Raw genomic sequence first — 127,417 nt, 5'->3', positions numbered from 1 at the left:
GGCTAGGCGGCCGACGCATATTAGATGATCCTGCGCACTAAACGCATTTGTGATAAGAGAGGCGGTACAACGAATTGGGCGAGTACTCTTGGCTGCTACAGGTGCAAAACCGTGACATGAAATCAACACCGCATATTTCTTCGAATGATAAGACTGCAATTTCAGGTATAAGATACTGATATTCCATGCTAACCTTTAGTTAAGATGAAGACAAAGGCGTTGACAAGCATTTGGGGCATTGACAAGCATTTCAGGTATTCAACAATTTTGTGAAAATAAACCCAGGAAAATGTCATTTGCTTCGTGAAATGGATCCTAAACACATTTGCTCAGTATATTGTGTCGATTCAATTCGTTGGGTTTAAACCTGTTCCCAAATCGAGTGTACTTTAACAATTCATGCGTGAAACGCACAGGGAAAATGAACTTCTCGATATTTATCAGACAACCTGTCTCCCTCTTGTTTCAAGTGGATCGTTCTGTGGGACGTTCCTTAGTATGCAAATTGGGGTCATTTGTCAGGTCGTGGATCATCTTATATGTGTTTACCAGTAGGTGCCTAACTCTGAGGGTGCGGGTTCGAATCCAGAATGGGACTCAACCGAAAAAAAAATACTAGAATTTGTACTTTACTAAGAAAGTGAAATCCCAAATGTGACATATGTTGCCTGAACCACATTATTTTGACTACTGCCAAGCCTTCTCTGCAGTGCTAAAGCCTTGAATGCAGTAAGTCTAGATTTCCTCAGGTTCAGGAATCTCTGGTCTCTCTGGGACTTCATTTCAATTACCTGTAAAATAGGCTTACTATCAAAATTATTTGTTTTCCAAGACTAAGCCTAAGTCTAATTACCCATCGAATGGTCGTTTTTTCAGCCAGGTTTGACTGACGTGTATATAATGATCGAGACAGCAATTCTGACGCTATTCCTTTGACAGGCCGATATCGATTACCTTTACGGCATATATTCTAGAAAGACAACAAACAAGACTAGAGACATTGGAATGCATCATAGAATGATCTTATTCAGTTACCCTGAAACACTACCTGATCCAGGAATTGGCCTCGGGAAACCATGTGTTTGTCGTGAGAGGAGAGTGACGAGTCATCTGGTCGTCAGGCTTGCTGAGTGCGGCGTTACAACACATTCGCACGCACGCACGCACGCACGCACGCACACACACAAGCACCCATGCACACATACATACACTAAACATGTGGTTACATGTGGTCAAGAATTGAAAGGTGAGCAAACGCTCATCTGACGTTAACTGAGAACAAAATATAAAAAGTGATGGACTTTCAGAAAAAAAACTTGTGTGTGAAAGTTAAGGATAGGACATTTGAACAAGACATGGTCATTATCTTCTTACTGATCAGTGTGTAAAGTACACAAATCGGAATCTCGGTTTGAACTGCCACAGTCAGAAGTTCAGAATAAGATGCTGCGAGTGACCCATGACCGCCATTCGATCAGTTTTTCATTGGATAATTTCAACCAATCCCAATGGGTTTTTTCTTCACATCCGTCATGTGTTTTATTGCCCCAGGGTAGAGGGTAATGCTTCATTTCTTTCTCTCGATCCATGAAGATCCGGATTTAGAATTGGTATTAAGCAACCCTTGCATGTCATAAGTGGAGGGTAACGGGATCGCACACTTGCGGTTGCCAAATGTCATTGTATACCTATTGCGTAGATCGATGCTCATGCTGTTGATCACTGGATTGTCTGGTGATTGATTATGTCGTTCCAAGCCATTAATGAACTAGTCTACTCATATTCTAATAGGCCTTCAGCAACACATGCTTGCCATAAAAGGCGGCTTAGCTTGTCGTAAGATTCGACTGACGGGATCGGGTGGTCAGGCTCGCTGACATGGTTGACATGTCATTGATTCCCATTTGCGCAGATCGATCCTCATATTGCTGATCACTGGATTGTCCGGTCCAGACTCGATTATTTACAGACCGCCGCCATGTAGCTGGAATATTGCTGAGTGCGGCGTAAAACTAAACTCCCTTTTTTCATGACGTGTTCCATTACCAACTGTTGGAGTTTCTTATATGCTAGATTTGTAGCAAATTTATGTGAGCAGAAAGGTTGCTTGAGAAGCGACAAGGATAAAGAGTATTCGTAACTGGATTTACAACACCTGAGCCACATTACCTTCCTCTGCATAGCCTTCCCTGCATTGCTGAAGCACTAAATGAAGATAGTCAACAGGTTCTGAATTTCCCAGTTGAAATGGGATGACTTGTTACTATCAAAATCATATACTCAGAGGCTAATCACTGACTTCAGCATTGGGTTCCAATGAACCTAAATTATTTCGACACACTGACATGGAGCATCTTCATTTTCGTGATAATCATATGGGATGGCGTTGATACATTCGAACTGTTTTACTTCACAGTTTACAATTTAATGTTGGTGGGATGAGTTGCAGGGCCGATAAGACAGTGTATGAAGATTGCTGTTACCGAATTAACCAATATTTGTGTGACTTCCATTCGTATCTGTGGGTATTTTATTACGTTTTGGGTACTTCTATATATTTATCAGTATGACTTAATAAACATGATGGGTTGATAATCAAAATGGCCATGCGAAAAAAATGACCACACCCAAGTCAAAATAGCCACACAAAAATGATACTGCATTAACAAAAATCTGAAAAGTGGCCAAAGTGTCATGTTGACCTTAAAAATAAGGTCAAGGTCACCCAAACTGACTGGTGTCTGCATAATCCCCCCATGTAGGCTGTCACCAGATTTGAAGATATTGGGTACAATAGTTCATGAGAATCCAGACGTACAGATGGGCGTTCACACCCCTGAACGCATTGCAGCGGAGGACAAATATACATGCAAGAACTCCTTCTACCTCTTTCAGAGAACCTCTGAATGGCTTGTGTTGTCAAGTTTAATCAATTAGATAAACTAAAATGCAAAAGTGAGTGATTAGTTTGCTCAACTTCCCAGTGTAGACACCTGATTGGATAAAGAGCCAGCCAAGTGATCTAACACATTTATGGGGCGGAGTCGTAGATGCATCCAGGGTATAGTGGAGATTCATCGATATATATAACCTACAGATATGTAGGATGCACTCATCACTGCCTGAGTATCTGTGTGTTCAGGTCTGGAAACACACCAAAGAAACACTTCCTTGAGTTACATTTCTATTTATTCTCGTTCAATTAGCCACATTTGATCTTGAAGATGACAAGGTATGTACAATGAAGTGATGTGGGATGACACCTTAGTATGTACAATACAGAGAAGTCAACTAAGATCAGTTAAAGTCTTTTACATTACAATAAAAAATAGCGTACATATCGAGAACCTAAAACCATGAAACAAAGCATATGAAAATATACCCATGGAAACGAATAGGGGAACACATTAAAGTACAAGTGTTCCCCTATTTATTTACAGAATTTCACCATAGTGCAATACAAAACTTGTGAAGAAACCTGAAAAAATGAAGGAAAACTTGTACTTTCATGTGTTCCCTTATCTGTTTCCATGAATATACATGCACTGTACACATTCAAACGTAATTTCCATGTATTCTTCTTGTCCAGTCAAACAGTCATATGAAGAAGATGAAATGTATCCCGGACAGTGAGTTCGTGACACTCTTCCCATGGTTCTGTAGTGACTCATAGTTGACTTCTCTGTTGATTAATGAGGATCAACTGAACAGCATCAGTTCATGAGCACTTCGATCTGTACAAGTCTTGAGTTGGTATCACCCGGCAACCGGTATGGCAGCATCCCAGCAAACATGATCAGCGCTCTTGCTTGACTCCTCAAATAGTTCAAATACTGAAAACAGAGAGAACAGATTCTCATTTATGCCTCACTGATGTACAGTAAAAGTAACAGTCAAGGTTTGGAAACACCTCATTTCTTCTGAAAGCACATTTTCTGGTTATGTCATACTAACAGACTTTAAAATGTGGTACTGTTGGTCCTGCCTGTCTCTCAGCATTAATGAGTACAACATGGACTAGTCAGCTTGGAGTCTGAATGGGGTATTCATGCTTAACTGTGACATGGTGTCTCAGTGAGCTAGTACTATAAAACCAGTTTAAGTCTGATATAGTACAAGCAGCCATACATACACACATATACACATAGTCATATGAGCGAAATTTTCTTAGGTACAACATTAAACCCAATTTCACCTCACCTTGCCTCACCTCTGAAAGCATCAGTCTCATATGTACAGTTGAACAATTAAGGGATGAAAATCTTACCCTACAATATGATATCCCGCATTCACATACACTTATGATAAGGGTGCCTTTGTCAATACAGAAGCAATACAGACTGTCTCAGTCCTAAAGCTAATTTTATCTCTTTTATCACAGGATTGTCTGGTCCAGATTTAATTATTTACAGATTGCTACAAGGCTAAAATGTGGCTGGGTGTGGCATCAAACTAAATCAGTCAAACTAAACTCATCCACTTTTGTTCTACAGATAACTTCACATATACTTTACATTGCTGAAAGCAACACACATAATCTAGAATCCCCATTCCACCCCAAAGGTTTCTTTCTAGTACATTCTTAGTATGACATACAAGAATGAAGATATACAATTTCTCAGAAAGTAAACAAATTTTTAATACAACTTATTTTGTCTTTCACATACCTCAAACTTTATATCATCAAAATATGCATTCAAGATAATCTCTTGTACTAAAGCTTAACTACTGAAATTGGGTTTGTTCTGTGAAATTTATTTTGAAAATGAAACTATCAACCATAAAAGCTGGTGAGTGAGTGGGTTTACTTTAATATCGCTCTCAGAAATATTCCAGCAATATAGTGACTGGACCAGACAATCCAGTGATCAATGGCATGAGCACTGACCTATACAACTGGGCTACAATGACGTGTCAACAAAGTCAATGATCCTGACCACCTGATATGACTAGCCGCCTCTTACAAGCATGGTAACTGAACTAATTCTAACCCGAATATTTTACTGACCGTATCTTTTCCTCCATCATCCACTCGTCCTTTCTGTCCTGGTGTTGGACTTTGGATGCCAGCATTCCTGAAATAGATGAAAAATTACCTTCATGATTTGACACAGCAATAATCCTGGTTTGTCGTTAATGAGCGAGTGAGTGTGAGTGTAGTTTTACGTTATACTCAGAATATTCCAGCTATTTGGCAGCAGTCTGAAAGTAATCGAGTCTGGACCAGACAATCCAGTGACCAACAACATGAGCATCGATCTGCGCAATTGGGAACCGATGACCTGTGTCAACCAAGTCAGCGAGCCTGACCACCCAATCCCGTTAGTCGCCTCTTACGACAAGCATAGTTGCCTTTTAAGGCAAACATGGGTTGCTGAACGGCTGTTCTACCCCGGGACCTTCACAGGTCGTTTGATGATAATGAATACGATCAGTCAATCAATCATGCACCCGCCCATAAAGAATAACTAATCACATTCCAGCAGAGTAAGAAAGTACCATCTTTTGTCAAATCTGTTCTTGCTTTTTGACAAACTGCTCATGTAATTTGCTGCACATTTCAGGCTTAGACTTCTTCTAATGAGCTGACTATTGATCCAACTGTGCGCCTTGTTTGAAGCAAGTGATGCAAGTTGGAATCTGATACTGATCAACAGATGGAGTTACCAAAGACAAACAAACATGTAACAGTTCTTAGTGCTGGAGCCACAAAATTCTGGATAAGACAGTTGTAGATATATGCTTCTAACATTTATATTTCTATCATTTACTGAGTTTAGCTTTAAACTGCTTGTATGTTCCAGCAATATCATGGCGAGGTACACCACAAATGGGCTTCATACACTGTACACATGCGGGCAATTGAATCCAGGGCTTCACCATGATGAGGAGATGCTGTAGCCACTACACTACCCTACCCCCTCTAAGATGACACGCGACTTGAGGACTGGTACTACTCTACATGTTGTAATATGGTTGAAATGCTCTTGAGATAAGCAGGCTTAGGAGGGAGGGAGTATAGCTTTAGCAATATTCCATTGATATCACAGTGGGGGACAACCTGTGTATTCAGCTTGACAAGCTAATGATTACACTGCTCCAATGCTACTTAGTTGATGAGCAAACTGAGGACCCCAAGTGTGATGCTACCCTATATATCACAATATGGCTGCAAACCATATCCTGAGATAAACTGTTTAAGCAGTGATTCAGTGTGTCACTTCCAGTGTTATTCCAACAATAACACATCAGAAATGGGCTTCACACACTTAACTTCACCCATGCAGGAAATCAAACCCTGGGCTATGGTGTGACAGGCAAACGTTTTCCCACAAGGCTACTCCACCCCATCCCCAGCAGGTTGAGGACATTTTGGTGGTAGTTCAGCTTACCTGAGGTTCTTGTACTTGTTGTGAAGGATGTTCATCACAGCCAGGAGGATGTCAGGCAGGCACCGTCGCACCTACAGCATGAGTGAGAGAGTGAGCAAGTCAATATGGCTTTACGCTTTTAGCAATATTCCAACAAATAGTGGGGTACGCCACAGTGGGGTACGCCAGAAATGGGCCTCGCACATTGTTCCAATGTGGGAAATCAAACCTGGGTCTAAAGCAACATGCAGGCCTTAGATGTTTGGCTTTGCTGATTATTGTGCTGGAAAATCTAGCAAGGCACCAGGGCAAATATGCTTTCTAAAAAATGGGTAACAGGGTGGTATGTCAATGGTATGTCCTGGCACTGCTATGAGCTTTGGTATCATGTGTGTAAGCCAATAATCCCTTGGTGAGTGCCGAGTGTAAAATGACGTACCTTTAGCAAGGGACAAGTGTGAACTGATGTACGCCAGTTGATCTACCCTGTTTGCATATAAACCATCATGCCCACCAATGAAATTAGACAACAAATATTGCTATGATTTGAAGCATCCAGAAACATCCTTACTTCATCTGTGAAGTGTCGGAAAGAGTTGACTCTGTGTTCTACTTCCTCCGCAGTCAGTGGAAGCAACTTGAGCTGTTTTACAACCTGTAACAACATACAAATTCTTTGGTAATCTTGGCAGCTTAATTGACTCCTGAGAGTTTCTGGGACTTCAGTTCTGGCCCACAATGAAGCACACCTCACACATGTCGTCTCACCTTAGGTAAATGAGTTTGTTCATAAATCACCTCTGGTCACCCAGCAGTGAATGGGTACCCAGTGGGAAAAATCAAGTGATTGCTAACCTTCTTGGCAGCTTGGGTTATATGGGTAATTATAATAAGACTGTGCTTTTTTCAGAGTTTTGAGCACGCACAAGAGCATGGATACAGGCGTTTAGCAAATAGTCATTACTATTTATTATAATCTCTCAAAATCCCCAGCAAATATTGACAACAGCTTCATCAGTAGGTAATTTGGATGACAACATTTTACTCTGATGATGACACACGAACCCATTTTTCTATTTTCCTGCATAAATGAACAAAGGCATGCGCAAGTGCAGGAAAGGGATAAAACTGACCATTCTCTTTTGTCTAGGGCAACTGCAATCATTCTCACCTCTCCATACTACCAACACTGAATGCAAGGCAATGACTTTAACCATGGACTTGCACTTTGTTTATCACCCCTAAAACCTTAGTCAAAACTGGCAACATTGGACGTAAGTCAGTCAATTTTATTTGGTCCTTCACAGAGATTCCCACCTACAAACCATGGTCTACACTACCGACTCTGAATACAAGTCAATCAATTTCACCAAGGTCCTTCACAGTGATTCTCACCTCCAAACCTTGGTCCATACTACCGACATGGTACAGGTCAAAGAAGGTGATCAAGTCAAGCAGAAGGTAGAAGGTGTTGGATGTGGCCTGTGTGCCCTCATAACCAAGTGTGCGATACCTGCAATAATGGGGTCATGACAATATTTATAACTAACTTCATAAAATAAACATAAACATTCTGGAATAGAAGTGACAAATGTAGAAACATAATCAGAGCAAATCTAAAAAAGATCATGTCTATCATGTGAATTAAACTCAACAAAAATAAAAACTTTACACTCGTTTCAAAGTCAATAATTTGAACATTTTGGAAAATGGGTTTCAAATAAGTAAACTTATCCTCAGTACTTTTCGTTACACTCCACCACTGAGTCTAACAAAACCTTATGGGAGGTCGCGTCAGATAACCTTTGATATTGACCAATCAGAATACAGCTTACCAAATCGCGAAAGTGCACATTCGCACATCCCTTATGAACTTTTTATCTCAAAAAGGTTCGTACCCGAACAATTCCGAATGCTCTTTAGCGTATGATCGCCTCCGGGTGAATCACACGGCGTATGTACTGCCATGACAACGGTGAGTAAACAGTCATTGAAAATAGTGTTTTGACAATATTCAAGGCTGTTATCTTGCGGAAATATTAGCAAATGGTAACCATGTCAACAGAAACCCCATATATACTGCAGGTCAAATAACTGTGTTATATGCCGATTTTTGTTTGTGGAGAGATCTGTGTCAGTGACCTGAATATTTTAAAAGTCCCTCCGATCCCTAAATAGTAGCCATTGTCTGATTGGTTAAATCTATTTAACCGTCTCGCATTTGATTGGACCACCATTGGTAGCTCAAAGGTTACCTGACGTGACCTTCTACTAGGTTTTGTTAGACTCAGTGGTGGAGTGTAACGAAATACACTGAGACAAAGTTTACTTAGACTGAATTAACGATTGAAGACGTTGGCGTCAATGGAAACGGGTTAGAATGGCTCCACAATATGGCCACCGTGCATGAAGATGAACAGAGCGCAAGCGATTTCAGAAGGTTTGGGCAGTCACTCTACCTCCAAACAATACATTCCCAGTGGATGTGGCAGTGACAAACCAAATACGCAAATGATGTAAGACAGTCTGTTGGTCTTCTGCGTGTGACGTCACACATGGTCGACCAGGACGGGGGCGGTCAGCTGTGGTGCCAGTTTGATGGACACATGTCTGGAAATTATGGATGGTCTGTTGACTGCACCCTATAACCTCGCAACAACAGTGACGGACGTTCCCATATTCAGCATGCCAATGACACGTTCACGCTGAATGTTTGACAGTCATGGCATTGCAAATTCACGAATAATTAACCATGGAACCGTGTTTTTCTGAGATCACACTCTACTCTGCTACCATGAGATCAACTGCAAGTGTATCAATAGGTCACGTGACTTGTGGAAACGTGATTTTAACGTGGAGTGCTCTCCCCCTTGCTACGTAGGCCCGACCAGTAGAATGAATGTGTGACGTAATGCCCTTGACAATGCATTTAACTATAATCACAAGAACTCTTTCAAGAAAAGTTTCAAAACACTATTTGAAAAATAATGAGTGTCAAGTTTTCATTTCTGCTGAGTTTACTTTGCGTTGTTTAACACCTCAATATTCCAGCTATATATATAGGTATTCTATAAATAATCGAATCTGGAAAAGACAGTCCAGAGATCAATATCATGATGACTGAACTATGAAAGTTGGTGACAAGTGTCACTAATGTCAGTGAGTCTGACTAACTGATTTTCTTGCATGTAAAAAACTGAAGAAAATAGTCTTACCAAGTACCTTTCTACTCATTATAAAGTGCCAGAGAAAATACTAAAAAGAATTATGCAGCTTTACAGCGGCAAAAAGAATGACCTCTTGGTCGTTGATGACTACAGCACAAACTAACCTCTGAGCAATCCCAAGGGCCATGTTCTTCAGCCTGTCTCTATTGGACTGGGGTGCCCCTGGCTGGGAGATCACCTGACTCAGCAGTTTGTTTAGTAAGGTCAGCGTTTTTTCATGGTTCTGGAAGAGAGATGGGAATTTGTTCGGTATTTACAGAATACAGAACTATTCCAGTGTTTTAGCTTTTGCTTATAAATCATTAAGACTGAGCAAGCAAAATCATAACAAGAACAAGATATAACAAGAACAATCCACACTGTCAATGTACAATAACATGCCCTCAGCCAAGTCACTGAAACGAAAGATGTCATAATAATAATAATAATAAGAGTACTTATATGGCGCTTAATCCACATCACTAAGGGACATGCTCTAAGCGCATACACTGAACATTGTTACTATTACCTTCAATTCACCTAGCAACACAAGGATAGGCCACTAGGGACCTCTGACTGTGGAGTAGTCTTGTGGTTAAGGCGTTCACTCATACCCAGGATTGACTCATCACATAGGATTCATGTGTGAATCCCATTTATGGTGCATTCACATACACAAGCACCCACACAAACACAAAACACTGTCGCAAATATTGCTAAAAATGGCACGAAATCACACTCATTCACTTAATTGTAAACACTCACTCACATATTCAACACAAACAAACAACCTTTTTCAATACAGAATCCTCATTTACATCATAACTGGTCCTTAAGCAGCCTTCACACAGCAAACTAAAGTTTGACAACACATGTTGCTGAAATGTTAAAAGTTGTCAAACATGCACTTTCACCCATCAAACACGACCAACTTTCAAGTCATTTCAACGTCATGTCTCTATAAATGCGTTCACATGGCAATTTCACTGACTGAGATAATCGGCATCAAACTCAAGTTTGATGACACCAAAAGTTTAATGGAAAAGCTGGTGAGAACTGAGACCGATCCTCTTTCTTGACATTAGTTTGACGACTCTGAAAATAGTGTTGGTTTTAGGTTGTTGGACTGTTCACATTGTCAAACTTGAGTTTGACAACATGTGATGTGTAACTTTAGTTTCCTGTGTGAAGGCCACTTTACACTGCACAGAAAACCTTTCACGGATAATCATATGCTTCATGAGAAGAAACTATACCTGGGACTTACTCAACAATCCAACAAGGCTGTTTCGGTTTAGATAGTAAATCCTCAACATTAACCGCCATATCTGCAATGAACTGTGAAACAAAACATGCTGAAGGAAACATACCTTTGCTAAATCAAACAACATCACAGCATCTTCAAAGAGTCCTTTAGATTCTGTATCCTTGGCAACCAGTTCTATTATCTTCTGTGTGTCTCTGTTGAACTTGTCAATAGCACCAGGCTGAAATTCAGTAATTGACAGGTTCATGTTAGCATAGTGTTTAGAAAATCATACATCATGGCCTCAATGACATATAATCTGCCTTATGAGAGACAAAACATTAACCATCCCGTATATAATTGCTTTAAAGATTAAGGGAGACAACTCTCACAGACTTGTCAGCAGATGTTATTTGCATTAAAAGATATAGCAAAGCACCTGTCATGGAAGTTTCTTGCATTGAAATCAAGGTGAGTGAGAGAATCGAGTCATCGGCACTGAATATAGTTGAACTATTTTCAACTGATGAAATCAACACTTACTTTCCTAGTGCCATCTCTTTCTAGTTTGCCCAGGAGCATTTCAAACTGGAAACAGAAAATTTATTGGTTTGTTATATGAACTTTGACACTTTGCATAACAATGCAGTAACTACAATTTGAATTCAATAAAACTTGGTGTGTAAGCTGTCTGTATTCAGAACATTACATCTTTCTCTGGTATGAATGATTAAAATTACGGTAAAATTTCAAGATTTACTTTGGAATTGTGATGATAGTGTCAAGACAAAAGCTACCACAAACACCAATGTGACAAAAATGAGAAAATTGAAGGCACAGTCCTGAAACTTTTCCTACTGCACAGATTGTTCATAAGACAGCGCCTGAGAAACCACTGCTCTCAGGTACCACATTACCTCTCTTGTTTCGAGAACCAGCTCACTGACACAAGACATGAACAAGTTGTCATCACTGCTGGTACGTAAATCCCTGCAACATAAAACAGTGTTACTTAAAGTAGGTCTCATCATGCAAAAATATATTTTCATAAGATATAATACTGTAACTGATGATATTACCATGGAAACATGTTATATAAATTACACAGTGGAGTAACACAGGGATACTAACTTGTTAAATAACACTGAGTTTGGTTATGCCACTTTTAGCAATATTCCAGCAATATCACAGCAGGGAACACCAGAAATGGGCTGCACACACTAACCATGTAGGAAATCAAACCTGAGTGTGTGGTGTGACGAGCAAATGCTTTAACCACTACCCGACCACCCCTTTTAAATAACTGATATGGAAAATTTTACCTAAGGAAGTAGAAGTACTGCAAGGCTTCCCGTGCATCGGTAGCTTCGAACTTGCGTGTGTACATCATGATGAGTCGAGCCAGATTCAGCCTCATCATCGGGGACGTGTCACTGGAGTGACTGGATACTGGAAACACAGGCCACAAAACTGAATCTCACCCACTTCCTCACTTCTCACTTCCTCAGTTTCATATGATACTAGTACAAATTTTGCCATTGTTGAATTACCACCTCATCAAAATCCAACTTTTCACGCAGTCTCATCCTCATGCAGAGGTGAATAAATACATACTGAACAATAAAAGTAATGCAGCTGTTTTTTAGGTTTTTTTCTAACGTTTTTAAACAGAGAATATGAACATGAATGCTCACTTTCATGAGATTTCTTTTTTTCGAAACTTGCATTTCTTTTACTGTTCAGGATATTTACTTCCACCAAACAAGTAGACAAAATCCTCATTCTTGTAGTTCAAAAACATCATTTGAAAAGCATTAAAATAAAATTTTAACATCACATTAAAAAGGTTTTGCAAAAGTCTGCAAAAGCAACATCAGCAATACACCCTGACCTGTAAGCATCTTATATCTCCAGTTCACCAGCAGTGCAAGGATCTTCACCTACACACAAGTTAAGCTTGAACACTTAGAACTGAAAATCCCTACTCACACAGCTGTGCCTGACAGTTGACTGGCAGAGCAAGGAGCTTCAGCTCATATAGGACAAGCGCCACATGCACCGCATGACATCGCAGCCTCTCAATCCGGGACAGGAACTCAATAGCAGCTTCAAACTGTGCTGTCAAACACAGCACTTGGAAGTACAGAAATGGTTGACTGTAGCCATTAAAGTGACTCTCACCTGACAAACAGAGGGAACAAGAGGGTTAAGATTGCATAGCAATCACTCCTCTGTTAAAAACAGCTTACGACTGATTGGTCTTGTGCAAAATACTAATTGGAGCACTTCACCAGCGCAGCACACAACCCACTGTAGACAAAGACATACCTGATGATCTTAAAGACAGATTTGATACAATCACTGGTGCAGTCATTCAACGCACATGTATAAGGAAAGACTTCTGCCCGTATGCCCCTTAAATTTCATTCTAGTCAAATCATATCACCTGAATATATATATATATATCTATATTCCTCATCTGATATGAGTGAGTATTAACATGTTTCTTAATTGTATCTGAACATACTGAAAGATGTATGAAACTCCTGAGAATGTCAAAGGAATTTTTCCCCATCATTCAAACATACGGGAATACATGAGAAGTGGTAACTATACATAGTCAAAGTAGATTATACCAACAATGCTTGATCGTATAAGACAAATGTACCAGTTAATTACTATATACCACTTCATCCATTAGAATAAATGTGCGCATATATGTGAATATAAATACGAACTTTGATTGTGATGTAGCCCTACATATGCATGTGTGTGTATTTATTGTTATGTACATGTTCAAAGGAGTTTGTTCTCAAAGTGTGTCATTCCTAAACATCCCAGTAATATCGATCCAAACATTTCAACATCAAAATCATTGGCTGGTCACTTGAATAACATGTGACTTGTATATAATGTCAGATTCAGTTCATAATATCACTCAAAGGAAATAATCATCAATAGAGGCATGTTTACCATAATCTTTATACAATAGTGTCTGCAACTTCTGCAAAGTAAACTGCTCCTGCCCAGTCTCATCTGGTTCAAACTGGATCTGACACAACTTGAGCCACAGGTAGTCATCTATCTTGTCTGAGATCTCTGCATGGTCTTCACTGAAGTCACACTGTCCTACCACACAGTACACTGCCCTGAAAACCAACCAGATGACATAAAGTACATTCATGTAGTTGAGGATTTTGTTCTCCTGAAAATGAGGTCAATGAACTTAGTTTTACCCCACACTCAGCAATAGTCCAGCCATATCTCTGTAAATAATCAAGTCGGGACCATACAATCCACTGATCAACACTGCTGGACTACTTCCGCTTGACCACCAACATGGCGGATGTAAACATCACAGACGCGCTTGATGTCGGTATATTTTCAGTTGGCAGTTGTGCAGACTTATATGGCCCAGACCTTGACGAATTCGATGATGATGATGAGTTTGACTCAATCCTGGCAAACCTAACCATTTCAGGTGAATTGACCCCCGAAACCTTATTACACGTTCAGTTCCAAATGAAATTTAGAGACCATCAATTCTGCATAACATTCATCTAATTTCCCAACACAGTACGTTTATCTCCTAATTAAAATGTCCATTTTAAAATGCCTATGACAGTTGTAACAATATTTGAATAAATATTTTACAAAATAAAAAACTTGTTTTTGTCTTGTGAGACCACCCCTACAGGGCCCCTTCCTGGGCCCCCAACAGCCAAGAGCAGGTAACTCTCGCCATCTACCTCATACCTCACTTTTCATACTGTCGTCGAGTACAGCAGTCCATTCACAGCTCTCTTCACGAAGCTTACGATTTGAAGTTAGAGAATGAGTGAGAAAGCATCCAAATCTGTATGTATGGTTCCTTTTTAACACACGGGCCCTATCAGGAATTTATAAGTCACTCCTTTTCATTCATAAAATGTTGTAACTTTGTGAGGTGTCTGCTGCTTCCAGCCATGTGGCTGGTAAGATGACAGTCGGCAAGGTCCTTGTGGTTATTTTTTCCAGCCTTGTCAAAGACAATAGGCGTGGATAAACAATACTATGGGATTATATTTCAATATTGGTACATGCTTACTTTTCATCACATAATTTTATATTTCTATTTCATTCTTTGACATTGCCAGAGAGCAACCTATGACAAGCACAAACACCATGGGTTTTGACAAAGAGGGAAACATTTAACACTTGCACCACTTCAGGCTTACCTCAAATAGCAAGCATGACAGAACTAAAATGCTCAACTCAACTGCCTAAAGATAATACAACCATCCTTGCCAACATAGACAGCACAAACTTGACATGGACACTGTCCACCCAGCACCCACCTGCTGGCATGTTCTCACCTTTTGTATGAATCTGTGCTGTTCTTTACAATACGTCGATACTGCAACTTGATTTTCGTGTCACTGCCAGGACTGAGTCTGTGAAAGTAAGAGCAGATAACCTCCATTTTTGTCCTGACATTTGAAATTACCCATCAAATACTAAAAAGAAACAGGTACAAGCAAGAGAGCTAAGCTTCAACACTGAAAGGATGGGAACGTGCCAAACTAATTATTGTACAAAAAAATAATATCCAACAACAAAATATATTGACCAATCTCATTTGAATAGTATCTAATAAACTGATGTTTGCAAGGACCATCGTGAATAGGCATATAACATCACCACTAACCCAGCAGATCTTTGATAGCAAAATGGATATGCAATCAACCTTTTATATGTAGACACTCGATAACAGAGAAAAAGAACCCACCTGTGGTCGGAACTGTTGACATATTCCCTGAAGAATCCTGGGAAGTCATCAAGCTGATGTCTGCAACACATCCAAATATAACAACACATTCAAAGTTATTACACATACATATACATATTTTCTAGTGGTCTCAATATTATCAACTACTGAATCCCCCTCTTAAAGTTACCATTGTACAGTATGAACGGAGAGGCCCCAGGTTTAGTAGTATTGCTACACTTGTCATCGTCAGTTTGTATAATATTTGACAGGATTACATTTTAACTATATGCAGGTGGTTTCGTTTACTGGTGCCACTGAAGAGGTGCCCTCAATTTTGACTTTCTTTGTATAATGTTACAAATTATAGTTTGATAGCTTCCTAAGTACGAATGTAGATCACATGCACAGACAATCTCTGTGTTAAGAAAGGAACATGATGAGTAGATAGTATCTTCACAATATGTCTCAGGTAGACTGACTCTTATTGGTTAAAAAGGCAAATACTGAAACATGCTGAGTGGCAACTGTGTTTCATCAACCCAATAAGGGAGATGACTCATTTCCATACATCAAAACTATAGGCTGGCATTCAAGCCATTAGGATTTCCATATAAATCACGTGATTGTCTAGGACTCAACGGCCATCATCTACTATTACAGACTCTGAGTCTGTGAACTTTAATGTAAATTTATGTCACAATGTGCCAAGTGTGACCTGCTCTGCTTGTTACTTCAGAGCCGGTCACAACTTGTTTCTACTTGCAAGAATTCTGAATTCTTAGCTAAGTACCAGTATGACTTACGCAGCTTTTTCCACAACTTGCTGAGCAGCCTTGAGATCTCCACAGCGAAGACAGTAGTAGATTAGTGCCCATACAGGCAGACCATCCATCAAACCCTCCTGTGTACAGAGCATTGCAGACTGAATAGATGCATAGATTTAGGTACACACTATATTGCCACAAAACCGTACAATCTCAGTGCCTCATAAAGGTTGGTTTATAAGATAGCATAACTAGAACAATAAAATCATACATGTAACACATCAAGGAATAACATCCATGTTACATTAATTGTTGTGCTTCATGAAACAAAATGTCAAGGTCAGTAATTGTATTACATCCCCAATGTATTATTTTCAACACATGAAAATGTAAGTGCTCACCTCTGACCCCCGCACTGTGACAGGGGGCCTGACTTTCAGGTAGCTTTTCACCAGGTTGAGTGTGCCAGGGACTCCTCCCAGCTGAGCTTGTTGCAGGTTCACATAGATCATTGTATTGATGTACTTCACATACCTGAAACAGTGAGGGTTTCAAAAGGTTTGAAAAAAATGATAACAAATATGAAACATTGGTCTTGCATGTATTCCACGGGAAATATGGCTGCCAATTATAACTGATGGGGAATAATGCACATACTTTCTTCACAACAATTGTGTCACATAAAGAACCATTCTAGATACAGAAAAAACTTTCAAAACTCAGCCAAACACTCAACTGACAGGATCATTCCAGTCTCAGTGCACTTGCACTTTATAAACCAGGTCACTGAACCCGACCACATAATCCATTTATTTCCATAACCCCTTAACCCAGTATTGCCCCATGCAAGACACTTACGTCTGTTCCAGGTACTGCCGTGCCTTGTTAATAAAGGCCATCTGCATACGCTTGTCCTGCCTCATGGCCGCCGGACTGGTCCCTACTGGGAGGGTGAGAGGAACCTCCACCATACACTGCACCATGTCCCACAGGTCACACACACTCTACAACAAACATCAACAGGATCCTGATCCATAAAGCGTAACACCCACACCACAACACAGACTCATGACAGTCGTGGCGCTATGATCACATTGAGGCACAGGGCCATGGACATTTCCATAACACATCTAGTTCTACTATGTATGACAGCAGTAGTAACTCTACACCAGTATGAGGCAGAGCTGTTTTCAAAGTCTTCATAGCACTACGACTACCCTTCTACCATCCTATTACAGGGCTACAAGGGCTTGGTTCATTCAGCTAAAAATATAGGCTTGTAAAACTGAACGCAGCAAAGTGTAGGGTGTATTTTCTGGTGATGATGCTGTTTGAGCACCTACAGACATTCATCATGAACTCATGAGAATATTAACAAAACAATGTTGATACTTTTAGCAAGGGTTTGTGTTTGTCAAATCAAAGTCTAGGTTCAACTCCCCACAGCATTACTATGGAAGCCTTACTGGAAAATGGCCCACGGCAGTGTCAAACCACACTGCCTGAATTAAACGCTATTAAGGATGCTTTGACTTACCTTGTCATCAATTTTCTTGGCTACTTCTACAAACATGTCCACTAAACTCGGGCGTATACTACCCTCAATGACTTGCTCATTGTACATGAACACCTGCAAGCAGAAAGAGACTCAGTGTCAAGATGGCAAACAAAATGAGGTGTACATGACACCCAAGTCATCAGTTTAATGTAGCAATGGCCAGTACTGCAGTTACTTATGCAATAAATTTGGTTATGGCACTCTCTGAAGGAGAAAAGATCATGCTTTTTCAGATTCATGGGTAACAAGAAGTATGTACACACAGGTTAATAAATACTAAAGAATTTTGTGATGCAATCTGAATTAACTAGAACTTGAAGAAGCAAATAGTATATTTAAATAATCCAAAATGCTCCATGTTTCAAAACTGGAGCGTCTGAAACAAATCAAGTTTCTGAGGGTCAATTTCTTCAAGTATACAGTCAAAGACTGACAGCAAAAGAAATGGTACATGATGTGTTTAGTGTACAACAGAGTTACAGCCCTTGAACTGACAGGAGGAAGCCAAAACATGCAAGACGATAAAAATGGTGTAAACAGATGAGCTCCACACACCTGTCTGGCATAGGCCATCTCTACATGATCCAAGCTGCTTCTCCCTTGAGTGTATATCGTGTCGCCGATGAATGACTGAAACGACAACACTGTCATGTCACTGCAAGCAACAATATAGAGTCAGTGAGTTCAGTTTTGTGCCACTTTTAGCAATATTGCAGCAATATCACGGAAGAGGACATAAAAAATAAGCCACATATTCTACCCATGTGAGGAATCAAACCAAGGTCTTTGGTATGGTGAGCAAACTCTTTAACCATTAGGTTACCCCTATAATCAATAAAGTGTCCACCTCTTAAACAATTGTTGATAGTATGATGAACGTTACACATCAGGGATCAATGGCATATATGTACCTTGTCACAAGAGCCTGACTACATTTGATATTACTGACTCTTATGACAAGCTTGTTTGCTTCTTCTTTCAAAATTGACGCAATTCCTTCAATTACTTAGGGGGGCCTGAATCCTGAGATCAAAACAATGAGCATTGATCTAATCATCTATGCATTTGGGATACAATTACACATCAACCAAGTCAGCAAGCCTAACCAATCGATCCTCATAATGGCCTCTTAAGACAAGCATGGTTTCCTGAAGACTAAAACCAGATCTTTACAGGTCCCCTATTTTAGCTTCCTCTCAAGGTACGTAGGTACTATTCTGACCAAGATTGTTGGAATAACAGAGTTCAGTTTTTTTCACAACAGATGTAGTTTACGTCAAACATGTCCTCAAACCTCTGTCTCCTGCTGCAGCTCCAAACCATCTTGACTCGAACTGAGCAGCGTGTTGAGAATTTTCTGTTTTTCTCGTTCCCACTCATTTTCCATACATTCCCACTGGCGCCTCTCTGCTTCTTCAAATGTCTGGACAGGAAATTAGACAATGAGTTCATGGTTGTGGAAGACAAACTTAGCATTATTTTAACTACAGTACAGAGTAGCAGTGATATCATTCATCTCTTTATTTTCATCTCTTTAAACGACTATTTTTCACTCAAATGATTAAGAGATGCATTTACACATCCACAATGGCAAGCGCCAGTGGGCGGCACTCATACAAGCTGATAGGGGTCAATTGTCAGGCTGTTGCTCAACTTATCTTTGCCAGTAATTTAACTGTCATTCAGATTAAAATGATTTCAAGAATTCACTGAAGTGTAAAATAGCTCTCAAAAACAAACAAAATACTGTCTCATTTTTTCTGTGTCCTTCAAGTAAACTGTCATAAGTTATGAATAAATCTTCCTTAAGGAATACATGTTATCATTTATCACTTAAAAGTCATTCACAGATTACTGATTGTAGAACAATGGAATTTTGTCTCACATTTTCTAACTATTTTAACGAACTTCAAATGCCATAAATCCATCACAATGATTTCAGACAACTGCTGTGTGATCAGAATGTCTGTAAACACTTACATGTTTTCTTGTTTGTTCAATTACAGCTAAGAAGGCATTTTCCCTCTCATTCCTGAGGAATCCCTACAGAAAACGAAGTAAATAAACAGTGAGGTACACATAACAACAAACAACAATATCAGAGTGTGCGGTACATAGGGCACTTGAACGCATGATTGACAAAAGCTCTTTATTCATTGGGCTAGCCCACCACTACTTGACATGAGAAGAAACCAACTGACACAAGTAAAAACATCTGGGTTAAAGCAACACATACTAAAGGATGTCATGTATTATGTCTACTTTCACTGTGTCCTGCAACCAAACAAGACCCAGTTCCACAAATGATCAACAGAACTATCAACTATTTCTCCAATTAGTCATTCATGTCAAAGGTAAACAAAACACGGACATTTTCAACTTAACGTAGGATACTTCAGATTTACTACTGTCTACTCAAATTCAGTTTTAGAACTTGTCTAGTGGGCCAATGGGGTGAACATTATCCTGCACTCGTAGCCTCTCGAGCGATCTCATTGGTCCGCTGAACGTAAGTAATTTTTCCAGAACAAGTTCACTACATTCGCGCAAAATTTAAAATCGTTTTTTTTGCTGAAGCCTGATCAGGCGTCAAATTCATAGTTCATCCAAGACTTTTCGCTCTCAAACCATGCCGTCTTGTTTACTGATACTATAAATACTTCGGTTCAGCAACCAAGCGAGAGGCTACGAATGCGGGATAACGTTCACCCCAGAGGTGTTTTGGTTTGATTTTTGAGTTTGAGGACATATTAAAGTTAATAAAATGGGTGTTATGTCGTGGAAATCAGGCAGGATCTGTGTGGAAATGTATAATTGAGAGATACATGTGCACAGTTTTGAATGTCACCGAATTCTTAGCATACATTTCAGCCTGAAATCGGAACAAGTTGATGTCGGCACGACAATCCAATATGGCAGCTGCTGCTCCTTTACTCTATTAATATATATGACGTGTGTGTAGATCTATGGTCTATGTTTAACCTACAGTGCGATATCGGGTTCCTGTGGGCCAATATAATTGTCAACCCTCAAATTCTCCACATTCTAATGCTACCTGAATATCTGTGTCAGCCACAGGCTCCAGCGGCTCAAATGTTGTGGTGGCCTTGAGACCCTCAAGTCTCTCTGCAATCTTAGGTACAGCATAGCCCTTTGACCCCAGTAGAATTGACCTACCAATGTCAAAAAATATACTTCAGCACTGACAGAAGAAGAAATCATCAGGACAGAAAATTGGGCATGAAAGGCCCCTTATCATTGCCCTCATGTTGTCAATTGATTATTTTGTGGTACCTTGATTTAAACAATATTGCAGTAAACCTCAATTAACCTCAACCTTAATCACAAACACTTTACACCGAAACAAACATGTTATATACATACTGATATCATTACACTATCAACATGGGTTTTTTCAAAGGGTTTGTGTTAATTTCAATACTATCCTCTAAAATGCTAGAATCAAAATGACTTCAACCTGGCATATTTCTAACAGAAACAGTATAAAAATTTACTGCATTTGGATGCACTTTAAAGATCATAACAAATATTTTTATTTTCTTAATGTTTCAAATTTGCATTGCTATATTAAGTATGTCCAAATTCCATTCATTATTTTTTACTTACTTTCTTTGATCTTTATAGATAGAAATAGCATTCCTTATTTTCTCATGTTAAAAATGACATTTGTTTAAGAACAATGTACCAGTTTATAGTGAATTATCATTAAAATGAATTATCATTACAGACAGTAACAATCACAATACTGACAATCTTGTGAAACGTCAGTCTATAATTATTAAATGTTTCAGCAATAACATTCTCAAGGCCTCAGTCTCTACAAATGTAAGGTCTATCATTTTATGTAATCTATTGAAAATGAAAACCGAAGGGAAGTTTTGTTCAGTTAGTTTGACACAGACACATAGTTTGACACAGACACATTATTTCTGCTTGAAACATGTCCAAAGGGACAAGTCATGACATCACAATGAAATACAAGACTGACTTGAAACCTCTTTGAGTTTCTAGGGTTCCTGCCCTACACTGAACCATGTTACATGCAATGTCTGTGTCTTTGTTGTTGTTAATTACCACACTTCGCAATATTCCAGTTTTATAGACCTGTGAAGATCCATGTTAGAAATGATCTTCAGCAATCCATGCTTGTCACAAAAAGTAGCTATGCTTGTCGTAAAAGGCGACTAACGGGATGTGGTTGACTCGTCATCTATTCTCAATTGCGCAGGTCGATGCTCATGGTGTTGATCACTAGATTGTCTGGTCCAGTCTTGATTGTTTACAGACTGCCACCATATAGCTGGAATATTGCTGAGTGCGGCAAAAAACTACACACACTCACTCCCTTGAGTTATATAATGGAATAACTCATGTTATTTGTGGAATACACTTTCTCAGTCAAGTAGAGAATCTACTCAATCAGGGACTCAAACCCACACCCACACACAGAGTAAAGGACCTAATCACCAGCACTCAAAGTCAGCCATCTAGCCCACTCAGTCACCAAAAGCAGCAGAATCTGTACTTTACCAAGAAAGTGAAATCCAAAATGCAACATGTGTTACATTTCCACTTTCTAAATGGCACTGTGTATTTAGAGCTTTTGGCCAAGGAAGCCATGCCAACTTACACTTATCAGCACGGTACACAAAGTCCAGACGACCCACTGTTTGTGTGAATTGGCTGAATGGGTTAGACGGTTGGCTTCATGTGCTGGAGATTAGGTGCCTGACTGAGGGTAGGGGTGTAAGTCCTAAATGTGACTCAATCCAACAAAAGTTCCAGAATCTGAATTTACTTAAAAATTGTAATCACAGACATGTTATGGGCAGAACATGTATTACATCGGAACACTTTCTAAATAGCATTATATATTCATATATGATACTCCAAAGGCAGTCATAAAAGAATAAAGTGCCATGCTTTTTCATGTTAATTGCTGAAAGAAGTATTTGAAAAGGGGTTGTTATAATAAAGCAATTATCATTTCTTGTACTCACGCCTTAACATCAGATGCGTCCTGACTGACAGGGGCTGTCTTTGTGAGCAGTCTCTGTCCTGCCTCTAGAATCTGATGTAGGTTCCGCTCAACGTGAGGGAGGTCAGTCCCACTGTCCATGTCAGCGGTGAGCTGTTCTGCCTGCTGAAGCAGGTCGCCAAACCCCTCCACCTCCATTGTGGGTCAGGGTGGTGCTACTAATGATACTTGCTGCTAAACTGCTGTTGACACAAACATACCAAGTCTTTAATGAGCATTCTCATATTGACAATTATAATTAGCAACGTATGTGTGCAAAGATACAGTAGGTTTTCCTGACCAAAACACGACTAATATTAAACAAACACCGGAAGAGCCCATATCCTCCTTTTTTCACACAGTCGGTGTAAAATTCCAGCACTGAACTAAGTTCACTGATTGTTTCTTATATCCCAGTGTTAGGGGTTTATCATGTGTTTCCTATAAAAATAGCGTTGATGACATTGTTATTGTATAGGCGAACTGTAGCCACTTGCCACATCCGGTCTTTCGTGCGTGTTTTTGACGATGAGCCATATTTTTCCCTCCTCACTGTGAGAGAGTGTTTACATCATGTGGCTTCCTGTCTTATACATAACCTGTCACTAGCAGATGACTGATCTTGCTGAATTTCACTCACTAGTTTTTTTTATACAGGCAGTTGACTTTGAATCTGAAATGGTTTTAACAATCTCGGGTAAATAATATTGATGTTTATTTGCTCTTTACACAACTTAACTTCCAGATTTCAACTGTCAATTAAACATCTCATGACAGGAACTCGACATCCACCATACCGATGAAACTGTTTGTGAATGATTGTGCATGTACTTCCCTAATATAGCGCTAGCAAAACAATCATCGAAATCACCAGATTATCAAATTCAGCTCACTCTGGGACACTGTTCTACTTAACTGAATGTACATATAGAGTGAGGTATGCATGACAGTTTGTAATTTGGGGTTTTTTTCATTGGAGGTAGGAGAGTATGCAGATGAGCCGGCTGAAGCTGAGAGTGAAACAGTGCGGTTGTAAGCACCACTTCGCTGACTGTATTGCTTCCATCGCCTATCTGTGTACTGAACCTCATCTGTATATACAGTACAAACGACACATTTACCTCAATCACAGATAGGAAAGTCTGAAAACGCAATGTATTGCCTTTGAACAGATAAACGAAAGTGGTTGATAAACAGTTTCCTGTGACAATCAAAGCTAAAGCAAAACATCTCTCACTAATTTCTTCAAAACTGAGATAGGATAATCAAATGGATGCCAAGTTAAGTATAGAATGTTTGTCAGTAACCTGGATAAATGCAGATACACGATGATGTTGAAATCTAAACGCAAGTTTGAAGCGCTTCGCGGGGAAGGGGGCTTCCGTTTCCTGAATTGTGGTTTATACAAATGTTAAGTCAAGAAACGAAACATTTAAATATCTCAATAGTGAGGTAAATAGGAACAGATAACACAATATACATTTTAAACTCATCTTACAATATAAACAATTAAAGCTTATATTTTATAATTTGTTTCTCGTTTTTAATGGAAACAAATGTGGCTTTAGAATTGGAGGTCATTCCGTTAATCAATCCAAGTAGCGTTTTGCAATATTCTGCCTTTTACCCATAATGCCGTGTCAATCAAAATGGCCGCCCCCATGATGAAAACATGGCCCTACTGAAATGTAAGGATACGTTTTGATTGCATTATGACTACTTGTGATAGATTGATGAAATAATTTGACACTTTGAAATATTTTAAATATACAGATTGACGCTTACATGATTACATGTGAACACGACCATGATAAAAAGAATAGGGCTGCGCTGATCATAACATGCGACTTTTCACTTGAAATGGTGTTATTGCGAAAATGACGTGGCTTTATCGTGTTTATTTAACGGGTGTTATACTAGTTAAAGTGAAGTGACTTGATATTTAGCGCTAACTGGCTCCAGCTAGAGGCTTCTATCACTTCACTCAGTTGTGTGATCCCTGTCGAGTTGAAATGGGAGACGATGTTTTCCATCGGCGCTCGACACTGGTGCATATTTGGAAGCATGACTTAAAATTTAAATATACAAGATATAGAAAGGTGTGACACTAACAATGGCGGCCCGGCTTGCCTCGTTTTCGGTCTGTCAAACGCTTCTGTAGCTTTGATCGTTGAAAAAACTGCACAATTTATACTCCGTTGACCTCTGTAAAGTACCTTGCATATCACTTACCTGCTGATTTTATTTCCATTTAAAGGGGCACTGATGCGGAGCAATTTCCGTGGACTGGTGTAAACTTTTGTTATTGTTTTTCTCCCGTGAGTACCCGGATGATATCCCAGAATTCGTGACTGGTTCGTGACCTCTGCTGCGCAGTCCGTAAGCACAATTGATAGTTTAATTATAGACAGATCAACTGAGGTGACGTCATTTTTACTTCATTCCAAATGTATTATGAAAACAAATGAAACACTTTGAAGGTTAATCATCTGCCAGTGCTAGAAATGGTAAAAAACTATTAGGACGGAAAACGTCTCTATATTTTGTCTCATAACCCTAGCTAGTTTATTGTCATACTAGTATGATTCTGAAAATTAATAAAAGAACACACGATCTGCCTATACTCATAGTAAATTTCTAACATAACAGCAACATTTATACATTGTATAGAATGCCAATGTGGATCCTATTTCACACACATACGCGATCTAGTGTGTTTTTTCTGTCATACAGATTCTGCTGAATGCTACAACAAATAAATTAAAACAAAATGCAAAAAACTGAATGTAAAACAGACTAATTTTATAGCAACGATGTCAGGCTACTACCTTGTTCAGGAATGTATCCATCAATATCCACGTAAAAGAAATCGTATTCCATTCATCTGCAGCTGGTAAGTAATCCTGCTCTGTGTCGCGTGTCTTACAACTGTCTCATTTGCGAAAAAGTAACACATCGTTTCACGTCTTTCGTTGGTGAAAACCAGATAAACCTCTGATTGGTCTCCCAAGATAGCACACCTGGCAACTAATGGTATGATGTCCACTATTCTAAGTAATTTAGTTAACCAATAATGAGCAGTCAATCAATCAACGTAAGGGCGGTTAATTCTTTGAAGGGAGGATGTTGTTTTTGCACTTACACTTTACGACAGGGTGTAGTCATTTACACACACTGCCTTTTGACAAATCCGCTAGAAGATAAAAGTAATTAATCAATCAGTGAGTTATCGGTTAATCCTTTGATCGATGTTTGTTTTTGTAACTTAGTTGATAAACCCTCTTGCATCACTTACATGCACATATTACATAACATACAATACATTTGCCATTACAGACCTTAATTTATAATGTTGAGTATTTACTCCAGACAGGAGAAATGCCAAATGGGAACCTTTGTTGAGTAACCGAAGTGGTGTTACTACTAATTATACCTGTTATAAATTCATGAATTGACCATCAAGAGAATGATGACAAATAACACGTGTAGGTTTACACCATCAAACGCGAGTTACAGCAAGGAAGATGTAATCTCTGTGTCGCATGCAGCCTGAAAACACTTATGGGCCGAAACTGTTTTGAGGATACCAACGGAATTTCGTTACATAAGGAATACACACGGGCATTTGCTGTGTACTTGGGTAAATAGTTGAAATAAGGGTTTTTTACGTAAGAAAATTTTCAGATTTCTCTACCAAAGGCAAAGTCATTGTTTTTTGTTTACGAATTCAAATAAATCAACTGTGTGTTTTTATTATCATAAATAATAAACCATTGTAGCTACCATAGCTACCAAAATTTTCGTAAGATATTTGCTATCACAGCTGAACCAACACTCAGAATTACCTAAATATAAAGCCTTGCAATCTTCCGTACTGAAACAAATGGCTACGTGCCTGTAGACATCATATTTTCATGTAACATGATTAAATATCAGGTTAAAAACACTGAAATAGGATCAAATTGGATCAGTAACTATACCATCCAAGCATCCGAAAAGAACTACACTGCTGGGATATTTGTTTACGATCAGACAAGGAATACCATGGATATTTTTAAAGAAATGGCATATGATGGGCATCCGGCCTCCCGACTGTTTAGGTGAAGAAATTCTGCTAATATGGACAGGAGCCCAGTTCCTTTGTCCGTCACGGTCGAAGGAGCGGGCGCTGACCAATTTGCGGTTAGATTTCGTAATTAGACCGTTGGCGAGAAACATTATTCGCTCCGCATCAGTGCCCCTTTAAAGCTTTCAAAAATTTTACTGTCCATTCTCGGACGAAGTAACGAACATGAGCCAAGGTGAGCCGGGCCGCCATTGTTAGTGTCACACCATTCTGTATCTTGTATATTTAAGTCATGCTTCCAAATATGTACCAGTGTTGAGCACCTATGGTGTTTTCATAGTCTGAACCAGTTCGTAGATTCAGTGGATTCGCAGCCAAGACAAGATTGGTTTGTTTTACGGTGGTTTCGTAGACGTGTAAAAACTAGTCTGTTCAACAAAAACAGGTTGAACTGAGTTGTTGTGAATGTTATTTAGTATGGGGTGATTTGTTTCGAATGTGAGGTACTGTTTGAAAATTGTTTTCAAAAAGTTTTTTGTTAATTGCTTTGTCGGGGCCCTACCCGTGAAGATTCAGGGTAGAAAAAGGTAGGTCTTCAGCAACCCATGCTTGTCATAAGAGAGACTAATGGGATCGGGTGGTCAGACTAGCTGACTTGGTTGACACATCACTGGTTCCCAGTTGCGCAGATCGATGCTCATGCTGATGATCACTGGATTGTCTGGTCCAGACTCGATTATTTACAGACTGCCCCCATTTAGCGGGAATATTGCTGAGTGCAGCTTAAAACTATACTCACTCACTTGTTGATGACACATTTATCACATACCTGTCCAAAACAAGAAATCAATGTTTGGTCTCTCTTTATTTTTGATGTCATTTATCAGTTTTCATCATCAATGATTTTGAAGTTTCCCCATTTTACCAACGTCTATAAATCCATGGGATTTCCACATCAACAAACCAGTGTGGTCTACAACTTCGACTACAACCATTGAAATTCACTGAAATTGATATTACGATGTTCCAACACCATTCCATGTAAAGAAAGAGTTCAAAATAGCATTTCTGAAAATGTCAGTGATATGTTTGATTATAATTATTTGAAAAAAATAATGGTTTTTTTTGTGTGTGTGCTTTTCCGTTTTTCATGGATATTTGAAGTCTGTTAGCACCATAAAATGGTGTACGTCACAAGCGTAAGTCATATCCAGTTGACTGGAATTGCAATTTTCTCAAAGTTATTCATGTCTTTTTCCAGGTCTGTGTATGGCAACGTCTAGCCCTGATCCGATCAACAATGCCTGTAGACTACAGACAGAAAGTTATCCTGGCCCCTATGGTGAGGGTGTGCACCATCCCGATGAGACTGCTTGCCCTGGAGTATGGAGCCGACCTTGTATACTGTGAGGTATACAGGACACTTTTGACTGGACTATGATTCGTAAAATATCTTTAGATTACTGTATACAGGAACAAATTTAATTTGCTGAATATTAACAAAAATACCATGCCAAAAGAGGCATACCTGAGTCTATTGACTTTGAAGAGTTGATTGTTTGGTTACAAGGTTTGAAAGTTGTAATTGTCAGTATTTTAAGAACTCATTTAAAAGAGCAAAATGAGTGATGTAACTGGGTCAAATGTATGGAGTACATTAAGTTTTGTGAAGCACATCAAGAAGAAAAAATGTTTGAACAATAAGAGTGTGTTTGTTGTTTATTTAGTGATATGTAGGAGTCATCTATATATGAATTCCTGGGGATAGATTTTCGAAGCTCTCTTAGTACCAAGAAAGTCGTAAGTTAATGATAATGTATGATACTTACGACTATCTTAACGCTAAGAGAACTTTGAAAATCTAGTCCGTATTACTTGGGCACTCACTATTCTTTCAATTTTTGGCATAAACATATGAAATAAATCTTAATCCATTTGATTAATGTGAATTCATGTGTCAAGAATGGATTCAGGGTACCCATTTACTCAATGTCCCAAATTTTGTTTAAATACACCAAAAAAACCAAAAATGTTGTGGGTAAATTAAGATATTTTCGGCAAGAACGGCAGCCTGCAGGTTTCCTGTATTACATGTACAAAATCAATCCAGACTGGGATCCAGAATTTGGACACTTTATATGCCTCAAAAATATTTATGTTTTGCCCTGTTTTCAAATGGAAAAGTGATCTGAAATCAGTAGAATGCCAGCTATCAGACAATGTTGTTTATTATCAGTTATCCATAATATGGAAAAAAAATCATATAAAAGTCAAGGAACACAGAACTTCACAAATATATATTATATGCAAATGTAGTTGCCACTTCAATCAATGACAGCCTGACTATGCCGACCCAGATCTGATTCTGTACAATTGTCAAGGGATGTTATTCCATTGTTGTCAGTCTCATTAAGGTAGGATCTAAAATTGTTTTCACAATCATGAAAAATCTGAGAATATCCACATGAAAGCAATGATTATAAAGTAAGCAAGTGTGGTTAACTTCTTTGGGTGGCATGTTTAGAAGTAGGTGAATCAGGTAAGGACAAGCTTTATGGATGAACAACTTCTTGATTCAGGTGAAACAATGTTTCAATACAGATTCTTTTATTGTTGTCAGGCAAGAGTGTGGTTGAATTGTCCTCGGTTGTCATTGATAATGTGAACATGGTTATAATATGACAACTCTTTATTGCTTTCAGGAAATAATAGACTTCAAGATTTTGTCAGCCAAACGGAAAGTAAATGGTGAGTGCATTATCTCTCTACTGCTAGAGATGTGTTTAAGAGTTAGACAAATATTTGTGATTTTCTGTCTGTGTAGATGAATAATTATTGTTCAAATTTTGAGACGTCCTATAACCTGTTTATTGATATCCTGTTATGTGTTTGTCAATTTGTGGTAAATGTTAATGAGTTGAACGTGAGAAGCCCATTTTGTGTTTCCCCTTGATGTGATATTGCTGGAATAAACCAAAGTCAGCCAGTGTTAAATGGTCCATTTAACCATCCACAGTTAATAAGAAATTAAATCTAAAAGAACTGATTGTTGTATCTTAATGAAGCTGCTGATAAATAGCTGCAGCCCATTGACTCATATTTATTCAAATATGGATTTCTGGTAAATATAGCACACTTACCCAACTTTAAAAGAAAGACTGTTATTGTTGTTACCCTTGGAAATAATGTATTGAAAGGAACTTCAGGGAGACAAGATTCTGATATGCTTAACAGCAAAAGTAATGCTATGTTTTGGGGTTTTTTGTTGAATTTTGGAATTGAAGACATAAACATGAACACTTTTATGAGATTTAAATTATTTTTCCTTGTCCTGACTCATGCTAATTGCTTATCTCTTCATCCCTGGCGAAGGTAGTGAAACACCTGAAAATCCCTTGAAGTTCCCTTCTAAAAGAAGCGAATGTAAAATACACTCTCCCATGTGTAGCCTCCCCTTTCCTGTGCTCCCGGCCACGTGACCGGCCATGCTTGTTACTCTGTCCTTGTATATCGCCCGACACGCGAATATTGGAATTCAGCATGCCTGTGTGGGGCGGCTCGGAGGGCTTTTGTCATGAGCCAGGATAAGTATAAAATATCAATTTTATTCAGAAAATTACATTTTCAAAACAGGCATTTCTTTTACTGTTCAGTATATTTGTATTTTAGCATCTATTTTGCCTGTCAATCATGTCAGAATCTGTGATTGACACTATGAACCCACCAATTTGTTTAAATCAAGGTATGGAATTATGAAGCCCACTTCTGGTGTTCCCCGCCATGACAGCTGGAATATTGCTTAGAGCAACGTAAAACCATAGTAGTCACGATGGCTACACTTTTTCATTTTAATTAAGTTGTCATATTTTGCTCAGTAGTGATCTGATCTTTTCCTGTCAAAGGAGCTGGCAGATCTTCCGTATTAGGGACTATTCATAATTTGTTGGTGGGTGGATGATGGGGGAGATGGTGTTTGTTGATGATAATTTTTATGGAGAATTATGTACAATGTGAGTACTTCCCCTGTTTTATGTAGAAAGTAAGTGACTCCTCAATATGGCAAAAACAGTACTCAGGCTATGCTGACAGACAAACAGTTTGTTCGAAGATGCAGAAATTTGTTTCTGTTACAGATGTTCTGGCTTCAGTTGATTATGTCCTGCATGATGGCACTATTGTGTTCAGGACATGTCCCCAGGAGAAACAGAAGCTCGTTTTTCAGTTGGTAAGTTTCATGGAATATTTTTCGTTGTGTCAATAAATTGTACATAGTGAAGAGTTGTGCCAAGGGAGTCTGTACTCCCAGTAGAAACAAAAAATATCCATGTGTGACTATTGATAATTAAGCAGTTGACTTCTGTTGATAAATGCTGAGCACAAGAAAACAGGATGTACAAGGGTCGTTCATTTTGATTTAGAGTTATCTGCCTATGCAGACTTGCAGCTTCATGTTTTAACTCTCTACTTGATCCTGGTTTGAAGTTTCTTGTCGATTATTTAGCTGTAGTTATTGAATGTACATCAGGTTGTTTTTGTTTCATATGAACTATACATTCACAAAGGAAGTGAACCATTCGAAGAGACAAATACTATTTCAGTGGTATTGCAATAGTTGGTCACAATAACATGTTTCAGTAGACTACCGCTATCACAATAGTCGTTTCTCCGCAATAATCACCCCTACTAAGCCGGAAAGAAATCACTTATATATTTTCCTTTGATTCAGGGAACATCTGATGCAAAGAGGGCCCTGATGGCAGCCAAGAAAGTGTGAGTTACCATTGTTGCATGAAGCAATCAGCTGCATCTGTCACACAACAGTCTGGACAAATATATATGGCACAACCATCTACCAGGCCCTGATTTCTCAAAACAAACTTAAGTATTTACTCAAATTTCAAACTGAGTTTGACAGTTTGAAACTGCTTTATTTTTAGCTCAGATGCATTTTTTAAAATAGACAATGCCCAAACACCTTAAGCAATATATTCACAAAACTCAAACTGTCTACTATTTTTGAGTTTAATATCAATTTCAGTATATTCTGGGAAGTGTATTTTCTCAAATTTGAGTAAAAACTCAAACTTAAGTCGAAACTCAGACTGAAGTTTGTTTTGAGAAATTGGGTCCAGAAGCCACATTATGACCAGACCAATGTTAGACAGGTTATTCTGTCATCTTAAATATGCTAAGTGGAATGATGATTTATGTTGAAATTAAGATCTGCAACCCAAGAGACTATTAGCAGGATCAGGTGGCTTGACTTGTCATTGTGTGCCATATGTGTAGATCATTGCCCATAATGTCAATCACTAGATTGTCTGGTCAACACTGTGTTATTTACAGATTGTGGCCATTATGTGCAGCCAAAGCAATGAACTGTCCACAAAAGTATACAGGGAAGATTCATAACTCTGAAAACTACCACCGACAGAACATGCAGACTGAGAGATTCTGTTGTTTTCAGGGAGAATGACGTGTCTGCTCTTGATATCAACATGGGCTGCCCCAAGGAGTTTTCTATCAAGGTACGCAGCTTATGTGTCAGCAAGTTCCACTCAGTCTGGACAGAACTTAATACTTGACAGGGGCAGTGGGGTATCCTGGTGGTTAAAGTGTTCGCTTGTCACACCAAAGACCCGAGTCTGATTTCTGACATGGGTACAATGTGTGAAACCTATTTCTTGCGTACCCTGCCTTCATATTGATGCATTATTGCTAAAAATGGTACAAAACTAAACTTACTTTCTCACTCATTAATACTTGGCTGCATTATGAACCTTGGGTGTTGTTCCTCACTGATGCACTCTATAGTAATATGACTTCAGTTGCCCTTCTATTTTGTCTTTGTGAGGATATGTTCTGTGTGATATCTGTTAATGTGTGTTCTGTGTGATATCTGGTAATGCATGTTCTGTGTGATATCTGTTATGTGTCTTCTGTGTGATATCTGGTAATGTATGTTCTGTGTGATATCTGGTAATGTATGTTCTGTGTGATATCTGTTATGTGTCTTCTGTGTGATATCTGGTAATGTATGTTCTGTGTGATATCTGGTATGTGTGTTTTTTGTGACATCTAGTATGTGTGTTGTATGTGATATCTAGTATGTGTGAGCTGTGTGATATCTGGTATGTGTGTTGTGTGTGATATCTGGTATGTGTGTTGTGTGTGATATCTGGTATGTATTTGTTGTGATATCTGATAATGTGTGTTGTATGATATCTGGTATGTATGTGATATCTGGTATGTATGTATTGTGTGATGTCAGTATGTATGTATTGTGTGATATCTGGCATGTGTGATATCTGGCATGTATGATGTGTGGTTCTGTGTTGCAGGGAGGAATGGGGGCTGCACTTCTGTCAAATCCAGAGAAGATCAAAGAGGTAAAATTTTACCAGTATTTCATCCACTGCTTTGTTCTGGTGTGGGTTGTTCTGTCAATGGTGTGAGAGGAAGGGGTGTCCTACTATCTAACAACAAGTAGATCGATTCTTGCTACTGCTGAACAGAACTCTGAGGACATCCCAACTAAAGGTCATGTTAGGTGTACTTTAAATATCAGCAAGTGAGAGTTGAAATAGTGAAACCCTGAGAAAAAGCACTGATTAGCTAATGTAGCAGTATTGACAACTGACATCCAATTCTAATGTTATTGGGACGTTCCAATAAAGATGTTGAAATGAGCAATAGTGTTGTTCTACCTATAATATTGTTTTCAGGAGAAACGTTCTTTGGTCATCAACATATGAGTATGATAATGTCTGCATTTACTTAGATGTGAGGGAGTGTCCTCCATCCATGTCCCTAATGTCTTCCTGCTTTTCCTACTTACTTCAGATACTGACCACCCTTGTCTCTGGCCTGTCCATACCTGTCACCTGCAAGATCAGAGTTCTCCCCAAGGTTCGTACAATTGACAATTGGTTCTCTTCCCTCCTGGACACACATAAAGTAGCATTTTTGGTCTTTGTCTGCTAAGTCTTTTTAAGCTTTTATTGGGCATCTATGCAGTCTATGAATTAGGTCCCATTTTTGGCAAATGATCTTGACAAGCAACGTTACAGTGAAAGTCATTTGTCACTCTCGTACTACCCCTGTCCATGTTTGTGCATTCGCTTCAGTATTCTGTGTAGCGCCATGTTGCTGTGTAACAATCATCTCTGTGCAGCTAGAGGACACACTGAAGTTGGTGAAGGTCATTGAGAGTACAGGAGTGGCAGCCATTGCTGTCCATGGACGCACAAAATATGAGAGGTCACGTCACCAGAACCGCAATGATGTCATCAGAGCCATAGCAGGGCATGTGTCTATACCTGTAATTGCAAAGTGAGTGAAACATATCACAGAATGTATGTCTCAATTCAGAATGTTGGTCACTTCTAGATCACAGTGACACAAAAAGTATTTGCAGTTGCCAGTAAATATGGACATAGGTGGATCAAGGAATTTTCAAAAGGAGGTGCAGAGCATTAACTTTACTGTGGTCTTTTCAAGGGTTTGGTGGGGAGAATCATGCATGCATGCACACACTCATGCACACACGCTCGCACGCATTCACACACTTGGATCCACCAGTGATTGATATGAAAATTCAACAAGACAATTTTGTTTTGTCACTTGAGATAGCATGTCTGCCAGTTTAGATTCACCCCATATTCATCTATGTTCCATTTACAGACTGATGAGCAAATAGTATGAATTTCTTTGGTGAACTTACTCAAATCAGAATGTTGGGCAGTTCTAGATCACGGTGTTGCAGAAAGTGTTTTGCAGTTGCCAGTAAACATGGGCATAGGCAGATCCAGGAGTTTTCAAAAGTGGTAGCAGAGCATTAACTTTACCGTGGTAAAATTTCGAGGGCGGGGTGGGGGTAGGGTAACCTAATGGTTAAGGTCCCATGAAGCTTCATGTTAGAATTTCTCTTTATTAACCCATGCTTGTCGTAAGTGGTTAAAGGATCAGGTGGTCAGTCGCTATCTTGGTTGACACGTCATCGTATCCCAGTTCATGCTGTTGATCACTAAATTGTTGGGTGAAGACTTGATTATTTACAGACCACCACCATATAGCTGAAACTAAACTCACACACTAATGGTTAAGGTGTTCACTTGTCACACTTAAGATATGTGAACAATGTTTCAAATAAGCACCAACCCAGAGACCCAGCGCCAATTGCTTTGTATGTGCCAGCAGTTTCAAATATGTGCAGGACCTTATGGCCTTCAGTAAATTATCTGGAATGATTCCCCCTTTTTTCTTTATCAACGTTCGGGAATCTTCCCAAATCATGTTGCAATAACAAACAGTTTCACTTGTTGGTATTTCAGTGCTTTGGCGTAGAAATGTCAACACTAGTCTAACAAAATAAAAACTCCTCTGTGAGTTATAGACTTTGTGTAATTTTGTAGAAACTGTGCAATGTAGCGCACATTCCTGGTGTCTCTGTCATGATATTGGTAGAATATTGCTAAGAGCAACTTAAAATCATATTCACTCAAAGACCGTACTGTCAGATTTTTTTATCATGAATTTGGGGGCATGGGGAACTGTCTTCTTCTGATGACTCACCTTGGTGCTGTTGTGGCAGTGCCAACAGACCATTTATTAGTATGTCAAAATGACAATTACGAAAATACTTTTATCCAAAAGTTGATAACTTTTACTGACATGTGCTGCAGCCTCTTTGCAGAATACACAGTTAAGTTACTTTTGGTTCCTATTTGAAAACAGTGGTGGTTCTCGAGATATAAAGACTCTTGAAGAAATCAAGGAATTCTGGAAAGAAGCTGGCACCTCCTCTGTGATGATAGCACGAGCGGCTGAATGGAACGTGTCTGTGTTTAGACCAGACGGCCCACTCCCACTGCATGAGGTCATCAAGAAGTACCTCAGATTTGTAAGTATATTTAGACACCATATGAATGATGATAATATATATACAATTTCTTACTTTCTTGAAATGCTTTCTTAATTCAGTATTTCATTTAGTGAGTGAGTGAGTGAGTGAGTGTGGTTTTATGCTGTATCAGGAACCAAATGTGCTTGTGGTGGTTCAAAAGCCTGTTCACTGTCATTCCATGCTTTTACTTGTGGACGATGAAGGGGGTAGCCTAGTGGTAAAGGTGTTCACTCATCACGCTGAGGACCTGGGTTCGATTCTCCCCATGGGTACAATGTTTGAAGCCTGTTTCTGGTGTCCCCCTCTGTGATATTGCTAGACTGTTGCTAAAGTGGCAAAAAACTCACTCACTTTTACTCATTGATTTCCTCCAAAGTGAAAATTGCCTTCCTTGTGCATGATTTCTTGATTTAACTATGAAACCAGGTGTTGATGTGTCCGGGTCGTAGCCTCTGTTTTACATTTTATGTGGACTGATATTTTTTTTACACCCCCATGATTGTTGGTTATTTTTTGTAAAGTTAGTCATCCTGCTTACAATGTTTTGATACCGATTTCCTCAGATCAAGCTGTTATTTTATGTTCTGGCACAGTTCAGCATAGATATATATTTGCTCTCCAGGCTGCAGAGTATGACAACAATGTCATCAACACAAAGTACTGTGTTCTACAGATGATGCATGAGACAATGAAGGAGCCAGAGGGACAGGCCATGCTGGGCATCACCACCATGGAGGAAATATAGTGAGATACTGCAGGGGGAGATACAGTAGGGTACTGCAGAGGGAGATGTGTTGAGATACTGCTGGGGGATATAGTGGGATACTGCATAGGGGATGTAGTGGGATACTGCATGGTGAGATGTCTTTAGACACTTCAGAGGGAAATATAAGGAGATGCTGCAGGGCAGGATATATTGCGATAATGCTGGGGGATGTAGTGAGATACTGCATACTGAGATGTCTTGAGATATTTCAGAGGGAGATATAAGGAGATGCTGCAGGGTGTGATATAATGCGATAATGCTGGGGGTTGTAGTGAGATACTGCAGAGGTGGATGTCTTGAGATACTTCAGAGGGAGATATAATGAGATGCTGCAGGGTGTGATATAATGCGATAAAGCTGGGGGTTGTAGTGAGATACTGCAGAGGTGGATGTCTTGAGATACTTCAGAGGGAGATATAGTAAGATGCTGCAGGGTGTGATATAATGCCATAATGCTGGGGGATGTAGTGAGATACTGCAGAGGGGGTTGTCTTGAGATATTTTAGAGGGAGATATAGTGAGATGCTGCAGGGGGAGATATAATGAGGTACTGCATCGGAGATAAAGTGAGATACTGCATAGTGAGATATGTTGAGATACTGCAGAGGGGGATGTATTGAGACTCTTCAAAGGGAGATATAGTGAGATGCTGCAGGGGGAGATATGGTGAGATACTGCTGGGGCATATAGTGAGATGCTGCAACAGGAGATATAGTGAGATGCTGCATAGGGGATGCAGTGAGATACTTCAGAGGGAGATATAGTGAGATGCTGCAAGGGGAGATATAGTGAGATGCTGCTGGGGGAGATATGTTGAGATAATACAGGGTGAGATATAGTAAGATACTGCTGTTGCATATAGTGAGATGCTGTAAGGGGAGATATATTGGGATATTGCTGGGGGGAAAACATAGTGAGATACTGCTGAGAAGATAGAACTATTGTATGGCAAGATACTGAAGGGACAATGTTTAATGATGTACTGCAGGGGGAACCAGTGAAATGTTGATCTGACTATTTTGAGTGCAATCAGATCCCAAGAATTGACATTGATGCTTTCATTCACAGCTTTATCTAATCTGTACTTTATTGTGCATGCTGCCATAGCCTGTATTGAATCTTACTGATCATTTCAGTGACATCTGGGGCATGAAGGAGTTTTATTCTGATGTTCTGAAGGAGAGGAAAGCACGAGAGGAAAAGCTAAAAAGAGATAGAGGAGAAAATGACCATTGTATAAAGCGCAGAAAGACAGATGATGGCAGCGCTTTGTACGAATTCCCAGTCCGATTTATTAAGTAAGTATGAAATAAACATGAATACCCAGCTACATTCTGTCTCTCATTACAGTACGGGGCATTGGATTCAATAATTTTGGTGGATGACCAGCCCTGTGACCAGTGAAAGTGTGTCGACATAACCTGTCCTTTGGGGGGTGTTGTTCATTATATCGACCATTGGTTTGATTGACCTGGATTCAGTGATATAGCTGCAATATAGCTGACTGCAGAAATAAACAACATTAAGAGGGTGTGGTTTGGTAGCCTAGTGGTTAAAGCATTCACTCGTCACGTCAAAAACACAACTTTGATTACCCACAGGGGTACATCATGTGAAGCCATTTCTGATGTTCCCCATCCTGATATTGCTGGAATATTGCCAAAAGTGGCATAAAACCAAACTCACAAACTCACTAAGCTATGTAAACAATTTTAGTGTCCTTACTATATGTGCGTTGTTTGTTTTCTCCCTTTTAATCCTAACTTGATTTGTCCATTGATATGTCCGCCACAGAAAGGACTATCCAGTTGCGGTCACCCCTAAACAACGCCTGTATGAATGGTGTAAGAGGAATAAGGTGGATCTACCCAAGTACAATACTGTAAGTCACCCATGTACAAAACTGTATGTCACTCCTGTACAACATGGCACAATGCTGTATGACAATTGCAACACTGTATGCCACCCCTGTACAACACTGTATGATGCTTAAGTATAATGTTGATTTTTCCTTACCCTGACTCATGCTTAATTGCTCATCTCCTCTTCCTGGCGAGGGTAGTGGAACACCTGAAATCCCTTGAAGTTCCCTTCCAAAAGAAACGGATGTAAAATTCAGACTCACCCATGTATTACCTCCCTTCCCAGCACATGGTCAGCTGATCGGCCATGATACTTCACTCTCTCCCTATCGCCTGACAAGGGCGGCTAGAGGCACCCGTGGTCCTGTTTATGGCAATAAGTCTTTCAATCTTTTGGTTTTTCAAACTAGATTTGTGTTGTATGTGATATTTGGCTTGTATATATATATTATTGGTATACGAAATTGTGATCATTGTGTCTTTTTCTAACATATATTTCATCAACTGAGACTTTGTCTCAGTCGATGAAATCATGTTTGCAGTGCAGATTACGGCTGTCAGTGGTTGACCATTCCAGTGAGTTGCCAGTCATATCTCCAAGGTTGTGTCCAGGGTCAGGCGAGTCACCTCCCAAGACTCAGAAGAGACCGTCTGTAGAGACAGGACCGTCTCAGGCCAAGAAATCTAACTCGTCAAAGTTGAAGTCCTTGTCATTGAAAAATCATTCGGCGAAGAGATCGTCCCATTAGAAGAACGAACTTCCTTTTATGATACAGAGTGAAGATGTCAATCAACGTAATCAACGGACGTTGGCAACTCAATGCCTCAGAACCCTTTTCATCTACAGCAGACATCACAGATGTCAACTGCAACCTTGGGTATAATAGACAACTCTTCGACACAGTCGTCACTGCATGCATCGTCACTGCATGCATGTGCAACAATTCACAGCGCAGATGAATGATGAGCAATGGTTGGAAGAAGAAGGACAACTGCACTCGTCAACGAGGTCGACTGCAAATCAGCGAGGGCATTCATCTAGACCTGCACTCATGTCTGAAGATGAAGAAGAGGTGCATGCACGCACGCACTCCAGAAGATCCAGGTCCTGGTCATCCGGTCGCAGTACACAGAAGGACACACCCATGCCGAGTGAGTGCACTCGCACGAGTAATTATACTCGGGTATGTAACGTCACACGCTCGTGTTAGTGCACTCATGGATTGACTCGTCAACGGAGAAGGTCTCCTTCAGTCTCCCCTTTTCATAGAAGGCGGAAATGAAAGTGGTCATTCATGCCATCCACCACTGGTCGACAGTATTGAGAGACAAGTTATTAATGATCCACACGGACAACTCAACAGTAGCGTTTTCCATAAACAAACAACAATCAACTAGATCACTATCACTACTACACCTGACGTTTCAACTGTTCAAATTAGTCAATAGTCTAAATCTTCAAGTAAAAGCATGTCAAATACCAGGAGCCTGGAACATCATGGCAGATGCCCTATCTCATCCTCTTCGTCCATCTCCAACAGAATGGATGCTGCATCGGGAAGAATTTCAACTAATCAGTCAAGCCTTTGGATTTGCTACAGGGTTCAACAAACAGACAACAACTTTTGTATCACCAGTACCAGATGCCTGGGCAACTTGTAACGCGTATGCGTTTCCCCCTCCAGTACTGTTACTGAAAGTCATCAAGAAAATGAGACAAACGAAGAGATAACAACTGGCCAACGAGAGATTGGTTTCCAACACGTACAGAAGAGCTAGGACAACCAACACTACAATTACCAAAGTGGAAGAATCTTCCCATCCATACCCACACAAAGCAAATGCATGCCCAACCATCGGTATTTTGTCTTTACGTATGGACCGTATTAAGACTTGTTTGAAACACAGAGGATATTCGGCAAAAGCAGTCACCTTAGCTTTACAGAAATCTATGCGCACACTTTATGACAAGTGGAAACGCTTTGAGGCATACGCCAGGAAAAAGGGATTTTATTTAAATAAGGCGATTCATCCTCAAATAGCAGATTATTTATGCTATTTACGTCGTTCCAAGGGTCTGAAAGGGTCTACATTATCTACATACTCAGCAGCTCTCAGGTCAGTCATCACCATGGTAACAAGGACCTAGCTGACTAAAGTACCAGAGCTTCTTGCCACACTACATGCGCTCCAGCATGGGACCTAAATGTTGTCCTCCAACACATTACAAGTGATGCGTATGAACCACTTGATCAGGCTTTTATAACTTACCTTGGCTACAGCTCCAAGAATGTCAGATATTCATGTTCTAGACTTTAATCGAACGAAGTTTAATAAAAGTCACCAAGAAACAGGTCATTTGGGTCTAACATGGGATTTCATAGCAAAGAATCAACTACCAGGTCAACTGGATAGACAGTTCAGTATACCAGCTGTGTTTTCAATCTTGGGATCTCATGATACACACGATTTACCATTATGTCCAGTCAGAGCATTGAAGGTACACATTGCAACTACCAAGTCTAGAAGACAATGGTTCAAGTGCCTATTTATCCCTATATCTACTGAGACAGCTACGGAAGTATCCCACAACACTATCTCAGTGTGGATCAGAGCTGTTAACCTCACAGCATATAAAGCAGCAGGATTTGACCCTCCGTGAGCCTCTAACCCACATGAAGTCAGGGCCCTAGCTTCTACACTAGCATTACATGGAAATTGCTCACTATCTACTATTATGGAAGGCTGTTTTTGGAAGTCAAACACAGTGTTTGCCAATCTTTACCTGCGAGACATAGCCATGGAGGACGTCACTGGCATTTACCAGTTTGAGCCACTTGTCGTTACTCAGCAACTAACAGTTCCCCGAAGGCGCTGATTTAACTCACCCGATCTATCACATGACATGTGGAAGCCAGACGCTCTGCGGAGTATATTGGTGGAAAGTCCATTTGCACGTTTTGCACAGACTAGCATATGTGAATAGGACCTTGTATTCATTATGAAGATATTTATACATGACGAAACTATGCAACTAGTCCAATTGTTATATCTTGACATTTAGTTGCATCAGAAAGTAGTAGGAAGCTAGTTACCTTTGATGTCATCACTTGTGAGTCAACGAAGTCTTCTATGAAAACAAGTTTGACTGGATGTGATTCCCTCCAAAATCTACGATGAATATGAGAAGATTAGGACTGAATTATCTCTGTTACAAGTTCCCGGTAATTATAGGATGTAATTTGGAATAGTGCATCATGGTCTGACACACCGCCATTTCCATTGCATTCTGTAAGCAATAAGCATGAGTCAGGATAAGGAAAAATATGTAATTTTCTGAATAAAACTGATATTTTATACTTATCCTGACTCATGACGGAAACCCTCCCAGCCACCCCTCAAAGACACGCTGAATTCTCGTATTCTCATGTCAGGCGATTATAGCAGAGAGTATCATTGCCAATCAGTTGAGGTAGGGAGGTAATACATGGGTGAGTGTGAATTTTACATCTGTACAGTGTTCGTTGAGCCCAAAGGAGAACATAAACAAACACAGTGACCACTGAACAACTTATAATATCACATCACTACAACACTAGATGACAGGGGTAGCCCAGTGATGTAAGGCACAGCAAGTTGTTATGCAGATTAGATGTCCTGTGACTGTTTACTTTTCCTGTTATAAAAATGGTAGAGACCTGGATCAGTGGGGGGAGTATCAGACACTTTTTCCAACTGACATTGTCCCTCTCCTTCATGAAAGTCATTTTGACCAGATGTTTCGTGTTCAGGTGGACCGAGTGGAAGACCGATGTTTCAACAGTATCGTGACTGTTCAGGGAGTCAAGTACACAACGCCTTTCTGGTAAGTTGACTCACACTTTCATATGATACCTGCAGGTTTTATTATGTTTGGCACTCTTTGCAATGCTCATAACACAGTTTCAGTGAACACACTATACTATGACCTTGACCTTTGGTAATCCTGAAGATGATGTCAAGTTTAGGAGTGGTGTATTTATAAGTTGTAGTTTAGGGCCCTATTTCACTGACCAGTCTCTGCTAAGATTCCCAATACTATAACTTTGACATCCTACAGTGCACTTTATGGGCACTGTGCAAACTGGCAGTAAAACCTTCTCTGACTCGCTCATATGTATTCAAGTAATTACTGGATGTGTGTACATTAAATTGCTGACATGCCCCGAAAGAACTGCAGTGGCGTTAAGAACCAAAAGTCACTGTGTTCTGTAATCTGATTGGTTGAAAACATGATCAAATGGTATTTGATTCCCGGAAACTGCAAGACTATGCTCTGCATATTGACACATTGAAACATCGCAAACAATTGTTTGCACAGGAATATTTCGTCGGTTCCAAATGTGTTCCTGTGCTTCAAATACTCAATAACACCCAGAAATTGGCCAACACATTATGTTGATCTCCTAATGGTTAAAACAAATAACCTTACTTACTCATTCCTTCCTGCTCAAGGATGGCTGTGCCAAAGAAACGTCTAATGGAAGGATGATTTACTCTGATAAATGTTTTCCTAGGGAAAAGTCCAAGCCACTAGCTGAACAAGGAGCTGCCATTGCATGCATGATAACCTTGGGTGAAGATGATGGTCGCCTTGAGGAAGCGAAGCATGAAAAGGAGACCATGCATAGGAAATGGGCACAGTTCAACAGTCAAACTAACAATGACGACTCTGTTTAAAGAAAGGCCAACACTGATCATACTTCTGAAGAAACAGGTTCAGGAACAGTTGGACAGGGAGACTTTGAGAAATCAGATTCACCTGAAATAGACTCAACAAAGACACCAGAAGAGAGATAGCATGTGTTTTGTTTTGCATATTCATGCCATTCAGACGTAATAGTATTCTTTTGTCATTCTGTCAGCTGAAAGGCAAACCTTCAGAATGTGTATCCAGATGTAACATGTGGCAAAGTCCCTCTCCTTTCAGTCCCGTATCAGCTATCAGAGTTAACTCTCCTTGAAGTGGGACTGTGTGCGTGCCATGAAAACAACTTATTGCTTCAGAGATAGGACACCCTCAACATCTGTTTTAGTGCCTTTGAGGTCTTCTCAGCAGTCAAAGCAACAAATTGAATATTGTCATCCAGTATTTGACATCTCAGTATGAGTTACCTTCTCTTTTCACTGATAGTGTTGTCCGCTAATGTGCTCAGTCACTTGTTTGTGGAAGTTTAGGATAACAGAGAACTGTTCAAGGGGAAGTTACTCTCATCTCTCTGCATAGCCGGCCCTGGCAGAGAGGCACATTGTAAGTTTAGTATAATGACACAGATGAGAGGATTGCAACATGCTGTATTAGGATAGGTTTGTGCATAATGTAAATAAACTCATGTATATTTATTGAAACACCAAATTGTAGCATGATAATTGAGTTGTGGGTTTATAGTCATTTCAATTTTATACACTGGGCACCACCATCCATTACATGTATATTATATTTTATTCACAAATATGAAGTTATGTTTTATGCTCAAACCCTGTATGGTTTGGACTTTTATATGTGTTTTATAACATGTCTTATGTATGTGTCCATTGTTGTAGGTGTTATAGGGTAGATGTTTAATCCATGAATGTGCAAGTGATCATTGCCCTAAGATATGATGGTATGTGATTCGAATGCATGTGTTTCTTTCATGATCTCATGATCTTCCTTAATGCAGTGTGTGAGTGCTGTTGTGCGTGCGTCTCTCTCTCTCTCTCTCTCTCTCTCTCTCTCCAAAACACTGCTTAGTGAACAGGGAGAGAATGCATTGAGTGGACATGTGGATCTTTCATGTGAGCAATCAGAACCCAGATCTTTTACACCAATATGTTGCGCCTTGTGGTAAGGGAGATAACTGACTTTGAAAGTCAAGTTCACACCTCTGGAATCTGATTTGTTAATATTACGGTTATGAAAGGGTCACAACTCATTATCGTCAGAGGTGATGATGCAATAAGCCACAAACTTCTAACCGGGTTCAGTCAGAAAATTATGTATGAAAAGCTCAACTATTCATCCTGATTTCATATGATTCAGACCTGTGAAGGTCTAGGGTAGACCAGGCCTTCAGCAACTATTGCTTGCCATTAAAGGCGACTATGCTTGTCATAAGAGGCAATTAACAGGATCCGGTGGTCAGATTTGCTGACTTGGTTGACACACAGCATCAGTTCTGAATTGCGCAGTTCGATGTTCATGCTGTTGCTCACGGGATTGTCTGGTCCAGACTCAATTCCTCCAAAATCATGTACCATGGCAGGTATATTTAGTAGGGATGGGTATTGCAGAGAGTTTTCATATTGCAATAAATTGTGATGTGAAAGCATATATTGCAATATGTCTTGCAAAAATTGCAAGAAGTGTTGTTTAAACAATAAATACTCAAAACCGAATTAATGCTTTATCAATAAAGTAAAAATCTCAACAAAATCATAATGCTTGAGTAAACTTTAATCTAAAAATCTTTTAATCATGACAAGATAAAAAAAAACATGGACTTTTTCAACTCTGTCATTCTGAAGCCTTTGCGATAGTATTGATGGACACCACATTAAATTGGTTGTTGTTGAGGTTGCCATTTGACAACAAATACATAACGTCCAGTGTAAAAAATATTTAAAATTTTCCGAGAGTTTTAAAAATACCAGTTTTCAATCAGCATAATGCAATATTATCATTTTCATGTCTGAACCAGTAAATTCCAGTTAAATTGCACAGCCCCAATATTTAGTGCTTTGGTGGTCTTCATTTGCTAAGAACAAAATTTCCTAAATTGGGAAGGAGAAAAATGAATCCTACTTGTTTCAGAAAGCAGAAACGTGACTGGCTTAAGAATCCAAACACCCAATATTATGATTAGTCAGTTGAATTTTGCACAGGTTTCACCCAATGTGACCTTCTGTGGATTGTTTTCAGATATTCATACCAAGAAGAGTGTAACATCTGTTTTCAAGGGGATTGATCTCTACCTGGACCAAGATGCTATTTAATGTGGTACACTGCTGATATTAATGACCTATTTTTCCAGGTTGTCTTTCTATGTATTTCGTACTCGTGTATATTCTGTTATCAGTGTTAGCATCTGCTCGGATGGGAATGAGCATCATATGTACGGATTCTGAATGTAACGAATCAGACATAGTTGATGACCATGTACAAAGGTTCGATCTGATACTAGTGAAGTGCTGGCAAGAAGGAACAAAATGTACAGTGAAAGAGTTAGTGAGTTTCACACAGCTTTGAATATTATTCCAGCTATATCACAGCAGGGATTCACACATTGTACCCATGTGGAGAACTGAACCCAAGTCTTCGACCAGACGAGCGAACACTTAAACCACCTGGCTACCCCATAATGTACATAGAAACCATGTATGGGGAAATATCTGTAAAATCTAAGATGCCCCTGACACAAAACGAAAACGACAAGGTACAGGAACAATGTTTGTTTTTCCCGAATATGTACATAGGGTTATTATTCATGTCTGTAATGGGTTTTTAATGTGTATCATCATGGGAAATGTATTTTAGTATCCTTCTTCAAAGGCAAATAAAATTTCATGCTAACAGAACAAAGCTTTGGAATATTTTTTCAGGGATGGCAGTTTTCCACTGATCCACAGATTTTTTTTCAAATTGATCATTCTGAACTCATTCAGTGACATCTGACAATAGATTTTCCTCTTGCCATCTCTTATAGTGAGTGTGTTCAGCTTTACCCCAAACTCAGATACCTTGTAATGAGTTAGTTTAGTTTTTTGCCACACTCAGATACCTTGTAGTGAGTTAGTTTAGTTTTTTGCCACACTCAGATACCTTGTAGTGAGTTTAGTTTTATGCCGCACTCAGCAATATTGCAGCTTTATGGCAGCTGTCTCTAAATAACAGAGTCTGGGCCAGACAGTCAAGTGATCAACATCACAAACACTGAGCTACACAACAGGGAGATGATGACGTGTCAACCAAGTCAGCAAGCCTGACACCCCCTATCCTGTTAGTCTTCTCTTACAACGAGCATTTACTAACCCATTTCTGATACTTGTAACCTACTTGGCAGGACAGTGAAAATATAATATCAGACAACAGTATTCACCAAGCCAACTATATGGTAAACATCTAACAGTTAATCCTGTCCAAGTCTCATCTTTTATTGTTAACTTTCCATAAGTTTCATCTCCCAGGGTGAACACCTTCTCAAGTCTCATCTCCCAGGTGAATACCTGCTCAAGTCTCATCTCCCAGGGTGAACACCTTCTCAAGTCTCATCTCCCAGGTGAATACCTGCTCAAGTCTCATCTCCCAGGGTGAACATCTTCTCAAGTCTCATCGCCCAGGTGAATACCTGCTTAAGTCTCATCTCCAAAGGTGAATACCCACCCAAGTCTCATCTCCCAGGGTGAATACGTTCTCAAGTCTCATCTCCCTTGATGAATACCTTCTCAATTCTCATCTACCAGGGTGAATACTTTCTCCAGGGTCAGTACTTTCCCTAAATTTTATCTCAGAGACCCATGAAGGTCTGGAGTAGAATAGGCCTTCAGTAACCCATGCTTGCCATATAAGGCGACAATGCTTGTAGTAAGAAGCAACTAATGGGATCGGGTGGTCAGGCTCGCCGACTTGACACGTCATCGGTTCCCAATTGCGCAGAGATGCTCATACTGTTAATCCCTGGATTGTCTGGTTCAGACTTGTAAAAACTCAACTCGCTCACCTCAGAGGGTTAAAACATTCCTTAGGTTTCATCCCCCAGGAAGCCACTGACCGAAGTATGACTGCACACATGAATACTATGGAGTCACCCATTCTGTGTTATGGCAGGAAAATTGCTAAAACCAGAATGTCTCATCTCCCAAGGGTAGATATACTCTTAACCTCATCACCTGCCGCAAATACACTCTAGCTCTAGTTCCAAGGGCAAACACTCCCTCATATAATACTCTCGTATTCACATCTGCTGGGTGAAATAATCTCTCGTGCTTTCATCTCCTGTTGTAAACTAGGTCCACTCACGGATATAATCACCAAACCAAAGGCAGTTCATTCAACACTTTTTGCTTGCCACAACATCTAGCTTGATTTTAGGTTCATGACACAAGTCATAGCAATCTAATGACTTCTATGTCCATTACTTTCATTATTGAAAGTTCCAAATAAAAACAAAAAATATCCACGTTAATTCAAAGAACTCCAACTTGACCTCAGTCTTGGTCTCTGTAGTCTGTCACAAATCACCATAATGACAAGCACAAGATATTTTCTGAACTGGATCATTGTAACAGCCATAGCAATACACACTACAGTCCTCAACAGTGGAAAATGGGATTATAAAAGTTTGCATGCAGACATAAGAGACAAAAAAATAAATTAATAGACAAAAATCTTTCATTTGAAATATCTACAAATTTATTCCACCATAAAAGCACACAGAATTCCTGTACATACAATTGGACTCCTCCAAACAAGCAGACTACAGTTGGCCATGAGACGTGCATTCTACAGGTCAAGGACAACAAGAACGGACCAGTCCAGCTGCAACTGGTTATGAACAGAAACATACAGTACATGCAGTCTCAAAAAAAATATATATATATCACATCTTACACACTAAAACAAAATGCGTACAGTTTTATAGAGTTATAATTCTGGTTGGATTGATATGCAAGTTCCACATGCTGATCACATCTTGTCACAAACAATTACAGTGTTCCTGAACTTTACTTTCTTCCTTCCTCATCATCTAGACATGTTTATCCTGAACAAATAAGTAAAAACAGACATTTTCAAACCTCAGCTTGTATTTCAAGCTATCTGTGAAATCAAGTTATTTTCAAGAATAAAATCAAAAGCATTCTCAAGACACGTTCCTGAACAGATTATAAAATACTGAAATATTACATCTACATTTGGTCATAAATTCAACTTTGGTTGTAGACCATTTTTGTCACATGTACCTTGATCCTTCACATGCTACGGTCATAAAAAAAACAAATAAAACTGGTCTGTCACTGAGGTAACACAATAGAAGAGTTCTCATCCAGCGTCCTGAGTTCAAACGGGAAAATAAGTTCAAAGTATCTACACATACATAATGTATTAACAGTGTTCTCTTTGGCAAGATCCTGGAGATAACGTAAAAGGTTTGATAATCTGGCATGTGTGACCCTCATAATCACTGCATCAATCTTTGTATCCATTCATTCTAACTTCCCAGTCGTTTCCATGATTTATGAATACCACTGTCACAGTCTGTTCAAAGTCCTCCTGTGTCATAACATCACCAATATTTCATGCTTGGGCACACTGTTCCTCCATCTTACACAAACAGATGTGACAACGTTGCCTTTGAAATCAATATTTTTTAACTGAAAAAATCAAGCCATGGTCTTAAGTCCCTTAAATTACAATCCTCTATTCCATGACTTGACTTGACAAAACGTATGTGCACGTGAAAGCACATATGACACACACACCTGATAAAGGAACTTGTGAATAACAAACCCATGAAGTATTGGTGGTAAAAATTAGTTTTCTTACTTTAAAATCTCCACTACCATCAACAGTTCATCTCCCACTTTCCCCATTTAAATTTTTCAGGATATCATAACTAAACCATGTAACTACCTACCATCTATCTGACAAGAAACAAAAACAGATTAAACTTGAATCTAATATCAAATATACCAATGTAACTTGCATCCCCCTTCTCACAAAGAAAGCAACAACAAAGCAGACAACAGTGAAACCTTGTTAACCTCTAACACCAGAAAGTTTAAATTCCAATGAATGATTTGGAAGAGTGAGTATTATATGTGCCACTTTTGGCAATATAACAGCAATATCATGGCAGACGAAATCAGAAATGGGTTTCATACATTGTACCCATGTACAAAATTGAACCTGGGTTTCTGACATGATGAGCCAACACTTTCAAAAGTGTTCATTCAAGACTGGTTTAAAAACATTACTTTTAAAACAAGCTTTCCCTTAATGTGTACTTTTCCATCCAATTTTTGCGAGACAAAACCGCAGACAGTCCTTTTTGGAGATTAGCATTGTATAAATGCTATCCATTATTATTATTTATTATTTATGACTGTATCTAAAATGGAGTCTGGCACAGCAGTGTGATGAGCAACATTCATAACATCTGCATGCAGTGACAAAGGAACAGTTTGGAGAGTCTCACCACTCTATGCATATTCAGAAAGCACTGGGAACTGGTACATGTCCAACAAATGTAAAAATCCAATTGCCTCTGTGAATACATCTGTAAGGGTATCGTATTATTCAGAGATCAAGGCAAGTCCATTAAGTGGGTTAACTGGTGGTTACCAAAACCATCTGCAGTTTAAATAATAAATATTTTCTATGAACCTGCATACAGGGGCCTAGATTTTCAAAGTTCTGTTAGTGCTGAGATAGTTTTAAGCTAATGTTATTGCATGGCACTTACGACTATCTTAGCACTCAGCTTCAAAAATCTAGGCCAAGTACTTTATACAAGGCCTAAAATTATGATGACAACTGAATCAGTTGAAACATGTTTCCCAATATGTAGAATCAATGTCAGATCACTGAACTGTATCGTTTAGACTTGATTATTTAGAGACAGTCTCCATATAAGTGGAACACTGCTGAATGCAGTGTTGACCAACCAACAAAACAAAAATTTGATCTCACACCTAGGAACTAACAAGGTACCACTGTCAACACAGGAAGATGCAAAAATTATGACATCGAAGCAGACACCTTGACAACTACCAGATGTTAATGAGGACTGTTGAAGGAAAAAATCAAAGAACACTGTTAGATAGTTTAACAATTATATACACCATTACTCGCAATCGCAAACTCCAACATGCTGTGCTCCTCAAACATAACAAAGACAACCAATAAATAAATGGTCAAGCTAACACTTATGCATAGCCTGACCACCTGAGCAAAGACATACTGTAAATAATGCTGTACAGACCACCCTTGACAAGAGTAAGGCAAAGAGTAATGCTACCTACCTTAAAGAATGGACGAAATGTAAAAGACAAAAATTATCAGCATCCTGAACCAGTATGATTTTCTCAAGACTGTACGCATCAAAGGTATCTCCAGGGTATCCATGCATCTGCTTCTGTGCCCAATAAATGTATTACCTCCCTTGGCTGGCTTTTCATCCAACCAGGTATCTACAGTGGGAATTTACAACTCACTTATACTTTTTAAATTTTCTTACCAATAAAACTTGTCAACACAAATCATGCAGAGGAACTGTGAAAGAGGTCGGAAGAATTCTTGCATATATTTTTTTCAAAGTTTCGGACTTATCAGTATGATTTCCCCCAAATCTGAGTCACACTCGAACAAACCTTCACAACTGCCAGCAGTGTCTTTGTTGACAGCAACAAGCTTGGTTGGATTGGCACCTTAGCTGATTGGCTACTGTGAGAATGCAGAGCCAACAAAGGGAGGTAATAAATTATTGGGCTAGGCCACAGATACATCTAGGGTAGAGTTGACATTTATCAGAGCGTATACCCTGGTGATATCGAGGATTGACTGTCACTTTTGAAACTAACCAATACTTAACAAAAGCTTTAAAAATCTGCTCTAACATCATGCTGTGACATCAGTCACCGCCACAGAAATAATACAAATATCAAACATGAAAAAGCTATTTAGCTCCAGCGAGTGACGCATCAGTCAGCACACTGTTCATTACAACTGATCTGATATTTATTTTCTTCTTCTTTAATTAACTAGCATGAAAACAAATGACAGAATGTTCCCACTACATGTTCTTTTGTAAGTATTTCACTCAATGATCACACTGACAGTCTGTTCCAAACACTTTGAACATATATATGTACTATCCCATCTATCTGCAACACTTTACTTAGTTTTCAGTGTGAATATACAGAGCATAATGTTCAAAGCTTATCAGACAAAGGAACCTTGCCACAGGCTTTGGACTAGTTGCTAAAGACATAGAATACCGCTGTTGGTTCGTAAATAACCAACTCTCTATGTTTACATTATCTGCAGAACTTGCAAAAGTGGAGAGTGACAAACTGTGCAAGAACAAGCCCGAGTTCAGCAGCTTTCCTCAACTGTTCAATCAACATATACACAGATGCGACTGAGCATAAAAGACGAGAGACAAGTGTTGTATGATTTTTAATAAACAACTAAAATCATGTCTACACTGCCAGTACCCAGGACAACATATGTACAAACCTGACATTAATATACAGACTACTCACATGACAGTGTGGAAGCCAGTATCTCCACGCAAGGGATAGAGTTCACAGAGGCAGATAATTTAAAATTGGATCTTGTACACATACAAAGTCATAACTCTCAGGACATCATGAAAATATAACTACCCCAGGTAATAGTTGGGGCATCATTCATTCAGTAGAGCCATAACACTTTTCACCTGGAAACCAACACATATGGACACTACACATACAGTACAATTAATGGTTTGGCCATGATAAAAAACAGCACACTTATTTGGCATATAATTAGCACAGATGTTGAGGATCCACTAGACAAGAGTGTACACAAAATGTGTCAATGTATCATACAGTTCATACAAGTGCAAATATTTCATGTGTTGACATAATTCCCCTTGTACAATAAGCACTTCGTGTAACTTCAACAGGGGATGCTTGAATTCAGGCATTTTGATTTCCATAGTATTACTGCTTGCATGAATGGCATGAAGGCAGGCAGACAGGTAATTCTGGCAGCACATAGCATCAACTCGGAGCCTTACAACATTAATCAGACATATGGCAACAGTATCGACTACACAAAGTCGTAACAGCATCACAAGGTATGAATGAAGAAATTTCAGACGCTATCAAAATTCATACATACAGTCTTCAACTGAAACGATGTGTATATGACAACTGGAAACAATATTTAGTATAACAAACATCAAGCAAATCACAATATTTGTAACCGTTTCAACTGAATGCAGTGCTAACGGAAAATAAGTCAGACACATTATTCCTCTCATCTGGACAGACAAGTGTTGACACTTTCGCTGTGATTTACAGTATAAGTTACCGGTATGTATCTATAGAAGACAATATTAACTGCAGAAAGAAAAGAAGTCCATCTATCACAATGGAAACGAGAAAGCAACAGAAAAAAATGGTATGTATTTCATGGCTACATATTTCAGAGATATTTTCAGAAAAGTCATTTAGCTTATGTGTATGTGTACACAGGATGTACTGGGGTCCTTTGGGTGGGCATTGGGATAGTATTTGAATCATTGGCAACTGCAAAACTTTACCTTCAAACTTTAGTGTTATCACAAGGACTCCTTGACTTTAATTTCAAACAGAGTATGTGCATAAATGGCATCTGAGACAAAGACCAATATCCACACAAGTGCATGTCACTCTTATATGTTACTGCCATTTAAGAGCATCAGCCATGAATGGCATCCCATAGAAGATGTTAACATAACGGGAATTGTCGAAATGAAAGTGAAGAAAGAGTACAGAACATAATGACAGGTCTTTCTTAAGTGACCACAGTTACAAGACAGTGAACCACAATAAATATTTCTAGTCTTTTTCTTTAGACTCCAACAAGTTACACATTAACATACTGTTAACTATTTACCTTCATTATATATATATTTATATACAAGTATACAGATTCTACATTACCTTTGAGTAAATATGTAAGTATTTCACACTAGTATCAATATCAAATCTACAATCACTTGGCATGTAAATACATGTTTAAAATGTATGTATAATCGAAATGAGTTTAAACTTTAAAACCTAAATATTAAGCCAAACTCAAAAACTAAATTAAGAAGATTTTGACAATACCAAAGAAATCCCTGACATACAATAAGATAACAATTGATCACAATTTGCTCTGCCTTCAACTCACACACAGTTTAACCCTTAACATGCAAGATTTATCTCACACGAACCTGATGTCATTCAAGTTCATACATCAGCACATACAAAGGGTTAACTATGTTCAAGGCTCAATCAGAATCCAGCACGTCAAGCTGGGACCATACAATTTACATCACAATTTAGGAGGGAGGCAACTGCCATGTACAATGTAGGACACCCATATCTTAAGTTTGAAAACATTGGTCTGTTAACAACTGGTAATACCAATATTTATCAGCACAACAAACTATTGCTTGTGTACTCTTTCACTAAGATTTAGAAGCAACACAGCTTCTGAGTTCCATAAATCTGAATATCTGTCTATCATTTACTTGTAATCACATATAAGATTATGTTTACAATACTAGCAAACTTGATGCGAAATGAACATTACATGAGCTCTTTTATTCCTCCCATTTCAGAAGATAATAGACATGAGTTTCTACTAACTGGGTGTGGGAAAGAAAATGTTATCTTTTGAAGTGGATAATGTTAATATCATGCACATACTAAGCTTGTCATTCTTCACATTAAAATGAAGATGAAGCAGTAATATAATGGCTGAATTAGCATGGATCATCAATTTGAACATCTCCTTCAGACTTCAAATTTAAATGTTTCACTGGGAAACATCATAAGCTTAGCACTGTTCATCATGCTTTGAGCTGCAAGGAATAATCATGTGCAATTTTCTCCCCAAATCAGGATTGATGATAGACGAGTTACTTGAAATTTTTACTCATTTACACAAGCTTAGTTGTGACAATTCAGGATTTGGGTTTACATATCATGACATAGGGATTTGTTTATTTTGCTTCACAACATATGGACACGTTTTTTGCATGAAGGTTCTGAAAGGCTCAGCTTAAAACTTTTTGACACTTGTCAAGTCCACAGATTAAATCTATGTCTGTCAACTATAACTGGGCTGTTACACTATGAAAATTCTGATTTTCTTTTGACTATTCTCATCAATTACATATTCATAAATCCAGAAGGTGTCTTTAGGAGGCCTGATAAAATGATAAATTCCCAGAATAAATATACTTAAAACAGTACAGAAGCAGAATGACTAAATTATCAAGAGCTTCTGGTCTCAAATTGCTGGATTGTAATGTCAGTCCACAGAAACAGAAAGTCTACTTCACTACACACTGTAGGAATCTTCTTTCACTTTGCATTCTGGTCACATTTCGATAAAGGACTCCACTTTACCATACATGTTCATAGAGTTGGGACCCTCATGCATTTCTGGGGAAGAAGGTAGCTTGTAACCAAACAATGCTTACAAGAAGCGAAATCTGTTTGTCGTACATTTGGTCATGTACTGAGTTCTCACAAATGAGGATGTATCTATGGACGTTCTCTTTGTTGACCAGCAGCTGTAGTGGTATGCTGGGCAACTTGAGCTGCTTTCTGCTTTAGCATTGTCCAGTCAAATGTGTAATCATACTGATAGTTGAGGGTGCGGAACAAGATGCGGAAAAGCTGTCGCAGATACATATAATCAGGTGCTTCTTCAAATCTCAGACCCCTGCAGTAATTTAAATACATTGCAAACTCTGCGGGGAAGCCTTTACACAGCACTTCAACAGGAGTTGACATCTTCTTTTCGCTGATTTTCTCATATTTCTGTTTCTTTGTATTGGCCTTTAATCCTTGCCAAGGGAGGCATCCACGATTGAAATACATCAACACGTAACCAAGGGACTCCATGTCATCTCGTCTGCTCTGTTCAATACCCAGATGAGCATTGATGCTGGCATATCGAGCTGTGCCAGTAAGATTTTTGTCTTCTCTATATGGTATGTGTTGTTTGGTTCTTGAGTCTCGGAATTTCTTTGCTAACCCAAAATCAATAAGAAAGACTTTGTTACAATGTCGACCAATGCCCATCAGGAAGTTATCTGGTTTAATGTCTCTGTGTATGAAATTTTTGTTGTGGGTGTATTCAATGCGTCCGATCATTTGGTCAGCAAGCATAAGAACCGTTTTCATGGTGAACCGCCTGGAGCAGAAGTTGAACAGATCTTCCAAACTCGGCCCAAGGAGATCCATGACCAGGACATTGTAATCCTTTTCATCACCAAACCATCGGATATGAGGTATTCCAACTCCTCCCTGTAGTATTTTGTAAAGCTTACTTTCATACAGTAGTTGAGGGTGGCGAGCCTTCAGCGATTCTAACTTCACAGCAACCTCTTCTCCACTGTGTATGTTGATCGCCAAATAAATGTCGCCAAAACTTCCACTACCGATTTTCCTCACAAGACGGTATTTCTGGCCTACTATGAATTCACTTTTAGCACGAGACGTATCTGCTTCGCAAGACATGTTGGTAAGGTGTTCAAAAATGCCTTAGAATCAGAGAAAAGAGGCTTATTTTTCACCTTTCAGATTATCTGAATGGTTGCCATCTTGGGTGTTTCAGTGTAATAAACCTGGCGCTCCCAGGGATCTTTGCACCAGCCCATAATCCTTCGCGACCAGGAAGTACGCATGCGTGCCGGAAATACGACACGGTGCTAATGGTATTTGACTAACAACAGATTTTAGATTTTTAACGTGAAAACAGTCCCCAAGCGGTGTATCCGAAAGACACCTAACAACCGCACAAGCCCAGTTTGATATTCTAAACAGCCACATATTTGACTTGTCCTGACAACATCCACTTTTCTCAGTAATCAGTTACATTCATAATTATTAAAACTGTCACAGGCAAATTTAGTAGTGTCTTAAGTTAATGGACCATATTTCAAATATCTCTTGCCAAGGAAAATAACAAGTTATTGAAATTCACTTAATGTTTCGATATAATTTTGTTCATAATGATCTCTCACAGCTGCCTCATTTTGCATCCAATTACCAACATATCACAAATGTACGTAAACATTACTAATGATGATACAGCTTATTCAAACATAATTTTTAGAATTTGACTATCCAAAGAATTTGGTTTTCCTTCATCCCTACAACTCCTAAAATGCCTCATAAGACATAATTTCTATCTCAAGATAGAAAGTATCTTGGAAAATAAATAAAATGAATAAATAGATAGAAGCAAATTATGAATAACTCTAAATATCCTTAGGGGACTTAGGGTCATTTTCTTTTAAAAATAGAGATTATAAAGAAATACAAGTGAAATGTACTTAATAATTTCTTATTAACTGTAAATTCATGCTTGGGAAGTGAGATAGCATTAGCCACCTTTCATCTGATTGCTCATGCAACAATTAGGCAAAACATGACTGACTCAAAACTGGATGTAGTTGCTAAGATTTGGGCCTTCTTGGATAAACTAAGAGGTATTGTAACATTCAGCTTCCAACAAAACAAAGCATTCATGTTGTCATTCATCATACCATCAGTGAAATACAAGACACTTCTCTCTAGCCTTAATGTCACACTTGACTAAACTGACATGACGTAAATTATGAAGTGGTTATTCAAAATCTGTAATTTTAACATACATTCACTGTAGACATTTGGTCAAAGACCACCTTCAGAGTCATTTCTGATAAACGTGTAATATGTGGGGGAATCGAACCTGGGCTTCAGAATGATCAGCTAACGTTTCAACCATTTAGCTACCGTACCACTAGTCTGTCTCGCAATCCCCGAACCAAGTTATTTTCCCCACTGCCAAGCCTACTCTGCAATTTTAAAGCCTTAAATGAAGCAAGTCATGTTCTGATTCTCCAGTCACCCTGGGGCTCCTTTTCAGTTTATACTATCAAAATAATATATATTCAGAGACTAAGCCTTAGTCTACACCCCCGCTCCTCACCTGGAATATGTTCATTTGTAAAGTGAACTTCTGATATCCACATATATTCACCTTTATGTGTACTTTTGTCTGCTTGAATTTCTAACAATGACAGACAAATGACTGGAACATGTCGTTAATACCTTACTGTTATGTACACGTTATAATAAATAATAATAATAAGTAATCTTCTGTTGAGTTCAGTCTCCAAACGCCAAGTGATTCCTTGAGGCACTATGGATAAGTTGAATGGCACTATGCCTATGTAGCAGGGCGTGGAGTCATCCCACAGATGACATCCTTACCTTGTCAGCTTGCTGACGGGGTTAACCTCTTTGGTCATGTGGACAAGGCGACTTTGGATCGGAGGGTCCGTCGTTCGAATCCCAGCACGGGACTCGGAAATTTTGTGGCCGCTACACCTTCATAAATATATTATTGACATAAATGTTGGCTACATTATTGTGTGGGCTAGTGTAAAGTTTTGATTCTTCAAAGGCAATTAGAAGTTGGTGTTGCAATACAGGACAAATCTTATGCACAATCTTATGGATATTTCTCACGACATTTCACGGGCTTGATCTAGCCCCATCATCAGGTTCAACCCCCCAAAACAAGCCCTGAAACGTCGTGAGAAATAAATTCAAGAAGTTGTTATCCATAAGATTTGTCATGTATTAAAATAAAGATTGCCTTGAAATATGTTTTGTGTTTAAATGTTTGCATGATGGCCATATGCTTTAATATATTTGCTGCACAAGTGTTTTAAGGTTTTCAGTGCAGTGAAAAACATGTACAACATGTTTTCACCAATTCTCCAGCAAGGAAAGTAACTTTTATACATGTGTGTCCTATGTGGGTTTGCATTTCGCTGAATATTATCAGTTCCAGGATCATTTAACAAGTAAGCATGAAATCTTGGTGATTCTCTTCTCTTTTTTTATGTTTGTCTATAAACCAGTTCATTTTATTATCAAAATATGATGTTCTACCTCTTTATTAAAAAATATTAATTCTGAATTAATTTTTACAGATCAGTCATGTTATAACTTCAATAATTGGGGAGTTGGAGGGTCAAAATATTTTGTACATACATATATTTAGTTCATAAAGAGCTTGAGTTTGTGTTCTGTGGACGATGTTTTATCATGTAACTATCAATGTATTTTGTTGCTTTTCATTAAAATAAACTAATTCATTCCATTAACAGCATTAATTTCATGATTACACGATGCCATTTAGAAAGTGGTCAAATGCAACATGTGTCATATTTGGGATTTCACTTTCTTAGTAAAGTACAAATTCTAGTACTTTTTTCGGTTGAGTCCCATCCGGGATTCGAACCCGCACCCTCAGAGTCAGGCACCTAATCGCCAGCACACAAAGTCAGCCACCTAGCCCGCTCAGCCACCGCGACTTCCACAGTCTTGAGTCCACAGTCGCTGTGGCTGAGCGGGCTAGGCGGCTGACTTTTTTGTGCTGGCGATTAGGTGCCTGACTCTGAGGGTGCGGGTTCGAATCCCGGATGGGACTCAACCGAAAGAAGTACTAGAATTTGTACTTTACTAAGAAAGTGAAATCCCAAATATGACATATGTAGCATTAATTTCAGGTAAATTCCTCCCAGAACATATTCAAAAACAAATCTTGGTCATGTTGCAACAGGAAGTAATTATGTTGAATATGTATTATTAACGATAAACAGTAATCAAATGCTTGTTTAATTGGTATTTAAAACATATGATGTGACAACTGATTTGATATTTTCCATCAGATTGCTTTTCTTACAACAGAAGCACTTTCCTGTCATTTTGAAAGCGTAATATGTCGCATGGTTAATCGTACCTGCTAAAAATAAACTCGTACAACACCTCGAAGCCGTGATAAACGGCACAAAAGATAACGCTATGTCCGACTTGTATATTCCTATGTGATACCGATGTGACAAGTGTCTGCTGATAAACCAAACTAGAGAAAATGAAGAGAAACGTGCCAGTTACGCGACAAGAATCACTTGTTGTACCGGACGTTCAGAACCCGTTTGTACACCGGTTGCATTTCGGAATCTTGGACAAAATTCAGGTCTGATTTACTTCCCACCATAACATTAAGGATCGATCAACACTGGGTTTTTAGAAAATATATGTATGCAGTAATTGATTAATTACGTATTGATTGTGATAAATGAATACGTGTACCTGTATATGCATGCATTGTCGTTTCAGTTGTGACAGTAGTTACGGAAGAGGCGTTGTCATAACTTTGATTGACCGCCCATCTTCAAGCTTTTGAGTGTTAAATACAAACGTACGCAATAAATTTGAAGCTATAATATTTGTGTTTAAGAGTGCACAATTTGTATAGACATCCAAACCACAGTGTTTGGAAAAACATACTTTATATTACTTGTTTAGTGAGTGCACTTAAATTGAAGGAAATATTTGTTAGCAATGTTTTCCTTCAATAATTCTTTTAAGTTTTCTTTATTTCTCATCTTATCTCTGTCAGGTGAGGTTTTATTTGAAAGACATGGTTATATTTAGGACATCTTGATAGTGGCATGACAATTATCTGTTTAACCATATTATTCCTTGCTATCACCAGGTCACAGAGGTCTCTGTTGACTGATCCTCTTAAGTTGTATGCTGTTGTCCTTGGCTTTCCAAGTATGGCAGAAAATGGCGTTCATTAATATACAACCAGCAGCATTTCCCCAGTAATGAATGTATTTTGTATGTAACTGAAACTTACTTGTTTAACAAGATAATATTTTTTGTCTATGAATATGCTGTGCTGAAAGTGCCCAGTGACAGAACACTTCCATGTGAAAAGTTCAGGTTTTGGGGTTTTTTTGTCTTTTTTTGGGGGGGGAGGAGTTAAAGATCTGTATCTTTATTCTGTCAGTGATAATGTGTTCAGAGACAGGGAAAATAGAATGTTCATGTTTTTTTATTGTAACCTATTCTTGGAATGTGACCATGCTCATGATGTTAATCAGTTGATCGTCAGGTCCAAATCTGACTGTTTAATGAATGCTGCCATGTTGCTAGAATACAGCTGGATGCAGTGTATACAACAGACAAGCCAAAAGCTAGTCCTTTTGTGCCCAAACTAGTGGAAATCAGGAAAATCTTCTTATAATCTCGATGAAATCAACTGTTCTTGTTTGCTGTTGCTTCACTGCTTTGGTAGTTGGAAGCTGCCTATTATATTCATTTTCAGTATGTGGACATAATAGAGAAGGGGGTTGCTTGTCTGAATCATGTGAATGCTTGGCTCACAGTCACTCATGCAAGGAATTTAAAAGTCTTGACTCTGATTAGGTGTCCAGAAAGTAAACATGTCACAACCTCCCGTTGAGTTGTCGTCAGATTTTTTCTCAGACAGGTATCGTATCAGCATAAAAGACTGACTTTAGTGAGGCTGACACACGGGTATCACCATGAAAAGTCTGATTCTAATGAGATGGGGGAAAAACCCCATTAATGCAACTTTACATTGTTGTCATATCTTCATAGTTGAATACCTGCAACACAGATAACGCAGTGTTCAAAACTATAATGGCTGGCAGGCTGTGTTATTGTATATTGAGTAATGTACCCTTTTAGCTCAATTGCCATGGCTGTGATAACCTTGTCATTTTTCCCATTTTTCAACCATTTGAACACATTATGTTTGTTACAGCATGCTGTAAGTGAAGCCACTAGTCAAAGACCAGACCCACCTCTAATTTCTTTAGGTCTGGGGACAGCGAGATAGCCTAGTGGTTAAAGCACCGGCTCATAATGCTGAGGACGGTTATTCAGTTCCAAATATAAATACAATGTGTAAAGCCTATTCCTGGTAGCCTTCTGTGTGATATTGCTGTTACCCCTTATGGTACTGTTATAGTGATATGGAGAAATTAGGGGGTCCTTTTCTTCTTTTAAATTTTATGGATTAGGAGCCTAGCTTACAGAACTTTGAACAAAATTGTAATTTTTTAAATCTGTTTCCAGATCCACCGAGCACTGATAGCATTACAACCCATCCTAACCCTATACTTTATCGTAAGCTTACAGTAGCAAAAAATGTATTGCTATGAAAACTTTGTAAACAGTAGCTCCAAACTACTGACTTAGTTGATACACTGCACAGGTATCTGAAATATCGTGATTGTCTGTTCCATGACATTAATTATTTTCATTTTGTTTCAGATTGTGATTATGTCAGTGACAGTTGCCCCTATCCGGCTTCTGCTGGCAGGAATGTGTTTGGTTCTAGCATGGCCATTAGCAGCACTGTCACTTGCATTTCGTACAGAAGAAGAGAAGCGTAAACCTCTAACAGGATGGCGCAAGTATGTACTCTTCTAAACGTGATGGGAAACATTTATTCTTCATGTTATTTAAAATATTTACCCTTCTTTGTTTTTGTAGTGGAGTATTGCTCATTGAGGGTATTTTGTGTCCAAATTCTTTCTCAGTCCAACTGAAAGCTTAAAGTATTTTTAAGCAGAGTACTGAAATCATGGCATAGATCTAAAACGTCTCGAGGATGACAGATTAGAGCTTTATTGAGTAGTCTGATTCACAAAAAACATGACTATCATTTGTTAACAGCTTTATCTGTGACAAAGCATTTATGCATTCTGCAGTCAAATTGTAGTAATAGCGTCATTCCTCCATGTATATGGGAATAACATTGCATACTGCTTATCTGTTGACATTTTGTGGTTACAAGTTAAAGAAGCTCAGGGGATTAGCAACCTATCTATGAAGTGTAACACATGAGCTCTGTACCACAATTCATCAGCAAATATATTCTGTAAGATGCTGTAGAGTGTAACAGAACCACGAGAATAACGTCATAGATCATTACAGGGTGTTCTATCTGATCTCCATTGCATTATAATTGATATTCTAAACCCAAATGCTATTATAGGTTTGGTTTTGAGTTCACTCTATGTTGATGTTGTCAATTAATTGAGCATTAATTATTCCAGTCTTCCAGTTTGACAAAATGTATCAAGAGGCTTCATCTTCAAATGTAGATCTGTGTCACACTTCAGTAGTAGATTTCTAAATTTCATCATCTATATCTAGGTTTCTATTAGAACATTAGGAAATGGTGATGTCATTTCCAAGACAAAACTAATGGTGAAAGGGTCCAGGAAATGTAGAATTGCAGATTGGTGATGCAATACATGGAACAATCAAATGCATTAACTATAGCCAGTCCAGTCCTTGAAATGATATGCATAGTGTTTAGTTGGAATCTTGAAAATAGAGAATACATTTTTGTTTTATTCAGTTAGTTCAAAGTTTCATCTGTACCTTTTTTTTTTCAGAGATTTTTCTTTCTTTTTTTTTGAAATCTAATTCTACTGTTTGGCCATATCTTGGGTTATTAAAGCATAGTCACACTGTCACAAAGAACACGCATCTATCATTTCACCCCATTTGGATTCCTAATTAGAATATGTGCAGTTTGTATTGTGTGAAATCTAATAAAAAACAATAGCCTAGTCCAGACCTTTTCATTTACAGGCTACCATGTTATAGCTGGAATATTGCAGTGTGATGCAAAAACACAAACAATATACTGATTTTTAGCAATGTGTAAGGTTTCCTCTTCTAGTATAGGTCTTCTTTGTTTTATAGAAATTATATGTTTTTAAATAACTTAGGACTCTGCTTTGACTGAAGGATCTTCTTGAGTATAATTTGTTTTGAGTCTTCACATTTCCCAATTTTAAATTTGTGCTAATGTTTGTGATTTTAAGATTAAATTCCAGGAAAACATGATGTACAGACAAAATGTTACGACATGTTACGAAAATATTTACATGAACCTGATGAAGGTTTTTTTGTTTTAGAAAGTATGTCATATGGATTTGATTTACAAGGTTGATGTTTTTAAAACATTGTGAAATATGTCGAAATCTTTCAGTTTTCACAGAATGATCTGATTTATGTCATGCAGTCTAAGTAAACTTAGTCTCAGTATTATTTGTTATATTCCCCTGCTGAGTCTAGCAAACCCTAGTAGGAGGTTGTGTCAGGTAACCTTTGAGATTGACTGATCAGAACACTGCTTACCTTCTGAACTTTTATGTCGAATGGGTTTGTACCCAAATTAATCCGAATGCTATTCCCATATGATTGCTTTCAGGTGATGCTCATGGAGCATGCTAAAACTCTGCCAGTAGTGAGTAAACTGTCACTGGAAATATTGTTTTTGTAAATATTCAAGGATGGCAGCTTGTGGAAATATTACCTTATGATATCTAGGTCATCAGAAAGCCCCAAGCATATATATATGTTTTTTATGCAGATTTTTGTTTGTTCTGGGAATTTTGTAAGTCCTGCCAAACCATAAACAGTATCTGTTGTCTGATGGATCAAATCCATTTGGTCATCTCATGTTTGATTGGACGGTGACAGATCGCTCAAAGGTTACCTGACGCAACATCCTACTAGGGTTATTAGACTCTGTAGAGGAGTGTAATGTATAATACTGAAACTAAGTTTCTTTACACTGTGTGTCATGTTATTTCAGTATATTTTACGGTTTTATTTACTTTGTCAGTGTAGAACTCTAAAGTGTTATTTAATTGTATTATGGTCTTTTCTTATTCTATTATTATTTCACAACAAAGTACTAAAGTCTTAACATAAGATTTATTTACTTGTAGGGCATAACTGCAAGATGAAACAGTATTTAGAAATTTAAGTAGTTTATTTGATGTAAGGGCGACAGCAACAACCGAGGAATGTTTTTATTTGTGATGGCAACATTTTCTTAGATTTCAGAAACAAATGCATTACCCACATTGGAGTAATGAGCCAGGGTTACTGATAGACTTTTTTGGCTTGAGGTTTGATCAGCAGACTTTTCTGTAATTAATTAGTTCTTTCACACTTGCAAAATTCAAAATGTTGGATCACTTCTATCCAAGAGTCCCAGTTATGGACACTTTTTCAGGTTTTGCCAAAAATGTTTGAGTGCGTTACTGATCTATGCTCTTAACATTAGTTTCAGAAGATTTTCTAGTTATTGTATGGACAGTTAGTATTGTGCATTTTCTTGACTAAACAGAATGTTATAAGATCAATCCGTGATTTCAGCCTCAGTGCAGCTGCTACTCGAAGCATAAGGATTTTGTGTTGACCTGATATGTTCAACTTACAACATGTCAGTTTTAGAATCTATAAAAAATGGTGATAATGGTGAATAATTAAGGATAGTAAACCTAGAGGTTGTCACAGACTGCTGTGCTCAGGGCATTATAGTATATATACATATAGATGGGTTTTGTCGGTTTTATCCATCTATCACGTGAAGGAATATTGTGTTTCGAAATACTGTAACAATTTGTCTTTCACAAAACAGTGTTACCCAAGTCAGGTAACAAATTTTTTAATAAATGCTAACTACACCCAAGAATGTGAGTACAGGGCCCCCATTCAAAGGGTCATAGCACTAAAATGATTGTAACTCCCATTCCTAACATAGACTTACGACCATCGTAGCGCTACGTTTGTTTATAGGAACGGGACCCGGGAGTGTTGTGAGTACAGTATAGACCTAATGTCAGCGTGATCTGGTACATTTGAGCTCATACACTGCTGATGTGATTTTGCATGTAATATCTGATTTCCATAATAACAGGCTTCAGCAAAGATACTGGCAAGCTAGACAACTGATAGCCATAGCTTAGCATAATATAGCCATTATATTTCTTCTGACCCAGATAACTAGTGCAGTAAATAGGGACTAGAGACATTACTGATAAATGCCTGAACCAAGTTATTAGTTTGATTTGGTGCTGAAACAAAAAACAACTAGACAACCAGATTACCAACAGAGACAAATAGTGTTGTTCAGTTAGTTCTTGTGTGTTTTTAAATATGTTCTGTCAAATAATATGTATGCTAGATAAATTCACCTCCAACATAGCCAATAAGCATATACTGAAATGTGTCACGATATCTAACAAATGGTAATGCTTGCACAGTAGATTAGTGGACACTATTAATCCTTCAACAAAAAGGCTCACAGCTAGTTCCTGTGAATATCAAAACCCTGTTAAGTGGCAGCTTGCTCTGTGAACACACATCTGTGGATGGGTAGAATGTTCACAATATTAATAAACGTAATATGTGCATGCAGTTAACTTCATTTATGTGGACCCCTGCAGATATATGAATTTCCAGATATCTGGATCTCTTGCCAATTACCATTAGTGCTCCCTCCCTCCCGGCATAACAAACTCTTGTGAAATTAAGACAAAACTAAGCAATCAGCTAGATACTGATTTTCACCCAGTCTTCTGGTGATTCAATTTTATATACCAAATGATGTAGTATAAGGCATTTGACACAATCGCCATAATAAACTGTATGTGCAACTAATTGTGTACCAGGATTAATGTATTCCAGTAATGTGTATTAAATTGAATGAAATCCCTCAAATTCATCACATCCCTCAAATTTTGTTTCAAGAAATTTCATATATAATTGTCATACTTCAACAGATATGATATTAATTAATTGTAAACTTAGTCATTATTAAGTAAAATTCATTTCAAGTCTTTAAGAAGGTGAAATGTTATTTGTCTCTGTAAATAACAGTGGCCCAGGAAAACAATATTGAAGAAATTTGGAATAATATCAATAACAGAGATTACAAACTGAAGTCCAGTTATATGATCATGTCTTATATATCTAGTATGTGGAGTTACATGCATTTAAGTATTTTAATTTGTATACATTTTGTTTGACATTAATATCATGTGGTATATTGGGTGTTCTGACACCAGGCCCCTTATTCTCGAAACATTCGTAGCCCTAAGATTTCGTAACTTTGATCTCAGCCAATGTGTTAAGAATGGGCTAAAGAAGTTTGTAAGGCTACGAATGTTTCGAGAATAGCGAGACTGGGTCTGGACATACAGGGTTCCACTGTATACCATAATAACCATTGTTACTATGTTAGTGTGGTAAGAGCCAAGCGAATTTACAAAGTTTATTTAAATCAGGCAAGTTAAAGTTGCTGTGTTGACAAAATTATAATTGTGCTGTACCTAGTCACTGAAAATATGGTCTGTCAAATTAATGTTTGCTTATACAGGGGGCAAAATTCCCATCGCCCGACACCCGGGACAAGTCATTTTTCATTTCGGGGCAATCAAATAATGGTATCTTTCTTGCCCATGGACTTCTAGATAATTTCCACTTATGGTTTCAAACTGCAAATAAACTTGGACTTCATTTCATATCTGTAGCTATTACATTTAGCAATGATAGTAATTTAGAGTTATTGTTCTTTGAAATTTATCACTCTTCGATAAATAATCCAATAAACATTAACATCAAACATTGTGTCATAAATCAGGGCAAGTGGAAAATTAGTCAGGACAAGTTACTTTCTTGAAGTCACTGCTTGAGCTGGACCTCTTTTGATGAAACAATCAAGGTACTTGAAGTGTTGACTCCCACAGTTTAACTTTGGGATACGATCTCATTGAGAAATGGTACACAGCGCTTTGATATGCTGATTACAGTTTTCACATTGATTTTGTATTTGGCTCTATTGATGTTTCTAAATGTTGGTATTAATGTACAGTCTTAAATGCAAAATGGTTTTATTATTACTTGTTGTTTCGTAACTATGGCAAAAACTTTAGTAATCCTGATCTTTTACTTAGCCAGGACAGCTGCTTTTATTTGGAAAAGATTAACCACCCAACTTAACTCATATTTAAGTAGCTTCATTTTGAGTCGGAGGTAGTTTAAATAGAAAGTCAAATGGAACTTTTTGTAACAAAAATCCCTTCTGTTCATATTCGCATTTTGTTTTCATGTAAACAAATTGTGTTGGATACATTTGAATAGTTCAGATATTTTGGGAGAAATCTATATTGTACTGACTCAAACTTGGTAGAAGTTTGTGCATGTTGACAAATGCCAGTTTTATCAAGGAGTTTATCCATGTTTTCCACAGACCACATTCTCTTCCACAGAGGTTTCTTGTCATATCTTCCTACAAGTACAAACCTCTGTTCTAATATGACTCTTTCATGGAGCGAGTGTTCAGGATTCATGATTGGTTGCAGTCATATTTAGTTGTGCAGTCATTGATGTTGTCTCAAAAGTGATCATTCGCATGGCCTTGGTAATTTCCATATGCTTCACGAAAACTGGAATGTCTTCTAGGTTGGGATGTGCAAACGTTTCCTCTAGGCAGAACTCAGTAAGTTGGATTTAAGTCAGTGTAACACATGTTCTGATTGGATAAAAACATGACCGATAATTTGTGTTGCGATTTTTTGGCGCTGGGGGATTACATGCAAGCCAGGAAATATGCCCATATTTCAACAGTGGTTTGTAGGAAAATATGACAAGTAACCTCTGTGGGAAGAGAATGTACAAACCACAAAAGTAATGAATAATCAAGTAAGTATAAATATATAATGATAATCTGACCACTACAAAGAATGTTACTAGCATTGTCACGATCTAGAGTCCAGTAATATCTTTGAACTAACAACTGATCAATTCTTGTGTTAGCCATGTAGTGGTAAGAGATGAAAATCAATAGCTAACGAAAAGAGGAACAGATGTTTGTTATCAATTGCAATTAAGGCAAGCAATGTGGATATCCAATAGTGATTGAAAATCGATCAAAAGAAGGATGAAAGATACAAAATTTTACTGTAACCTGTGTATGAATAAAGTTTACATCTATTGTGAATGTTATGAGATACACTGATGAATAGTTGCTGTATAAATAAACAGAAAAAAAATCATCAACATTAATTAATAAAGCCCTGGAGGAAAAAACATTGAAGTTGGTGATCACAATATACATGTATTTTGAATATGATCAATAATTGTTCAACACACATCTTCTGACAACTGATAGTGGATTTGGTTTCTGATTCCAAACACTAAAATCCATATGCAGTAAATGTTACATTGAATCATGTTGGACATGGTTGTAATTATAGCAAGAGCTCCAGTGAAATGGCAACTGAGTTCAGTGTAATACAGACCAGTTGGGAAACTAGACCTTTACATCGTAACAGTTAATGTAACATACATATAAATCAAGATGTTTGTCTGTTTTTATCTAGCCATTGATTTGGAAATTTATATTGTCAAATGAAAAAAAAAATCTTGAAACTTGAGTCTGCACCTCTGTGTATTTTGTGCTTCTCTTGCAAGTCTTAAATAATGCCCATCCCAAAATATTAAATCCCGCCTATTTCTTCCACATGAATATTGATAATATGTGAGAAAAGTACAGAAACGAATTTACCTTCTCATCTTAAACCCTGTGCTGTATGTTAGAAAATGAAATGGTAACTCTACTCCAGGGGTCACAAGCTAAACACTGTTGCCTTATACAGGGGCGAAACTACAGCACCACAAACATTACCCATAACATGCACTTTTTGAAGTATAAAAAGAATTGAATTTATATTGGCCAAACTAAAATACTAAAATGGACAAGTTTGCAGTTGTATTTTCGAGCAATTCTGACTAACGTTTTCATTTATTCATGTTTCCTGTACATACTCCCATGAGTCTCAGAATGGAGATCAGAAACACAATATTATGAATGGCCAAATGAGTCTGAATATTTCATTTCATATCAACTTTCAGTGCCAAATTAATGGATAATGATTCATCAACACACAATTTGCATAATTAATGTTGTTAAGTGATTGCTAACAATTTGTTCTGTCCTGTATATCTGAAAGTAGTCTCTGCCCATGAACTCTAGACATAGCTTCAAATGTGTGAATATCATCACCAAAAATGTAATTTGGTTTGAATTATAGTGTCAGATACATTGGTTGTCAGATTCCATTCAGTTTTCACCATACTTGAAAACTAAATTGTTTATTATGTTTACTGTTCATGGTATTGTATATAGTGAGCATAACATGTTTTACTTTAGTTACTGATGTCAAGACATGATGTATATTTTGCACCTTATTTATGTGACACATGTTTAACCCTAAAGCTGTTAACATTTCAGTATTCCTTATATTCTAACAATAATAGCAGAGAGAATGCAGCAAACAGACCTGTTGTTCAGAATGTCCATTCATTATGGCCATATTTGAGTGTAGGTATATAAGTGGTCAATGTGAGGCTTAATACACAATGCTTTAAGTAACTACTTAGATGTCAGTCAACGGAACTGAGTTTGCCAGGAGTTCCTTTCAGGAAATGTCTCTTTTGAGATAATAGTTAGTGGAGAATAGTGGAATAGAGTTTGTTTCACAGTTTCAGTGATCATGGTAGGTTTTGTACGAGTGCATGCAGAAAAAAATTAGGAATATGCAGTCCAAATCTTTTGCGTGTGAAATTGTTTGTCTGTATGTCGCGGTTTTGAGGTACTTTTTTTAAAAGATTATGTCGTTAAGAATCTGTGCGTTAAAAATATGCGCACAAAATATTTTTTGCATGGTTTTATTTTTTTTGCATGAAAAATGCATGTTTCTGCGTTGACGCGAACACCTGAGTTTATGATGTTGTCAGGATAGAAGTTGAAATGTTTGAAGGATTTGTATGCAGTTAATATGAACTATCAGTAAAAAAGATGTCCTACCCAAATGGTTATCATACGCATTCATAAGAAGATTTTTATAAACCAATCTTACAGACCAATTGTGACAAGATGCATGAAGGTCATTGCCAGACCTTACAACTGTTGACCATCTAAAGAGGTTCATCAGGGACTAGATCAAGGCAGTGTAGACATTCCCTGTACCTGATTTACATTGTTAACAAAACAATCAGAGTTTTGTCTTTAATAACGTTGTGGACCAGAAGAAATTACCATGTTGCTGCTAAGAAACCGTTTGAGTTCAACTTTTTCCTGGGCTGTTTCGGAGAAATTTGGTGCAATGGCTGATTTATTATTAGCAATTTATTTGAACCAGCTAAAATCCTTTCTTTTTTTTCAAATCTGCAGCATATGTCAGTAAAATTTCCTAAACTGGAATTAATAACATAGTAGCAGTATAGGTGCAGACGATGGCAGGTTTGTAGAGGTTGCATGTGTATCATTGACAGCAGATCCAAAAAAGTTAAAGAAATTTAAATGTTTTCTTTTGCGTTTATTGCACTATGTGCTACGTTCAAAATTAGGTTCAAACTGGAGAAAGTAGAAACTTGTGAAAACTGGATTTTGTTCACAATTTGCCTGTCAGTCACTGAATATGGTCACATCAGACATCAGAAATCTACAACTGTCATTGTAATAATTACTTTGCGAAGAATCCTAACTAAGAGACCCTGGAAATTTTGGGAGTTGCTGACATTGTTTTTGAACACGGAGATATCTAAGTCTGTACTCATTAGGTCTGTGACAATGACCTCTTTACTTTCTAGTAAGTTCACAAAATTATTATTCATGAATGGTTATTCATTCTGACTGAGCTGAAAACAGGTCTGTTTCTGATGTACTGCCTATATAATATACACTGTTCTATCTCCTGCTATTTCTCTGTAGCGTGCTGCGACCCCTGATTGTGGTGCTGTGTCGAGGAGTGTTCTTCATGGGGGGGTTCCACTGGATCCGTGTGCGGGGGCAACGTGCCACTGCCAAAGATGCCCCTATCATTGCCCTTGCACCACATTCCACTTATTTCGACGCATTAACAGACGTTTTCCTCGACCTCACAACTGTTGTTGCCAAAGCAGAATCAGAAAAAGTTCCAATATTTGGAAGTACGAATCTTTCCTAACTTCTTTAATGGGGACATACTTTTTGGATTTAAATTAAGACATACCAGTATTGTTCAGGTGGAAAATTTCAGGAACATCTCACTATTTTTCTTTTAATGCAAAAGAAAAAAATTGTATTACAATACTCCTTGAAATGTGTGGATACTTGAGGGTGTACACCATTGGTCATATCTTACTTGTCCATAGCTCATTCTGGGCTAGCAGTTTATGTAAACAACTACTTTCTAGGAAGAAACAAGTGAAACCTTGAGCTCAACTTGATTTACGCCAGAAAATATGTCCTGTATCTAATAACATTTTGCTGTGATCAGTGAGCCTTAATATCAACTCCTTAACGTGTTGTGAAGTCAAGATACCCATTATTTTATTACAGGTGATTATTTTCACCTTGTCATGTTCCTATTCCATTGTGGTAAAATAATCCAATTAGCAGTGTCATAATAGCACTGTTAAGTTCCATAACTCATTTGGTGTTTAATTTCAGAAAGTGTATGTTTTGAGAAACTGATGCTTTTCGGTCTGTTATGAGCTTTGACGAACGGAATAGTTTTTCCATTTGTCTGCAATTTAATTCTTTTGACTCTTTACTCTTAGAATTACATCTGTGAATTGAACTCTTAGCGTGACATCCTAAAGAACACACACCAGGATTTCTTGTCTGTTATTGACCTATGTCTTTCATGGTCAAAACCAGGAGATGAAAGATTCATCATCTTTACCGTTTGCCAGTTTGTCCTGATACCAATAAAAAGTCTGCAACTGATGTTTTCAGGCATAAAAGAATGATTTCTGACCTTGATGTCGGAATTAATACTTGACGCCCCACAATGAATGACAGAGTTCATCTTTACCAATACGACATAGTTGAACGGCTTCTATACCTTGTAAGGCCTGTCGACCTCTGTTTTTGTTTGAATCACAAACACTAATCCACACTGTATGTTCCTAGATACAAAAAGAGTCCCGTTCCTCAAAGGGGTTGTAGCATTAAGATGATTGTAACTTCCATCGTTTAACATAGTCTTGCGACTGTTGTAGCTTTTGAGGAACCCTATGTGGTATTAGTTGGGTTTCTTCAGAGTCTGTTATGGAAATCCCCTTTTTGATAAGTCTTATGAGCCTACCTAAAGGTATGTCAGTACAGTTCTTACAAATCAACAAAAGTGTGCCCCATGCATACTGCTAACCTTGTCTCCCATGGTGATTCCATGGTCCCAGAAGAATATGACTACGATTACTTAAAAAAAAACCCCAATAAGTCCCTGTTACTTGGATCAAAGAAACTCTCACATATTTTACATTCAGTCTACATTCAGTCGATGGCATTACTCTAGTTCTAAGAGTTGTTTCCTCTCATCTAAGAGGATTTGATTACATTTACCAACAGCTGTTACTTTATGAACTTACCTTCTGTACTAAATCAAATGGTATTGTCTTGGAGATAATGATTGTATTAATATGTTATGTGGTGCAAAGTGATCTTGTGCTTAATGTTGGAATCTACTGTTCCAAACTGATACTGATCACCAGTCATTATTATAATATAATCATGATAGAGGTTGCCTGCAGTAGGTTGACCACTACGTTTGTGCATTATTAATACCAGAACATGTATATCAAATGATATCATAGAGCGTCTTGTTACAAATCATGTAGCTTTTGTAAACATTTTGTAAAAAATAATTTTTATGTGAAAAAAAATTGTGTGCCAAAAAACAAAAATTGTTCAGTGCATAATTTAAGTAATGAGAAAAATGTTTTCATAGTTATATGTAACCAGCCATGTTCAACTGAATAAGATTTATAAATTGGTTATTGCAACAATGTTTAGACCTAATGCAACAACTGTGTCCTTATGCAACACCTACTGTCAAGGTATGGCTAAAGAATTGAGTTTGGGAGGTTACCTTGAATTGTAATACAAATATCTGAGCAAGTCTCTCACTCAAGATGACTAGCTGAAGACATGAAGATAATGACAATACAAGTATGTCGTTATGAAATCAACTGGGCCCCACACATGTTGATTCAGATTCTCTTATAGTTAGAAAATAAAATACGCAAAACAAACTGATAATGTTTTTTAAGGTGAACAGTGAATGTATATCATTCAGTATAGTGTATCCTGTAAAGAAATTTATTTTATGTTGTGACAGACCTAGCATGGTACTGATAGACATAATTGTAAACTCACATCACATCACATCACATCACATCACATCACATCACATGAAGATTTTTATCCCTTGCTGTGATTTGTGTGATAGTCATCTTAGTGTTTTCAGTGTCTGATTCTCCATCACAAGTTAAGTATTGTGCTTTGTGGGGGTAAATAAGTCAGGACTGCACATGTATGAAGTCATGAATGGGAAAAACTGATTTTGTAGTGTTATTTTAACCGTAGAGGAAAATCAAGATCCATGTTTAACCCAAAATTGTCATCCACCTTTATAACATGGGCTGTGACTCCTGTTTGATCATTTATTCACTGTTGTACACAAGACATGACTCATACTTGTTGATACAAGTTTGACTGCATTTATATAAGTTCACAGCCTTTTCCTTGAAATACCTTCAGTAAACTTTCATCTATTTCTACAGGTCCTATTCATATAATCTGAAAGGGATGGTTCAAGGGCTTGTGATAATTTCCAGGGATAGAAATTAGCTCCAGCCCACATGCCAGACTCAGTTTCAGTAATCATGTATTCCAAGGGTGGGTTGAATTTTGAACATTCTCTGGATATTTCTGCATGTTATCTCTGTTCAAGCAAGAAGGCTTCCTTGGTTAAATTCTATCCCTACATGATTTATATTTGGATCACTTCTACTTGTGAAACTCTTGACCAACTGAAGGTACAGCTGGTCAGTTATAGTGGACGCTATGATCATAATTATGTCCTTATCACTTTTAGCTTCCAAGCTTTGCATGGTCTTGTTTGTACTGTAGTTTCTGTTCTATTCACTGATGGTGGTGGCAACTTCCTTGAATGTACACATTTTCATGTACTGGATTTTTGGACGTGGTTAAACATGTTCAAAATGATTTCTCATCAGTTACGTGATTTTTTTAATATGTTTTTCCTGCCTCAAGGTAGGCCCCAGATGATTAACAACTTATCTTAAGCTCTTATTTTTGTATTTGTAGCCTTTATTGTCATGACTTAATGGTTTAATTCAGGTATATATTAATGCATGAATAACCTTGTCTATTTAGCAGTAAAGACATATATTTACAAAATGTTTGACGATGTGTGTTTTTTATGCCATAGAATCAAGGTTTCAAAGAAACATTTATACATTTTTAACGTGACTTGTCTAAAGAAGACATTGTGATGTATTGTTTATATGTATTGATGTATGGGCTAGTGTGTTGTTGCTTCCCAAATACCCCTTACTCACTCTGGGTACTAGTGTCCCTCACACCTGCCTCATCCCCTCCATTCTACTGAATCCAATTCCACCTCCCAGAACTGTTTCCCCTTCCCATTTTCCCTGCTACCATGCCCTCCTTGTCTCTACTTGGCATATGTACTTTTCTGAGATCTTACAGCATGAATCACATCAGTCGTTTTGCTGGAGACGAAATAATAAGCACTTACCCTTGTTTTATGTAAGTTCTTGTTTTCCTCTATGACACCAAATTTAGAACCAATGGGATATAGATACAGTAAATGACTATGATATGTTTAGAAAGAGAACAAATCTGAAACGGAAGTTTGTATGTTTTAATTATTAAACTAGTTCAGACTTTGTTTTAGGTACATTGATCATGTTGGTGTATGTTTCCCCAGTAATGTGAATACTCATATTTCCATGTGATTTATTTTAGAAGTATTATCTATTGTTATTTAGAATCAACTTTAAGGCGTCTATCCATAATTACATCCATGTTAGTAGATCAATAAATTTTAATTTCAACTTTAAACATTTCAGCCATTAGAATAATAATAATCCTACTGACAGTTCATTTGAAGCTTGACTACAAAAAGAACCTATGGATACTTTCAAAATATTTTGATGTGTGAGACTGTCTGTTTTATCTATAAGGAAGACATCAGATTGCAAGTGTGGTTTCAATAAGGTGTAAAAAAATATTTAATGTTTTTATCCAGTATTCAAAATGGAAATAAATTGGCTGTTCCAAGGACAGTAAGATAGTGTTCCTAGCAATGGTTTGACATGAAATCGCCCCTGCATATGTTGATGGGAAAGGACACAAGGAAGCAAAATCAACTGAATCGGAAACGACTCTCAACTTGTGACTTGATGTATCTCTGATTCCAAAGGACAGCTATCAAAATGTGGCACAGACACACGGGTCAACAATGAACCTCCCTGTATTCACAGTGGAATTTATATACCCTCCCACATCACAGCTGAATGGTTTGGAAACTCACAATGAAATGATGCCTCTTGTTATTTGCTTCACAAAGATGATTAAATGCGGCTACATAGCAATGGAAATATTTTTCTTCACTCACTTCAAAATCATGTTGCCTTACAGATTTGACAGAATAATGTAAGTAGATAAACATGTAATTTGGTGGAATTCAGTTAGATACAAGTTAAATATGACAGGAAATGATGTTCATTGGATGATTGCTTTCCAGTAATACTGCAGTGACTGGTGTTCAACCCAAGCATTTCACGTGTGATGAGATCGATGGAGATCTCTTCATCTCCCCAATGGCACTTGGTGTAATTTGTTAATTGATCTTCTCATGGGATTGTGGATATAGAATAGCTGGTGAGACCAGAATTATGGAGCGTGTTTGATTTTCTGGCTGGCCTATTAATAGGATTATCTGCTTCCCTTATCATCCACATGTAATTTCTCTTTATCATCATTATAGATACATCCTAGTCTTATTGTTGAAAAGGACTTCCTTTTAGCATTGAAATTGGTATCAAAGTATGTTTTTAACATTGTTATATTTGGGATTACACTGCCAGTATCACACTGTATCTATGATGTGACCTTTGTGTCATCACGCTCCCAGTATCACATTGCATCTGTGATGTGATCTTCGTGTCATCACATTCCTACTGTCACATTGCATCTCTGATGTGATCTTTGTGTCATCACACACCAAGTGTCAGATTGTATCTATGATGTGATCTTTACGTCATGACACACCAAGTATCACATTGTATCTATGATGTGATCTTAGTGTCATCAAACTACTAGTGTCACAACATGTCTACTGAAATGATCAAGTATGACATGATTAGCCATTGTTGTGGTATTTTGTCTTCTCAAATGCTTTCTTCCCAGTAGCAACTTTACATAGTCATGAATATGTTCTGAACCTGTTTATTTAACAGTCTAAGCAACTGTTTTGTGTTCAGCCAAGGAAGTTGTTATACTATACTTGAACAAACACACAATGTGTTGTGTACTAACCAAGCACATTACAAAGGCTGTTTCTGTTGTGGCAACATATCCGTATACAATCATATCAACATGTCATTGTGTACACCACAACTAGCTACACATACTGACATTTGTATAGCACACTGAAGTTATTGTTGAAAAGCAAAAGCCTGCTATTTGTACGAGTGACTATAAAGTTCCCTGTTAGTAGTGCAGTTTTAATCATGTTTGTGTTTGTCGAATAAGTCAGGAAACTCCGATTGCTTGAATAAAATTAATAATAAGAATTGTTTTGGAAGGGTAGATTTTACACATCATAGTTAATGTTCTTAACACATGGCGTTTTGCTATTTCATGGCGCTTGATGTAGGCACTATCCATGAATATGTTTTCATGTTGTTTATGATCATTATCAGTTAAATCAGAAAAATTGAATGACCTCTCATATCCAGTGGATACTTTGGTCTTTGCCAGATGATAAAAATGTCAGATATATCATTTCAGAGATGGAGTGATATGTGGCCCTTTGTATTGCTCTTCAGAACTTTAATTTGTAAAATGTCAGGCCTCATTACCTGGACATTGTCCTTGTCTGTAGTGTAAATCAAACAAGCCTGCATTAGGCTGTTAAATATGTGGCAAATTTTCTTATCAAGCAAAGCTAGAATAGTGATTTATTACTATTCAGACATTATCACATTCTTTGAACCTGTGTGGAAAAAAACTATTATGGCCATTACTGTTGAAAATGTAATTATATTATTTTTTTAACTCAACAAATGTTTATTATTAGCAGAAATGTTATAATTTTTTACCCATTTTAGCATTCAAGTCTTAAATCCCTTATAATGCACATTGGCCTTTTTAACTGTTTACTGTGAAATTTGCCAGAAGCTTAATCTTATATTGCTTTGATCTCATGGCAGTGAGATATATTTATCATCGTGATTTAATTTTGATTTTGGCCCCAGCTGTTTATGCCGAAAGTATATGAATATCAGTGTAGACATCAGCATTGTTTAAGTGGCTTTGTTTGTTGACATAATGAACACTTGATACATATCTAGATGCGGTGTAGTGCCATGGCACTCATTGTTTCATTACAGCATGAAATGCTTTGTGTAAGCCATCAGGTAGCACACATTCCTAAAAACTTTCATGTGCCACCTTTGCTGTGGACAATGCGTACTGTCAAAGATTACTGATACAATTGTGCACAAGCATCTATCCCTGGTTTCTCTTTATTTCAGTTGCCTTTCTTCCTGCTCTTTAACCATTTCCCCCATTATCCTCCTCCTCCTGCCATTCCCACTACCCCTTCCCTCAATCTCTTCCATGTTCTACGTCTCCAAAGCCTCCTCCTCCTGTTGTCCTTTTTACTACCCCTTTCTCTCAATCCCTTCTGTGTCCTATACCGCCGCCTCCTCCTCCTGCCCTTTCCACTCCCCTTTCCACTCCCCTTTCCCACCAATCCCTGCTTATATATCTCCTCCAATGCCAACCCCTACTTCTCCTCAACCTCTTCCCCATCCCCAACATTCTCTTCTTTGACTTACACTGCTTCCAGTGCCACCCCTTCTTCCCCTCCCTTGCTCCTCCACCATTCCTCTGCTTCGTCCTCCCCAATTTCCCATCATCCATCTTCTCTTCTTCCCAATCCTCATAGCATGTATGGAGCAACAGCAACCCTGCCCAGTTGTGCTACAGCTGTTAACTGCATGTTTTATTCCTTTGATAGGGCTTTCAGTGGACTTCTCCTATGGCTTGGGAGGTGTGTAATCTTTATAGCAGGATTTCACAAAATCAAGCTCAGAGGGAACCCTGCTTGTGCCCAGGACGCACCTGTCCTTTGTGCTGCACCCCATTCAACATTTTTTGATACCATTGTATGTTTTATGGGGCAAGAACTAAAAAGTCCAGTCGCAAAGATAGAAAGCAGCTCAATACCTTTTTTGGGAAGTAGGTATTAACAGGCTCAGCATTTTCCAAATCATTTTTCCTATTATTTTAGCCATTAATAATGAAAGGCCCTCAATTTTTATCTCAAAATTCTAAGTGATTTCTCTGATTTTCAGTACTGATTTGGGGAATTTCTTTGCTTCATGTAGGAGACAATGATCGAACAATGATTTTGCTAAACCAATGGGAAGCCTGATCGGGAAAATGCCGTAGCCTTTCCACTGTTGTTTTTATGTGCTTGAATGTTGCAGTAGTTGCTTGTATGCCACTGTGTACAGTGTGTTTGCTTCACCACATCTTTGGTAGAAACTGCTTGAATGGATTTATATTTTCACCTTTGACTCATTGATTTATGTCAGAAGATGTATGGTGACTGAAATCAATGGTTTCTCAGTACAACACACTTAAAGAACATCTGTTACCATTCCCAAGCTACATTCTGTGGGCATGTACCAACAAACATATGGGGAAAGAAATGGTTTCAGTATTAAGAGCAGAGACGATGGATGATAAGTAAACAATGATGTCAGTCTTAGTTTGTTGGCCTGAGCAGGGATGTCATTCATGGTATTGCTTTATTATTTTTTACACGACATTTGGGCTTTTTTTTTTTTTGCCCTGCTGTCTCTGTTGACACATTTTAGTCATAATAAAAGATAGAAGGATTCTGAAAATTCTTCTGAGTCCTTAATATCTTCTTTTTCAGTTGTCCCCTCCAACAGATAATTCTTCTAGAAATAGAACTCAAACAAAATGTCCATTTTCAATACCCAGTATCAATTTTGTCAGGTCGCACAAGTGATATTTATTTCTAAAGATTAGTGAATGACTTCAGTTTTACGCCACACTCAGCAGTATTCCAGCTATATGGCGGCGGTCTGTAAATAATCAAGTCTGTACCAGACAATCCAGCGATCAACAACATGAGCATCGATCTGCGCAATTGGGAACTGATGACATGTATCAACCAAGTCAGTGAGCCTGACCACCCAATCCCATTAGTCGCCTCTTACGACAAGCATAGTTGCCTTTTATGGCAAGCATGGGTTGCTGAAGGCCCCGGGACCTTTACGGGTCTCTAAAGATTAGTGACAAAGTGTGTGAGAAAATGTGATAAATCCATCAGGTTAGTATTTACATGCTGTGGTGTTGTGTTACATGTTGCCTTGTTGCTCAACTTTCTTGATTGTACCATTCTTCAGTGTTCATGTTACTTGTTCACTATCTTGCCATTGTGTTATGTAATGTTCCAACTTGTGATTAATAATTAGTAATTGCCAAAGTTATTATCCATGTCTGTACATCTAAACATGCATAAGGACTCTTGCATTGTTATTGGTTATGAAGTTTGATTATAAACACTGAAAGATAGTGGAGATAAGGCTAAATACTGAAGAATGTTACTTCCTACTAACCAGTCAGCTTCACTGACAAGAATCATAGTTCAATGGGGTTCAATTACATATGACCTTAATGTTATGCTTAAATAGTTGTAATGGCATTGCTGAAGGGCCATGGAGGTCAACCAAACTAGACTCAACAACCTGTGATGAAACCTTGCAAGTCTCACCCAGATGTGTCCCTGGAAATCTAGTGACAAAACTCTTACACCAGTGAAAGTGATGGTCTAAGTATGTATCAGCTGCACTCACTGAATTTTATGTATCTTGGATGAGCAGGCTAACTGTAGTTGCAAACCTTATGACAGAATAGTGTTGAATTTGACTTCATAAAAATGTTGTGAAGATAAATATAAAAATCTGCTTCAGTAGTGTACTCAATGTGTGTACATACATAGTTCCCTTTACAAGAAGAAATGGGCAACTTAAGTGATAGAGACAAAAAGCATCCATATGTCAATTATATTAGTCAGAATTCAGTTTGGTATTAATGTGATGGTAAGGACTGCTAGTAGTGTCTGAAACGCATTGTTTATTTAAATGTAAAGCAGAGATCTCTTTAACAAACTCAGCCCATGGCCTTAAGAGTCAAGAGAAATATATGATAGATGTAGTAGACTTCATACTACCAGTGTTTGCCCTAGACTTGAAAATTTAGGGTCGTCAGGACTCCCTGGTGTCATGGTCATGCTTCTCTGGAGTCATCTACTTGTATGGAACTTTCATCAAGACATTAACTGTGATTGTTTAGTACTGATGAAAAACAAACGTAAGGCAGGTCAGGTATTTAATAAGCACAGAGCAGTTACCTTAGTAACAATAAACTAAGTAGATATAAACAACAGCAAATTTGAACCTTAGATTATCTGAACTTAGGGCTCAGTAGCATTGCATCAACAATGACACAAACTTTTAAATTCACTGTATATTTGAGATAATTTGTGCATCAAATACACAGGTTTTCTGCATCAGGGTAAACACTTTAATACATGGGAGACTCATGGCTTGCTGACTCATATTAACTTTCTGCAGTGCTTCCTGTGTTGAAGTTGATGAATGTGTGAAATGTTGATGAGTGGTTGTATTCCTCAGTTTGCATTCCAGTTCAATTTACACATAACAATATGTCCGAAGATAATGAATAAGTTTTCATGTTGCAGCATTAACTGATTACCAGTGATGTTGTTAGTGTCATATTATCACAAACAATCAAGGTCTAGACAGAAATCCTGGTGTATATTATGCTTAGCAGCATTAGAATCTTTTTCACCTTTTCTTGTTTTTGTTTTTTTATTTTTCATTACCAAGATATATCACCATGTTTATTATCCAGAAATGAAATTTGAATGCCGATAATTTGTGAAACAATTCTGCTTATTTTGTGCGTCGTCATGAATTAATCTTGTTTTATGCTATTTTTGTCAGCATTAATTCAGTTCACGCAGCCTGTATTTGTGAGACGAGAGGATCCAAACTCTCGTGCTGTTACCATCCAGCAGATACGGGAGAGGGGACAGTCCGGGGGAACATGGCCTCAAGTCCTTATCTTTCCAGAGGGCACCTGTACTAACAGGTCTTGTCTCATCACATTTAAACCAGGTAAGAACAGACTGATTAAACAAACTGATATGATGAACTGGTATTGTCAAAAGAAATTGATGCATGTTGTATATTTTAGTTGAAATCTGTTTATTGGACTATTACTTTGATATTGGACTTGAGTTTGATATCCTCACAGTTTACTGTATAGTGGAAGCTGTCAAAACCAGTATCTGTCCAATTCGGCAAGTTGTGAACACAGCTTCCTTTGTACTTACCTATTACTTTTAGAACTGTTCTTTGTTTTTTCACTGATACTTTACTAAACAAACATCAAGTGTCTTCCTAAACATAACTGATTGTTGAAATGCATTGGAATGTTAGAATTTAAGGGACAACACCACACATGAGGTGGTGAGGATTGGATGTGAGTCTGTTCGCCCAGTTTTTACATTGTACTGTTATTGTATGGTCTGTTTTGTTAGGTAAGTTTACTAGACTGGGCCTTCAGGCAAGTGGTTGATGTCAAAGACTGCATAATAAAACATCATTCCACCTATTGGTCAGATGGGTATTCATACAGTGAGAATACTGTAGACTCTGTAGATTATACATCTATGCACATTTAACAGGATTCAATTACCAACATTGAAGGATTGGGAAAGGAAGGGGTCATGGGTCATTTTGCACATTAGAATGAAAAATAGCCTATTAAAAATTTCAAGTTAACTATTGATTCAAGGACAGTGGCCCATTCTGAATTCAGAAAATTACTAATAATCCTGAAAATGGACCATTGTCAAAGTTCTCTTTCCCAGTCCCTGTACTGGCAAGCTTTTTCCTTTTTTCTTGTGGACAGTTTTGAAGAAAAAGCAGTTTATATGCCTTGGGGCCCTTCTTACATTTGAATGAGAAACAGACTGTTACATCAATTTTGGCCTTCTTCATCATTATATATAATTATGCCTATGTTATATCGCATTATGCATATACTTAAGTTGTGTAGATGGTGGGTATCGTATGATAGGCTTGGCCTAGATTAATAGCTTGAGTGCTGTTGTGTCAGTAGATAATATTTAAACACTTGATTGCACATAGTATTTCACATGTACAGTAACAGGGCATGATTGTCACAATTTGTATGTTTTACCTGAATCTTATGCTACGTCCACCAAAGCCAAGTAAGTGTCAGTGTGTCAGTGGTGTCTTGGTTTAATGAAGATTGTGAAAATTCATAAGGCTGATGTTGGTTATTCTTAGAAAATCTGTGCCTATCATAACCTTGTATGAGTCAGTCAGATGGCTTGTAAAGATATCCTCAGTATCTAATGTGGCACCACTTGTCACATCTCAAGTGGTTCTCGGGGAATCTGGATCGGAACTGGTCCCTATCAACCTGTGCTATTTTCAAGTGACTTGGTTGATAGCCTGCCATAAATCCCTGATGGAACTGTTATTCATTATGTGAGTCATAAGCTTGTCTAATTCAGATTTGATTATGTTACTTTAAAGTTGCTGAACATAGGTATAAACCAAAACCAAACATTACTAATTCCTCTGGTCATATGTTAGCTGAAAGTTAATGGTAGGCAACCAGAAGACTCAGGAAGTCAAATTAAAATGTTTCTCTGAGAAAATATCATTGTAACGTGTAAAACTGAAGTGATAATTTTTTTTGTAACACGTGTCAACATGCACAAAACATTTCCTAACTGTTGTTGAATACCACTGAATAATTTTTAAAGGACTAACTCATCAGTTTTCATGAGGTATCTAGACAAAGGTTGATATAACCAACACAAAGAATTTTATGCCTGTATTCAAAACGAACACATGCTGATGTTGTTTGTCAACTTTGAAGGCCAAGTAGTAATAAATTTCAGTTGGCAGAGGGTATTAGACGAAGTGAATATTGTTACATTTTGAGCCTGTTAAAGGTCATCAGCATCATACTATGAGAAGGGCTAATTCATTTGGTTGATTGCAACAGGACACATAATATGATTAATAGTGCAGGATTGTAACAGTACATTTAGTGTGATTAAAAGTGGAGGTTTATGCACAATGTTATGTCAAGTCTTTCAAATTTGAAAGTGAGTTTATTAAGATAGGTCTTTTTTTTTCAATTTGGCAGCTAACATGGGTAAAGAGCAGTAAAGTTCCTTTAAATCCATTGACTGAAATAGGCTTGATTAAAAGTACATATGGGTAAACCTTGCAGTGTTAAACTGCTCTCAACCAAAACGCTCCTTTACAGTACCTAGCCTGCTGGTCTCTTTTCATGGGACATAATGGTATATTGCTATAAAACAAGTTTATCTACACATAATCATCAAGCATCCCCACTTTAATGATCTCAACCCCATTGACAAAATCCAGACAATCCATATAGCTCTTTTGACAGTGACTGGCACAGTAAATGTTGTGTGTGTTGAGTTTAAAGGTCAATATGATGTAGAAAACCTTGTAATGTAACTCATTAACAGATTTGTGAAAAGGTGATTGCAAAAATACTATCAGGTTGCATTTTGCAATATCAGTTGCACTTGTTCAGTATTATGGCTAAGTTATGTTTCCTTGAATTCAAAGAAAAAGACCTAGTATATATTAGTTTTTTTGTCTTCATACCAATTCCTGGATGCACAAAACTGACTGCAAGGGTGAAACTCAAATTAGATAGTAAGTGCTGAGATAAGTCCTGTTTCACAACTTGGATTTGATAAAATCACAACCCTTTTCACAATTATTGCTCTCCAGAGTTATTCCTTACTTTTGCTACAAATATGTTTAGATGTAAAGGTACAAAGATAACAGAATATATTAAAAATGTCAAAACAAAACACATTTTTTACAATTTGTTAATTGTTATTGAAAACTTAATTTGGAACTTGCTTCAATTATTAATTTGGAAGTTGAAAAATATGTGTCTTCAACTACACAATGGGCAGGGCATATTTTTATGGAAATAATGGAAAATTAAAATCTTATTTAAGCCTTCAAATTTATTCTTTTACCAGATCAATCAATAATTTTTAAGCCCCAAGACATTTCTTAAAGCACAATCTTGAACTTGTAGAATGCTATTGTACATTTGTTACCTTTTCTAGTCATTGTCACTCATCTGGTGTAAGAGGATTTAATCTCAAAATATTTCCAACTTCCTAGATGAATTGAGCTTTTGTTTTGTTTTAAACATGTATTTTTTAATATTTTAGGTGCTTTCTACCCTGGTGTGCCAGTTCAGCCTGTATGTTTACGCTACTTCAACAAACTGGTAAGTGTGTTGGTTTATGAACCTCTCAGCAAACACTGCTGTTTGTTCAGATTGTTTGTGTTAGGTGATGGGACAGAGCCCAACTTCTCCACAGCTAGTGACCAGATCTACCTCCTGAGATAGTAAGGCACCTAACTCAACTGTATTTGTTCAGTTACACCTGCTATGGTACAGGATAATATTTTCAGTTTAACTGTGAATAATTAGTCTGCCAATAAATTAATGATTAGTGCACCATTGCTGAATGTTTGGTATTTTCCGTAATTCAATAACATCTGCTGTTATCATACCTTATTCTAAGAATGTTTCTCTTTTTCTGTAGGATACATTTACATGGACATGGGATGGTCCAAAAGCGTGAGTACATGAGTTTGCTGGATATTTGTTTTAAAAAGGAAGAACTTATTCTTCTATTTTTTGGTTTACCCTGACATCAGTTTGTGTTTCTCAACTCTATCACGTTCACCTAGCCATCTGTAAGCATGCCAAACTGAACAACCCTTCACTAGGAAAATGTGAGGGGCAAGGTCACAGTTTAGTTCCTTCCCTTTGCTGTGCCAGAATCCTAAGATCCCATGATATGTTGTTAGGTTTGTCGGCACTATACCAGTGCTTGTGGGTTGTATCAAGGGTAGCCTAGTGGTTCAAGTGTTTGCTTATCACGCCAATGACCTACGTTAGATTCTCCACATGGGTACTATGTGTTTAGCCCTTTTCTTGTGTCCCCTGCCCTGTTACTGCTGGAATATTGCTTAACGCGTTATTAAAATAAACTTACTCACTCATCAATTAACTTAACTCTTTTATCCTGCTATTGTCAGTGAGTTTAAGTTGCTTTATACGGCATCAGCAAATTTGCAGCTATTTGTAGTGAAGATCAATTAGACACACTCTGATACTGAATACTGTTCATTGACAACAAAGAATTGGTTGCTTAGATATAGCTTAAATATGTTTGATGTCATTCTTATGTTCTGTTGTTCTTGAATGTTTCAGGTTTGCTTGTCTATGGTACACATTCTGTCAGTTTAACAACCAGATAGAAATAGAGGTAAGTACTGAAGATGCACCATGATATTTGTAGTAGCCATTCTTCTGTCAACATATGTTTGTGCTTAACTATACAAGATAGAAAATCTATCAAATTTTCTAATCATATTTTGATCTGATTTTCTTATTCATTGTTGTGATTTATTTCTTTAGCTTTTAAAGAATCACATTCAATCCTCTAACACACATATCCATATTTTAGATTAAAGATGTGCTGATTCATTAAGAATGATTAAAAACATGTACAAATTTGTATGGTCTTACTGTGAACTGTGTACAAAGAGGAAGAACATGCTTAACACCTGACTACTTTTTCAGATTCTGTCACTTCAATGTGTTGTATTGTTATTATTGACACAAGTCTTTTATCAATAATAATCAAGTACAAATGACTTTCATTATTATAACAAATTAACAACAAATTATCTATCAGTTGTTATTATCCACAGACATGTATCATACACAACACAGTGCCATCTTCATGGAAGATGTACCCAAATTTGCTGGTTTTGTTTCAGTTCCTCCCTGTATATAATCCTAGTGAGGAGGAAAAGAATGATGCTCGACTCTTTGCCAACAATGTTCGAGCAGTCATGGCCAAGTAAGTGTCTTACTCATAAATCTCAATTACATTCAGTTACACAAGTTACTGGACATATCTTATTTTTATCTCGACATAACATGATTACTGCATTATATGATTCCTGATTAACTTAACATCTCAATGCTTTTGAAATGTAAAGTTCAGTAAAATCCTAAGGTGTGTTGTGACTGTACATGTGTGCATATGTGGGCGTGCCTTGTGTCTAGATGTAAAAATATATATCTTAGACTCATATTTACAATTCATTTTATTTCTGATATTCAGTTCTCATTACATTGCTTTCTTATTGAACATACACAGTTTCCTATGTTGGTATATATTTTTTTTCAAAATATTTGATGATATTTGCCATGATATTAAGTATTTTTGAAACTACAGCACCTACTTAAGGGGGAGGAACTGTATGAACACGTTAATGCTATGTCAAGCATATTACAAAAATTCAATAAACACCTTAATCTCAGACATCATTGTATGTCCTGAAGGATACAAAATGCCTTTGAATTTGTAAGTCGTAATGTTTTTGGTGATGTTATGTCTCAAACTCCTCATATTAAATGACCAAATTGGCAAGAAAACATGTAAGCAAACACGTAAACAAACAATTTGTACTCTCATGACCATAACATCATATACACATTGCAGTGTGAAAAGAGAAGTGACCAACATACTATAATGGATCTTGACATTTTTCCATAACATAATATCGTTGCATGGGTGAAGTTTGAGATATGGAATATTTTCTTATTTCTTTTTTATTAGGCATGCAATAAATTATTATGTCTGACAGTGAATACTGAAAGGTAATTTTTTTGTCCTTCCACATATGTTTGTTTTGTAATCTTGTTATATTTATTTTTCAGACACCTCAATTGTCCTGTAACAGACCACACATATGATGATTGTCGTCTGATGGTTCGGGCAGCAAGGCTGAAATTGCCCATGGAGGCTGGATTAGTAGAATTTCAGAAACTTCATCAGAAACTAGGGTTTGTACCTTCCTTGAAATTTCTATGAATTAAATATATTCATTTAATATTACATTGGCTTGTTTCCTCTTTGGGCAATGAGATTATTAGATTAAAGGTCACATGCAACACAAAACATAACTTCGCAGATTCTGATATCTTTGGTGTGGACTTACAGAAAGAAATTATCTGAAATGCAAATTCAACATATAAAGGTGAAAAATAACACGATGAAAAAAAGCCTGCAAAATCTGAGTTCCAATGATTCCACTCGAAAAAAAGTGGTTTCAACAGCAGTGCTGCATTGTGCCCACAGCACATGCACAGTTATTAGGTTCTCACGGCTTGAACTGGGGAAAGCAACTCGTGAAAAAAACAGCAAGTTATGGGTGCAAGTGTTATCGCTGTGGTCGAAGTTGGAAAACAAAAGATGTTTCTTGTGATTACAAGCATCTTGTTCTGTAATAATAAAAATACACTGGTCCCATACTTGCAGATGTGCAAACCAAGTTTTCAAGAAAGTGTAGCTTGAGAAATATTAATTTCATCGTTAAAAATTGCTCAGGTTGAAAACTGAAATGTTTTAATTCATGTTTATGGAAACAAAGAAAAACATATTGATGTTAATTAGTAGCATATGTCACAGACAAAACTCAATACTTTTTTTGTTTTATTGACACCTATGTGTCTGCCTCTCTGCTGATGATAATAATGCAATCATTGACCTCTTGCAGTTTTAACTTTCAACTCTTATCAGACTATACACCAAGAATAGAATACATTGATTTATGGCTCATGCACCTGGGTTCTGTATCTGTGGGTTGCGAAAAAAATGTATCCATTTTCCCTGGATGACTTGATCGGATGGAAACTGGTGCGAACTTGCAAATTTGTTGATTGGATCAAACGCAAATGCAGAGACCTTGTATTTACAAAACCAAACATTTCTATATACTCTATTTATGGATAACGTCTTCTATTGTATTTGATGCGACATTTTGGTATGGATTCTTACATTGTTATCACTCTTGCTTGACAACGGTATATGAAAGTGGTACCATAAATCCATACCGAAATGTTGCATCATATATATATGAAAAGAAATCTTTATCCATCAAAAACCTTTCTTTCTTATTACTCACCCTACTTCTAAAATACCAGTCAAACAGATCATCTCTATATACACACTATGAGCACTCTGCATATCGGCAAATGAACCAGCCAGTGAAAACTCTTTGTTACACTTGAATGCACACCTACTGCTCTGACTGGGTTTAGTCTCCCGGGTGCTTCATTTCAAGGGAAGTAAACCCAAGTACAAAATATTGCACTTTTGATTGGCAAGTGTATGCTTATACTTTTGTTTATTTGGGTTTTTTTTCATAATCAGCAATGTATATTATATGTCATGAATAAGAGATAATTGTGTTTTAATTATGTATGTTTTTTATTTGCATGTGACCTTCAAGTGTCTTTTATTGTGTTGATAGTGGGGCATGTCAATTGCAGTGATAGATGAAATTTCTCTTTTGAAAACTGATTTTAGTTAATAGAGTCAAAGCATTATTCAAGCAGGTCGTTCATTGTTAAATAGACTGAAGATGTCAAATTTGTTTCTTAAATTGATTTTAGTTCTGTTCTTCCAAATAGAGGTGTCAGTCTGCACCAGCTATGGTATACTTTGTTATTTCATGAATGGATCTTTTGCAGAGTTAGCTCTAAGCAGATGCAGGTATATTTAGACAAGTTCTGCAAAATAGCAAAATCTGGTCAGATAAACTTGGAGGAGTTTGCCAGTTATTTACACCTGCCCAAGTCCCAAGCTTTAGAGGAAGTATTTGCTTTGTATGATCGGGTAAGTCTGCATACTGTTTCTCACTGTTTTCTATACTAGTGTTTTTTTAACCACAAAAGAAGGGTAAGTGAAAGTACATTATGCAAAGGGTTGGTTTTATTTGTGCCTAGTATTTCAAAAAGGATTCTGCTATGGAAGAACACCGTAAGGATTTAGGGGCAGAATAGGTATCCAGTACACCATGGTTGTTGCAAGAACTGTATAAAATGTCCTACCATTGTGCAGACAGGTAGTTCGCTGACGCCTTAGAACAAAAACATTTACGGTTCAATGAAATGATAAGCTGCTACCTGTTACCTACACATTATAATGGCATAGTCCAAATAATAACACAAGGAAGAAACTGAAGCTATGTTATTTACTTTGAAAGATATTGCTGCAATTTTAAGACAGTTGATTTTCATAAGCGTTTGGGTTTATCCCTCTTGTAAAAAAGACATCTAAATTGATTGGGCACTAAACAAACAACACCAGTTTTTCTTCAGGATTTACCCCCACCTGTAATAGGCAACCAGACAAGCTATGAGTTTAGAAACTCCAATAAAGTTAGGCAGCCATGTTGAAGACTGAACATCATGGTTTATTCAACCAACAGTTTACGTGTGGAATAATTTTCCATAAGTTGTTAGAAATTGCTGTTGCATTACTTAAATCTTATATCTACATGAAAGAAAATATTGAAACTAAAAATTATTCATATGGAACAAGGAATTTAAATTTTTTCCATTCAAGAATAAGATATATGATGAGCACACTTAAATGTGATTTGTTTTGAATAAATATGAAAAGAAATGCTGCATCATGTCAGTGTAGCTCTGGATGTGAGAAGGTTTTTCATTACTTCCATGAACGGGAGAGTGCCCAACCCTTTTCTTGAATGAATAAAATATGTTTTAGTCAAAAGACAATGAAACCACAGAGTGGCAAACCTGTTTTTATATTCAATAGTATTTGATAGTAAAACAATTTTGAGAAGAGAAGAAGTTACTACTAAGTAACGAACCCGTATCAGGTTCATCCTACTCCACTCGCTAGACAGAGGTGTTACTCAAAATTAACCTTCCTGTTCAGTGTCGGTCAATCGTCTGTCTGTCAAATGGGTATCTGTCAGTTGGGGGATAACCCTGAGTTAAATGAGTCAAGTGTATTGGTATTGTATATGCAGTTTGTAAGAAACAGGAAATGATGGCATTGGACTTTAGTATTGTTCCTGTTTTGAATAGTTAATATCATTACAAATGGCTTCTGATGATAAATATGTGAATAGTACAAAATGCACATGTAAATGGATCTGTAAATCCAAACTGAATGGTAAGAACCATGAAGATCCGGGTTAGAACGGATCTCCAGTAACTCATCTTTGTCGTAAGAGGCTACTAATGAGATCGGAGGATCAGGCTCGCTTACTTGGTTGACGTCATTTTATCACATTGCGTAGACTGATGCCACTGCTGTTGATCACTGGATTGTCTGGTCCAGATTAAACTATTTAGAGATTGCTAGAATAGCTAGGATATTGCTGAGTAAAATCACTCACTCACTCATTATACTGACTAAATCGAGTTCATATGAGTTCAAGACAAAAAGGCTTGTGAGTGATATTGCATTCCTGTCATCAAACTGTTGCCTGTACTGGGGCAACTCAAGTCATTTTATTGTTAGTTCAACATTGTATTTGTGTTCAACATGTACATTTTGCCTTTGGTTAGTACTGAAACCAAGTATTTTCTTTTTTTGTTCAGGATAATTCTGGCACAATAGATTTCAGGGAGTATGTGATAGGTTTGTCGTTGGTGTCTGGACCGGCAAACTCAAATGACACAATACAGTTTGCATTCCAGGTAAATATTGGTAATTTGTTTGGGTTTTTTTTTGTTGTTGTCCATGTCGTTCATGGGAGAATAAATCCAAGAACTGACTCATTTCAGTCTGCTAACTAACCCAAAGTCCTAACTGATGTAAAATTTCTTCTGGACAATTAAGATCTGCTTATTCTGTCTGTGTGCCAAGTCTAAAAGCCACCTGAAAAGAGGGCCAGAATACAAGATCAGACTAGCTCACTCATAATTATTTGACTCAGATTGGTATTTGCAATGGTGTTGTTTTTTTTTCACTTAAGTGAAAACTGGTGAAAACCTATGGCTCCAACTGTTTTCAACTAAATACCTGTCTTTTGTTCGTTTGTTAGTCTTTCATTTAAATTATTCTATTAAATCATCTATGGAAATGATGAATTATAGGGAAAAGATTCTTGTGTGCTTTCAGTTATTTGACACAGAAAATCAGGGTTACATCAGCAAAGAGGGGTTCACGCAGATCCTGTGTAATGCCTTTAAGATGAACACACAGGATGTGCAGGTGCTGTTTGACAAAGTGGACAGTGACAAAGATGACAAGATTTCATTTGGTAAGTAACAGTATGTTCAGATGTCTAGATATAGCTCAATATTCTTGAAAGGTTTTGGTGATCTATTTTTGCTGTGACCTGTTTCACATGTTGGATTTTGCGGACAGTGTGCATACAAAAAATATGTTAAGATGATTTGCTTTTATGATGATAACATGGATTGACTTTGCTCAGGACATATACTGGATGATCAAACAAAATGATTGTTCAGAGATCTTTTGCTAGGAATCACCAGACTTCAGAAAACTTTGTATGAATATCTGGTTTATGGTTTTACTCAAATGTTGAAGGCATAATAACATTAAATTCTTTGGGAGAATTGGGGACTGAAAATTATTACAGATATGTCTGAAAGAACTTTTTATCAGAGAAGTAATAAACTTGTTGATTGGCAAGAATTATTTCCATATGATTTGGTTGTCACAACAGCTTTAAAATCTGTGTTTGTTCACTAGTTTTATGTATACAGAATGAGAAGATTTGTTTGTATGTCTAATCCATAATAACACAGTATGATTATTAATCATTGTCTTGTATGGTTTGGAAAGATTTTCAACAGGCCACCATAACTCAGCCCAAATATTGATGTGTGCATCGTGTACATTATAGGTTTTGTCTAGACTATCAGTAAATAAATGCTCAGATCAATAAGAATATTTATATTTATTTCTTATGTTGGTAAAACTATTTGCAGATGAATTCAAAGCCTATGCAGAAGAAAAACCTGAGTATGCAAAGTTGTTCAAGACATATCATGAGCTGGTACAAGGCAACGGCCATGTGGAGAACAATGGAACGCCACTTAAGGCAAAGTTTGATTGATGGGTATACACCTCCCCTCCATGTGTTCGTGAGTCTGTCGACTGTGGGAGTGATTCTACTAACTCCACACTCCAGCGGGATCAACAGATCTGCTTATGCGTGTTTTTATCTAATCAGCAATACACCTTTTTAAGTTTGACCCAAGATCTGCATGCTTCACTTGATGATATTTTGTTTGCAATTTGTCCACACACCTCTCTCTGCCTATCACCTGATGCCTTGAACAGAACAAACATTGTGGACCAGATCAAATATGGGAATCATGAGCACCAAAATGGTTTTATCACAGATGTTATATCATAGAAATGAGTTTGTTTCATGAACTGTAAAGCCATTTGGAACTCATGATTACTACAGCCATTGTCAGGAAGAGGCTATGTTTGTTGAGATGAAATGTTGAAAATCGTTAGTTACCAGTCTTTCTGTAAGATCTGGATCCAATGCAAAGATATGAACAGCATGATAGCTGAGAAGGGTTGTACCGTTAGCTGTGGTCACAATTGTCAGTAACTGTGGGCCTATTCCGGAGGAAAGTGAGTGACCCTGATGGGGGCCGTCCTGGCTATATGACGGTCTGGCCTTACACCAGACCTGATACAACATTCCTACCTCTGGAATGGCTGAAGGCAGAAGGGCAGAGATGGATGTGGTCTCTTTGTAACGTTTTGTTTATACACAACAACCATGGTGTCACAATATCTCATGATAACTCCAGCAGGGGTCTAACGGTAGTCAAGGCAAAAATTGTCCTTGACTGCAAAATATTTTGTCAGTGGTAATGGTCTACTTGAAATTAGTAAGGGACATTATGAATGGAATAGTGAACTTGTATCACAAGGATTTATTAACAGGTTTATGGGCAACTCATATTTGTAGTTATGGGTGCATAGAGATCTGAAGATCAGATGATTCTATTTATGAACATATATAAACAGCATTATATTAAAATTGAGGTTTGATACACTGTACGTCACTGCTCACAGATTAAAAGGGTTTTTGTGTTGAATGTTTGTTGAATGTATTCCATATTGATTTTGTTCTTGTAAATTGATTATTATTATCGCTTTGAATAGTTCTTCTACCTTAAATTACAAGTCTGTGCTGGATTTTTTCAAAGATTTTGAAGGAGAATAATTCTGAAATACCCTACAGTTGTTTGTTTTGGTTTCTTTACATTTGGTTAATTGGTTATGTTTGTGCCATATTATACTTTTGTTTGAATATTCTTTGTGTTCTTCATTTTTACATGTTTCATTTACAAGGTTGAATATTTAAAATGACTAAAATCAAATCAATTTGGATTAAATTTAAGAGGGGTGTATATTATAGCTTAAGTTGTAACACAATAATCTGATGATCATGTATGCGAGAAATTTTGAATTCTGCATATACAGATAAGTGTTTGGGGTAATTTTGAAAATTATTGATATACCATATAACATAACTGAGCTTTGCAAGCACAAAAAAACTACCTCTACGACTCAAGTCTCCCACCTTTTCCTTATATTCATGTACCCAGTGCTTGCCTAGTAAACAGTTTCTGCAAATTTCTTCCAGGAGATTAACCAAGCGATTGTCAGTGTCCAGAATTATGGAGGTCCTTTAGGCTTGCTTATAAAGTATCAGAATCTAGGCACCCCTCACTCAGAGAACTTTCAGGATATTGCAAGGATCCTTTGACTGGTTATTTTGAACATTGATAATGATCTGAAACATTAGTTGTAACCTGTACATATTCTTGTGGGCTGTCCTTCAGGGAAGCATTTTGAATTGTACTAACTAACCTTTCACAGTGTTATAAATACAGGTTTCAGAGTCTTATTATGATTGAGGAAAGATTTGTAGTTTTCTCCTTGATATTTGAACTGTTGAACGAAACATATGTTTCAGTTCAAGCTGAACATGTTGAACCACTTCAAGCTAGTTTGTGATCTTTTGTCCACTTGCATTTATTCATTTGCTTATTAGCTTCAACTGTGTTGCTTTGTTTATTTTTGACAATAATTTCTGCTCTACTGATATATCAAACTGTTCCTATTTTACTTTTTTGTTATTTTGAAAAAAGACCATTTTCAATCTTGCTGTAGCCCATCAACCCAAAAAATATTTTGTTTCAGCTGAACTTTTGGGGTTAAATGTACATACAGCTTTTTCTGTACCTGAACATTAATACTCTACATTTGTATTTTATGTTATTTTTGGCCTGAAAGCTGTGTTTAGCATGGGACAGATTGAAGTTGGTATTTATTACTTAGACTCTAGTCAGACCTTACCCTGGTCCAGTCACTCACCCTGCACAAGTGTATTACATTTTCACATGCTATTTTTCTTTTAAAGAATTAATGGTTAATGTTTGTTTCAAGACATGTACCAGGTCCTGTTCCACAAAGCTAACACAGCACTAAGACAGTTACAACACTTACAGCATAGTGGTTAAAGCTTCCGCTCGTCATGCTGAAGACCAGTGTTCAATTCCCCACATGGATATAATGCTTGAACCCCATTTCTGGTGTCCCTGCCATGATATTGCTGAAATATTGATAAGAGCAACATAAAACCATACTCACTCCGTCACTCACTGTAAGGTCCATTCTTTAACAAAGACTTATGACATTTGAAGCAATGAAATATCTTTGTGGAACAGGGTCATAGTCAACATTACTAATGATTGTATCTTAGTTTACTACTACTACTACTACTACTACTACTACTACTACTACTACTACTACTACTACTACTACTACTACTACTACTACTCAGATGTTTGCTTTGGGATGGAACTCAGCACAAAGTCATTGTCCTGCCATTACAAGTACCCCCTCTTTTGCTGTAGCACCCAAAAGAAAAACAGTTGATTGAATTTTATCAGTCATTTCTGAATCTCCCTTGTGTTGAGTTGCTACATGGTTGTTTCATCATTGCAGTGGCTGAATACTCTGCATGTATTTTTTTTCTTTTGCTCAATTTTTTGATGTTTTCACTAATGCAATAATAGAAAAGTCCCTGAAATAAAATGGGGTTTAAGATAGTCAGAATACTAAACATGTGACATTCATAGTGGATTGGAACTGAGAACTACAACAGGAATTCTCTCCCCTTTATTTCAGGCTATTGATTCAACAATATCGGATGCCACACAAGACAGTTAGCCTCAACTCAGATACATTTTATCAAGTGGTGCGTAGTTCTTTTAGACAAGGCTGTAAGCTCACAACAAAATCAGAAAAGACTGTATGTTGAGTACATGTGCATTAGAAAGAAATACTGGAAGATCCTCTATTGTGTTTAGTTTGTGTAGGTGTTAGTTTACAGAGATATGCCTGGGAACCTGTTTCACGAAGCGATCTTAGCTCTATGATTGTTGTAACTCTGTGTTAAGGTAAACGAGATGGAGCGTCTTAGTGCTACGATTGCTTTATGAAATGCGGCCCAGGTTTCTATCCATACCTTCTACAGAAAAATGTCTTAAAAATCTTAGTGGTATGCATAATATGTGCTCATTAATAATTTATAGTTGCCATACTTTTATCTTAGTGGCCAGAAGAGTTCACAGTTCATCAGGATATTACCTTCAGTGTTTTGGACCATCATGATCAAGTATTTTAAAACGGATTTCAAAATGTTCTCATTTGGGTGAGGTTTTATTCCAAATATGTGTGCACCATTTGTTATTTTAAGATATAGTTTGTTCTACATCAATTTCAGAGGTCGATGCTACCAAGTTAGTAATGGCCCCACTTAACAGCTGGTCTGCTTCTCTGGTTATAATGCACAGGTGGCTGGTCCTAAAATTGTTGATTGTATCAGCAGGCAGTGTTTGATAAAATTTATGTTAATTTCTTCTTTTTTCTTCAGTGCCCTACCAAACGTGTATGGAATTATCTGCTCACCTGGTACAAAGTCCAAGTGTGCTTGTTGTGGAATATCGTTCGTCATTAAAGTTTACACTTTCAACATTCCTCTGTACCATTGGTATTAAGCTGCTCAATACCACCAATGGTTTCACCAGGATGTGCTCAAAATAGTTAATTTGATTACAATTTAGAGTCTGTACTGGGTGTGTGATGCATGTAGACACAAATCTAAAAGTCTCCCATCTTCTTTGATCTACATTATTTAATTTAAAATTTCATATTTTTTCTTCTTTGCAAAATGGTTGAACTGTGGTGACATACATATACAGTATAAATTTAAAGTTATGGGGCTATACCCCAGGGTTAATTCCTTGAAACTAAGTGCTCCCACACCCCATTCCCTTTTGATTTGTGATAGGGTTTATGTTAAGTTTGAGTTTTGGCTTATTTTCACCCTTTGCTTGAATTGTGTTGATATATTTTGTGTTTACCTAAGATTTACAGTTGAGCTGCAGAGCCTTGTGGCTCTATTTTTTTAAGATTTATTTTTTTGATGTGATATATAATTGTTGATACATCCCTATTTCCATGATATATTTTCTTGTGAGATTCAAAAAGGTTCTATGAATGTTAACATATAATATCAAATGTAACATTGGCAAATAGTTGTTGCAAATAGGTGATGCTAAGGAAGTGATTCAAGGCATTTAATAAGTAGTGCACTAGGTTGGGAAGTTGTTCATTAAGCAATCAATATTTTGCTTCAAAATGCAGGAATTCATTTTGGAGACTACTATATGTTTTTGCAGTCTTTGCAGGACACATTTTGTGCAGTATTTTTCTTCTTAAATATCCAAAGGTTCTTTAAAAATATTTGCATAAAAATAGTCCAATGATTGAATCATTGATATTTATTACAATTTTTAATACCCATTCACATGGTCTTGAAAGCATTCTATGTTTGTTCTGTAAGTATTTGTGTAAAATAATACTTTTAATAAGATAGAGGACAAATTATCTTTTAATACTTGTTTTGTAGTTTCTGTCACAGAAAGTACTATTTAGATATTTTAACAATTTTCTCTATATTTGTATGTTATCATCCCTTATCAATGGAGATGCAGAGGTCAGTACTATTTTTCTATTTCAGAGTATTAACTTTCAATTTAATACACTGATACGGCTTCATTAAAGGTCTTAGGGATTGTCTTAAACATTCTCAATCAACTGATTCATTTTAAAATAGCAACAAAATCCCTGTCTTGTTCTCTCAGTTTTTGTTTGAGAGTCATACATAAATACCAATAGTTTGAACTTGATGTTTTATTGCAGATATCAACAAAGTTACTATCTTGTACTCTTAGTGTTAGGTTGAAAGTGATGCATAAAAATTTCATGACAAGTTGTAAGAAATGCAGACATGCAAACTATTCTGAATACTGCTATATGAGTGTTCTGGCACCCTGATATTGATAAAACAACAAAAGGTTAAAAAAACAAATAACAACTTACATGTATGCATAATAGGTGAACCCTTTAATTTGTGTTAACACGTTAAGAAAATTTGTAGATGTTTGGCGCATCGCTAAATTAAAGAAATCATTTTTTGCAGTTAACTGTGATCTTTAGCAAAAGTTCATTTTGGTAACCATAGGAACCGCTTGTCTTGCAATGTGACACACAACCTGAGGTCAGAATCAAGCTAACAGTCTGCATTTGTAGAACGTGATATGGTAGATTCTTGGTAGAGTAAAATGCTGTAAATTCATTGTATCTTTTGGTGGGGGTCACATTTTGGAAGTGGTTATCCATTCTTCAAACATCAGCTCAATCTTTGCAGTTTCTTTCCAAAATGTCTGTATTTAGTACCCAAAATTTGTCTCAGCATTAGGTTCAGCAGATTTAAATGTAGGGAATGGGGACTATATTTAACTAGTGTGTCAGACATGATGACATTTGAACTGAACCCGTCAACTGACTGCTAGTTGAAGTCTCGAACTGGTTCTGTCACACTTGTACTCAATAGTTAAACCTTTGCCTTTACACTGAATTGTGACCAAAATACCCCCAGTTTACCAGTTTAGGATAAATATGCAAACTGCAGTGAACTAATGGCCCTTGAATTGTTCATAAAGGTTCTTGACAGGCATCATCCTAAAGGCAGTGTTTCCAGACTAACATAATGTGTTTGGTGCTCGTGAAACTGGAAGGAGCAGCCTTTATGATGAAGTAATTAATATTGGCCTCTCTTTTTTAATTACTCGGTTTACAGATTATTAAAGAAAATACTATGTCGGATGAGGGTAGGGTGGGAGGTAGGGGATGGTTGCACACATGGGTATATCATAATATACGTCAGATGCAGAATGCCAGGTGAGCAGCCTGTGGCATTACCTTTCTTTCCATACCACATGTGAAAGTGAATATGTCAGACTAATCATCTGTATAAACAATTCTTTTATTATTTTTCACGTTCTTTACATTTTGGGTCATCAGATTGGTAAACCAAGTATCGAAAAATGGTCTGTGACATCAACAGCTTTTAAACTAATATACCTCCCTTGACATGAATCTCACTGGGTTATTTTTTTTTGTCTTATCTAGTGTCATGTTTTTATTATTTAAAACGTAAATAAAGCAAAAGCTTTATTTTTGTTAGCTTTTGAAGATACATTTACCAGTAAGATATTTTTTACTCTAACATACTTGTAGGCCTAAATTATAGTTGTTATTTATATTGTTATCTACTACTTAAAGCCATTGTGGTGTTATTAAGTCATTTAATATCCTTTACTGATGCATACCACTACTCTAACCAAGCATGTGTTTATATATCTTTATCATCAATGTACTAACTACATTCTGTCAATTAGCTGTGATATATTCTCTCCATCTTCCACATTGGTTAGGATAGAAACCAATGTTAACTAATTCTGTAGGTGTGTGATTGGTTTATCAAGACAACTGTTCCTTGTCATATATTGAGTGGTGGGCGAATTAAATTTCAGACAGGTGTACTTTGTTATGTCTCACCTGAATCACAATAAACTTTCAGGAGATAAATACTAACTGGAGATTCCTATGTATTCATATAGATTGAGCTGCAGCAAACTGTAACACAAATAGGGTTATGCCACACAGAAAATTACCAATCTGCCTATATTTGAAATGAAAGAAGAAAGAAATGAAGAAGAAAGGCTGTTTTCTCAGTGTTACGCCGACATCTTTCCCACAATATTTTATTTTGAAAATATTATTAAATTGTTATTTAAGTATGAGTGATGTAAGTTAATTAAAGATCTGTTTCCATAACTGCCCAACTTAAGCAAGAGATAAATGCCTAAATGCTTCGCATTGTGTTCAAAATGTACAATGTCATTGTGTGAACTTGGAACAATGTTTCAATGTATTGAGTACTTGGGTACTTATTTGTTGCCATGGATATTGTATGTGTGATTTGCCATGACTGTCATGCTATTAGATACTGCATGACTGGATGTTGGATATAGTTCTATGTCTGTGTGAACTGATGGCATTCCATACTACAAGGCATTGTGTTCTGTAGATGTCTTTGGGGCTTCGCATAGTGCTTAAATGAATAGCAAAATACAGGTCTATCATCACAAGATCTACAGAATATCTTGTTCAGTATCTTCTATAAGAGTTGTATACAAACTTGAGTCTCTCATGAGTCTCATTTTATGAAGAAAGTGTTGTTCCATTTTCCACATATTTGGTGCATGTCAAGATCAGAGCTCACTTCCACAAAGCAATCTTAGCGCCACAATGATGATTAAAACTCCCATTCTCCAACAGCTTAAGATAGTTGTAGCACTAAGATTGCTTTGTGCAAGTGGGGCCAGGACTCCTCAGATTGCTGGTGAATGTGAATAAAAAAAAAAAGACATCAAGGTGATAATATGAGACATAATGCACCGAAACACAAGAACTGCCTTGAAGTTCTGTGACAGAATGACATCAACTAGTTATTAGTTAGCAACAGCCCAAATGTGTTTACTAAATTTTATTTATTCAATCTTTGAAAATGATTGTCCTCACTTTGAAAATTTGATATTTACAGCCCATCTGCATCAGATGTTTTACATCTACATTTTAATCTTGTAAGGTAGAACACCTAAATAAAACAGATAACAAAAACAGATAAATAGATGCTTTTGCTCATAGACTTTATCTTTTATTTATTATCTTTAAATAACAGAATTGATTTAGCAGAAGAAAAAGAAGTTGAATTCCTTTGGTCATTTAATGTAGGTAAATTGATGGTTTGTGTAAACATGAAATATCTGATAAATTTACTGAAACATTTTAGGTATTCCATCACTTCACTGACACTGATTGGTGTTAACCATCTTAACTCATCATGACTGCTATTAAAAATAACTCCATAAAAAGAGAGCGCATTGGGAAATGGTGTGAAAAAGTACTGTCAAACATGTCCTTTCTTTGTTGTCGTACAAATTTATTTGTTAGCTCTATTTTTATAAATGACGTGGCATTTTTGAGTGACAGAATGTATTACATATCCACACTTTGTTACAGCATTTGAAACTGCCTGACTTTTGTTTGATAAGATTTGCTGGTCTAAATTCTTCTCTCACTTGAATTCATGATTTTGATGCTGATGGGCTAGTTCACTGATGAGAAAAAAAGAGATACAGAGATGTCCCCAGAGATTTACGTATCAGAGAAAAACATTTTCAACTTAGATTGGACAGGGAACAAGCTGTTCTGACATGTGTCCCAGAGACCAGAGATGACAGAGCCAAGTGTATTTTAAATTTATCCTGTGATTCTTCTCCTTCCAAAGATATTTTTTATTCCTTTCTACAATGTTTACTTGTGTGTTATCCCTTATGCTCATACATGAAAACTGATAGCCAGCAGCTTTTTGTTCATGTCTCATTGTGTAACACTTTCATAGAAGTGTTCATGTCGTCACCTTGCTTGTGTGAGTGGGACGATCCAGGACATGTCCTGGTAAGCAGGCAAGTTGATCAGCTTAAGTGGAAGCTTTCACTGGACATCTTGTTAACTAAAATAGGAATTTGTTCCACAGTTCTACCAGAGAGTGGCCTTATCAGCTAAATGTATAGCTTGCATCATTGGGCATTTTCCCCAAACATTTTCATAACTACTGTGTTGGTTTTTCTAATGTGTCACATGTCTTTAAACATCAATACCTTCATGAAAAATAAACTGTGTTTTAACTGAAATTGTCTGTTTTTGTTGCTGTCACTGATATTGACAAGCGTATTCTACCACAAAGGTAATATGTAGGGCTCATCAAAAGACTATGATAAGTATGATATGTTTACAATTATAATACACTTTTAATAATAATACATTTGAAAAGCATCTGTTGTTTACCTTTTCAGGTGCTCAGTGGCGCTAATACAGTGACTTAACCTGAACATGTATATATAAAACGGAATATATAGCCTCAAGCTACCCTCTTGAAATAATTGCAAGTTAAAATGTTTTATTGTGGCTTGGGTATTTTCAATTTGCATTGCATTCACTTTAACAACAAATTAGTTTGTTAGGTACAACAGTAAAAACTAGTGAGTGAAAATACTCTGAAATACATTTGTAAATATTCCATACCAGTGACCATGAGTAATTAATTGAATTAAGGAAGGGGTTTCATTTCATTCACTGAACACAAAAAGTGAATTGTGAGGATACTAGTAACATGAACTGTGAAGGTTATTGTGAAAATGACTTTCTCTTGAAGATTGGTATCTATAAGTCAAACCATCTCATTCAGCTTGAAAGGAAACGCAGGCACCCATTATCCTGACTTCAAGAAATTTTTTTCCTTCCGTTCATTAACATGAGTAGGTACATTTATATAGTACTACAGTATGGTTCAAAATTATTGAGAATAGCTAAAGCATTTCATATTATTAAACGAGAACAAATCAGATAAAATTGAATGTATTGTGAAAATGAACTGACCTTTTCATGTTGTGTAGGTAACAATTTAATATTTTATCAAGTCTCCTTGAGCTTCACGGCACAGTCTAAGACGGGTAGGCATACTTCCTATCAGAGAGGTTAGTGTCTCGTGAGTTATGCTGTCCCAGTATCGGACCACTTCTCTCTTCTTGTCTTCAATTTTTGTCAACCCCTTTTGATTCACACATTCCTTCATCATCCCCCAAATGTTCTCAATGGGATTTAAGTCAGGACTATATGCAGGAAATGGTAATGCAGTCACATTTTTCTCCTGAAACCACTGCTCGGCATATTTTGCGGTGGGTTTAGGATCATTATCTTGCTGCAAAATTCAGTCATTTCCATAAAACACATGTGCACTTGGAAGGAGAAAATTATCTAATATGTTAGTGTAGCGTTGACTTGTCAGATTTCCCTCAAACACACACAGCGGGGTCGTTCCTGATAAGGATATCCCTCCCCATACATGAAACTTTGGGCTGTATTTAGGTCGTCGATTCAACGGTGCTGACGCAGACTTTGTCCATATTTTCACATTATTGGGATATACCCATATTGAGCTTTCATCAGTAAAAATCCCATTTTCCCAGTCAAAGTTTTCATGTGCCAAACACCACTCAACACGCCTGTCTTTATGTTCTTGTTTCATGAGAGGAGAAGGAATTCCAGTCTTTTTCTCCCATCCAAGATCAATCAAATTTCTTCTAACTGTAGATTTTGATACCACTGTTGATCCCCTTTCTATTATTTCATACCTGATGTTGGAGATGCTTGCCCTTTGCTTTTTAGACGCTAAAATTCCCAGCCGGACGCGATCTGAGAAGTCCAATTTTCTGGGTCTCCCTGCTCCTTTCTGGTGCCCCAAATCCTTTCCCTCTCTAAAATTCTTCCTAATCCTATACACAGTAGAAAGAGGAGTTCCTGTTCTCTCTGCCAATGTATTTACATCATCAATTCCTTGATTACACAACTCAAAAATCAACCTTCTTTTATCTTCAGCAGACATTGTTGACAGTGCTGAGGAAAATGACGTCTGCTACAAATTCAGGGGAGGTAACTCTAATTGTACTATACTCAGTAGGCCAAGATGAGTTACCTCCCTTATACCATTACTTAGTTTTCAGTATCAGTGAATCAGTTGAGGTGTTAGGATAGCTCAAAGTAAGAAGAAACATTCTCAATAATTATGAACCAGACTATATACAGAGATGATACAGTGTTTCACATGTTAAAATGTCAAGACTCATCAATCCATGCTGCAAGTGATGGGAGCCATTTTTGCAGATTCGTTTAGCTGGCTTTTTATGCTGGCAACATATCCTTGAAGGTTGCAATGGAGGATTTAGAAGACAAAGATTAAATTTGTTGTACAGCTTACACACACATGTATATACATATCCACATACTTATTTGCACATTTATGTCTTTTTCCAGCTGTGCATACGTACATACAAAAATTGCCACACAAAGATGATTGTACATGTTGAAGAGTCATGACACCTCAGTCACTGCTGTTAGTAATGGTAGCTATTTGCTCATACATTCATTTTGTTGGTCTGACTTCAAAATAAGACTGGAAATACTACATGACCTGAGAGGGAAATTAGTAGCCTAGTGGTGTAAGCGCTGGCTCATTATGCTGAAGACCTGGGTTTTCCCAAATGGGTACAATGTGTGAAGCCCATTTCTGGTGTCCCTTGCCATGATGTTACTGGAATTTTGCTAAAACTGGAATACAACCATACTTACTCAAACTTGGGGCAAACAAGCTGATCAGTTGCTGGGACCCAGTGACTAGGTTGATCAAGTGTTGTCATAGCCCAGTTGTACTGAAAATACCAATCACTTGATTGTCTGCACATTATCTACAGACAGATCACTGTCATATAGTTGTAGTACTGCTGATGATGGCAGTGAACAAGCATAAAAAGCTCACTCAGAATTACTTGCTTTGGGATCACAGCTCCTCTTTACTCTCACCTGAAACTCAGAGGACAACAGCATGTTATTTATGTTTTTAATGGATTTGTTGGAATGGATTGTGTATCTTATCTTGCTGAACTGGAGATAAAATACTCTAGATACCAAGGAATATATACAGTATCAAATGAAGAGGTTTTTCCTGGACGAAGTTTGTATAAAAGAACAATTATTCAATGACCTGAACATCATTGCAGTTACGTTTGTATAACACTCAGTGATTAACTTGAATTAATCAACTAGATTGATATATTATTATGAAAATTTTATCATGAAGGAGGACAAACGTTTTCTTGGAAATTTGAAAACTGTGTTGAAGCTACCTTCACTCTAAACTTATCCTCAGTACTTTTCGTTTCACTCCACTGAGATTGTTACAAAATACACTGAGACTAAGTTTACTTAGACTGAAGCTATCTCGGAGATAAATTTCTCTGGACACATAGTTTGATATATATTGCATCAATTTAATTGTTTTGTTTTATATACTGGACGAAGATTAATATGATAAATCATAAAAGAACATTCACTCACTGAAATGATCATCATTAATGTTAAGATAATCTCAAACTCCCTAGCTAAGTCTAACAGCCATGAATCCATGTAATTACAAACCAAGGCATACTTTTGAGAGTAATAAAAGTAATGCACGTTTTGGATCTATAACAAAAACTGTTTGGCCATGTAAAAAACATCTGTTTCGAACGAAGTTTGTATGATTATTAACATATTTCTCAGTGATTAGCCACAACGTTGATCTGTGTTATCTCCCTTTAATTTTTACCCCTTACAACAAAGTCTTTGTACCTGGTATATATTTTGTAAATATAACATAACTATATGCCTTATGTATGTCGTAAAATAGGTAGATTTGCTTATTTGCCAATTGGTGCATGTGAAAATATTATGCAAGAACCAGTATATTTATTTCGGTATTTCACAAGGGATATCATGTAAACAACATGGCTGTCGCTTTCGTTATTAAGGTTGCAGTTCTGCTTGCCGTCATTCTGGGTGGGATGTATGTTTTGTCTCTCCAGGCAAAAATGTCAAGGTTGCAGTTTGTCATTTTTGCACAAGTATTCTTGATTCTTCTCTCCAAGTTTGCTTGGAATAACTTCTCGATCATGTTCGATAAACCGCCACGGAAGGAAGGACTTAGACATGTCAAATATTCAGATAAAGATCTTCATCAGATGGACGTTGCCCAATGTGATCTCAAGAAGTGGACAGTATGGAGGATTTTTCTTCTAACCTACTTAGTACTATGCCATATCAGTTACTTTACAAACTTTTACTTCATAGGCCGAGAACCGTATGTTATAGCATACAGTTCTTATGCGGCGCTTGGGCTGTTGTTTCAGATAGTGACAGGTTTAGTGTTTGTGAAGGTTGTTCTGTTTTGTTTCAGGTTCATTTTTAAAAGCAATCTCTTTTTTTCCAAACAACGGGAATTACAGTTAGTACTTATTTATGCTATTCTTTTATGGACGTATGGTCTTTACAACGCTACTACTCCTCCTGTTGTAAAAGAAGTCCCCATTCCAGTCAAAGGATTGCCTGCATCTCTTGATGGGTTGAAAATTGTACAAATATCAGACATTCATCTTGGACCAACTGTTGGAAGATGGAGACTTACTCGCATAGTAAATATCATTAATGAGCTGGATGCAGGTAAATATGAAATTGAAACAGTGATGTTAAGTAAATAAGTCAGAGTTAAGCAATATTCAAGCAAAAAAAAATGCCATGGCATTTCCAAAACCAGAAAAGCACCTTTTGACCTTAGCAATACCATGACCACGGCTTGTTAAAGGTCACATGCAACCAAAAAATCAAACGTAATTAAAACACATTTATCATGACATATAATATACATTGCTGCTTTTAAAAAAACAAATAAACAAAATTATAAGCGTACAATCGCGATTCAAAAGTGCAGTATTTTGGACTTGGGCTTACTTCCCCCGAAACGAAGCCCTCGGGAGACCAAACCCAGTCATAGCGGGTGGATATGCACTCAAAAGTAACGACGGCTTCTGAATGGCTGTTTCATTTGCTGATATGCTGAGGGTTCATTGTGTGTACAGAAAGATGATCTGTTTGATGGGCGTTTTAGAAGTATAGCCAGTCACAAGAAAGTAAGATTCTTTATGGATAACAACTTCTTTTTGTGTACTTGATGCATCGTTTCAGTATGGATTCATATACTGTTGTCAAACAAAATCATATACACTAAAAGAAGTCGTTATCCATGAAGAATGTATATAGAGATGTTGGGTTTGGAAAATACCTGTTCTCTGAATTTGCGCTCGATCCAATCCAAAATCATGTCAGTAGAGATGGTAAACTACTGCGTGGCTGGAATCTGTCATTCGTCCAAGTACAAAGCAGGACTTGAAACTGACAAGAGTTTGCACCAGTTTCCGTCAGATCCAGTCATCCGAAAAAATGAATGTAGTTTGGTTGCAACCCACAGACATAAAAACATGTCATGTGTATCACACGTGCCTAATTACACATGGACTCGGGTGCACGAGTCACAAATCAACTTATTTTCTTTATGTCGTATAGTCTGATAGGTGTTAAGTTCAAATTGTACGTGGTCAATGATTGAAGCTCTGTATTGCATGTTGTCTTTAGCAGACAGGCAGACAGACATATAGGTGTTAATAAACCAGACACTGTGCTTTTCCTGTGACAGAGACTGCTTTCCACAATCAACAAGTTGTTTTACTTAACGAGTAGATTATTTACTTGTTTGTGTACACAACCAAGATTAGACTACTGCTCACGACCTCAGACGCTGGGCATGAATACTGTTTCAAGCTCCGTGAATTTATTCACTGCGCATGCGTTATGGACTTTTTTTCATCACGTTTTTTTTTTCAACTTTATAGGTTGAATTGGCATTTTTTATGATTTGTTTCGGTAAGTGCATACCGATAGGTACCAGAATCTGCAAAGTTGTGTTTTACGTTGCATGTGACCTTTAACATAATACAGGTGTCGTGTTACAAATTTTTTGAGTGCGTATGGGTTGAAGATTCAGTTCATCATTGAAATGCCTGAGAAGAGGATACAATCTCCACTTGGACCCAAAACACAGTTGGTACCTGTAATTTTCATAACAAAATGAACTAAACCAAACAATGTGTATTGCTAAAGATATCTCACAGTAGATAGGGTTCAGACCAGTAATATCATATGTGCAACATCAGTATTTAAATTCTTGACAAAGTGCATTCCTTGCATAATAATGAACTTTACTTCATTAGAAAATATCTAATTATGGACTGTCATTGACTCCTGCAAACTTGTTATGTTGGTTGGTCAGTTACCAACAGTCTACAGACAGTAAGTTTTTGCTTTATATATGTCGACCCTCTAACTCCTAAAATGATAATATTTTAAACATGTTTATGCAGCGGAGAAATAGGCCATTCTGTATTTCACGAAGCGTTTGCTTTTGTTTGTTCATTGTTCAATGTTGCATTCAGCAAAAGTTCAACTTTATGAGTGTAAGTAATCCAGTGATCAACAGCATGAACAAGCTTTGACCAGTGATCCAGTGATCAACAGCATGAACATTGATGTTTTCAAATTGACTCAGCAAAAGTTCAGCTTTATTAGTGTAAGTAATCAAGCTTTGATTAGTGATCCAATGATCAACAGCATGAAGAAGCTTTGACCAGTGATCAACAGTATGAACACTGATGCAAACAAGTCAGCTGAGATACGATTATATGTGTCAACCAAGTCAGTGAGGTTCACCAACCGATGTCAGTCTCCTCTTACAACAACTAGACCAAGCATGGTTAACTAAAGACCTATTCTAACCCAGATCTTAACAGGTCTCCTCCAAGTATACGTCACACAAATTCTGCTTTTGGACAGATTAGCACTTTGTCTTTTGCAATGCTGGGATATCAAATGCTATCATGTAAGAATGATTTTGTATCTAAGACCATGTGTTCAGCATGTTCATGGAAACATTCAAGTTTTTAATATTGATTTCATCTCCTTTCAGATGTTGTAGTGATGACTGGAGATCTTGTCGATGGAAGTGTTGCAAGTCTAAAGGAAGCAGTGGAACCTCTTAAGGATATTGAATCAAAGTTTGGGAAATATTTTATAACAGGTGCACTTTGTATGTTTGTTTGTAGCATTCCATAATGACAATGTGTTTTTTCTGTATCAGTTGATGTTTTTTTTTTCATGCTTGACATAAGAGACGACTAATGTCATCGGGTTGACAGACTCACTAACTTGGAAGGTCCATGTTGTCCTACCAATGTGCAAGACGATGCTCATTATATCCATTAGAAACTTTTACAGACTCTACTTTCTACAGACCACTGTCACATAGCTCAGATATAGCTGTGAGTGGCTGCATTTGTAAAAGCTATAGCAGCAAATCTCAAGGATCCCTATTCACATGCCTAGTTTAAATTTCTGACTCTTACACACTATGTGCCAATTATTTGTGAGTTTACAGCTCCAGTATATTTAAGTTTAGTTCATAGGCTCAGGAGATAAATGAAAATAAGCAGATCTTACAAGACCAGAAACATGAACTTGACTCTGGGTTTGAATTAGTGACAAAAGACTCTGACTGCTACATTAACAAATCTGTCACTGAAAAATAAAATATAAAAATCAGTGTTTAAAATATAAAAATCTATGAGTCATCATGACTCAGTGGTGTCATGAGAGGGAGTCATGGTCAGTTTGGGGGAAGTCAAATTCAGTTTGGAACTTTTATCAAGACCTCTACTGTGATTGTTTAATAATGAAAAACACCAAGGTAAGGCAGGTCAGGTATTTAATAAGCACTGAGCATTTAATTGGCAAACATTAAACTACTCCATTCAGTTGATTTTAACAACAGCAAATTACAAGTTCAGATTACATGAACTAAGGGCCAGGCAGCATTGGGTCAACAATGACGCAAGCTTCTAAATTATCTGTGTATTTGAGATGATTTGTGCATCACTATGCAGGTTTTCTGCATCAGGGCAAACACTGACTAATTTATATTGCTCAATAATTAGCTGTTTTGCGAACAGGAACCATGTCACAATCTGAAAATATTTATTTGACAGTCTACAGCTTCAGACACTTGTCTGAAAGCCTGATGCAGGTGAATTGTTTTGTGTTGTCCTCTCTGCCAATACATGTATGTAACTCTCACTGATAGTAAGCAATCATAATATAAGAATCAACAGAAAGTTATGCTTTTGGCCAATTTTAACTAGTTGACTCAAACGTTGTGGGCATTGATTGTAGAACGTTTGTTTTGTCTGATTTTTTCCCAATGTAAGTTGTGTGTTTTCTCTTTCAGGCAATCATGAGTACTATACAGGCGATGTAGACAATTGGTTCTCTCACCTCCATGGTCTCGGCTTTATTGTACTACACAACAGTAACGTCAGACTTCCCAGTGAGAAACTACCAACCAACCAACAAATATGTCTTGCTGGGACAGATGATATCCATGCTTTAAAGATAGGGTAAGGGACAAAGGATATTGGCCTTAATCCATGCCTTTTTACCTTGCAGAATTCATTCCAGTTACCATGGTTACCTATGCTAACTAGTATTGATCAGTTATCAGTTAGTGTTGAAGATGTTACATCAAGTGAAAAAATAATACACGACCCAGTCTTGTACAAACAATGTGTAAAAACTACCACCATTGGTAACAGTAATTGAAATGTAATATGCAGGTAAAATTTGAAATGTTTTGTTTAAACTTTCAGATATGGTGATCACGGGATGAAACTAGATGATGCTCTGGGGTCATGTGATCCAAGTCAGCCAGTAATTCTGCTTGCCCATCAACCGAAGGCAGCCAAGACTGCCTTGGACTCCAAATACAGAGTTGATGTCATCCTGTCAGGTAGCCATTATTCAAAGCAATTTGTTCAAATCATTTGATTGCCTGGGATGGCTTAGGTTTTTATTATGATTGTTCTACTGACATGCTGGGTAGTATTCCTCCTGTCAAGGAAAACATTATGTTTCTTGCACTGTTGAAGAATATGTTGTCTGAAATGATGGAGTGAGTAGATACTAAACAGCGTCAGTGTGGTGCACGCACCATTTTGCCCTCAGGAAGTTTTAATAAACAGGTCAGTTGCCATAATCTGAAAAGTTTTCATAAAACTATTTTCCAGTCTTTGTTAATAATTAATGAACTTGCTTGTGCAAATTTGAAAACCAAGCAAAAGTTCTGCTTATGTATTTATCAAGATCCATAAGTTCCAGTCATAGATTATAGAGAACACAATCATCCCTTCATTTCTAGTTATCTGCTTTCTACTTGATGACAATCGATTCTATACAGTCAAACACAGTTAATTTTGATGTCAAACTTACAGTTGTCTTGAAGTAAAAGCTTAGCCCCTACATGCTCATTCTCCAGTCATTGTTTTGTGTTTGTGTCAAATCTCAGATAACTGAAAGTGTTTATGAAAGTCTTTTCAACTTTGACACAACAATCAGGGGTGGATACAGCTTTTGGAGAAAGGGGGTGCACACTTTTGAGAAAAGGGTGTGGGGGTGCACATTACATTTTCGCTTGAGTTTCACTGGTCATTTAACAAACTATCAGGACAAAAGGTGATTTGGATCCCTGTTTACAGCAGCACTGTCATCATATTTTTACCATGGACAATATCAGACCAAGAATACCTCATGTGCTCCTTTTGTCCAACTGTACCCTGACTCAGGTGACACTAGTGACATACCTTAGTTAGAAATACATCATGTGCTGACACTTGTGACATGCCTCAGTTATTGACACTTTTATCTGTCACAGGTCACACTCATGGAGGACAGTTCTTCCCAATGATGTTTGGATCTTACTTTTTGCATCCCTTCTTTTCCGGACTGTATCGCTATGGTGAATCCAGTCATGTGTATGTGTCAGTGGGTACACAGTATATGGGCATCCCTATGAGGATTGGAGCAACTATGGAAGTCACAAGGATAATACTCAAGCAAGCTCCCTGATACTCTACATGTGTGGGTAGAAGTTCCTAGGGAATATATTTCTCGGTCCACGCCCAACCTCAGACAAAACACTAATTATAAATAACAAGTCTCAGGTTGGGGTCACATAGATAATACTCACTCCAGGATAATTATAGAATAAGTCATTTTATAATTATAGGAATTTTCAAAGAAACTGAGTTGTTTCACAAATTTTTATTCTTATGGCATAATAATGAAATGATTCAGTTTGATGTGGGATGCATGCAAATAAATCCCACTATTTGTGAGTTGATGGAGGTGAGGAATTGTCATGTCTACTAAGCAATCAAATTACTGGTTTTCGTGTGAAATGAATGAATAAAATGGGCAACCAATCAATTCAACTAGAGCTGAGATATTAAAGAATTGTGAGTCCGTACATCCATCCATGTTGAAATTATGTTTTATATTTAACTTGTTCCATTTGTTAAACATACAGAGCATGTATAGGCAGTCATCAGCCACAGAAGAAAAACCTACGGAACAGTTTTGATCAGGTCTGTTTGTGGAATTTTACAGGTTGGGAAACTGCCATAGCAGACATAAATGACATCATACAACAATCAACTACATTTCATGTCCAGCTGTGGAAACTACCATAAGCATTAGAAATGCTTTCTGTATATGCACAAACAGATTTGTTCTCTTTAATCATTGTTAGTAATATTTAACTTGTTCATTATATACTGAGGGAAAAAATAAGGGATCACAAGGAAGCACAAGTCTTCCTTTATTTTTTTTTTCCAGGTTTCTTCACAAGCATTGTATCACACAGAATTTGAAGAAACCTGAAAAAAATAAGGGAACCCTCCACATAGTCTATTGTATGATTTCAACTGAGTCGTGTGTTTCTGTTTACATCAGTGAGTGACAATACATGTGTTGTTAACATATCCTCACTCACATTCTGTCATACATTGCAAATACATGTACATGAAGAGGCAGGTCAATTGCCCACAGGGTCATATGGTACAATAAATCAAGTATGCAAAAGTCCTCCACATGTCAAACATAAAATATTTTGCATGCTGTACTGAGGCCTTGTTACCACAGTTACCAGGTGAGGAGACTTAACCATTTGCTTAAAATTAGATGCCTTACCATGCATGCTTAATGAAATATTTTATAATTTTTATGTGACCAAATAAATATTTCATGTTTGAAGTTTCATGTTTGATTATGGAATTTCCCATGTTTGATGTCATACATGTCATATCTGTGATTGGTTTATTTAAATAAAGCATTCCATTTTTTAAATACTTTTATACTTTATATCAGGAGAAAATGGAATGACTCTCACAGGTGTTTCATCAACCGTATTAAAATGACATGTGCCCTGACTGAGAAACATACTGGATGAGGCACCTGCTCTTTGGCCTTGATTTTGAAAGCCAGGTTTTGTCTGTGATTTTTCTTGTAATATTTACATATCTCTGTTTTGAGAAAAAGTTTTATATTTTTCATTTATATCTCTAAATCTATTTCTTGTGACCATGCCCATCAGCTTTAGTCCAGCCATATGCAATAAAACCCAGCTGTGGATGGGTACCTGGTAGGACAAAACATTAACGCAAATCTGAACCTTTGTTTAATGGAAGTCTTGTTTGTGTAATCATCAGGGTCTGAGAATGAGTTTGAGTGTACCTTGATAAAAAAATACTGGAGTGATAAAAGATGCCTGAGTTTTGTGTGAAATTGCCACGGATACAAGGTTGAATATTTGCATGCATCATAAGGCCAGACCATTTTTATTCTTAGTTTTAAGTATTTATGTTGTGAAATGTTTGACACATGGTGCACTACTGACAAAACCCAAACCTTGAAAAACAATCCCTTGAACACCAATCGTGATGACAATTAAGATAGATCATCAACTGATGACAATTCCATCAAGCTTGAAAACTATCACCAAGATAAGAATATTTGACAGGGGTATGGCCTTTGTTTCTTTGAGGTCATGTATCTCCCTATACATGTCAGCATTTTTATAAATTTATTTTTGTTTGTTTGTTTGTATTTTCTTTCAATGTGCCATTTTTAAAAGTATTTCTCTTTGATACTTTGCAAGAGTATTTTAGCTTGCTGGGATTGTTTCCTGTCCTGGCAATTATTGGTCTTTGTGTATATTTCTTTGACTTTGCATTTTGTTATTTATTATCAAGATGATCTTCCCTGCCAATGTTTGTTGATCAAGATTTGTTCAGTCACTAAGTGTCAGGAAAAATTATGCACACTATTATTGGTATACTTGGATTCTACAGTGAATAAGTTACCTGTTGTATATCATGAATATTCATAGAAACAATTGTTATTTTATTGCTTCAAAAGCAGCACAAAGGCATTTAATTGTCAGTCAGCACTTGAAAAAATATACATTGCTCTGGAATTAAATAATTTAGGACCATCAAAGCAGCAGACTAGCGTTCACAGACTTCAGCATGCTTGTTGGACTATAGTTTTTTGTGCGTGGAACATTTTTTAATCAAACCACACACACTTACTAGTGATAGAAATTAACCTTTTTTACAGAAAGGCCCTTTAGGTGAGTAAGCATAAAATCCTGCTGACCAAAGCTGACTTCTACTGGCCCAGTAGAAACACCATATCAATGCAGTGAAAAACTCAACTTCATATATACAGAAAGCTTTTTTGTGGTCCTCAAAATTTTCGGCTTATACACGGTTATATACAGTACTAACCAACTGCATCACTGACGCTATCATCAATCCTGAATTTTCTGTTATTGGAACCAAGCCACACAAAAATGAGACAGCCAAGATGCCTGAAATAATCTATGTCACTTATTTTTTTTCATAAGCATTCCGCTTGGTCTAAAGATCATCCAGTGACGTCAACTTTTTGGCAGGTGGCTGTAACTCTTCAATAAACCACCATTTATCCACTGTTACCTGTTGTTGGCAGTCATTTACTTCCAAAAGTAGGAACATCCAGTTTACTGTGTTTACAAATGATACAAAAGTTGGTATGAATGCATGTGTGGCAGGCCATATTGTCATATTGACTTGTAGCATGGTTTTAATTCCCTGAGAAAAAAATTCTACTCAACTTAGGGCTGACATTAATTTCTATCAGTGACTTGTACTTTGCAGAATCAGGTATGTGACTTCCAGGATAAACAGACAATGTTCTTGTACCAAATATGCAAGATTACTTGTGTAATTTTTAGTCTTTATTAAATGAGGTAGTTTTAGATGTAGGGACTGAAATTTCCAGTTAATATAAATGTTGGTGGAAGACTAATCAATTTTCCAAGTATATGTTGTTGCTATATTTTGTTTTGTGGGCTTTGATTTCAGAAATACAGGTGAGCTACTGTGCTTTATTGTTGTCATGCTTCAGGTGCATAAGCACCAAATGCAATAATCCTGTTGACTCAGAGAATATTTTGGTATATCATGTATCCATATGAATGGTTTGTTAACCTTTCAGAAAAATTGTTTTCATTGTTACCGAAGTATTTTTTCATGTATCTTACGTTTGATTTCAATGAAGTTTCACATGACCTCATATGATGAAGTTGTATTTATTCTTTCTATAGTTCACATTAATGGGATTACTCTTCACAGATCAGCATCCACACTGGAGTCATCACATATATACCCACACAAGAACAACATGATCATGAATACAGAGAATATTGAACTATGTCCTGTGTAATAACATATTTATGAAATGAGTGAATGATTTGGTATCCAAAGAGCAAAAGCAAGTTAGATACCGATACTATTCACTCGTTTCATAAATATGGTGTTACACGGGACATAGTTTAGTATTTTATTTATTACTCACCCAACATTAGCATATTAATATCGAGCAAAGTACTTCTTTCCTAAGAATTCAACGAGTGTGATGACCCTCTGCTGTCCGCGAGTCAATCAAGGTCTAATACCACTGTGATAGAGGTACAAGCATTGTGACATCATGACTTTGACGTCATACATATGGCATCACATGATGGTTTTACACAAATTATTAAACAGTGATGTTCTCAACGGGTAGGTAATAAAGCCCTATATGAAATTGGGGACATTGTGTTTGCCAAAATTTTGTGCACCAAGTTTAACACCATGCCACAACTTTCTAATAATAGCACAATCTGGCAGCTTTGGGATCACAGTCGGATATGACCAGGGTACAAGTACATGTTTCACATGTACCACTGACAATCAGAATGTTGTCACTGAGAACCAGAAAATATCTATGCAAAAAAGGTGAACAAAACTGCCGCCAGGTTCAAAACATACTGGACAAAGTTTGATAATTATGTTTTGATGAAAATAACAATGAATTGAAATATACATGTACCCTATAGGATCCATTTTATGATGAACAGAGTCAGACGTGCAGTTGTGTGGAAAATGAGCCATTGGACCATGTGTACATTATGACAGTATTCTTGTGTGTCATTACAGTAGTCTTGCACTTCATTATTGTTGAGCCCTATCTGTGTCCAAGGTGATATTTGATGACAAAAGAATTTGGCAGATGGATAGGTATACTTGAAATGAACTTCACGAACAAAATGCCACCTTGCAAATATCCTTGGCAGGGCATGGAATAAATACCAAACATTTTGATCACTCACCCAATAGAGTCCACTACACAATGACCACATAGATTCATCCTTAGTGCAGCAGGACCCATAAAGGTCCAGGGTAGAAAAGGCCATCACCAACAGATGCTTGCCATAAAAGACGACTATGCTTGTAAGCGGCAACTAATGCGATCTGGTGCTCAGGCAACATGAAGTTCAGTCATTAATTGCGTCCAATTTTCACCATTTTCAAACCTTGTTTAGTCTGCTCACTATTTAGTTAATATGACTTGAATATGTCTTGAGGTAAGATACCATCTCTACAAGCATCTTGGCATAGTCCATCCAGCCAACATTGTGTCACAGCAGGAGAATATATCCTCAACAACAGTGACAACATTTCATGGACCAGACAGTAGAGAATGCCAAAATTACCAAGACACATGTCAGAGGTGCTGTTACAACTGAAGCAATAATAATTCTACAAACCATTCCATACATACTTCATAAATGCACATCGAAACTTACGTACAACAGAACTGATGTTTAATGAAAGTTCCGGAAAACTACATAACATGCCATGCACTCTGTTCGCACAGAGAAGGTGTGTGTCTACTCTTATCATGATATGCCAGGCACATAATACTCTGGATACCAAGGATCATATTCTGCATTTGTAGGTTTTTACTAAAGACTTATATGATAAACCACGAAGAAAATTCACTGAAATGACCATCATGATCATGAATAATCGCAACTGATTTGAATTATTTTGGAAATGTCACTACCACCCAAACAAATGTTTGTCAGTAATGTCAAAACTAGCCACAAAAAATACCTCTGCTCAGTTTGAGATCTACAACAACAACAACAGCAGCAGCAAAAATAAGGTCTTGTGAAACATTTGGCTCGAACTCTCATTGAAGAATCATCAGCACATTTTTCAGCACTTAGCCAGAACCATGGTCTGTGTTATCTCCCTTTAATTGATACAACCTTATAACAACGTTTGACACATTTGGTCAGTCCGACGTTAATGTAAGCCTTGTGCATGGCGGTTAATCATTTTCTTTTGCCTTTCTAACTTTACTATTGTTAGACACGAAAATATTACAAAAGAAACATCACATCGAATTTGGTATTTCACAAGGGGTATCAACATTGGTTAACCTGGTTCCCGGCTCCCTTTGCGTGCGTTAGCTTGCGATATGTTAGACGGGGCCCAGCTTAACTCGACGGATTGGCATTTCCTGATCCCACAACAACATGACGATCTCTTTCGGTGCGAAGTTAGCCGCTGCTGTGACGGTTCTGGTCGCCGGCATTCTGGGCGAGCTGTATGTCTTGTCTCTTCATTGGGAGAGAAAGGCAAGACTGTTGTTCGTGCAGTTCCTCATTTTGGTACAAGCAGTCTTGATTCTTCTCTCCAGATTTGTGTGGAATAACTTTTCGACAGTGTTCGATAAGGCACCACAAAAGGAAGGGCTGAGACATGTCAAATACTCAGATAAAGATCTTCATCAGAAGGGCGTGATTCAACTTGATCGCAAAAACTGGACAATATGGAGGATTTTTCTTATAACTTATTTAGTATCTTGCCACATCAGTTACTTTATGAACTTTTATTTCATAGGTCGAGAACCGTATGCCATAGCATACAGTTGTAATGCCGCACTTGGGCTGCTGTTTCAGTTAGTGACAGGTTTAGTGTTTGTGAAGGTTATTATGTTTGGTTTCAGGTTCATTTTTAAAAGCAATCTCGTTTTTACTAAACAACGGGAATCACAGTTAGTACTTATTTATGCTATTCTTTTATGGACGTATGGTCTCTACAACGCTACTACTCCTCCTGTTGTAAAAGAAGTCCCCATTCCAGTCAAAGGATTGCCTGCATCTCTTGATGGTTTGAAAATTGTACAAATATCAGACATTCATCTTGGACCAACTGTTGGAAGATGGAGACTTACTCGCATAGTAAATATCATTAACAAGCAAAATGCAGGTAAATATGAAATTGCAACAGTGAACGTATATCTACAGAAATAAGACAGAGTATGTTGGAGTGAGTGAATAAGGTTTTGTGCTTATTCTAGCTATATCATGTTTGGGAACTTTGTAGTGGCACATTCAGCAACTCCACAACTTCTTGAAAAGACTATTTCTTGTGAAAGACATAAGTTTTGTGTGAAGAATGTCAGTAAATATGCAATGATATGTCCAAGTGACAGTTCATCTAGTTGCATCTGACAAAGCTTTTATTTACAATGCAAGAGAAGGGTGTGCAGGTGCAGGCCCCTTGGACTTAAATCACAGCTCTAACTGATTTATTGCAAAAGATGATAGATAGTGTCTATCAGGAGTCTCTGCGTCTTAAAAGTGTAAATGCAGGATTTTGCTTCACATTTGTGAACCTTCCAATGCCAGAGAATGAGAGAAGTTCATTATGTTTATGTAGAGAGAAGTAGGACATTCAGCATTTTTCTCCTCCAAGCATATGTCACACAAATGCTGCTACTGAATAGATGAGAGCTGAGTGTAATCTTGGGATATCAAATTATATCTCATTAAAATTATTTGTATTTTTGAGAAATGTTTGACTCTGTATTCAGCATTCAGTTTGACTCTGTATTGAAATCTTAGAGTTCAGGATGTTGGCATGATTTCATATCTTTTCAGATGTTGTTGTGATGACTGGAGATCTGGTTGATGGAAGTGTTGCAAACCTCGAGGAAGCAGTGGAACCTGTTAAGCATATTCAGTCCAAGTTTGGGAAATATTTTATAACAGGTACAGTCTCTATGTTAGTGACATTCCAAACCCATTTTAGACAGTTTAGACACTGGGTATATGATAGGTACCATGTTCAGGTGTCAGTCAGCAACCCACGCTTGTCTCATGAAACAACTAATTGAATCAAGTGGACAGACTCACTGACCTGTTAGGTCTATGTCATCATATCCCATGGTGTATGTTTAATGCTCATAACGTCAATCACCAAATTGACCAGTATCTACGCTTTACACACCTCTGTCACATAGCTGGAATAAAGCTGAGTGTCGCTCTATTTGTGAAAAAAAATACAGCTGCAAATCTCAAGGACCATTCTTCGCTTGCCTAGTTTCAATTTCTGACTGAAACACAGTCTGTGTCAATTACTTGTGAGTCTGCATTCCCAATATATTTTAGCCTTGTAAACTAAAATAAGCATATCTTATGAGGCCAGAAATATGTGTACTTCACTCTGGGTTTGGTTGGTTGCTAAAGTCACTAACTGTTACACATAACACATCTGACATTGACAATTGTTTTAAAATCATTTTGATTATCATGCATTGAAATTACCACTTTTCCTGGTCACAATGAGGTCACCAGCAACCATGTCATAATCCGAGAATATTAGTTTGACACTAGTCTGAGAGCCTGAAAGAAGTGACGTGTTTTGTCTTTTCATGATGGCAAGTCTAATTGTAACAATGGTAACATAAATATCTACAGCAAATGATGCTCATGGCCAAGGTTTACTCATCAATGCAAAAGTGTTCAGCCCCGAACAAGAACTTCTCTTTGTTTATTTTCCAATTTGGGTTATTTGTCTGTTTCAGGCAATCATGAGTACTATACAGGCGATGTAGACAATTGGTTCTCTCACCTCCGTGGTCTCGGCTTTATTGTACTACACAACAGTAACGTCAGACTTCCCAGTGAGAAACTACCAACCAACCAACAAATATGTCTTGCTGGGACAGACGATATCCATGCTTTAAAGATAGGGTAAGGGACTGATGATAGTGTTCTCTCGAATGAATGAATGAATGAATGAATGAACGAACGAACAAACGAACGAATGACCCTCGCTGAAATATGGTCTGAAAGTCCTTAAAGAAAGCGAAATAAATTATCATATTGTGGGGAGAAAATTTGAAGTCTTTGGTTTTAACATTCAGATATGGTGATCACGGGATGAAACTGGATGATGCTCTGGGGTCATGTGATCCAAGTCAGCCAGTAATTCTGCTTGCCCATCAGCCGAAGGCAGCCAAGACTGCTTTGGACTCCAAATACAGAGTTGATGTTGTCCTGTCAGGTAGCCATTATTCGAAGTTCTTTCTCACAAGCATTTCATTGTCCGTGATAGGTTGGGATGCAAGTTTCGAAAAAAAGAAATGTCATAAAAGTAAGCGTAGACCCCAAAAGATAGTTGCATTTCTTTTGCTGTTCAGTGTTTGCATGAAGATACCCAGTGCAGTTAACAATTAAATTTCCAGTGAGGTTGAAGAAAATGCCACTTAAAGTGTTTCTAGTGTATGGTGATTTGGGGAACCAAGGAAATATGTTTTATCTTCTGCACTTTCTTTCTAGTTATCTGCTTTTATTTGATGAGATTCAACTCTATACAGTCCAACACAGTTGTGACAAACTTATATTATCTTGAAGTAATAGCTTAGTCACTGCTCAGTGATTCTTCAGTCATCATGTAGTGTTTGTGTCAAGCCCTGGATAACTCAAATTACAGTCAGGCCGCGTTAGTCCGGACCCCGACAATCCGATTCCTGCGATATCCGAACGATAGCTAACTGTAACCAATCTTGTTTACTATGTAAACTCATTACCTGTTGATTCAGTAATCCGGTGCTTCACTCTCCGTATCCGAACGTTAATCAGCGGTAACAGATTAGCTAATTACACATAGTTTTGCTTCATTAATCCGGCGGTGCATCAAAAAGGTTGGGATAATCCCTTCACACCATGAGCCCCATTCAGTGGTAATTGTTAAGTGACACTTGCGAGTTGAAGATGTCGTTAGTTTGTGATTTTGATCAATTAGTTGGTCTCACTTTTGGTTAGTTGGAGTAATACCTGTCATGGTTACTTCCTGTATAAAACACTGATCGTGTCAAAATGAGATCAGCTGACGCTTGTCAGTCATAATGGAAAAGTCCCGCCCCTAGGCGTAAAAGATGTGAAATTACTGCCGCACAAAGAAAAAGAGAAAACCTTTTAAGCCAACTTTGATCTTATGTGTAAACATTTTGGTCAAGAAATCAGACAGTCTATCGGCAAGAGCACAATTTCGGACATCGGATATGTTTTGTGATTGGTATGATCGTTTGACAGACAGATGCAATCACGTGGTTGACACGTGATCTCACTTCGTAACAATGCTGCTAGTCACAAGTATGCCAATGTCAAACTGACCAACGTGAAAGTTGATTTCTTGCCCCCAAACACCACATCGCACATTCAGCCAACTTGTATACGTTCGTATGTTTTTGTATTGCCATGTCAAAGGGAAGTAACCCTACTGTAGTTGTGTTCATAAAAGTTCATTTCAGTAGTCCGTACGTTTCACTATCCGAACGTTTTTGATGAAAAACGGACGTGTTCGGATTAACGCGGCCTGACTGTATATAAATGAGTCAGCTTCACCACAACAGCGACATGTGACATATTGACACTTGTGACATGCCTCTGTTTTTGACACTTTTGTCTGTTACAGGTCACACTCATGGAGGACAGTTTTTCCCAGTGATGTTTGGATCTTACTTTCTTCACCCATTCTTTTCCGGACTGTATCGCTATGGTGAAACCAGTCATGTGTACGTGTCGATGGGTACACAGTATTTTGGCATCCCCATGAGAATCGGAACAACTATGGAAGTCACAAGGATAATACTCACGCAAGCTCCATGATATCATACACGTAGGGATGTCTTCAGGACATGTTGTCAGTGAATGCCCAACCTCAAAGATACTGGGTGGTTGCAAGAACATTAAAGTACAAAACACTCATTCTAATTAAAGAACCTCTGATTGATAATGTTGAGAATACAATTGATGAGATGACTGGTGAAGTAGAGATTTGAAATAATGTCATTTATGCAATTATGTTGCAAATGTGATCAGTCAACATTGTGGCTGACATTACATCTCACATGCCATTATATGCCACGGTTGTTTACATGTTCATATGACCACGACATTAATTTGTCACAATACTTGAGACACTACTCCTAACATTTCATTGCAAAGTTGCTTTTTGTGAATTTGACATTAATTCATACCTTGCATGACACTTCAAAATATATCACCAACACAAACTTGATAACTGAACATAAGAACATTTTCATTAAAAGATCAGACCAATCTCAATAGAATTTGATCTTCACCTCAGCATGAAGTTTGACAACGACTTACATTAGAAGATCACAATAGGTAAACATTAATTGAAATCACATTTCAATTTCCAGAAATGTTAGAATTTCATGCTTTATTATAGAAGTTCCTGTGTTTGACATCACACATAGCATGTTTGTGATTTGTTTCTTTTGATTTTGCATTCCGTTTTTGTACATAATTATGTACTACATACCATGAATTTTTGTTGCTTTTATGAGAATATCTGTTAATATCTTTCATTCCTTTCCCCAACTCAAGTCACATGTGTGAAAATGGTTGTGTTATTGCACACTATGAATGAAATGATTCTCTCAGGTTTTGGGGCCATAGTAATACTATATGTAAACACAGCATGTGAAATCATTTGTATCACAAGTATTGACCGAGTATGCAGGCATCAATTCTTCTAAAGCTCGTAACATAAGAGACCTCTCATGGCCTTCCTCTGAAAATGTCTTTACCTTCTGGTCATGGCCTGCAAATGCCAACATTGAGAACAAACAGACACAGCCAGCCATGTACACCAGCCAGCGCTCGTGCTCTTAATCAGTGTTGTACTTAAATGTATACTTTATATTTCTTAATGTTCACTAAGTGAATTTGTTGTTTATATACAATCATGACTCCATTTATCCCCAACTGTCGGCTTTATCCAATGCTTTTGTTGGTAACAAATTGAATAAACGTAATTTAGTCTCAGTTATGTAGTCCTCATTGATCTCACAATTTGCTGTGCTATGGACAATGCCGTACTAACGAGACTTGACTATGTAGAAATCAATACATTCTTTCACCCAGCTTCTGTGAGTAGATTGCTATGTTTATTTATGACGATGCATAACTGTGATTTGTTCTGTTATCTCTTTATATATGTATTTTATTCCATGTTACCTTTTACATGTTGGAAACTCATTGTGATGAAAGACATTTATTTTGTGACAATAAAGTATTATTTTATCTTTTGTTTTCTTATCATATCCCAGTTGGTGTCAGGCACTGGATGATCCTTCACCTTATTGCTCTTCCTACATGCATTTTCTTACCAAACGATTTGCAACTTTTTGGAGGACATTCTTGTCTCGATGAGTTGTATTTACGCATACCGGTAATTTGCCGTCTGCTAATCTGCTTCATAACATAAATGCAGAATATGAGTGAACATTTAACCCATGGAGATTGGTAACAACACGTAGCATGTGCGGAAAATGCAAGTTTATGATGTTGCTTCTTGACATGCTCCACAGGATGTGTTTGTAAGATGCTTTCCACATTCAGTGTTTTCTTCACTGAACATTATTGTCATACGTATCATTATGCGTAAGCTGAATGTGAACATGGTGCTTAACATTTTTCAAGGTGTACATACGTCATTATTATGCGGGTATAAGGATGGTGAGAAAATATTCTACATGACAATGGTAATCCCTGGTTCTTTTATCATTGTATAACTATTCACTGTCTTCTGTGGTTCAGTCTCTGAACTCATCAGTATTGAAATGTAAGGTAGTGATGAAGGATGTTCAGTTCACAGTTTTTGGATTAATTCTCTGTCACTAAATTATTATGTCATGTTCATCACGTTTATGGCGTCACTGACTGATGAGAGGATCATTTGATGGTTCCTCTTTGTACATGAAAGTGTGATGCCATAGGATATGTACATAGAAGAAGAGAGACATGCAGCAAAAACAAACATAATGTGCAACATGTTGACAGAACCTGTCCCCGGTTTATAATCATTTGTTCAATGAGAAATGACTGTAATTGAAGACTGGACGTGAACTTGTATCCCATAGATTGGTTTTGAAAAGGTATTGCTAAGCAAGTTGTTTATGTGGTGTGCATTTTGATACTCTCCTCTAGTTTACGAAGGATAATACTTTAGTGAAAGGCAAATAATATAGAGGACAACTTCTTGTTTATTGAATGTTGCAACATTTTTGGGCTATTCCTTGAACCTTCATCAGCTGAATTGATGCTAAATACATCAGTGAGTATATATACTAAATTGTACAAGAAGCCAGTGTTGCATGTATATACAATAAATTGAATATGAAGGATGTGATGAAAGGGCAAATGTACAGACAAGGGAAAGTTTATACTAGTGATTAGCAGATGTGGGGAGAAGCCACTATCATCTAACTGACTTCCCAGGCACTGGGTAGGTACACGCCTTGGTCCTGTTCAGCTGCGGTTGTAATTATCTTATCGTTAAAGGCTTTAATAGTTTGCATTTGTGCCAGCCATGGACATTAGTGAGTGGTTAATATGGTTCATCATTGCTAGTTAATGGAGTGAGAAGGGTTTTTGAAGATATGCTGTTAGAGAGTTGATTTTGGATCCATTATTTGTACAAATGTTTTGTGCTCTTTCAGTCGTATGTCAGATGGATGTGATTTTTCACCTATGTATGTGGAGCCACAATCAAATTGAGGTTTATATATGCACCCCCCTGGGTCTGCTTGGTATCTTAGTAGAGGAAACTTGTCCATTTCTTCTCAGGATGATTTTCAGGGTCTTATCAGAGTGGAATGTTACGTCGATGGTGGTTTTCTTTATGGGACGGCTAATGAGGTAACTGATCTAGCCACTTCTGATGCTCCAAGTATGTCTTAATGGTTGTCATAGAAACATTGTTTTCGAAAGTTTTGCACATGTGATAGAATTCAGGGCTGGTAACCATGCTTCAAACTCTACAATGGTCTCGGGGTCCTTGAGTTCGAAGCTGTCAGTACAGCAAACAAGTGCAGATTGTCAACCCTGTCGTACACACCTATCATTACCTGTCACAGGACAGAGATTTTGCTTCCTACTGATTGTCTTTGGTCCTCCTCAAGCAGGAAGAACCTATCCGACCATTGTGTGGTGAAAAGCTGGTGACCACATGCATGTTGCTTTTGTTTCGTGTTATTTCCACACCCTGATGGTGCCAGAGATGTTTGCAAGGTGACATTTTGTTCATTGAGTTACTCTGCCAAATTCTATGGCACACTGGACACTGATGGAATCTAATATAATCATATACTGATATGCAAGAAAACTGTCACGATACACAGGTGGCCCAGTAAGTCGAGTACATTTTGCCTACAACTACATAGTGGTCCCATATGATATTTGTAGTGATATATATTTTCATCAAAACTTATCCCATAATAATAATGTGCAAGAATACTGTAATGATACACATGGTCCAATACCTTGTGTGTATTTTCCCAACAAGTGCATGTCTCAGGCTGAAGATGCTATTGCGTATTTCAATTAATTGTTATTTTCATCAAAACTTAATTATCGAACTTTGCTCAGTATGTTTTCAAACTGGAGGCAGTTTTGTTCACCTTATTCATACTGATATTTTCTGGTTCTCTGTGACAACTTCCTGCTGCTCTGTGGCACATGCGAAACAGCATATCCTGGTTATATCCTGTTGTGATCCCAATGCTGCCAGATTGCGCTGTCTTTAGTTAATTGTGGCAAAGAGAACATTGGGGCCCAGTCTTGACAATGAAGACTAACCCAGTTTCATACAGAGATATTCATCATCGTGGTGTTCTCATGTGGGGCTATTTGTGTGGTGGCTCTAGTAAGGACACAATGAATACCATCCACCATGCTTCACATATACGTTATACACTAATGTCTGTATAATTTGAGAAATTTGTCCGTTAATTCCTGTAACTTTCTGTGTCCATTCACTTTCAATTTTCCCAGTTAAGATAACACTTAACATATGATTACGATGGCCATAGTGATACCTTTCCTTGTGGAATCATCTTTTCATGTATTTTTTTCTTTTATCTTTTTGTTTTGTTTTCTTTAAACATAGCACTCAGCAGTATTCCAGATACACCAAACCCTGGTTATAATGCTACCATTTGTCCAGGATGAAATGTGGCATATATCCAGGGTAACATAATCAGGTAAGACAGTTAGAGGCTCTATACAATCAACAAGGTGATTTAGCTTATGTCACCTATAATGAACCTTGAATGACTGAATAATTTGAGCATCTAGGGGCTGTGGGTGACTTTTTGTAGGTGGAAGGAAGTGTACTGTCACATGTGTTATCCCATCAGGGATTACAGAGGGCTGAAAGCAATAATGAATTTGGTCAGTTAACCAATTACGGTCTGTGTACTACATGCAGACAGTAACTGGCATTGTAACCAGGGTAATGTATAAATATGACTTCAAGAAAGACTTTTGTTCCAAAAACCGTGGCAGAAATATGGCATTATAACCAGGAGGGCATTGTAACCAGGGTAATGTATAAATATGACTTCAAGAAAGACTTTTGTTCCAAAAACCGTGGCAGAAATATGGCATTATAACCAGGAGGGCATTGTAACCAGGGTAATGTATAAATATGACTTCAAGAAAGACTTTTGTTCCAAAAACCGTGGCAGAAATATGGCATTATATCCAGGAGGGCATTGTAACCAGGGTTATGTATAAATATGACTTCAAGAAAGACTTTTGTTCCAAAAACCGTGGCAGAAATATGGCATTATAACCAGGAGGGCATTGTAACCAGGGTAATGTATAAATATGACTTCAAGAAAGACTTTTGTTCCAAAAACCGTGGCAGAAATATGGCATTATATCCAGGAGGGCATTGTAACCAGGGTTATGTATAAATATGACTTCAAGAAAGACTTTTGTTCCAAAAACCGTGGCAGAAATATGGCATTATAACCAGGAGGGCATTGTAACCAGGGTAATGTATAAATATGACTTCAAGAAAGACTTTTGTTCCAAAAACCGTGGCAGAAATATGGCATTATAACCAGGAGGGCATTGTAACCAGGGTAATGTATAAATATGACTTCAAGAAAGACTTTTGTTCCAAAAGCCGTGGCAGAAATATGGCATTATATCCAGGAGGGCATTGTAACCAGGGTGCACTGCCTATGACAACGACATGTACACAAAAGTCAAGACTGGACCAGGCCATACAGTGACGGATACCAAGTGCAACACTGTGCTAAGTGACGAATTTTAATCAACCAAGTGGCATGTCTATCCACCTGGAACCAGATTTATTTTTAGCTCTCTTAGCGCTTACTTAGTCATGTTATTAACATTAACTTAATGTATGCCACTAACGGCTATCTTAGTGCTAAGAGAGCTTTGAAAATCTAGACCTGATCTACTGAGTCACCTCATAACACGCAAGGGTTGCTGGGAACGTTTCTAACTTGAATTCACAGGCAGGGTTTTACTTCACAATTATTAATTATAAGGGTCCTTGCTGCCATTACGGCTCTCCTGTGAAGTAAAATTCTAGAGAACTGTAGGTTTTTATCTTTTATTTAGAGCATGGAATGTATTATTGACAACGTGGACTGATGGATAAAATGATACATGTAACTGCTCTGTACGTTCAACTTATAATATTTCGCATCCCTCTGGACTCACATTTATGTGTTTTGTTAAACCCTGCACAGGTTTCTATTTCAGAATGGATAAGATCTGTTTTATCAATAATCCAACAATATCACAGCCGGGAACACAATGTGTACCCATATGGGGAATTTAACCTTTCAGTCGAGAGGAGTGAATTCTGTCACCACACCACCCG

The 127,417-nt window shown here is 37.4% G+C and overlaps 5 protein-coding genes and 1 pseudogene across 9 annotated transcripts; 4 read left to right on the top strand and 2 right to left on the bottom strand.

Annotated features, from left to right (window-relative positions):
* Window positions 1-3,171: 3,171 nt before the first annotated feature.
* On the bottom strand, window positions 3,172-24,358 carry LOC137258211 (nuclear pore complex protein Nup93-like). Of its 2 annotated transcripts, none has more exons than XM_067795793.1 (24): window positions 24,241-24,358; window positions 22,917-23,136; window positions 20,951-21,068; window positions 19,876-19,938; window positions 19,190-19,318; window positions 18,451-18,525; window positions 17,875-17,967; window positions 17,196-17,341; window positions 16,739-16,871; window positions 16,377-16,474; window positions 15,592-15,651; window positions 15,179-15,256; window positions 13,797-13,972; window positions 12,813-13,004; window positions 12,146-12,272; window positions 11,741-11,813; window positions 11,367-11,411; window positions 10,948-11,064; window positions 9,703-9,821; window positions 7,767-7,884; window positions 6,943-7,026; window positions 6,393-6,463; window positions 5,009-5,075; window positions 3,172-3,833 (listed from the first exon to the last, which is right to left on the bottom strand). In XM_067795793.1, exons 2-24 carry the CDS (start codon window positions 23,090-23,092, stop codon window positions 3,714-3,716), a joined length of 2,478 nt encoding a protein of 825 aa, XP_067651894.1. In that variant the 5' UTR covers window positions 23,093-23,136; window positions 24,241-24,358; the 3' UTR covers window positions 3,172-3,713. The 2 variants fall into 2 exon arrangements, with proteins under 2 accessions (XP_067651894.1, XP_067651895.1); XM_067795794.1 differs by having other exon boundaries at window positions 22,917-23,133; window positions 24,241-24,328.
* A 178-nt stretch (window positions 24,359-24,536) lies between these two features.
* Window positions 24,537-46,132, top strand: LOC137258209 (tRNA-dihydrouridine(20) synthase [NAD(P)+]-like). 2 transcript variants are annotated; one of them, XM_067795792.1, is made up of 16 exons: window positions 24,559-24,621; window positions 25,191-25,312; window positions 28,261-28,410; window positions 29,702-29,747; window positions 31,133-31,224; window positions 31,726-31,769; window positions 32,467-32,527; window positions 33,341-33,388; window positions 33,843-33,908; window positions 34,174-34,331; window positions 35,736-35,901; window positions 36,527-36,648; window positions 37,807-37,968; window positions 38,465-38,552; window positions 42,324-42,397; window positions 43,089-46,132. In XM_067795792.1, the coding sequence occupies exons 3-16, from the start codon at window positions 28,300-28,302 to the stop codon at window positions 43,249-43,251; spliced, it is 1,401 nt and encodes a 466-aa protein (XP_067651893.1). In that variant the 5' UTR covers window positions 24,559-24,621; window positions 25,191-25,312; window positions 28,261-28,299; the 3' UTR covers window positions 43,252-46,132. The 2 variants fall into 2 exon arrangements, with proteins under 2 accessions (XP_067651892.1, XP_067651893.1); XM_067795791.1 differs by lacking the exon at window positions 25,191-25,312 and having other exon boundaries at window positions 24,537-24,621.
* Window positions 46,133-51,711: 5,579 nt separating this feature from the next.
* On the bottom strand, window positions 51,712-55,960 carry LOC137257633 (casein kinase I pseudogene; annotated as a pseudogene).
* A 3,149-nt stretch (window positions 55,961-59,109) lies between these two features.
* Window positions 59,110-95,717, top strand: LOC137257626 (lysophosphatidylcholine acyltransferase 2-like). 2 transcript variants are annotated; one of them, XM_067794954.1, is made up of 13 exons: window positions 59,110-59,335; window positions 61,450-61,592; window positions 70,766-70,983; window positions 81,163-81,336; window positions 84,492-84,550; window positions 84,873-84,907; window positions 85,547-85,601; window positions 86,119-86,201; window positions 87,068-87,193; window positions 88,883-89,027; window positions 90,770-90,868; window positions 91,293-91,434; window positions 92,129-95,717. In XM_067794954.1, the coding sequence occupies exons 1-13, from the start codon at window positions 59,231-59,233 to the stop codon at window positions 92,254-92,256; spliced, it is 1,512 nt and encodes a 503-aa protein (XP_067651055.1). In that variant the 5' UTR covers window positions 59,110-59,230; the 3' UTR covers window positions 92,257-95,717. The 2 variants fall into 2 exon arrangements, with proteins under 2 accessions (XP_067651055.1, XP_067651056.1); XM_067794955.1 differs by lacking the exons at window positions 59,110-59,335; window positions 61,450-61,592; window positions 70,766-70,983 and adding an exon at window positions 77,589-78,337 and having other exon boundaries at window positions 92,129-93,372.
* Window positions 95,718-105,031: 9,314 nt separating this feature from the next.
* On the top strand, window positions 105,032-114,629 carry LOC137258295 (transmembrane protein with metallophosphoesterase domain-like). Of its 2 annotated transcripts, none has more exons than XM_067795928.1 (5): window positions 105,032-105,743; window positions 108,100-108,210; window positions 109,414-109,582; window positions 109,832-109,971; window positions 110,893-114,629. In XM_067795928.1, exons 1-5 carry the CDS (start codon window positions 105,032-105,034, stop codon window positions 111,084-111,086), a joined length of 1,326 nt encoding a protein of 441 aa, XP_067652029.1. In that variant the 3' UTR covers window positions 111,087-114,629. The 2 variants fall into 2 exon arrangements, with proteins under 2 accessions (XP_067652029.1, XP_067652030.1); XM_067795929.1 differs by lacking the exon at window positions 105,032-105,743 and adding an exon at window positions 106,374-107,590.
* Window positions 114,630-116,708: 2,079 nt separating this feature from the next.
* LOC137258294 (transmembrane protein with metallophosphoesterase domain-like) lies at window positions 116,709-122,797 on the top strand. The gene is made up of 5 exons (XM_067795927.1): window positions 116,709-117,664; window positions 118,339-118,449; window positions 119,265-119,433; window positions 119,607-119,746; window positions 121,160-122,797. The coding sequence occupies exons 1-5, from the start codon at window positions 116,929-116,931 to the stop codon at window positions 121,351-121,353; spliced, it is 1,350 nt and encodes a 449-aa protein (XP_067652028.1). The 5' UTR covers window positions 116,709-116,928; the 3' UTR covers window positions 121,354-122,797.
* The last annotated feature ends 4,620 nt before the right edge of the window (window positions 122,798-127,417 follow it).

Source organism: Haliotis asinina, chromosome 12 (genome assembly GCF_037392515.1).
Source record: "Haliotis asinina isolate JCU_RB_2024 chromosome 12, JCU_Hal_asi_v2, whole genome shotgun sequence".
NCBI lineage: Eukaryota > Metazoa > Mollusca > Gastropoda > Lepetellida > Haliotidae > Haliotis > Haliotis asinina.
Note: the sequence above shows the minus strand (reverse complement) of the source record. Positions and strands in the feature narration are given on the sequence as shown.

Excerpts from the sequence above, each read along its gene's own strand:
- LOC137258294 (XM_067795927.1), top strand. The coding sequence starts at position 116,929 with ATGACGATCTCTTTCGGTGCGAAGTTAGCCGCTGCTGTGACGGTTCTG. Across the intron at positions 118,450-119,264 it reads TGGGAAATATTTTATAACAG|GCAATCATGAGTACTATACA; the intron begins GTACAGTCTCTA and ends TGTCTGTTTCAG. Across the intron at positions 119,434-119,606 it reads ATCCATGCTTTAAAGATAGG|ATATGGTGATCACGGGATGA; the intron begins GTAAGGGACTGA and ends TTTAACATTCAG.
- LOC137258211 (XM_067795793.1), bottom strand. The coding sequence starts at position 23,092 with ATGGAGGTGGAGGGGTTTGGCGACCTGCTTCAGCAGGCAGAACAGCTC. Across the intron at positions 21,069-22,916 it reads GACGCATCTGATGTTAAGGC|GTCAATTCTACTGGGGTCAA; the intron begins GTGAGTACAAGA and ends TGACATTGGTAG. Across the intron at positions 17,968-18,450 it reads AGATGGCCTATGCCAGACAG|GTGTTCATGTACAATGAGCA; the intron begins GTGTGTGGAGCT and ends TTCTGCTTGCAG.
- LOC137258209 (XM_067795791.1), top strand. The coding sequence starts at position 28,300 with ATGCCTGTAGACTACAGACAGAAAGTTATCCTGGCCCCTATGGTGAGG. Across the intron at positions 34,332-35,735 it reads TCTATACCTGTAATTGCAAA|TGGTGGTTCTCGAGATATAA; the intron begins GTGAGTGAAACA and ends ATTTGAAAACAG. Across the intron at positions 42,398-43,088 it reads AAGTACACAACGCCTTTCTG|GGAAAAGTCCAAGCCACTAG; the intron begins GTAAGTTGACTC and ends ATGTTTTCCTAG.
- LOC137258295 (XM_067795928.1), top strand. The coding sequence starts at position 105,032 with ATGGCTGTCGCTTTCGTTATTAAGGTTGCAGTTCTGCTTGCCGTCATT. Across the intron at positions 105,744-108,099 it reads CATTAATGAGCTGGATGCAG|ATGTTGTAGTGATGACTGGA; the intron begins GTAAATATGAAA and ends ATCTCCTTTCAG. Across the intron at positions 108,211-109,413 it reads TGGGAAATATTTTATAACAG|GCAATCATGAGTACTATACA; the intron begins GTGCACTTTGTA and ends TTTCTCTTTCAG.
- LOC137257626 (XM_067794954.1), top strand. The coding sequence starts at position 59,231 with ATGAAGAGAAACGTGCCAGTTACGCGACAAGAATCACTTGTTGTACCG. Across the intron at positions 84,551-84,872 it reads TACGCTACTTCAACAAACTG|GATACATTTACATGGACATG; the intron begins GTAAGTGTGTTG and ends CTTTTTCTGTAG. Across the intron at positions 84,908-85,546 it reads ACATGGGATGGTCCAAAAGC|GTTTGCTTGTCTATGGTACA; the intron begins GTGAGTACATGA and ends TGAATGTTTCAG.